Raw genomic sequence first — 144179 nt, 5'->3', positions numbered from 1 at the left:
GGCCCAGTAAAGCCAATTTACCCTAAAGGGACCTGAACCTCTAGCATTAAGTCGGTGAGCAGGGACCCCATCAACGAGGCCAACGGGAAACTGTATTAGATCTGTAATAGTACTCTTTAGGAGGATAAGATAGTGACGTGATGTGCTCCATCAAGAATCTGTAGCAGGGAGTAGCTTCCCAAGGCTCCTAGATTTGCCTATAGTGAAGGGACCACAGTGGATAGGGTGTCAGGCTTAGATTCTTCTCTCTGACCACTCCACTGGGTGGGATCCGCACCACTTTTGAGGTATATCTTCCTGGAAGTTTCTTACTACCTTGACTACATCAGCAGGGGAGTCACCTAGCCTGCTGATGTTATTCTGCATATGCCTCATTGCTTTGTAAGTAACCCTGTGGATCATTTGTCTCTGACAAATAAACTATCAATCCTTTGTTTCACTGCAAGAATCTCCTGGCATCCATTATATTTTAATTGCACAATAGCCCGTGTGAATTGTAGTTCCACTACACCACACCTTTATTCTTCCACTTAGCGAAGGCCCTGCCTTAAGTGTTAGAGTCACATGTAACCCATGCTCTAAGTACTAGCTGGACATTACCTAATTTGGCCTGTATAGCCCAAAATAGCATTACAGAACTCATCAATAATTCTTCACAAAAAAAGTCAGTGTGAACAACAAATTTGTGCGTCAATTCGAATCCTACGATTGACGCTCTGAAAACTCGACTTTATCGAATTGTCACTGCAAAAACTCGACTTAATCGGATTATCCAGAGCAGATCACAATGTCAAGAGACAACTTCAGGGACATCTGCCATTGACTTCTACATGAACTTGACAGGTTTGAGAGGGAGTACCTTCAGATTTGGATTCTTAGCAGCTTTGGGGTATAGTAAAAAAATTTGATTATTCCCCTTTAAAAACTCAATGTGAAAAATGTGAGGTTTAATAAATGGGCCCCTATGTGGTAACAACCCAGAAAACAATGAAACTGGAGAACACAGCCAAATCCTATACCTCCTGAGGCTGCAGGGTCTGCTTCCTCTATAGTTACGACCCTGAACACTGGCACTGGAGACTTGTCTGTTGTATTTGGCAAAAAGATGACACAGATAAACACTGCATATAAATATCTGCAATGGTGATGACCTGGTTGGACCACCAATATAAACCAGAGGCAGGATAGATAAGACTGCTAGCAATAGCCAAATAGTACATGCAGGCAAAATAGATAGAAATAAAATAGAGTAATGATGAGCTGGTATTTTATCTCTTTGATTAAATACTATAATATAGTTCTAATGTATTGGATAGGAAAAGAAATGTAGAGGCTGATAAAACAGGATGACAGAGGATTAATGTATGAATAGATACAGAGGGTATTAGGGCCATAAACAGGATCCTTGTGGAGTAATGACTCAGAAGAAGCAGTCCAGACATTGAGTACAAAGGAAGTTCCCTGGAAGTCAGAAAAGGACAGTGGTCCAAACAGGTGGCTAGGGGAGCTGTGCCATGAATTGAGAATCTCGCCTAAGGTGGCAGCAACCCGCTAACTGCCAGGGATGGCAAAATGCCTCTCCTGGTAACTTAAAGAGCCAAAATTCCAATTTTTAAATCAGAATTGCTCTCTGCACTAGTGTTATGCCCAGTCCCCCCTCGACCTGTGCAGAAGCTATAAATCTTAGGCGAGGGGGAGGTAACATTGGAAAGTCCATCTCAGGTGGCCATGGGGCAATGAATTGCCCTTGCCGGTGGCTAACAATTTATCCAGAACAAAGGCACAAATTAGAGTAGTCAACCACGTAAGACAAAATACAGAGACAGACGGAGGTTGCATACCAGGTAGACTGAACAGACATTGCTGAAAGTATTGTTAAACGGATAGAGACAGGTTTGTGAAGTGGTTTTGTAGTGGTCCTGGTTGGCAGTGGCCAAAGGGGAGTTTGTCGCCTACCAAAAATACCCCAAAATATTGTGAAGTCGTCAGAAGTGGCAAATAGAAAGCTGTATGATAATGTAAACAGATATATAAAGAAGCAAATATGCTGCACAAAAAGATCAAACAAATTGGCTTAATAATAAATCTGCCCCAAATAGTTTAACCCTTTCATGTCAAGACAAGTTTTTCACTTAATTTGTATTAGGTTCTAGATGATTTTTAATCCTTTATGAACTCTCTCCAGGGAGTGACATAATGGGGGTTATTTACTAAAATCCAAATTTATCGCATAATTTAAAAAAAAAGATCGACCAAACACCCATGCCGATCTTGCCGTATTTATTAATAACATAACTTGAATAAATCAAATTGGAAAAAGAAAATCAAGCTAAAACCCGAATCATACGATTTTTTAAGACTTTTTTTCCTGAATCGTTCGATTTTTTGGGGTTTTTGCCTGAAAATCCCAAATATATCAGATTATCAGGCTAAACCCAGCGGAAACCATTATATCTTCAAATTGGATAGGGACATCTCCCATTGACTTATACATGTCCTGGATAGGTCTGAGATTTTAGGATTCTGGCATTTTGCAGCATTTGGGTATAATAAATCTTGAAAAATTCAAGTTTTTTTTTACCATTAAAAAAATTTGAGCATTTTCCCCGAAAAGCCAGACTGGATAAATTTGAGGTTTAGTAAATAACCCCCTAAATCTTATCCTATATATATATAAATATACAACTACTTAATCTTTGTGAATCTATGTAATTCAGCTTCTATAACAATATGTAATACATAACTCCCAACTGTCCTGTTTTTCGAAGGACAGTCCCAATTTCTACAACTCAACCCGCAGTCCTAGATTGTTACTAAAATGTCCTGAATTTCTCTTTGATCTCCTGCTCTGAACAGCCAGAAAAAGATACAAAGTTTCTAAAACTTAATTGGCTTTTGGCAGAGAGCCCAGAATATGGCAGCTGCACTTGGATACTTTTGTAACAATTTAAGATAAGCGAAGGAACAAATGTTTAAGATAAGCAGGTCTCTTGGGGAAACTGTGACTTGCAGCTTAAAGGGCAATTCACCTTCATTTGCAAAACTGTAATAACACAGTAAAAACACAATGTGTTCAAACTTTCATAACCTGACAAATTTTGTTAAATGAACATGGTAATTTTGGGGTGTGGCTACACAAATGGGTGTGGTCAAATATTTCTCCGTGCTCCGAGGCAAAGCTTTTTGTCCCTCTTTCTATTTCCAAAATGTTGGGAGGTATATAATATTCTATATATAAATATATCACATAAATATTTTATGTGTGAAAATGCAACTGATGCATTCTCTCATGTGCACCAAATACCAAATATTTATCACTTTAGGTACATTCCTGACTTATATAGATAAAAAAAAACATCTACAACACGTTGCTGAATTTTCAAAGTGCAGCTCCAGTAGAATATTTTAGATTGTAACAGTATTTCTAAAAATAACTAATATTTTTATAAATATCTACAAAGCTTGTACAGTCTTTTACAGCATATTTTCTACTACATGAAACTAGAGACAAAGGTAAAACATGAGCAATACAAATGCTAGTGTTCTGCTAAATAGTTTGATGCACAATATGGATAGGATTATTAAGAAGTGGGGTAACAAAAGAATCAAGCTCCCCCACAACAGAAAGCCTACCCCAGAAACAATATATTTTATCTCCTGTGTGTTCTACGTATAGTACTAACATAAGACCTGCTAAACATGAAGGCAATGGGTCTTCTAAACAGGTTGATGCCCAGTATGTATTAAGATCACCAAAGTAAATGGTGTGTAGAGACCCAAAAACAGACCCAAAATACTGTATATTCACGGCTGATACTTAGGCTGCTGCAAAACAAACACACTGTCTGTGTTTGCCCTAACAATAAGATGACCCATAAATACATATATTATTTTCAGAAGTACACATAAAAAAAGAATTCAATATAGATAAATGTGTATTTCTACACCAAACTACTAAACTGCGAAATAAGCGATTTGCTAAGTAAGTGGTTTGTGCAGTAATATGTTTGTGTGTCACTTACATATGAGGAGGCAGGAAGAACCAGAAGTCCTGCAAGAACAGAAGGAGGGCTAATATGTGGCTGATGGCAGCAGAGTGGGAAGGACTGGGCAATTTTTGCTGTTTTTCTTTGTCTGGGGCCCCCTGAAGAGAGTACACCTAGGAACCACTGGAAGTGCTGCTGATCATGAATGCACAATCTGTGACACGTAGGCCTCTATAGCCACAGATTGTGGATTTGTATTAAATGGTTTAGTCATGAACTGACATTAGCATAAATAATGCTTTCTCCTTTGACTTTGACTGCCATACATTTTCCTCTTTGCAGTTGTGAAAATCTTTGTTCCTCCAGATGTATGCTCTCAGCTGCAGCCAGGGTTAAAAGGGTCTTGTCTGTTTCCACTATAAATAGCTTCTTTTTTATGTCTCTATTTGACATGTCCTCACTGATGCAGAAATAGCATAAACATAATAAGCAAATACAGACTAACAAACAAAATGTGAATTCCATTACAGAGATGTGATCTATTACCTGGATCGCTAGAAATGCTCTGAAATAAGTAGGTATGCACCGAATCCACTATTTGGGATCCGCGGATATGAAAACAAACCCGAATCCTAATTTGCATATGCAAATTAGGGGTGGGAAAGGAAAAAGTGGAAAAACATTTTTTTAGTTCCATGTTTTGTGATGAAAAGTCACGTGATTTCCCTTCCACCCCTAATTTACATATGCAAATGAGGATTCAAAGTTGTTTCAACCAGGCACAAGAATGTTGAATTCTAATTAGCCTGTGGTCTTTGAGGCTATATAACCTCTGAACTCTGGTTCATTTCTATGCCATTTTCTATTTGTAAAGCATATATTTTTTTAACAGCAATCAAGCTACGTGCAATAAAAGCGGAACCTAATGGCCAACACCTAACTAGCTGGTATTATGCAATTGTTTTTTATCAGGAAAATAAGCAACTGTTTCAAGGATAAATGTTGTGGCCATATAAGAATAATGGATTGTTCTTTCTATAGCTATGTTAGGAACGAAAAGCAGTAGACCTAAGAAGTCAGGTCAAGCTGAAAATATTTTTTTTGCTTATGTATGCAGAAAGAAAACTGATTGCACAGGTACATAATGAGTCTCAAGGCTAGCTGTTAGATAAGGTGGATGATGGTTTTATAAACAATATTTTGTATTACGGTACAACCTTGGGCTTCGAGGTTACTTAGAATAAGAACTAAAAATTATTTTGGAAAAAAAAAGGTAATCACGCCTTTTGTGCAGATGTATTTTAACCAATCATGTATGGCTAATATTTTCTATGCTTATGTGCAGTCGGGCCAAGCCGGGCAGGCGCCTGTTGCTGCGCCGTCTGGTTGCACGCATGTGCACGAAGTAGGCGATTATGCGCATGCGCAAAAAGACGCTAGTGCGCATGCGCGTGTAGCCGCTCGCGCGCAAGCGCAAATAGATCAAGTTCCGCATAAAGAACAAGTGCCCGGTCGGCAGAGAAGGGACCTGACTAGGGTGCCCCTCCACGTGCCTACTCTGCCTACCCCTAGTTCCGGCCCTGCTTGTGTGATATTATAAAGAAATGTGTAACAGTGAGTTTGGGGTCGAGAATTCTCCCGAGCTACTGAATGCTTTTGTATTCTGTACTTGAATAAACTTCCTTCTCTGATTGAAACTTTGAATGAGCATTGGCTGTATCATTGTCCAGACACTTACCAAGGTCCAGACCCAACAAGGATTTGGCCGAATCAGAATCCTGCTGAAAAAGGCAGAATCCTGGCCAAATCCCAAACCGAATCAGGGATTCAGTGTATGCCTAGAAATAATACAATGTCATTTAGTGTCCTTTCTCCGTTAAAAGTGATTTTTCTCCATAATATAAGACAATACATTGTATAGGTACTTGATAATTATCTTAGAAGGCATATATCAATATTAAATGTAAAACAATCTAATTTGGGGGTGGGTGGGGTTCAGTGCTGTTTAAATGTCTGAAGTTGCTGCTCCACATTATGGAAAGACTACCTAATTCAGAAATTCCCAGGTCCCAAGCATTCTGGATAATAATTCCTTCACCTTTAAAATATACTGAAAATAATAATCAAGCATCACTGTTCCAAATTTTCTACATTAACAGCATTTCATACATTGCCCTAGTTTTAAGAAAAAAAAAAAACAGGTATGCATACAGAAGCAGCGCATTAGCATATGTTTTATATTAGTGCTGAAAAAGCATGTTTCTATTTAGGTGTGTGTCCATGTGCAGTGACACACAAACACACACAGTAATGGATATACTATCCAGTTACTGCGTGTCAGTTGTTCTTTGGCCTGATTTCCAAGGAAACAACATAGATGATTATGGCTTACCAGAGAGAAGGTCAATAGGCTATTAGGAAACTTAAAATGAACTGTGATTTTATGCTATATGTAGCAGCTCCTCGATAAAATTTGTCTAAAAATAGGCTATTTACCAAATACTATCATATTCCTGATGATATTTTAAAGGGGACCCATCACCGAAAAAGATTATTCAAAATCCCATTTTATCACATTAGTCAAGCAAAATGAACTTTAATTACACTATATAAATGATCTGAATCTTGTTTCTTTCAGTCTGGAAAGTCATAATGGTAGCAAGCAGGCAGTAGCCATTGTGTGGAGCCTTGCATCATCTCACAATCTTGTTTGTGCATCAGAATAGGGGACCCGATGTCCATCCCCATGCACTGGTTACACAATTAAATGGTTAACAGAACGGGAGAATGTTGGGAGAGCAGTGACACCTAGGAGGTGCTGAATAGAAAGTGAAAGTAATTGTCTGCCCTGCCTCTATGCCCAGGGCATAGAGGAGGGGCAGACAATATTTGATTGACAGCTGAGATTTTAAAATGAGCTTACAACAGCTATGAATGCTTTAATAAAAAATAGAAATTGGATTTCATGTTTAATTTGAAAAGGACTTTTACTATACAGATTTTTGTGTCTGGGTGACAGGTCCACTTTAAATCTATTACTGGAGATGTTCTTTCCTAATGCAGCTATATTGAACTATACTATTATACATTTGATTCTAATGCAGCTATATACAACTATTACCATTATACATTGTGTTCTAATGCAGAATTATAGAACTATTACCATTATACATTCTATTCTAATGTAGATATTTAGAACAACCATCTCATATGGATGGATAGATTTCACACTAGTGAAAGAAAGTGAAGCAAAATACATATACATTCACTACTTTGATATTTTGAAATCAATCAGGTTTCCTTTATTCTCTACCTGTGTGCTTATAGGTACAGAACATTATTTAAATTTCTGAACGGGTTGGGATTCATCTCATACCTATAAATGGGAACTTGCTTCATCCAGGCACACATTCTTTTTCCTTTAATACAAACTCAAGTTCCTAAAATTACAGAGAACTGCCTTCTAAAAAGAGAAACAGATTTTTTCTCAGACATTTTATCTTGTGACAGCTCAAACACTGACAACTTTGGCATTTATCCCCCCCCCCAAAAAAAAAAATGCATGCAGACACATTAAATATTTGATTATTTTGGAGAGCAAAAGTAGATACTTAGCTAGAAACGTCAAGATGTCAACAAGGAAAAGTGAACTTGAAATTGTAAGGATGGCAAAGAATGGCTGAGAGCCAAGTAGATTGTGTTGGAATGCAGTCTATTCAAACTGGCTTTAGGTGGGATGGCTGCTTAGGAATGCAGGACGTGCCAAAGTCATCCATTGTAAATGTGCCCATTCTTTATAATACTGTATTGACACCAAGCTTGATTAAAGTAAATGGAGACTTCCTTATACACTATATATATATATATATATATATATATATATATATATATATATATATATATATATATATATATATATATATATACTATATCTATCTATATATATATATATATATATATATATATATATATATATATATATATATATATATATATATATATATTCCTTTTTAATTTTATATATATAAAATTTTATATATCCAACATATCGCATATCCAACAGATCACTATATATAAGATGTAAAATCACTTGAATAAATACTATTTTCTTCATCTACTATATATATATATATATGTTAACAAACAGCACCGCTCTCCAAAAACCTACCCTCAAAAAGGTGCAATAATATACATTTTTCCACTATAAGATCCTTGGTGCTAATTTTTTGATCTTTTTGTATATATATATATATAGGCAGTGCATCTTTTTTACATCAACTGACTGAACTTTAAGCCAAAGCTTCTTGGTTGACTTGTTTTGCCCTTTTAGTGGGTAAACATTTACATATGGCTTTATTGTTTCGTATCTATAAATAAAATTCTAAAATAATTGGAAACATTGACCAAAAAACCCCTCACCTTTTCCTATGAAATAATGTAAAAGATCTTATAAAGCACCCGGTAGTGTAATTTTAGTGTTACCATACTACGGGGAATATTTAAAAAGGTGTGTAAATTAGTGCTGTTAAAACACGTCATCGCTTTAACACCATGTCATGCTGTGTATTTATAAAGCTCTGTGATGAATGTGCAGCTAATTGTAAATTTCTGGTTAAAAGAGGTGTTAGCTTGAAAAAAGCTACATAAAAATCAGTTCTTCAATTCAGTTCTGAGGTTGTGGCAAATAACTGTTTATATGTACATAAATTATGCCACATTTAGGAGGTTATTTACTAAAATCCAAATTTATCTCAATAAAATCAAGCAAAAACCTGAATCGTACAATAAATTGCTCGATTTTTTTTTTTTTGGAATTATGCCCAAAAACCCTGATTGTATTGGATTATCGGGACAAACCCAACGCAAACCACAAACCCTTTCTGCAAAAACACTACTAGTCCCATCTGATTCACTTCATGTTGCTTACTATCCAAGGCTGTGCAGGGGAGCAGGCGGCATTCAGCACACTGCACTGTAGGACAGGAGCCAATCAGCAGCTAGACTGACCTGATAGGGAACTGAAGCCTGTCTTTGCTTGTGTGACTGCAGGGCTGTGAATGTCTGTCCCCCTCCTAACGTGCTTCTGGCAGGGACCATTAGGATTAGAGTTGCCACCTCACCGGTATTTTACCGGCCTGCCCGGTAAAAATGAAGACTAATCCCAATGTTATTAATAGGGGAAATGCATAAAAATATAGGAAGGCCGGTATTTTTTTCAAGAAAAGGTGGCAACCCTAATTAGGATACGCCCACCCGTTATTTGAAATATAGATCCCTATCTATATTTCAAATAAGGGGTGGGCGTATCCTAACGGTCCCTGCCAGAAGCACGGTAGGAGGGGGACAGCCGTTCACAGCCCTGCAGTCAACAGGGCAGATTTACATAAGGACGAATTGACAGTCGCTATCAAAAATTCACTGGAAATCCCATCTGCAGGGACATTGGCAATTTACTAACAGGCGTGGAAGATAATTTGCTTGAGAAGACCGTTGCTAGTGTAGTTTTGCGTGCTATCGCCATGCAAATCAATTTCCCTAAAGTGTGAATTTTACAGAACATTACCTCTGTTGTGTTCTAACATTGTCACATTCACAATTTTCTCTAGCTCTGTTCACTTCATGTTGTAAGAAAGCCCAGTCATAACCTCTGATCCTGATCTGGATCTGCATGCCATCTCATTGCAATGAATTACAGCAGAAGATACCAATGTGTTGTTTCTAAAAACTCAAAAATTGAGAGTATGGAATACTGTTCACCAAAGATTTAGGATGAAAGCTGGAAGCATGCAATAAACTGTTGCAATCAGTATCTTTTCTGTATAGTGTAGTGCCAATGTGATTGTGGTTATCAACAAATATAGTGAGAAAATATTACCTGAAGAGTGCTGTATTCAAGAGGTAACTTCACAAGTGGTTGTGAATTATTAATGAGTTCCACAAACTCAATGAGGGAGTCACTAGTACCCTCTCAGATCAAAAACAGATCGTCAATAATGCGTTTGTAAATATATCTCCCATTTGGCCCCCTGGTTTATTGTACTGACTGGTAACCAATAAAAGAGCTGTAAAGCAGTAAATTGGGTTCTAGCTATAATGTTAGACATCCAGTCACTCCAACCTTTATACATTACATTTTTGGCTAATTAACTATCTTGAAAACATTTTTTATTTTGCACATCCTTTCTATTTATCCAGTTTTTATTTTTACACTGAACTGTTCCTTTAACACATTATCTCTCTAAAACCTCTGTTGTAAAGCACATTTGAATTTGTGTTTATAAATGTTAATTGTTAGTTGCAAAAAGAAAAGTTATTATTATTATTGATATGTCAGGAAGTTGCACTTATTAAACGTACGGATCATGCACCTGTACTTCTCTAAAATAATATAAGTTACTACAACAATCCAAACATTCACACCTTCTCTTAAAAAAGCACAGTTGTCGTCCAACAGTGAGAAACAGCAGAGAAATGTGACAAGCAGATGGTCTTGTTCTTTAAAGCAACATTTTTTCTAATTTAAGATTGAAATCAGTTATTATGGGGTTTACATAATAAAATTAACACATTTTGGGTTCGTTTTTGTATCCTTCGCATTATTTTCTTGAGATATGTTTTGTCTTATGCTGTTATGTATTGTGATTTAAAACCAATAAAAAATATGGTTAAAAAAAAAAAATTAACACATTTTATACCCATATAGTTCTAAAAAATATTAAACAGGTGGATTTGTTTAAAGTAAAAAAAAAGAGAATGTAAAACTATGTACTAAAGAAAAAAATTCAACTAGTAAAACTAATGGGTGAATTAACAGTCAAGAGGCCTAGAATGATCTAATGAGGCACAGACCCTGATCTGAGGTATTCTGATTTCAGATTGAGAAAGTCCAGCTCCTCAAGAAAATTAGCAAACCAAGTGCCGAATCCAATTTCTTAAAGGCTTAGTTACCACAGCAAAACATCATGATCAAGTGGATCAAGCTGAGAGTGTGTTAATCTTAACACAGCAAATTCAGAAGACGAGTTGTTTGGCTTGTTAAAATGAGCTCATCTGGAACAAGACAGAGCAGGTCAATAAAGCTGCAAGGAAAAGTAGAAAACAAAGCTGAAAAGTAATTAGGACTCTCTCTAGGACCAGGCTGGATTCTGTAGTAGCTGTTATTGTTATGCAGCTCCTAGACATTACAATTGGTGCTTTTTACTGATATTACATAATTTCTCCCAGATTTTACACAAAAATGTTGTCTCGTTTTCTGTTAATGTTATAATTAGTGAAATTAAGAGGATTAAAATACTAACCAGATGCATATGTTTCCATGGTTCTGTCTGTAAATAGTCAATTTAGTCTGCATCTCACACAGTCATGCACTTATTGCTGTAGGATGGGGATGCAACTGCGAGAGATGCCTTGCACATTAACACAGTGGAGCTCATTAATACATTTCGCGCAACGCAGAATGATTCGCACAGTGACAATAATTGCCCTGCACATGGTTATATTCATAAACCTGGATAAGAGTGGTGTATTAAATGTGCAAACAGAATTGCAATTTTTTATTTGCACTGCGAATGTCCCTAAAGCTGGCCATAGACTCAAAGATCCGATCTCACGAATCAACGTACGATCGGACTTTCCCATCTCCCGACCCCCCCACTAACCATTCAGATCAAAGTCTTATTAATCCGATCAAACAAAGAAGTAAAATAACAGATCAGCCAATGTACTACCTCTGACAGCAATCGTACGATAGTTATGTCCGACCAAAGCTAGTGACAGTCTCCCACTGAAAATCGTACGATCGGCAATACATGCAGGTGACGAAAAATGTCGGGACTCTCCACACACGGTCCGAAAATCGTACAAATCCACGATTCGTACGATTGGATCGTTGCGTCTATGGCCAGCTTAAGAGCTTTTTTAATATGGTATAATCACAATTTGTAAATATTTATGCACACTCTGCATTCCACCAGAATTTTGGTGGCAGAGAAAATATTCACAAAAACAAAATTTTTTTTACACATTGCAAATTGAAATAACTGTCAGTGCTAATTTTGCACACAACGACCTTTCGCAAACAACCATTTCATTTGCGAGCTATTTGCAAATATTTTTGCACTATGCAAATTCGAAAAAAATGGAAAGCCGGGCACAGCAGGGCAATATTTCAGCGTTCAGCAAAAAAAACGGGCAATACAACAATTTGAGAATAAATATGTGCTGCGCAAACTTTATAAATGACCCCAGTATATTGTATTTCAAAATAAAGGTACTTCTATCATTTGAGCACTTGAAGAATAAGTTACACATTTCCCTGATTTTCCTAGAATTTACCGAATTTTTCCCAGTCCCTCAAAAAAAGTAAAATTAGGTTCTGCTGTAAATAATGCAGTGAAGACTGAGATTGAGACCAGGTGCTTTGTTATGCTTGTTTATAACATTTTGGAGGCATTAAGCACCAACCATTAATACGGTGGTAGATATTCTACTTAAGCAGTTTTTATTGCTGGAATTACCAATTGTATGTGTAAAATCTTTAAAACATTTCCATCATTGCGTAGTGTCAAAATAGCTGACATTACAGTAATGGAAAATAACTCAAATTAGTTTAATATTACTGAAATCCAATTATTCCATAGAATTTCAATGACTAACAACATTACTGACAAAAAGATAAATATCAATGACTTATTTCATTTTAAAAAAAAAGTTGTTTACCCTCCCTTAGGAAATTGATCTTTGCAAACTGTTTGCCTGAAATGTCACAGACAGTCCCTACGTCATCAGGCCTAGCAATAGATAAAGCTGGAAAAACCACACTGATTTGCAAACTTTGGACAGTTTATTGCCCTAAGTGTGCTATCTAGGACACGTACTCCTTATCTCGGTATGGGTATAAAATGAAGGAACTTCGATTCAAACTTTCTATATAACAATAGAAATGGGATCTGCATCACTGGCTTAAACTTAAAAGCTTAAAAATTAATTGTTCTTTGGAATCTTCTCTAATTCTCTTTTTATAAATACTTTCAGCACAGTAAACCACATAAATTTTTTTTTTAACTATTGCACTATTTATGTGTGAATAATTTTAGACATTTAATGCAGAGATAAACACTTACACACAAAAAAATAACATCAAAACCAAAATAAAATGTATTGCTGCAGTCAGATATCTACAATGTGCATTTCTATCTGTACAGTTAGTGGGTGGCGTGTCTCTTGCTGTTTTCAAAGAAAAGGCAAAGGAAACTCTATATAATAGTATGAATGTAGAAAGCACAGACTAAATATTACATTAGTATTAAACTAAAAAATATCATATTTGTAAAGCATGTTAGTATTAAAGTATTAACAGCAGAAAAGATCACATAAGCAGAGAAGTATAACACAAACAACAGTGAATTAATAAGCAGTAGGAATATTAGGCTATGACTGCAGCCGTTCCTGTCCACCTAATTGTGTATTAAAAAATGAAAGTGTAACAGTAGCAGTAGCAATTTTGGATTATTGCACAAAATCTTCGGGACTTCTCCCATTGATGTATATGCAACCTCGCAGGTCTGAAATGCCGGATTTTCAGATTCAGACTTCTTCCATCCTTAGGGTATAATATATTCCGGGTTTTTGGGGTTTTTTGGCATTCGGAGTTTAGTAAATGACCCCCTTAATTTTGCAGTTCTTCAGTGTCTTGAGAGAATCACATAAAATAAGAAAAACAACAGGTGTGTCAGAATTCACTCAACCTTGCAAAATTTATTTTTTTCTCTTAATGAACATGCTGTGCTCCCATTTTTAATAGGATTACATAATTGGAACAACATGCCAAGTGAGAGACGTGTCTTTGCTTACAAGAAACTCACTAATAGGCCTTGTGTATGGAGGATATGTTTTCAAAATATCATTTATAAGGAACACATCATTAAAGATATTTTAAGAAGTTATTGTAATAAAATCATTTAGCATAATGGTGAGTAAGATGAATAAATTATCCATATTCTTTAAATAGAAAATGTCATATTCAGAAACATTGAGGTATTTGTTTTCATAATAGTCAATTGAAGCTAAAATACATTTTTTCAGGTTAAAAAAAAGCTAGAGTTTTTATAAAAAAAAACCTAGAATTTTTCAAGATTTGTTATATCCCGACCCTTGAAATATCTCCAATCCAAAAATATACCAGCTAAAACCTGTCGAGGTCATGTAGAAGTCAATGACAGAGGTCCCTTGAACCAATGAAGATGTTAATAGCCTTCATGATTTTCAAGGTTTTTGCCTGAAAACTGGATCAATTTGAGTGATTCAAGTTTTTTTGCAGCCGAAAACTCGATCAATTAGAGTTTTCGGTTTGTTAATCCCAAACTTGCTGATTCTAGTTTTTTCTATTCAAGTTTTTTTTAAAAATAGAAACCATTTGAGTTGTGAGTTCATTCGAGTTCATTTGATAAATAACCCCCTAAATAATGCTTGGAGTTTTTGCATAATAGTACATAGATACCAGAAAGGCATATTTTATATTAAACTATTGAGTACTCATTGAGTTTCTCCAGATTTATATTAGACCTAGATTGGGGTCTGAATGTGTAACTGGGCTTATTGGATCTGATGAGCTGCAATGGCTTTAATTTTAGTTGTCATTGAATGTCATGCAATGTCAAGTCTTTGGTGGCCTGTTTCTCAATATCTTTCATTGGAGGTCAACAGTACATCAAATTCCATGCTCAGAGTGGTACTGGCCTGGCTGAGCAAGAATTGTCTGACTTGTAGTGATGGGAGAATCTGACCGAAATTGCAAAAATTTGCCAAAATGCATTAAAGTCTATGGGTGACAATTTTTTTTTGATGCTTTTTGATGCATGACAAATTGCGCATCAAATTTTTGACACTAGACAATTTTTTTTCACCCAGTCTATGGATGTGATTTTCACAGCAAAACTTTGTTAAAAATTTTGCTCATCACTACTGACTAGGCATTCTATCACAATTTGCTGCAGACTGCCCAACAGGACCTTGTTATTAGTAAGTGATCCTTCACAGGTATCACTTATGGAACAGCTATTGTGATCTTCTATATTTCATGACATACTGTATACTGCATCTGACAAAGCAATAGAACGCCATCCGTAAAATTGACTTTGACATCTGCCCCACTGTTTAGGCTGTTAGATTACATGCAGAATGAGTAGATGAACTTTTATATGTCTTGGATGATCACCAACTGTTCCCATATCTGTTTAAGCATTGCCATTCTGCATGATCTCCTTTTGCATACATCCATTTGTACTGCCTGTTGTCTCCAAGTAGTTGTTCATATCTTAATGGTTTCTGCTAGTAATGCAATGCCATCTGCACAGTGTAGATCTGTGAGGCAAGCTTGATCTTTCCATTAGATACTTATTGTATATTTGGGCCAATCACTGCTTTGTACAGCACAAAATACATGCACATAAAAATCAAAATCATAAATAACACAGACTTGGACACCGTAGTGTTGATATTGAAGAAAAATGTGGTATTTATAAGTATAGGCATGTAAATGTATTCAAAAGATACATAAGGTTTCTGGAACAGTTGCCTCAGATGCCCTGTTACTTACTATAAACAGATAATTACTACACTTTTTTATGAGCTTAGATTTTATGAAAGAGGTTGCTTGGAAATAATCAATTCATATAATGTATTTGGTATGAAGTTGTATAAAGTTGAAAATAACACAATGATTTCACCTTCCTTTGCTGAAACACAGCTTTTCATTAACCAGACTATCTGTTCAATTTCATAATATTTATGTGTCTATAGTAAATTAAAAAAAATATGTTGTTGTTGCTTGGACCAGAGGCTCATATACTATGGGTTTGCCCCATATGTGTTGATTGGTTGAAAAGCTTGAACTTCAGAATATGATACTGTAAGAAAACTGTATTAGGGTGACATTCAAGACAATATTGTATGTGCTGTACATAAACATTTTCTGCAACGCTAGGGAGAGCCTGAATAAATGTTTGATTAAAAACTGGTCCCACAAATATAGTTTTCTTTTTGTTTGTCGATTTTTGGTTAGTTTTCAGTATAATTTAATGGGTAAAATGCACATTTATATTAATGAACAATTGTTCTTTGGTAAGATTTGAATCACCTTCAATGACATTTTAGAATTTTTCGGTCAATTAAATGGTTATCAAACCACCATGTTCACTGGCCTGTCAAAAACACTGAAATTAATTAGATGTTTTCCTCAATTGGCTGACTAATTTAAAAGTCTTCCTACAAGCTGCAGAACATGTTAGAATCAGCTGCACATAGCTTGTTTTTATGGGTCATTCATCACAGCTGCATTGGATTTTACTAGCAGCCTAAAGATTTCTTTTCTGCATCTGCATGTTTTAAACCTTCAAATAGGGGCTGTTAATTGAAGATGAAGGGAACAAGGGTCGAGTTCCTAGCTGACAAGACCACCAAGTGAAATAAATAAGAACATCGAAATGGTAAGTTGCTGAGTACAGCAGATATAGTAAAAGTCAATAATATAAAGCTTGCTGATGATGGAAAATGATCATGCTTTAGAAAGTTTAATGATGATGTAGGTACATAAATATATTATTAAGCTCATAGGTTGTGATGATGATAATATATGATTATATGTATACTTCAATGAAAATTTAACTAAAAGTATAACTGCATTCGTTTAACAAATGCATGCTTTATTTAGTAGAATGAAATTGTTTTATCAAAGGAAATTAAACAGACATAACCCTTGTCATCACTCTTTATCTAGCATGTGTTGAATTACAAAATTAAAACAGAAATTGAATAGTTGTGTGTATATCATTTTCATACGTTTTGATGTGTGATTGTTGAGGGTCAATGTATTAATAGTCATGAGGGCTAAAGATGTGCCAGTGCAATTGCCTACAGCAACTAATCAGCTATAAGTGTTGACCAGTCTACAACTAGTTGAAAGTAAAGAACTGATTGGTTGCTGTGTGAGTGCAACTGCACTGGAACAATTTAGCACTTAACTAAATAAACTAAGCCCAATGGTGTTTTTAGAATTCCTTAAATTGTACCAGAGTTCTTAATATTACTATGAAATGAATAGTATTTGTTAGTGGTATATTTGGCCACATGATTAACCTTCTATATACATTGTTTCCATTGGTTTTGCTAGTTTATGTGTTATAAAAATACAGTATAAAGTACATTACGGGGCAAATTAACTTATGGTCGAAGGATTTAGCGATATTCCTACAATCGAACGATTAAATCCTTCGAAACGAACGATTCGAAGGATTTTAATCCATCAATCGAAGATTTTTCCTTCTATCAGAAAATTGTTAGGAAGTCTATGGGGACCTTCCCTATAGGCTAACATTGGCCCACAGTAGGTTTTAGGTGGCGAACTAGGGGGTCGAAGTATTTTTTAAAGATACAGTACTTAGACTATCGAATGGTCGAATGATTTTTAGTTCGAATCATTCAAATCTAAGTCGAAGGTTGAAGTAGCCCATTCGACGGTCGAAGTAGCCAAAAAAAAAACATTCGAAATTCGACGTTTTTTTCCTCTATTCCTTCACTCGAGCTCAGTAAATGTGCCCCTACATGTTTTTAAATATTTTCATATGTATTTGAATTTACATTTAAAAATTTTCAGTTTTAGCCCAGTAGTAAATATAATTAATAGCAAAGACCATTTTGATAACATTAACCGGAATATGATATATAATTTTTATGGAGGCAATGTTGGATAATACGTTTTTCAGCATTTACAGAATTATGGTAAAGGTCCCTGCAAGGGCGAAGCTGCCATGAGGCAATTTGAAGTTTTTTCAATTCAAAATTCAACCCTTGATAAATATGCCCCTAAGAGATGAATTTCCAGTTATTAAACCAGAAATTAAGCTCTTTTTAATAATACTAAAATATTACACAATGCACATTTAGGGGCCTATTCCTGAAGCGTTAGCTTTTTCTCTTTTTTTCAAGTTTTTTAGGGTTAAAATGAATTTTTAGAGATTTATTATACCCCAAAGCTGCTAAAAATCCAAATCTGAAAATACTCCACCCAAAACTTGTCTAGGTCAGTAGAAGTCAATGGCAGATGTCCCTTTTGCAATTTGAAGATGTTTCTTGACATCATGATCTGTGCTGGTTTTCATACGATAATATAAAAAAGTTGAGGTTTTCGAGCAACAACTCGAAAAAATCTTAAGATTCGAGGGTCAATTCCAAAAAAGTCGTTCAATTTGAATTTTTTTAACTATTTTGTTGAGAATTTTCCTGCACCAACTTTTTCAAGCTTATTGAGTTACCTTTTTGGCTAACTAACTATATTTAAACTATTTTTTATTTTGCACAGCTTATTTACCCAGTTTTTATTTTTATACTGAACAATTCCTTTAAAGCACACAATTATAAGCAACTTTCTGATATAAATTTAATAAAAATTGTTAGTGCTTTAAAAGTTATTTGTAATTGATATTGAAAACAGCATTTGCTTAACTCCTGGTTGTTACTTTTTAAGTCTCCTCCAGCAAGACTGGTCTGTTAATCCGATGGCTTGTCTTACATTGTTTGAAAAGCCAAAGCCACCAGGACAGAGAATAGAAAGGGACAGACAAACACTGCTTTCAATAGCAATATATATACAAATAACTTAAAAATCAAAGAACATTTTAAGTTAAGTTTATTGCAAAGTTGCTTAGAATTATGTTTTCTTTTATTCTGCAAAAAATGATTTTTTTTGGGTTGACATGTTCTTTAAAATGCCATGAAGAAGCATATAAATGTACAACTACAAGGTAGGATAATAAATAAAATGAATAGGAGAGGGCCTGAATAGAAGGATCAGTAATAAAAAGTAACAATAACAATACATATGTAGCTTTACAGAGCATTTGCGTTTTAGAAGGGCAGCAACGCCCATTTGAAATCTGCAGAGAGTCAAGGCAAATAACTATAAGACTATAAAAAATAAATAATGAAAACCAATTGAAAAGTTGCTTAGAATTGTCCATTCTAAAACATAATAAAAGTTACCTTAAAGGTGAACCACCCCTTTAAGCATATTTCACCAAATTTAAATACACAAGTAAAAATCAGGATTGGGGGTAACCAGCACGCACAATGTTTTTCCCTTATTATGTATTTTCACTATCCTGATACTGATGCTTGGATTGGAGTTTCCTCATGTCTCCTCATTTGGGACATATTCTTTCTGGCAGTGGTGATGATATGGTCCGGTGGGTGTTAAAACCATTCAACAACCCACTTGGTTATACATTTCACTTTTTATTCATAATTTCTCCATTCAATGCCTCCACCTGGAAGCTTAAGACAAACTGAAGCTGAGGTCTTTTTTTGGACCAAAGCTTGACCCTTATAGATACAAAAAAGCTTATGAATACAAGAAAATAATAACAAATAGGAGCTACACACACTACACCAAAGGGTACTTCTTAATTAATAGTCACCTAGTGAGAAAAGGGTAAAGCTTTGGAAGCACAACCTTCTAATTGTCTTTTGTCACACTCTGTGGCTACTAATAAACTATTTAAGCGACCAGCAATATAACAAGTGTGGGCAGCTCCTGTTTGATGTTTATGGTTGTTGCCCTGCCAAGCATCCAGGGAGCATATAGAGCAATAAAACTGTCCTACAAAGATGTGTGCAGGGACCATAAATATTTTTCATCCAACTGGAAATATCTAACCCATTCATCTCTGAATGGAAATGTAAGGGCTGGTGGGGTGGTTTCTGTAAAAAGTGGTATTTGTTTTGTAATTAAAAAAATGTACCCCTTTGCTTTAATTTCCCTACTGTTGCCTCAGCTACATCTCTGGATCTACTGTATCTGGATCAAGGTATAGTTGTGGCACTCTGACTTCCCAAGGACCCCTCTTACTGACGGCAGACTTTAGATTCTATAGAAATATCTTCAGTGCTTAAAAGAGGAATGATGTTGTTTGGTAGAACCCATATAGGGGCTGTGCTTATGTGCAGTATGTGGCTAAATATTTTGCCATTGTCATTTACAGCTGCATGGCACCAACATCTTGTTGTACTGTAGTAAAAGCCTTCTGGTATCCTAATACTGCTGCATTCCATGTTTAATTCCCCAGTTCTTATTTAGAAAAAAGAACTGATCCAGGGTTGAGAAGTATTGACTCCTTTTAATTTAAAAATGTCATGATAGTATCTACACTTTGGACACCAAAATTCTTCCTCCCAAAATACCACATACAGCTTAAATTGCACTCATATTTATTTTATTTTTTATTTGGTACTACAGAGTTATATGAGGGAGAGTGCTTTTTAGCTACGGTCTTACCATTCCTATCAATGGTGTGCCTTGGTAAGTTCACAGCCCCTGCACTTCTTTGAGATAAATTTACAGCATGGTCAGTGTCAGTTTGTTTTAAATTGCCTCCTTGTTCAAATTATATATCTTTCTTGCTGATCACAGGTATAAGTTAACCAGGCCTTCAAAAATGTTATAGCTTCAATTATTTAGCTGTACGGGGAATATTTTTTTCAACTACTGCTCTGAAAGAGCCAGCAGAGCATTGTATATAGGTCAACTGGAAATTATTGACATAGAAAGTCATTCTGAATTGGAAAAGAAGAGTCCGATTCAGAGGTTTGTCAAATATATAATACAAGGGTTCCTTTATTTATATATAATATGAATGAATTTGTTATGTTCTGTCTCTGGCTTATAAAGAGCTGCTGACAAAAAACAAGATTCATTTGCACAGCAGAAATGCAAAATAATCTTAAATAGCCACTTTATTTATAGCGTTATATTACAATATTAACAAGATGTTAAGGGTTATGATATAAACAGGATAATTAGAATTAATACTATGCAACATTTCTTCATAATGTTTTTGTGAATAAACACACAAAAGTAAAGCCAATTTAACAATGTTCGGATTACATTCATTTCTCTGATTCAGGCTTTTTAGTGCAATCGTTCGTATTTTTTTTATAGCACCTTAATCCAGTATTTTTTCGTACTTTATGAAGTGCACAAATACAAAAGTGCTCCAAATAAAAGCTTTTGAGGTCATGTAGAAGTCAATGAAAGCTGCCCTTCACTTCTTGCAAAGATATGTCTTCTGTTCATGGTTTTAGATGTTTTTGGAGATCCGTTTGTTCGTTGTTGCTCATTTTACATGATAAATTAGAGGTTTTCGGATTTTTTTGGATTGCTCAGAGGCTATTTTCCCTCATTCTTTTAATAATCGGATCATTTAATAACTTTCATGGCATTTGTGTTTTTTTAGAGAAAATGAGTTTAATTGTAGTTTCAAAAAGACACCAGGGGAACTAGGTTCAATGCCTGACTTTAGGTTTAGCGTACTAACTTCCAGGGCTTTTTTTCTATAATTGCTGATAATTTTAAATCTACTGCAGGTCTGTTTGACCTGTGCCTGATTAGGCCTATTTACTAATATTTGAGGCTGAAAAACACGATTGTGTGAAAAACACTAAACAAAACAATAAGTAGACAAAGTGAGAATCATTTTCTGTGCACACTTACTATCTGAATAGGATTTTAAAACAATAGGGGTCACTTACAATGTGGAAGGCAGGGTGCAAAGTGCAAAAAAACAGGTGTAGTCTGAATTGTTTGGATCTCTCCAGCAGCCCCAATAAATACAGTGCTGCCTGTGTGCCCCCCCCTCCATCCCCTAATGTGTGGGTAATTCAGGCAGCAGCTCAGTACAGCCAGACCCCCAGTCCAAGATTTTCATAAATGACCCCAAATATTTCACATACTGATTATATCATGAAAGCTATGCTTCCCTGTGGATATATGTTACGAAAAGAAGTGTTAGGCATTCATTTAAATCTTTTATACCATACCTTTCACACATCAAATCAGCCAGAAAACACAAGTGCATGTTTATTCCGCCTATGTTTTATAGGTTTGCTTGTCTGAATAATGATGTGTTGGCTGCACAGGCTATCTTTACAGTCATATGAAAAAGTTCTGGAACCCCTCTTAATTCTTTGAAGTTTTGTTTGTCATTGGCTGAGCTTTCAAAGTAGGAACTTCCTTTTAATATATAACATGCCTTATGGAAATAGTAGTATTTCAGCAATGACATAAAGTTTACTGGATTATGCAATTTGCATCATAACAAAATTAGACAGGTGCATAAATTTGGGCACCCCAACAGAGATATTACATCAATACTTAGTTGAGCCTCCTTTTGCAAATATAACAGCCTCTAGACTCTGGATTGGCTGGATTCTGGATGGCGGTATTTTTGACCATTTGTCCATACAAAATCTCTCCAGTTCAGTTAAATTTGATGGCTGCCAAGCATGGACAGCCTGCTTCAAATCATCCCATAGATTTTTGATTATATTCGAGTTGGGGACTGTGGCGGCCATTCCAGAATATTGTACTTCTCCCTCTGCATAAATGACATTAAATAGATTTTAAAGTGTGTTTAGGGTCATTGTCTTGTTGAAATATCCAACCCCTGCGTAACTTCAACTTTGTGACTGTTGCTTGAACATTATCCTGAAGGATTTGTTGATATTGGGTTGAATTCATCCAATCCTCGACTTTAACAAGGGCACCAGTCCCTGAACTAACCACACAGCCCCACAGCATGATGGAACCTCCACCAAATTTGACAGTAGGTAGCAGGTGTTTTCTTGGAATGGGGTGTTCTTCTTTCACCATGCAAAGTGCTTTTTGTTATGACCAAATAACTAAATGTTTGTCTCATCAGTCCAAAGCACTTTGTTCCAAAATGACTTGGCTTGTCTAAATGAGCTTTTGCATACAACAAGCAACTATTCTGTTTGTTGCGTGAGTGCAGAAAGGGCTTCATTCTCATCACCCTGCCATATAAATGTTCTTTGTGCAAATTGTGCTGAATTATAGAACGATGTACAGATACACCATCTGCCGCAAGTTGTTCTTGCAGGTCTTTGGAGGTGATCTTTGAGTTGTCTGTAACCATTCTCACACTCCTCCGCATATGCCTCTCCTGTATTTTTCTTGGCCTGCCAGACCTGGGTTTTTCAGCAACTGTGCCTGTGACCTTCCATTTCCTGATTACATTCCTTACAGTTAAAACTGACAGTTTAAACCTCTGAGATAGCTTTTTGTAGCCTTCCCTTAAACCATGATACTGAACAATCTTTGTTTCCAGATCTTTTAAGAGTTGCTTTGATGATCCTAGTCAAAAAGAAGTACAACTTGCAATTGGCCATCTTAAATACTGTACCTTTTCTCATAATTGGACACACCTGCCTATGAAGTTCAAGGCTTAACAAGCTAATCCAACCAATTTGGTGTTGCCTGTAATCAGTATTGGGCATGCATTCAAATTAAATAATTAAATTAAATTAAAATAAATTTTTGCACAGCCAATTTTCACATTTGATTTAATTGCATACAACTGAATACTGCTTCACTAAAAATCTTTGTTAAGAAAACACCGCAGTACTCAGATGTTCCTAGGAAACGAAAGACATACCACATAAATTATTATGCAGGCTGAAAGTGGTTCCCAAACCTTTTCATATGACTGAATATTGTGACAAGATGTCTGCCTGAACACGCAGCTTTTGGGGGAAATTATTTATGGTAGGCAGGTAAGTGTAGAATCAGGAGCATAAAGACAGGGACACCACATCTTCAGGCAAAAACATATGTTTATTTAGGCAAACTCTTCCCAACATAAAGTCACAGGAACAAAGTTCATTAGAGTTTCAACAGCACACATTCAAGATATTCCCCCACCATACAGGGTGGCGTCAACACTCTGCAATATTCTGTGCTTCTAACTAAGCCCTTCTGACTCTCCCCTCATGGGATACCAGCGCAGCAGCCTCTGGCCTGTCTCACCTTCTGGCTTTCCTCAAGTCACAACTCCATCTGCTCCTTGCAGTGACAGGCAGCACCCCCAGCCCCTCTGGGAGTTCCTAACACAGACAGGTAACCTTCCTGATATGTGCCCTGCTCTGAGAGACCTTCCTAACACTCTCACTACAATTAAATACCTCTCCACATGACAGCCTTCCAGTAGTAAGTGAGCTCCAGTATATGAACTGGACCACTGGAATGGATTATCTGTCTTGCCTGTTCCTTCCAGAACACTATAGCATCTTTTTCTTTTCAACAGAAGGCACACGTTTGTTTGGGAACTTATGATTCCACCTTTAAATATTCCCTGGCATACACTTTCTACTCCAGCACATTGTGTTTCCACTCTCACACAATTCAGGTCACCAGAGACCAGTTCTGTAGCTTGCACATCCTCGCCCACAGAATCAGGATGTAGTGTTACATTTCCCATACTCACCTCCTCAGACACCCTGTTCGACATATCACCATTTAACAGTAATGGTACCATGTTTCACATCATCATGTACTCTGGCTATGTTCACACACAGTCTGACAATTAATTTATTGAGGACTTTCACTTAACACACCTTTAGGTGTCTCACTCTCACAGTTCTGTTACACACTTCAAGCAGCCTTTGTATTGCAACATTTAAAGCACAGTTGTCTGTAACATGCCTAGACCAAAACAGTGATTACAACTTTCCCTTTCAATGAGCTCAGTCAATTTAACCATCACATCTGACTGAGATACTCATTAGCAAGCTCATACCCTTTAACACCTTCAGGAGATAAGCTACTGCAGGACAACAAAAGGATACTCTCTAAAAAAAAAAAAAGCTTTAACCCTTTGTCTACTGAAGAACTTGACCACACTTGTTCAATAGTTCCCCATGCAGACTCTCACCTGCATTGGTTACAACAGAGCTGCACAAACCTTAGCATTCACACATGCTTTTGGTTCAGGTTTAACATGTTACAAGCAGTTTAAACTCAACGCATCATTCACACCTGCCAGGGAAACATTAACACCTGCCAGGGAAACATTAACACCTGTCTAGGGCGCAACAATAAGGGGGCGCTTGGCAGGTACCTATTAAGTATCTTCTGCCTACCCCTAGTCCGTGTTCACTGCCCTCTCTAGCTCTCCCCTCTCCTTCACTCTCCCTCCCTTCCTTCACCCTCCCCTCTGCGCAGTCATGGTCAGGCGCACCTCTAATGTTGAGAGCGCACACAGAGGGTAGCAGGCTGCTTGGTAACATTGACTCACACTTGCTCTTTACATAATTAGACTCATACCCCCCATATGTAGTATAAGGCATTAAGTTTGCCCAGGAGCAGTACCCCATAGCAATCAATCAGCAGGTAGCATTTACTGGTCACCTGTTTAAAAACAAACATCTTATTAGTTGCTATGGGTTACTGCTCCTGGGCAAACTTAGTGCCTTTTATTACATAACCCCCTTTAAGTCCTTTTAAATGCAATGACCTTCCTAGCTCACTCAGCTCTAGGCCCATTGCCCAACAGTATGTCAGAATTTAACACAGTCCCATGTTAGAATTCAGTCTTTTCACATTGAAGATTAAAGTCATTTTTAATTACAGCCTCACTTTTTCCAGCTCCCTTTACCCAAAGAACAGTCGTACAAGACATCTCTTGGACTGAATCACACTTGACCTTTGGAACCTGACTCCATCACAGCAACCAACACTCTATTTAGTTGGCCTTCTCACCTCAGGCCGCTTTACCATTGGACATGGTGGGACACACTCACCATCTCTGTGGCATCTCCAGCATGGCTCCTCTATCTGGCTTGCGCCATCCCACTTCATCTGTTGCACTTTAATTTGCTGTACCTTTTAGACATCCTGTCTGTACAAAGTTCTATGTGGCACACAGAAAAAAATAGTCTCCCTCTCTAAAGACTTTGTAGGAACCTCCTCTGCTCCTGGCAACTCACCACACTCAGGAACAAGCTCAGCTGCTGGCCTTTCCCTTGCCCACTTTTGCAGCTGTTGCGGAAACTTTACATTGAACTTCTGCTGCCACTTTCTCAGATCCTGCAGCTCACTTTTCACCTGTGGTGCTTTCATCGCCTTCTTCTTCATTGCAATCTTTACTACACTTGGCACTTAGACTCTCTCCCAGTCTTTGTGGAACTGCCTCCACCAGTCACCATATCTCTGCTCCTGTTGCTTTAACACAGCTCTTGTAGCCTATTGCTGAACAGCTGTAGCACACAAAGAAGCAGCAACACTTCGAATATTATCACAGTCTTAGGGAGGAACTCCAGGGGCGATTTTGGCGCAATCCGACGCACTGTGCAAAAACGCAGGCGTCAAGTCGGATGTGAAGGAAATAAGGTGGAAATGTCGGGTGAAGTTGCAGCGTTTATCCGACGCACCGCGACTGTCGGATGCAAATGCAGCGTCTGCATCCGACAGTCATGTTGCATCGGACAAACGCTGCAAAACCATCAGACGTTCCTGTTGCTTACCTTATTTCCGTTGCATACGACTAGATGCCTGTGGTTTTGCGCAGCGCGTCGGATCGCGCCGAAATCACCAGTGAAGTTCCTCCCTTAGAGGCAGTGTCTATCAGGCTCATCAACCCATATGTGACAAGCTGTCTGCCTCTACATGCAGTTTTTTGGGGAAATTAAAGGTTACTGAATTGGCATTCATTTGACATCTGAAGGTAATTATTTGCTTTATAATTTTATAAGTAAGCAGGTTTAAATTAATTTCACATGCACTTTTCCCCTCCACCCACTGTGAAATGGGGGTATTTCTACAGCCATTAATGCAATGGGAGAAGTTTCTTTTCCCGTGTTTACGCCTATTCAGCTGTTTTGTAACTCACTTTCTATAGACACAATTGGTAGCAGTTTATTACTGTCTACTCATAACAGAGACCTCATAAATCATCAAAATTATACCAGAAACATACCTTTGAGAAGAGGAAGTTAAGAATATGATCCACGTTTTCTCTATCGAAAGCATGAAACTTCTAGGTCACATTGAGCATGGGTGTGTAAAGGTTGCTGTAATTTGTAGGTATTCTATTAGGGCTCTTACACACGGCCGTTCCGACCTGCGCTCCCCTGCGTTCCGTTTTTTGGCGTTCAGCCGCAGGGGAGCGCAGGAATAGACGCAAGTCATTATTTGAAATGGGGCTGTACTCACTCAGGCGCGTGTAGGCGCCGAACGCAGGTTCAGACGCAACATGCTGCATTTTTCCTGCGTTCGGCGCCTACACGCGCCTGAGTGAGTACAGCCCCATTTCAAATAATGACTTGCGTCTATTCCTGCGCTCCCCTGCGGCTGAACGCCAAAAAACGGAACGCAGGGGAGCGCAGGTCGGAACGGCCGTGTGTAAGAGCCCTTAAGCATGTAGACATATTGCTATTTAAGCAATCTTGTTGCTAGGGTCCAAATTAACCTAGCAGCCACGCACTGATATGAATAAGAGACTAGAAAATGCATAGGGGAGGACCTGAATAGAAAGACGAATAATAAAAAGTAGCAATATCAGTACAAATTGTTGTTTTACAGAGCATTTGTTTTTAGATGGAGTCAGTGACCAGAAAGAGTCAAAAGAAAAACTCAACATTTTCCATTATGAAGCTGTGAATACCTTAAAAACAGGGTCGGACTGGGCTGACAGGGCACCGGGAAAAACCCAGCGGGCCTCCGGCTCTTGTGGGCCCTGCTGGCCCAGTCCTATTCCCTGCACTAATCTTCTAGCCGCAAGTCGCCTAAAATACAGGGTGCGCACGTGCGCGTTTATATGTTTCCAATCAAACTATTCTAGTCTGTGAGACAGAGCAGTGCAGAGACCGCCCCTCCTGCAGTTTGGTGCGTTTGAGGGCTTGTAATGGCATACGGAAGCTGAAGCCACAGATATCAGAAATATTTCCCATTATGCAAAATGCAGAAAAAATGCAAAGTGTTACTGGTGTTTGTAGGCGCTATAATAAATTCCGTTTTGAGCAACGATAGTCTAAAACTCAGATTGCGCTAGCCGGTGCTGGGTATGACTGATGCAGCCTCCCCACCTTTCTCCTCCTGCTGCTGTAGGCTGTGCTCGGGATCTCGCACGTTGAGATGGGGGGTCGGTGGGCCCTGGGCTCCCCAGTCCGACCCTGCTTAACAACATCCATTAGTTAGTTAAAGGGGATCTCAGCCCCCCAATTAAGAAAAGCCCCTACCCTCCCTGCTACTACTTCCCTCACTACTTCAATAGCCCTGAAAATGTCCCTAAAATATTTCTCACCTAACAGTGCAGAGTAAGCGCAGCAAAGCTTGTGGGTGCCTTCTTTCAGATCGCCAGGCTTCATCTGTAATAGAGCTCAGTATTGGCACATGCGCAGTTGGAGCAGTCTTCCGCTTTGTACCGGCTGCACTTGTGCCAAAAGTGCCAGAAATTGTCGGAGGACCCGAAAAAAATCTGAAGATCCGGAAGATGGCACCCATAAGCTTACTCTGCATTTTAGGGCTATTGAAGTATGAAGGGGGGGAGCAGGGACTATCTAGCTTAGTAGGTAGGGGCTTTTCTTAATTTGGGAGTTGAGTTCTCCTTTAAAGGAGAAGGAAAGGTACAATCACGGGGGGGGGTGCCAAATGATCTTCTTTTCTTCTCCTTTAAGTCATTTTAAATTAAACCATTTCTAAATTGTAATCTTTATTTTTCTTTAACAAGAAGATAAAGAACTATACCAGGTTATTTACAACTGCATTTGTAGTCACACAAAAATAGATTGCAGTCATTGCAAATAAGGGAAAGTTGTGCTCACCACCACTATAGTCATTGCAAATGCCATTCATTATAGGGTTTCTTTTACGAGTGCAAATGTAGTGTGTTAAGTGCAATTTTGGATGCAAGTCGCTATATTTTTTACCCAGAATTCAGTTCCCCCATAAATTACAACATTGGGGGTTGGGGCTGATGCAATTACAGCCACATTTTGATGAGAAATCTGTTGTTTTTCAGTTGGGATAGCAGAATTTCCAATACTTGGCATTAATTCTTAAATGTGTCGATTTTCATTTGGGATAGCATCATTTCCACCACTTGGCATTGATTCTTCAGACAACATTATTTCTTCAGACACAAGTATGCTACTCCTACTGGTGCTGCTTTCAGTGGAAACGCTGGAGCAGCAGCCACCTTCAAGGCAGTTGTAAATGACACTTTAAACATAGTTATATCCTAATACGCTCCTTGCACTTAGTTGCATAGTCAATACGTCTGCCCTGCCATTGGGTGTGAATCAAGTGCATATGCTTCTATTGATACTGGGGAAGCTCCAGGGTTCCTACAGCACAATAGTTATGCTGGAATTATGGGAAAAACATTTGCATAAAAAACTACACTTGCATAAATGACCCTCTATGTGCACCAGACATTCCTTTTGTCTATGGGAGACAGCCTTTTCGTAGCTTTCTGAATAACGGATCCTATACCTGTAGTTATGTAAGCGCATGCTCTGTACATTTGCAGAGCTAAAAATATGAGACTCATGTGCATCTTCATGCCACCTATCAGTTTACAGTTTAAATTTTTATTCCTTTTTTTAATTTTTGAGAACCACAAATGTAAAAATTTTGCTCCTTTGCTACAACTGGAAAACCTTATTATCGTAGCAATAAATGATGCAGAAGTTTAAACAAATAGCAATGGCTAGAAAGCTTCCTAGCACTAGATATAGCAGTGTAAGGGTACCCAGGCCACTAACTAACTTATGCTTAAGCATTCACGGCTGATTTGTGCAATGAGTAGACATTATACCATTAACAATCAGGGTGTTTGAGCTAATGGCCTTCCATTTCTATACTGCGCTGGTATATTCTGTAGCCAACAAAAAGGCTTGTGGATTTACAAATCTCTACATAATCAGTGATTTCACTAAAAACAGCCCTAGGGCAATGGCGCCTATCCATCTGAAAGCACTAGTGCAAGCACTTGCCATGGGACCAGCTCCTGTAAACAAGGTACAGGTATTGGATCCATGTCCCTGCGGGTAGGATTTCTGGCGAATTGTTCTGGCATTCAAAGAGATTTTCCAGAAATAGATTAAAGTTGTAGGCCACCTTAAAATTAACTATCAACATGCAACTTTTAATATGATGTAAACTTTAGTAGGAATGCAAAGAATCCATAATTTGTATATTCACCTGAATAACAAACCTTCCTCAAAAGTTTCAGCTGAATAACAAATCCATCATCTGAGCTGCACATTAAAATCTGAGCAGAATTTTTCATCCACAAAAAATGAGTCACCATCTTCTGTCTTCAGTTTTATGTCATATGACAATAAGGGAAATACTTGGATGAGAGGTGGTTAACACTGGCAAAAAAAATGCCCCTGTCTGTCAGTCACCCCTTTCAAATGTTATTTCTGCCAGATGGCAATGGCAGTCAAAAAATAGTAAATCAGCCTCATAAACTTATATAAAGGGGCATTACGAATGTACACCAAAACATAAGGGTGTTAGAAGTCTGTAACAATATACAGATTCCAGACCTAGTGCTTCTATTGAATGCAGAACTGCAAAGTCACTTGTAATAACCATATAATTACATACATTACATAAGTATTTCTAGTGTAGAGGTAAGATAGTGGAGCGGGAGCATTGAAGTCTGGAAGTGTGAGAGTCAAAGGCAATTCTGCCCAACTGCCACCCTGATGCAACACCTCCTCACACTCTGTTCTTACCTTTTGAATTCCTTCAGGAGCATGGACAAGCCACATTGCTAGTGCAGTGAGCAATTTACCAGAAGTTACTTTTTACAGCCCCTGGTCACCTGTGGGGTGCTGCCACTTGAGGCAAGTTCCTCAACTTGCCTTGTGCAGAAGCTCTACTAGTTACAGTACCTCAGGAGGTCAGGAACCTGCAGAAATGCGGGTATTGGGCAGGTTACAGGTAGGAAGTGTCCTTTTCTTTATATAATGCAGTAATAAATATGAGATATAAAGATGATCATAAAACACACATCAGACTGGCAAAGCAAGGGAACTGGGGAAAGAACAGTGCATGGGGAGGGAAACATAAGAAGAATGTGTATGTATATCTGGAAAAGGCAGCTCTCAAGTGTGGAGGCTTCCCACAATTTTCTGAAGGCATCTGTCTGGTGATTGCCCTTCGATCCACCCCAACAGCAGATGAAAGTGAGAAGCGGTTTACCTCCGCTGTATAACTCCAAGTGAGCTGTCAACAGCAAATTCTTATCCAGGAGCAGGGTGGCATGGGGCACAGCAGGGCACATATAGCACAGGCCACTTCCTTTCCATGCACTGGAGATCAATGGCCCCCCTTGGCTTCTGCAATGTGAACTATGTGGATGGGGGCATGGGAAGGAAAACATCATGGCTTAGGGCTCCCCTGTCATCCATAATTGAGGAGGTGTTAGGAGCTGTAGTTTTAGTTTGTGGGTGCCAAAGCTTAGCTAAAGTACATCAAACCCAGATACATGATAGGCATCTATTGCTCAGCTCATGATATCTTGGAAAGTCAGTCCCTTGAGCTGCAGTCTACCATGAAAAGCTAGAGTTAGTGTCTGTATTGACCCAGAAATCTTGAGACATTCCTATAAATTAGTGGCCCATGGCAAAATCTTTTTCCCCACTCCCCAAACTTTGGGAGTAAGACAGTTTATATAAACATATATTGAAAAGTCGTATAGGTCCCCGTAGCCCCATATATTTCCAAGGTCTCCCAGCTGGGATTATTTTCTCACTGGCATGCCATAGACAAAGAAAACTCACCCCTAGTTCTGCAACAGAAGAAATCTTTTAACTGACAAAGGAAAGACTTTGAATATATACATGTCCTAAAGAAAATGTCCCGAACCTGCATCCTACACTGCCACAGCTCTTTTATTGTGCTGATGAATGTCCTGTCCTGTTTCTAATCACTGCCTTTCTGCAACATTCAGTTAAAATAAAATCTCTTTATTAAAGCATCTGGACACATGTGTTACTCCAAATAATAGCCACAGCAGATATGTTGTGCCTTTACAAATAAAATGGTGATAATAAGAATAAAACACATCAGTCCAGACCATCCTGGCAGTATAAAACCCAGTATTAGGGCACATTTACAGTATCCTATATAGCCAGTAGTTGGCAGCAGCAAAGCCATTTTGACACCTCAAGCTCACCTGAAAGCACCATATAGAAAGCAGCAGCAGCAACAATAGTAATGGTGAGGGCAGAGGAGCAGGGGGAGGAGGGAGACTTGTGTTAGTGCAACACTCATGTGCTTCTAGTCACAGCTGCATCATTCTAAATACAGCCTGCTGCTGCCTGTCACCCAGTGGGCAATGGAAATAGCACAAGCCTCTCTTGGGAGAGTGAACCCTCTGCTCACTGCCCATTCGTAGGAAGAACTAGAATGTAAACAAAAAGTCAGAACTGCCACAGCAAAAGGCTTAATCCTCCTTCTTTCTCTTTGGAGATAGTTGCTTGTAGTGAGTGGTGTGTCTTGTTTGCTGTGTATCCTCCTCCTCCCACCTCCTCCTCCTCAGCAGGGACCAGCCTCGCACCATGGAGGGCAGCTGTAGCCTGCAAAGCCACGAGCAGGAGGGCATAGAGTCCTGGCTGGACGATCACTGGGACTTCACACACTCCTACTTTGTTAGGAAAGCCACGAGGTAAGTGCAGGGAGCACAGAGACTGCATTGCATGCACTTGGATATGGGACACTTACTGAGCCGGCACTTTGTACTGCACACAGGGTCAGGGATCGGCATCTTTTGCCAGGGACAGAGAGTGCCAGTCTTGGGGGAAGGGGGTATATATTATTTGTAGGGGAACCCAATGCCATTGTATAGCAGGGCAGCTGATCCTTTCTCTCTAAAGACTAAACTTGGGAACATAAATATTACAAGCAGGTCTATACTGTATGTCATGTTCTTACGTATATATATTGCATCTTCCCATATCAGTCTCTCTGTCAGTTCATGTGTCTGTCATCTATGCCTGCTTCCCTCTGTCCAATCTCATTTGTCTGTCTCTGTATATAAGTTTAGCAATGTAAACCATCTGTATCTGTATATATACTGTGTATATCTATATATGTGTGTGTGTGCCATTAAGCCTTCTATTTGCATCGGATATCTATCTATCTATCATCTATCTCTCTATCTATAATTTATCTGTCTATCTCTATCATTTATGTACTTTTGATCTATTACTTTGGCTTTGATGCACATTGGATAAACTTTGGCACCCACAAACTGAAACTACAGCTCCTAGCTAGCACCCCTTCTTTTATGGATGACAGGGGAGCCCTAATCCATGACGTAGTTCTTCCCATGCTATATTCCCATGCTATATTCCCATGCTCCCCCTTCCACATAGTTCACATTGCATAAGCCATGGGGGGCCACTGATCTCCAGTGAATGGAAAGGAAGCAGCCTGTGTGCCCCATGCCAGTCTGCCCCTAGATAAGAACTTGCTGCCGACAGTTCAGTTGGAGTTGTACAGAGAGGGGAATGCTCCTCTCACTTCCGTCTGCTGTTGCTGGGGTGGATCCGAAGGGCAATCACCAGACAAATGCATTTAGGAAGTTGTGAGCTTGAGAGCTGCCTTTCCCATATATACATTCTTCTTATGTTCCCCTCCCCATGCACTGTTCTTTCCCCGGTTGCCTGGCCTGTGTTGGAAGGAGAATGTGGCAGGGGAAACTTTACCGTGAAACTTCAGTAGGGGCTGCTGGTTTTCCTCTGGCTGCTTCCCAGGAGCTGGGGGAGACCTCAGAACCCCAAGCTGAGCGATGGACTGCTACCCATTCACCTACAGGCGGCAATGCGCACGCGCGCTGCACTCTACAGTAAGTGCCCAGCAACTGTGAGTACCTCAGTGCTAGGAGACCGAGTGCTACAGTCTTGTGCAGCGCTGCTGCTGCTTTACTTCGAGCCTCTTGGCTGCAGCTTCTCATAGCCTGTCATACTTGTGCTGCTGATATTCACACTGCTTTTCTCATTGTTCCTGGGCATGTATGTGCTACTGGTTGATAGGCTCACACTCTCTTGTGTGCATCTTTCTTCCAGCACATACATTACTATTGGATGTTAATCTGGGGTGGTTTGTGAGCACCTTCCCACCTAAATATATACTTTTTAGAAGTGGGTGCATTATTAGCAGATGAGGAGGTACTTTTTCATCAGCCACATATTTTTAGTAACTGAAATATCTTTTGCTTCTAGCTGATATACTTTCATTTAAATGTAACCATCCAGCTGTTGATATACAGCTCCCACAATTAGCTCACAACAGGAGCCTTTTAGGGAATTTCGGGAGTTCTAGTTCAGCTTTAGATGGAAGGCCACCAGGGGCATAACTACAAAGGAAGCAGACCCTGTGGCTGCAAGGGGGCCCAGGAGGTATAGGGGTAGGTTTGCCATTTTTCCTGGAAAAAATACCGGCCAGGTGGCAACCCTATATAGGGGTCACAAGAGGCCATAATTAATGCGTAATATATATTGGTAAAACAGGACAACCTCTGGAGAGTTTGGGGTCCCTCAAATTATTTTGCTGTGGGGCCCAGTAACATCTAGTTATGCCACTCAAGGCCACCATTTGGACATTGTCGGTGTAGACACACAATACTACACTGACAATTCACATGTTGGAGGGAGCCTTCATGCTCATGAGGAGGGTTAATGTAGGAGGAGCAGTATGAACTGATGTGTTTTATAATCATGCTTAGATCTCATATTTATTACAGCATTATATTAAGAATAGGACATGTTCCTAGTGCATGTTCCTACCAGCTTAATGTGCATGTGTTTTGGGTTTTTTTTTTGTTCATTGCAATTACCATAATAGATGTTTAGCAGTAGTTTGTTATGATCGCAAGCTTCTAGCAAGTTATCTGACTGGGGATTGTTCTCTCCTAATAAGGAGAGGAATGGAGGAGAGCTCTGCAGTGTTACTGTGGAACAAACAAGAGAGAACTCTACATTCAAGGCATGTTCAGAGATAAATGGTCAGTTTGGGAAGAGAAGTACAATGCACTATAAACTGGAAATAAGTCACTCACTGACACCCTTTAACACTTTTCCTTGCCACCTACCTCAGTGTATTTTATATGCATAAACATTTTCCTTTTAACGTGATATGTGGAAGAGATGCAAATCTTATCTGCTCATAAGCTTGTGTTTTCCATAGTTAAACATTAGTTTTCTGTGCTGATGACGTACAAAGCTTTAAAGTCAGGCTAACACTGTTGTCACGGGACGAATAATTCAAATTCTAAAAGAAAACATTTACAGTTGGGCACAGTATCTGAAAGCATTGCAATTTTAGTCCAGATAACCAGCTTATACCGACCCTTGGCACTGCTTGGTGATGTCTATAGAATGCATTCAGGCATGACTTCTCACACTTTTTGAAAATTGTGTCTATAAACACGTACACACAAACACAGCATTACACACACTACATTTTGCTGTCTATTTGTTTGCTAGAAGTTTATTGTGAAAAGGTTATGCCTACATTTTTTTTAGGAAATAACATAATTTAAATGGAATGTCAAACCCAAAAATAAATTAAACATTTTGCAGTGGTTTTAAAATTATATGTAAATGTTACTGCTGCTCTACTACTGAAAGCAGCATCTGTCTTCCCTGGTGGTTCTGACTTTGAAACTATGTAGCAGAAGTCAGCAGAACTGTCATGGCTGACTTGTTTCAAGAGCCAGCATCAGGAGGGCAGAAAGAGATTCTAGTTTTAGTTGCAGTTACATTAACAAATAATGTTTCAAATCACTAAGAATTTAGAATTTAAGTTGCTTAGAATTCATTTTTTTTTCATCAGGCAACATTTTATAACAGACAAATATAAGTTCATGCCATGACCTATAATTTAGGGTTGTTAAAGAAACGTTATATTGATTTTTGATAATGCAAAGCATTTTGTCTAAAACTGGGTGACCTATGAATGAATGCAAGCAGAGTGATGGACTGACATACCCTGTTTTTCTTGCAGCAGGGACATTATAGTTTGTGAGAGATCAATGCAGTGCTTGCCCCCAAGGCAGTGATTGTGGTTGGTAATGGTTTCTAAATTGTTTCCCAAAAGCTCCTGTTCGCTTGCACATCTGCAACCAGAAAACATGCAGGGATCTCTTTGCACGTTGGTGTTCTGTGAATGCTGCCAGATCATATGGTCAGAGGAGACCAGTGAGACCAGATCAGATTAATTATTGACTAAAATTAGTGAGCAGGCGTCTAGGCCACCTGCTTCCCTTAAACCATCTGTGTCAGGCTCTCCTTCCTACTTCTGACAACATATGGAAAAATCCTTTTCCTTGAGAAAAGTTAATGGCAAAGTTGGCTTTAGTATTTCCAATCATACTGTGAAGGTCCTGGCACTAGCAGTATTATTTAAAGTTTTATGATGCATTTGCATCATATATGTCTATTTAAAATGTGATGCTGCCCTTGCACATGATAGTTTAAATACTTTAATACATGCCGATGTTTATGTTGCATTGACACAGATTCTGAATTACGAGAGGCACATAAATAAGGTAAAAAGCACAACAACTAGTATATATTTTGAAAATTAACAAAGCAGAACAAGACATATCGTTGACATGTTTTGTTGTCATATATTCATTGTCATACTGGGGGAATATGTTACTTTTAGGGGGTTATTTACAGTGGTGTAACAAGTGCTTGCCGGGCCCCCCTGCTGAAAATCTTTGAAGGGGCGCATAGTAATACAGTCCCCACCTCTCCTCCCCCACCCCATTGCTTGAGCGTGCGCTTGATGCAAAATTTTCATATTTTAGTGCTGCAGACCCCGTGGTCCAGCCGAAGGCCCCCCAGGTCTGCTTCCTCTATAGTTATGCGCCTGGTTATTTAGTAAAGTCTGAATAAAAAAAACTTGGAAAATTTTAGTTTTTTTAACAAGAAAGCACAATTTTTTCGTGATTAATTATACCCTGAGGCTGCTAAAAATCCAAATCTGAAAATACGCCATCTCGAAGTTGTCGGGGTCCTATAGAAGTCAGTGGCAAATGGTCTGCGCTGATTTTCTGCCAAAAGTCTGAAAAATGTGGGGGTTTCGAGCAATCTCACAAAAAAATTGAGCATTCCGGGCAAAAACCCATGTTTTTCAAGTTTTTTCCCCGAACCGATTTTATCGAGTTTTTTATTCAATGATTAATAAGGCCAAATCGTGGATTCTAGTTTGTTCGTAATTTTTTTACCTAAACAATCTGACGGATTTTGATAAAATAACCCCCTTAGTGTTAAAGAAAAATAAAAGCTAAATGCCTATTCCTAGTGGGGAAATATACATATCCTTTTTAAAAAAAAAAATCTTTTATGCTTTTAGTGCTCAACAAATACCATTTTGCAATGCGCTATATGGCCCGATATCATATTGTCACCAGAGTGCTATCACTGTTTAGATCAATAAGAATGAATTGCTAAGTGCTAAATGAATGGGATACTTGCACCAGATGGAGAATGGTGGTGTAAGATGCATCTTTCTCTGTCTGAAATAAGTATCATTGTCATGCTGCTTCAGAACCCAATCGGTTTGTGTGGATAGTGATCATTCAACTGACAGCACACTAAGGTGGCATACAACCGGTTACACTAACACTGCCGTGCACCCAAGTTAAAGGAACAGTAACATCAAAAAATGAAAGCATTTTAAAGTAATAAAAATATAATGCAGTGTACCCTGCACTGGTAAAACTGCTGTGTTTGCTTCAGAAACACTACTATAGTTTATATAAATAAGCTGCTGTGAAGCAATGGGGGCAGCCATTCAAAGGAGAAAAGGCTCAAGTTACACAACAGATAACAGATACGCTCTGTAGAACATAATGGTGTTATCTGTTATCCACTATTTATCCCATGACATACAGTATAGCGTTTTTTTTTAATTTCCACCATGGCTACACAGCAGCTTGTTTATATGAACTATAGTAGTGTTTCAGAAGCAAACGCATCAGTTTTACCAGTGCAGGGCAGCAGTACACGATATTCTTAAATATGTATACTTAAAAACACTTAAATTTTTTGGTGTTACTGTTCCTTTTGTCTTACATAAATATAAATAATGAACTAAATTAGTGCTTCATAATAGTAAAAAAAAACAAAAACCTAGATTGGATTTAAGCTTATACTTTTTCTCTATGAGCATGTAAGTACTGTCTAACGCAGTCATCATTGTATTCGTGATGCAAGTATAATGTCGGACTGGGGGGTCTGGGGCTGTCACCCCCGGGCCCCCACCACAGCTGCAACCCCCCTTCACCCTGTGCCTCCAGCCGCAACCCCTTTCTGTTCCCCTATACATACCATAGATTATCTTGTGGCTGCGATTGAGGCCTGGGGAAGGTAAGGGTGCAGCACCCAGGGAGCAGGTCAGGGTCGGAGGGGCTCACAAGGGGTTTTTCCCAGTGTCCGGCTGGCCCAGTCTGACCCAGGGCAAGTGTCAGGTCTCTGCAAACCAACTGCAAGAAGAGCAAAATACAGTGTGAGCAGTACAAAATAACTGCCTGAGCCTTTTTTTGTACTTTGTGCACTGCTGTCTGTAAGGTAAATGGCCCCTAGCACCTTGTATTTGATACTAATTGATTTACCATAAATCCTTGTTTGACGGCAAAATATTCCTAAATTTTATAATCTTTAAAGGCTTTTCTCATAGCTTTAATCCTTGTTACAGATAATCCATTATCTGGAAAACCCCAGACCCCCCACATTTTGAATGATAGATCCCATACATTTAGTACATGAACATCCTTTAAACAACTCAAGGTCCATGTTGCTGCATATTTTGAGGATACAAGAACCCAGTGCTCTCACGTTAACTTAGAGAAAAATGTTGTAAGAATAATGTTTATTTAGCACTTAAACTCTAATGTACAGTATGTCTGAGTAATAAGTCTCCTCTAATGTAAACATCTTGAGACTCTGGGTCTAAAAAATGGAAGTACAGGTAAAATGTTATTTTTAAAATGTTATGAACTTCAGTTCTGATTCCAAAGTAGGGAACTGAATACTATTACCAAATAAGTCTTGTAAAGATAAATTATGTACAAGGACCTGTTGAATTGAATTAAATTGTCAATAGTTTCTCCCATTTAATGTTGGAACTTTATTATGTTTTTCATGTATTCATTTTATGTAGTAGCTGCTGTTGCCATATTTTAGATGAAGTCTTTACCTTTTAAGTTTACTTGCAGCTTTTTCATTTCTCACCCTTCACTTTTTTTTTGTAAACTTTGTATTGCAAACCTAAAGTGCTTAGTTGGAACAGAAGAGCAGTTATGTTTAGCAAAGCACATACAGTATATAATGTACAAACACATTGCTATTGTAGACTAAAACATATGTCTGGCTGAGTTTAAGGTTTCCACCATTGACTGCATTAACAATAACTCATGAATGTATGTTTTTATTACACATGTTTTTTTTCTTCTTATTCATGGTATTTGTATTATTTGACATCCTTTTCTGGTAATTTCCAGACAACAATTTAGACTGCTATCTGGTTAAAAGAACCAGAGACTATCGTCCTACTGCTGCTCTTATTTCTATTTCTTCTCTTTCTATTTGGGCCCTAGTTGTTAAGGTTTTGTATCCCTGGAAACCAGATAGAAGTTTGAATCCCAAACAAAAGAGCTAGAGTATAAAAAGAGTTTGAGATTTTTCGTTTGGCTGATTTTCACATTACTGCACAGACATCAGTGCATTTTGGGGCCATTATAAAATTTAATTACAATTGCTTATGATGAAAGTAGAGGACATTGTTAGATCTGGGAGTAATAGGGATCATAGCTGCCTTTTATGTCCATTCAGATTCTTCTCATTTAGGCAGTCACTGGTTGTCAAACAAGCTAACAGCTCAGAATAACCATAGAAACATGTATGTAAATGTTTTTTAAAGAATATATTATTTAGATACTCCAAATATTTATACATATTAAAGGGTCTGTCTGTTTTGGGGACCTAGGGCCTGATGTCCTAACAAGAAAATGGTATTTAAATATTCCAAATATGTATACATTTTAAAGGGTCTGTCTGTTTTGGGAACTTAGGGCCTGATATCCTAACAACGTCTTTTTCCAGATTCTGATTAATTTGAAGGATTTTGTATTCAGCTGAATTCAAAATTTATGGATTGGCGCAGCCCTTCTGAAAATGTCTTGGATAGATCATATTAGTTGCTTCTTCGGCTTTTTCAGTTTAAATCAAAATAATATGAAAGTTTAATGTTCGAAGTTTTAAGTAGAAGAAATAAAGGAGCAAGCACAAGAGTTTATAAAGATTTACTAATCTGGAGTGAAAGGTAGCTCAAACAGGTAAAACAGTGCTGTTCCTGCAACGTGGGTTAGAAGACAATATATAAATAATATGAGACAAACCAGACATTTACGTCTAATTGTAATTATGCATGATGTATATATTTGGTATAGGAAGTAAGACTGTTTAGGCCATGAAACCTAAGCTACATTTGAGTTCATTAAAAGTTCAGAAATTAATAATTAAACACAAGTAGTGCCTGCTCCTTTTCATAATTAATTATGTCACACCAATTAGACCTTTGACTGAATCTACCTCTCACAACTACAGTGCAGCTTATCTTGTAAATACAACCCTGTATATCATTAAAGGGCACAGACATTTTTAATATATCGGAGTGTATGTGGTTGAAAATGTCTTTTTTAAATACAGTCTTTAATACAGTTTTTAATACAGACAACAAAAAATGTATGTGTGTTTGGATTTATATATCACTACGTATGCACACAGCATTGTACAGCAGAGCAATAAATTAAAGGTAAATCTCTCAGCCTGTAGGTAGGGTTGCCATCCGGCCAGTAAATCACCAGCTAGGGCCAGGGCCATTACTTGCCAGTAAACTTGTCATACCTTGTATATCCCTCCTTCCCTCACTTCCTCTGCTACCACATTATCTTTATAAGAACAAGTCTGCCTCTGTTCTGCCCATTTCCCTGTCCTAGCCACCAATTTCGCCAATTTCCCTACCCCAAGCCATCATTGCCCCCTCCAAGTGAAGTCATTGCGACCTGAAGGCTAGAGTAATATGGGACAAAAGGTGGCAACCCTACGGGGGTTATTTATATAAGTCTGAATAAGTCCGGGGTTATTTATATAAGTCCGAATTTATCTCAATATCTTCTGCTACAAACTCTGCTCAAATCCGCTCCGGGTTTTTGTAATTTAGTTTTTTGTAATTTTGTATTACATTTTACCAAAAATTTGCTTTGCGGGAAAAAATCCAATTTGCGTGTCTTTTTCGGATTTTGCATCTGATTTTCAAGATTTTTTCAGACGTTTCACCTGAAAACTCAGGTTTTTTCTCAAAAAGTCAGAAAACTTTGGGGTATAGCACGAAACCCAGCGCACATCAGAAAATCTGTAGGACTTCTCCCATTGACTTATATGCAACAGGTCTGAGATGCCGGATTTTCAGATTTGGACTTTTCCATCCTCGGGGTTTAATAAATTCGAAAAAATTTAGATTTTTTTTAAAAGTCCGATTTTATAAAAAAAATCAGGAATTTTTCGTGATTTTTGTATTCAGATTTAAGTAAATAACCCCCTAACTGTAGGCCAACTTTTGTATAGATATCTGCCCTATTACTTAAATCTCTTGTTTTTTCTCGTTATGATACTGATAGAAACACAAGCTTTAAGGTGATTTTTTTAAAATGTCATTAAAAGGATAAATTTAGCAAACCTTTGCAGTACAACTTTTTTATTTATACATTTTTTAAAATTAACTATGTACTTTCTGAGAATATTGATAGCGTACTGCTGTATAAATCTATACATGTTTAGTAGTATAAAACATGGGGCTTTGCAAATTGTATTTTTAAGCATATAATACATTATAATATATTTCTCTACATTATATAAAAGTAAAAAAAAAAAACAGATAATATTTAAGGCATTTAGAGTCCTATATTTGATGAATGAGCAGGAGAGCCTGATCACACATGTACTGTACATTGTAAGAGAGGAGTAAAGTTTCAGTTTTGGGTTTCGATCCCTTTTAAACACATTTTTATCAAGCACCAAAAATAATACAGTACCAGCAAGCCAAAATTGCCCAGAAACTTCCCTGTTGTAGATAACAGAAAGATGGTATAACACTGGTGTGCAGGATCCTTCAAGAGTTTGAGAGTGAAAAGAGTTTTATAAATGGTTTATATACCCTTAACTGAAAACTACAAATAAACCCATATCATACATAGATATTTCTTTTCTTTTCAATTAAGCAGCCACGTCGAGTAGAGTGGCTTGATCATTTCCAATTTGGCATATGCAATTAGTCTGCAATGAGGAAGGAACCTTTTTAATTGAGTTCTTTTGTGAATGAATGAGTACAGATTATGATAAAAGATGCAGATGATAGCAACCCGTCTATTGGTAACTACAAACAAAATAGTGTACCCATGGCAACTTAATACACTTGAAACCTGAATTATATATTTCAGTTCTGTTTTTGATCCCAGTTCTGAAACTCATTGCATTGCCACTTATTCATCTATGTTATCTGTATGAGTGCCAACATGAGCTTGCCAGTAATTGTAAACAGATTAGGTAAAGCTACATGTTTTATAAAGGATATTTTATAGATATTGTTTAGGAGTCATTTACTATATGCAAGGCAGGGTTCAAAGTGCATAAAACAGGTGCAATTCACAATGTTGTTTGCATTATGCACCCTGCCTTGCACAAGAACATTTGCCACTCAAAAACAGCATGCAGTGTGCCCCTCGAATACAGTGCTGCTTGAGTTCTGCTTCATGAAGGGCATATAGGCACCTCCCCATGGTCCCACCCATCTCTTCACCTCTATTTCATTCAGACACACATGTATAAATTACATAATAGTGAAAAATAAACTCATACCACATGGCAGTGTCTTCCCCCATCTGTATACCTCATGTTAGCTACTCCCTCCTGATGCATTTCGCACCATTGGGTGCTTCATCAGAGAAGGTGTCCCCAACAACGCTACACTCTGCACCTCACGCCTGATTTTTTACCCAGTGTGAGGTTAAAAGCACAGTCAAACCCTGGACAGAATGGTTTTCTGAATGAGCGTTAAGATACACACTTTTGCGCCCCTTAGTGCTCCTACACTTCTGTCCAGGGTCTACGTTTGTATTATATGTAAGGGTTCTGCGAACAATTGCTTGATATGCTTTACTAAATGATCCTCAAATTCTGCAGAAATGTATTCAGAGTTTTAGAAAGGTGATGTCTTTGTTATCAACTGAAATCAAATAACATGATAATTTGTATTTTAATGGACTCTGAACTGCTGAAATCCCTTATGTTTGGTCATAATTTGGTTTGCTAACTTTTAAGCTAAATAACATTGACATACAGCAGGTATTTAAGAATTCACTTGAATAATAGCCTTTAGGAGTCTAGATCTGGAAAAGGGACTTGTACAAACTAATACCCACTTCTGTATCAAATTGTTTTCTATTTAGTTAATATTTGCTGGTAAAATAATGTGTTGTTTTCATGTTCTTGATTAGTTAGTTTATTAGGGTATTAGCTGTAACTCTGCATATAGCAGACATTTCCCATGCAAGACATTCCACCTGCTCTCTGTGTCATGAAATCAATGGTTCTTTGTACAATCTATAATGTTCTATTCCTAGTTGTTTTCATTTTAATGTGAAAATCTGAACAGAATATATGTTCTCTCCTTTCTTTTAGTATGTTATAGAATGGCCAATTCGAATAAATTTTTCAGTTGGTCTTCATTATTTATTTTTCATAGTTTTTGAATTATTATTCTTCTGACTCTTTCCAGCTTTCAAATGAGGGCACTGACCCATCTATAAATTCATATTCCAGTCTCTTATTGAAATCAATGCATGGTTGCTAGGGTAATTTGGACTCTAGCAACTGAAACTGCAAACTGGAGAGCTGCTAAATAAAAAGCTAAATAACTCAAAAACCTCAAATGATAAACAATTAATACCAATTGCCAATTGTCTCAGATTATCACTCTCTACTCATAGGTGAACAACCTTTAAAATTCTATTAAGGGGGATATATTTAGCTTATACTTTATAAGTTTTTATATCAATAAATTTGGAGATAAATTGGGATTAAACCAAAATATGCTAAATGCTTTATAATTCCTACAAATAATAATTAGTACAATGAAAGTCCATTAAGCCATACAAAAAATGTGGTAAAGCTGTTAAAGTACCAAGAAACATCTTATAATATGTATAAACAATCTTAGCAAGAAGAAGATTAAATTGCTTAAAAAGGTAAACTGAGAGAGACTAAACATACAATAAAATATGCTAAAGTACAAAGTGTAGAAGAAAGAATAGCACAGACAGTAAAAAAATGTGTCAAAACAATCTTTAGGTAAATAAGGGAAAAGAAAAAATGAAAGGACTAATAGCAAGGCTAAAAGCAGGGGATGGGAAATATATTAATGGAGACTAAGACATAGCAGACTATCTAAATATTTATTTCGGCATTAGTTTTTACATCTAAAAATGTCGTACAGTTACCACAATTAAAAGGGTAGTTGAAGTTAACTTTTATAGAATGGCCAATTCTAAGCAACTTTTCAACTGGTTTTCAATTTTTATAGTTTTTGAATTATTTGTCTTCCTCTTCTGAACCTTTCCACCTTTTAAAAGGGGGTCACCAACAGCCAAAAAACGATTGCCCTGTGAGGTTACAATTTTATTGTTATTGTTACTTTTCATTGCTTAGCTTTCTATTCAGGTCAGGTCCTCTCTTATTCATATTCCAGGCTTTCTTTCAAACCACTGGCTGGCTGCTAGGATTATTTGGACCCTAGCAACCACATAGCTGTGAAAATTCCACACTGGACAACTGCTAAATAAAAAGTGAAATAATTCAAAAACCACAAATAAAAAATAAAATGAAGACTAATTGTGAATTGTCTGAGAATATTAGTTTCAACATCATATTAAAAGTTAATGCCCCCCGCCAGAAAAACATTCGGAGGGCCTGGTGCACATAGGGACTCCGGTGCTCACCCCAACTGATCGCGTGCTAAGGTGCAAGCGCTTATATTTATAGAATAAGAAAGCTTTGGGGAGGGGGATTTCAACTCTATAGAGGAAACAGACCCTGCAATGCTCACTTTTCCCCAGGCCCCTCAGTAACAGTGGGGTCTGCTTCCTGTCTAGCTACGCCAGTGCTTGCACCATCATTGACTGAATATGTGGTTCCTCATGCAAGATCATGAGTTTTTTGAGTGGGCAATTAGAATGGTAGGTCAAGGTGGAATGTTCATATTGCTTATCTATTTTTCAGGAGGATTTTTTTGTACTGTCCAGCACAATAAGTTGTAAGGTTTGGGACTGGAATGAAATAATGTGGAATGGATACAATATATGTAAACTTGTTTTCTCCTAATATGAAAGGGTAAAGTTCCCCAGGGTGCTTGAATTTGCTAGTGGGCCCTGGACCCTCATATTCCCCTATTTTATAGCTGCATTATTACCACCCCTATTTACCATATAGTTACTTGCGTTCCCATGCCCAGGGTGCAGCTTTAGGGGCGACCCTCAGGTGCCTATATCATACCTCAGAACATTTTAGAAATAGAAAAAGGGACAAAAAGATTTGCCACACTTAGGGGCACATTTACTAAGCTCGAGTGAAGGATTTGAATGTAAAAAACTTCGAATTTCAAAGTATTTTTTTGGGTACTTTGACCATCGAATAGGCTACTACGACCTTCGACTTCGTCTCGAACGATTCGAACTAAAAATCGTTCGACTATTCGACCATTCGATAGTCGAAGTACTGTCTCTTTAAAAATAACTTCAACTACATACTTCGGCAGTTTAAACCTACCAAGGTACAATGTTAGCCTATGGGGACCTTCCCCATCACTTTTCTAAGCTTCAATCGATCAATCGATTAAAATCGAACAATTTTTACTTTGATCGACCGATCGAAGTATTTGCGCTAAATCCTTCGAATTCGATATTCGAATTTGAAGGATTTAACTTCGAGGTTCGAATTTGAGGGTTAATTAACCCTCGATATTCGACCCTTGATAAGTGTGCCCCTAAGTGCAGCAAAAATTTTTTGACCATGCGTGTTTTTGTGGACACGCCATCATTTCCTTGTTCATTTTACAAAATTTGGTAGGTTATGAAAGTTTGAACACATTACTGTGGTTTTTATGTGTTATTACAGTTTTGCTAATGAAGGTGAATTGCCCTTTAAGCTGCAAGTCACAGTTTCCCCAAGAGACCTGCTTATCTTAAATAGTTACATTTTTTTAAATTGTTATAAAAGTCTAAGTGCACCTGCCATGTATTCTGGGCTCTCTGATAAAAGCCAATAAAGTTGGAAACTGTGTTTCTTTTTCTGGTTGTTCAGTGCAGGAGATCAAAGCGAAAGTTGGGACATTTCAGTAACAATCCAGTACTGCGGCTTGAGCTGTCAAAATTGGTATTGTCCCGTGAAAAGAGGGACAGTTGAGAGGTATACTATATGGTTAATAAAACAAGTTCTCAACTTAAAAAATCCCCCCGGCTCAGTGCCAGATATTTGCTGCTAAATCTGCAAGAATCTGTATAGCTCTTTCTATTAAAGAATAGCCAACTAATTCACCCACAACAGGGAGCGAGAATGCAACCTAGATCAACTTACAATGTTTAGCACAATGTTTAATTAAAAATTAAAAATTAAAAATTCCCCAAAAGAACATTTGTTGCACATTGTACATTGTAAAATTCAGCAAAGAAGAATGTTTATGTCTGATGACAACCCCCTTTTCTGGTGGGCCCTGGACAAATTCATATTTTGTCCATTTATTAAATTGCTCCTGATGTTCCCTTATTGTGGACAAACATTTATTGCCGTGTACAGATATTTTTCCATGTAAGTAATTTTCTGTAGCTCAGTTTTATTTGTAACCCGCAGGAACCATATTCTAAAAATAAGCTGACAAACACAAACAGCATATTATCTTAGCTTTAGCAATGATCATTTATTTCCTGTCTCAAACAAATGGAACTTTTTTTTTTTTTACATTGCTGTGTAGACAGGAGAAAAAAAAAGATCAACAGGCCCGGACCAGCTGTTATAAAAATGTCCCCACTTCTACAAATAACTGCTTCTGCTTGATAGAGCTTGAAGATTTGGGTTAGTATTTCGTAGTTTTGTGCAGTTTAGTGTTTTTAAACAGATGCTTAAATGGGAATTTGGAAATTGGAGATAAGTAGTTTGGGAGTGTCTTGTTTAAGGAAAAGCTACTGAATGTCAACAATGAGTGAATTAACAATTAGTTTGTGGTTTCTACCAAAAAGGCACCCCCAACATGTATAAAGATATGGGATCCATTTTCAGGAAACCCGTTATCGAGAAAGCTCCGAATTACAGAAAGGCCATCTTCCATGGACTCCATTATAATCTAATAATTCAAATTGTTTTTAGATGATTTCCTTTTTCTCTGCAATAATAAAACAGTGCCTTGCATTTGATCTAAATTAAGATATAATTAATCCTTTTTTTTTTTTTTATAAATTTTTATTCATTTTATCATTTTATAGAACTTACAACTTGCCCACATAGGGCCAAAACACAATAGAATTGGCATTGTTACATACATACAGAGCATCATCCCATGTTGATATAATTAATCCTTATTGGACGCAAAATCAGTCTATTGGGTTTATTTAATGTTTACATAATTTTCTGGTAGACTTAAGGTATGAAGATCCAAATTACAGAAAGATCCCTTATCCGGAAAACCCCAGGTCCCAAATATTCTGGATAACAGGCCCCATACCTGTACTGAAATTGCACATCTGTCATGCCCCCCCAGCATTCTCTGTATCTGCTGCATCTACTATTATTACTCCCCTGGAACAATGTGTTAATCGATTCCAGTGAAATACATTCTAGCCAGCTACATTGTATCCGTTTATAATGTCCCATGTGTAAAATGATTCTAGAGACATTATACTGAGCGGTTATATATCCAAATATCTGAGTCAGTGCCAGTCACAACAGCATTTTATGTTGTGTCAAAAGATTTTTCTGTTGGGATAGGTGTTTTTCATATCAGATTATTAATAATTTATATGATTTCAGAATTTGTATTTAGTAGCTCATGTACCTCAACTCATTATAGTAGGGATGTGCCCAACCCATTATATTTGAGAGTTGCACAAGTATTGAATCCTACACAAAAGATTTGACTGTATAACATTTGCATCATTTGCTAATTAATTAACAAACAGCTGTGTAAATGAACAGAACATTGCTGCATTCTTTGGTCAAAGCTTAAATATCGCATGGCTTTAAGCGTTTAGGTTTGGCCAAATACACTATTAAAATCCAGATCTGAATCCTGTACTTTATGCACCTCTGTAGCACAGGCCTATGCTCACTACTGTGACCTACAGGTGCTTCTTATCTGAGGAACAGAAGAAGGTGGGTCATGCTGGTGAAACAGGGTGAGTAAGTTTACCCTGTAGTGTGGGGGGGGGGTTGTTATATTATATCTTCCTACCATGAAAAATCTACACAGCAGCTCTATGGAACTCAAAGACCTGTGTCCATATACTGGGCTCCTTTGTACCCTGTACTCAATGCTGATTTCTAAATTTCCATTTCACAAAAGTTCACAAAAAACAAACAACCGACGGACACCTATGTGCCTCTCTCCACCTGCGCTTCATGAGTATAACACTGCAAAATACTTGTAATAAGTTGCACCCATTTATACATAAGTGGGACTTACTGGCACCTACCTCCATTCAGGAAACTAAGGAGAAGATCCCTGTACTTACAGCCTCACAAAGGCAGGTGTTAACTAAAGGGTTTCATTGTGTCTGGGAAAGCTTCGCCCAGGCCTGTCTGCCTCACTACTAATTGTCATTAGACATATTATATAATCCTGGGATTTACACGTATTCCTGTCATTTATGTTACAAGTGCTAGAACCAGTTCAATGACGAAGCAGAATGTGACAGCTGCTCCCTCATTCATGACAAACCACACTTTTAGTAAAGGAGGTTCTGCCTTCCACAAACTCTGAGGGGCATATTTATTATGCTGTGTAAAAAACAGCGGTATAATACACCACACATTGCTAGCAGCAACGTAACTAGAGGGGGGGGGCGGGCCCTGGTGCAGGACGCGCAGCTGGGCCCCCCTGCCCCCTTCCGTACGCTCAGAAACCGGCCCAATCGCACCCCCTGTTCCCCCGGTAGTTACGCCACTCATTGCTAGGCTTCACTGTGTAAAAAACGCCATAGAATTTTTTACACGTATGCCGGATAGGGATGTAGCGAACGTCGGAAAAAAAGTTCGCGAACATATTCGCGAACTTGCGCAAAAATGCGAGCGGTTCGCGAACGGTTCGCGAACCCCATAGACTTCAATGGGAAGGCGAACTTTAACATCTAGAAAAGACATTTCTGGCCAGAAAAATGATTTTAAAGTTGTTTAAAGGGTGCAACGACCTGGACAGTGGCATGCCAGAGGGGGATCAAGGGCAAAAATGTATCTGAAAAATCTGCCTGTGTGTGCTTGGAAGAGATAGTGTAGGGGGAGAGCTGTTAGTGATTTCAGGGACACCAGTCCCACTCCCCAACACTGCTAGACTAATAGCACTGGGCTCTTATAGTAGTAGTAGTAGTAGTAGTAGTAGTAGTAGTAGTAAAACAACAAAAAAATAAATAAAAGCAGTCCTTACAAGGACTACTGTTATTGCAGCAGTCAGCAGATGAGATCTGAAGCAGGACAGCTGCCCACTGCAGCTACATACAGAGCACTGCAGTAGAAGGTAGATTACTAGCCAGCAAAGCTACCTAAGCTTAAATGTCCCTCAAACCCCTGCAGACTTCTGTCCCTACAATAACAGAGCAGTATCAAAACGATTACTAGCCAGCAAACTTTCAACTGTCCCTGAAATCACTAACAGGCAGCAGCTCTCTCCCTACACTATCTCTTCAGCACACACAGGCAGAGTGAAAAAACGCTGCAGGGCTTCGGTTTTTATAGGGAAGGGGAGTGGTCCAGGGGAGAGCTTCCTGATTGGCTGCCATGTACCTGCTGGTCTGGGGTGAGAGGGCAAAAAAAAGCGCCAACAATGGCGAACCCAAAATGGCGAACGTCGCGCGACGTCGCGCGACTTCCGGCAAGTTCGCCGGCGAACAGTTCGCGACATCTCTAATGCCGGAATCAATGTAAAACAATCGTGGCAAATCTGGGGTTCTCATGGTGTAAAATTTGACGCGCCATCTGATATTTTAAACAGCTTTTTACAGCATTTTTTCAGCGAATTTCATTTTACACAGCATAATAAATATGCCCCTGAGAGTGTAGCTTATTATAAGCACAGGACCCACAAGATCCCTGCCTACCTGCAGTTCTATCACTTGCGCTACAAGTTTGAGACTAGCCTGTATTCATAAGCATATACAAATGTACGGGGAAGAAATGTTCTTTGCACGCAAATGTTACTGTCTATTTAAGAGAAACTTCCCGCTCAGCCATATTTATACTCAAGAGTAAACAGTCCTCTGTGTTTTGTAACACATTTAAATTGCTTGCCAAGACAAATCTATTTTCCGTTACATAAGCTTCGTTGAAAAAAATATTATTTTTTATTCTCTGGGTTTGTCGGATCTAAAATTTGGCATTCATTCAATAAAAATATTATAGTGGCATTTTGCTTAGTACTCACAGCTCAAGTTCTATTATGGTTTTTCTGCAGGGGTTCTAACAAAACATGTGGTTTATAATATATGGAGGCATATTGGCACTGAGAATAAAAACGCTTGTATTTTTCTACGCAAAACAACATGTAGAAACAAGGAGCTCAAAGCCCTGCGGTAGCTGGACAGAGCCACTATGTTAAACAGTTAACCAGTTCTGGGTGTGGTTATACAGGTATCCAGAAACCCGTTATCCATAAAGTTCAGAATTATGCGAAGGCCATATCCCATAGACTTCATTTTTATCAAATAATTCACATTTATAAATATTATTCCCTCTTTCTCTGTCATAATAAAACAGTACCTTAGATATAATTAAACTTTATCAGAGGCAAAATAATTCAATTGGGTTTATTTACTGTTTAAATGTTTTTTTTAGTAGGCAAGGTATGGAGATCCAAATTAAAGAAAGATCTCTTATCTGGAAAACCCCAGGTCCTGAGCATTCTGGATAACGGGTCCCAGGCCTGTACACGAAATCACTAATAGCAAGTACTGTCCTGTGTACTGTTCAGTATATAATGGGTATATTACTAGCCTATTAATAAAAGCATTTTTGAATTAATAGTTACATCATAATTTAGTTTGAATTGTATGATTTGTAGTTGCTTGTGACAGATAACAGGCTGTCAAATGTTTACACCATGGAGTTGTCTTATTTCCCTACAGATTCAACTGAGATTTCCCAAAAGCATCTGATGCCTGTAGGTAAAATGCACCTTTCTGCAGTTTTTATATAATGGGCCAGATCCCATGAGATAAAAAAGACTTATCCCCTAATTCAGTTCCCCTTGATATCAGTTTAGTTTTCACATGATAAACCATGAGAAAATTTGCAGTGTGCAAAGTACAATTTCAGGCATAAGTCTCCATTTTTTTTAAAATCCACATAGCAACATTTGTTTTGCATAATCTAACATAAGAGTGTGGCACACATAGGGCAGGCAGAATATGGCACACACAAGGAACATAGGGCAGACAAAGTATAGAACACACATGGAACATGGGGCAGGCAGACTATGTCACACATATGGAACATAGGGCAGGCAGAATATGGCACACACAAGGAACATAGGGCCGGCAGAGTATGGAACACACATGGAACATAGGGCAGGCAGAATATGGCACACACATGGAACACAAGGCAGGCAGAATAAAGCAGGAGACAGGGAAACTTATCAGGACCTGGTGCCCCTTCAGCAGTTTGAAGTGTGAACAGGTGAACAATGTGGGCATTTATGGTCTGGGACTGAGTGGTGAACAGTACAGGGCTTTAGAAGTGTGAACGATAGAGGTGTCATAGGTGTGAACAATGCAGAAGGTAAGCACTTACAGCAGGCAGCCTTTCATGTGGGGGAGGGGATTGGCCACGGGCCAGCAGTTGGACAGCGCTGCCTTAAATGAATGCCTTTTTTTTAACATAATTTGTATCCAAATCACTCCTCCAGTTTCTAGACCAAATAGCTTTACCTTTCAGCTGTTAGGATAACTGTTTTATCAATACACATGGATACAATGGTGGTTTAATTCTGCTAATAAACAAAGTCAAAGTGTTATTTTAAGGGAAGTTATTTATGATTACTTTCAACAGTTGTTTACTTTTAATTCTAAATGAGCTCTCATTTTTACCAGTGCAGGTAGTTCTACATAACACAATATTTTTAAAAATCTAAGCCCTAAATGCAGTTTATCTGAGAACCCTTGCCCTTAATTAGTTAATATTTTTTTCCCCTGCTGTTTTTTGCCCTTTCCAAACTGTATCAAGAACATGTCAGACAATATTGGAAAATGAAATGCTTTATAGATGCTATTATATGCGTTCCTAATAACTGTTGTCTCTGGTAACTAATCCCACTTTGTGTGACAGTCCACTGGATTAACAATATCTGGCTTGGCTTTTCCTTTGCAGTTGAAAAATGTCAGCGGAAGTTAATTTATCCTGTATATAATTTCATCCTTTCTCATATTGCTAGTTCTATCAGTATGTGAATAAATGAATTCACTGCCCTGTGTGACATGCCTTCAAAAGACATTATAAGGACTGTCTGAACAAAATCGTTTGAGAAGTGTGATGTCATACCTGTCTAAAAATAAAAAAAAATATTTTGTGATCTTAGCCTTTGAATCATCTGGCATCATCACAGGGTTAAAAGAAAGGTTACGCTTACATGCTGGGCAAAATGCTATTTGAGCTTCTTAATAGGTTAACAGAATTACTTGTTCAGATGGTCATCTTAAATATTTAATGCAATCTCAGTATTTGTCACTTTTCAGTATTCATTTGCCATCAGTCATTCCTTCCTACACTAAAATATTTATCAGCCTTTTTTCCCCTTCATTTCAGAGAAATGGTCAACGCATGGTTTGCTGAACGAGTTCATACAATACCGGTTAGTAAAGAGCAAGGAAAAAATAATTCCGAGTCTAACCCTCAGGTGTGCCATTCAGAAAATACGACTCAGGGAACTCCAGCGAGGAAGATCTCAGCCTCAGAGTTCGATAGGCCCCTAAGGCCAATTGTTGTCAAAGATTCAGTCGGAACACTGACATTCCTTTCTGATTCTGAAAAGAAGGAACAGATGCCTCTTCAACCACCCAGTCTGTCCAGAGCAGGAGATCAGTGCTCAAGGCTTTTGGAACTGGTGAAAGATATTTCAAGTCACCTTGACGTCACAGCACTTTGTCATAAAATTTTTTTGCACATCCATGAGCTAATAGCAGCAGATCGGTATTCACTTTTTTTAGTTTGCGAGGACAGTTCCAATAAGAAGTTTCTGGTCAGTAGACTGTTTGACGTTGCTGAAGGTACAACAGTGGAACAGGCTTCAAACAATTGCATCCGTTTGGAATGGAATAAAGGGATCGTTGGTCACGTGGCAGAGTTCGGTCAACCCTTGAATATAAAAGATGCTTACCAGGTAAATATCAGAAGAAATTGTCAATATATAATATGCTTTCTGAATTAGTTTAAATTAGTGATGAGTGAATCTGTCCTGTTTCACCAATAATTTGCCAAACAGTTGTGTTTTTTCACGGTGATCTTTGACTTTTTTTTTTCAGCAATACATTGGAGTCTATGGGTGGTTTTTTTTGTGGCGAATCCGGAGAAAATATTCGTTCATCACTAGTTTTAATGTTTTGTAATAGCAACAAGTTATGGGCGTAAAAAAAATTTGCAAAACGCATTAAAGTCAATGTGCGTCAAAATAATTTTGATGCGCAACAATTTTGACGTGATTGGCAATTTTTATACGCGCGACTATTTTGTCCAAACGCATTAAATCCGAATAATTTTGACGCACAAAATTTTATGCATGCGACTATTCGCCGGTGAAAGATCCGCCGCCACAGCAGTGAATTTTTGTTACAGCTTTGTGAATTTATTCGCGGCAAAATGTGGAAATTCGCTGCAAATTCATGCCTAGCGCATTTATTGTGACTACATTTTCTTATCTAATATCTCTTAAAAATTCTGCTCACTTTTCTCAACAAAATGTGTGTGATAATACATGTATGGGACCTGTTATCCAAAATGCTCGGGGCCTGAGGTTTTCTGGATAATGGATCTTTCTGTAATTTGGATCTTCATAACTACTAGAAGACTACTAGAAAATCATTTAACTGTTAAAACCAATTGGTTGGGTTTGCTTCCAATAAGAATTAATTATATCTTAGTTTGGATAAAATACAAGGTACTGTTTTATTATTGCAGAGAAAAAGGAAATCATTTTTAAGAATTTGGATTAAATTGAGTCTATGTGAGGCATAAATTCAGAGCTTTATGGATAATGGGTATCTGGTTAACAGATCAAATACCTGTAATAAAGAAAGATCAAGAAACTCTTTATTTTCTGGGTGACCAGTGTTTGGTGTAGCTAACTGTTTTCTGCTACTGTAACGCTTGAAATAGATCTTATGAAGTACTACCTTTTCCATGGGCCCTTAACTAGACGCTCATGTATGACCATTTTTTGCTAGCTCTATATGCATCAGTCCTATTGATGGATAGATAATTTATAGTAGGATTGTGCTGCTGTTTATTATATTTATTTAGGCTAAATACATTTTTTGTATGATTTTTTACTAAATGTAGGTAAGTAAGCTGTATGCAGTGGACAGAGTGGTTGCACTGGGTTCCTAATGAAATATACATTTAATTATTGTGACTTCTTCCTTCTTAAATTTAAATGCAGAAACGCAAAACATAGTGTGAAATGATCTTATAGTTACATAGTTAGTTACATAGTTAAATTGGGTTGAAAAAAGACAAAGTCCATCAAGTTCAACCCCTCCAAATGAAAACCCAGCATCCCTACACACACCCCTCCCTACTTTTAATTAAAATTCTATATACCCATACCTATATTAACTATAGAGTTTAGTATCACAATAGCCTTTAATATTATGTCTGTCCAAAAAATCATCCAAGCCATTCTTAAAGGCATTAACTGAATCAGCCATCACAACATCACCCGGCAGTGCATTCCACAACCTCACTGTCCTGACTGTGAAGAACCCTCTACGTTGCTTCAAATGAAAGTTCTTTTCTTCTAGTCTAAAGGGGTGGCCTCTGGTACGGTGATCCACTTTATGGGTAAAAAGGTCCCCTGCCATTTGTCTATAATGTCCTCTAATGTACTTGTAAAGTGTAATCATGTCCCCTCGCAAGCGCCTTTTTTCCAGAGAAAACAACCCCAACCTTGACAGTCTACCCTCATAATTTAAGTCTTCCGTCCCTCTAACCAATTTAGTTGCACGTCTCTGCACTCTCTCCAGCTCATTTATATCCCTCTTAAGGACTGGAGTCCAAAACTGAACTGCATACTCCAGATGAGGCCTCACCAGGGACCTATAAAGAGGCATAATTATGTTTTCATCCCTTGAGTTAATGCCCTTTTTTATGCAAGACAGAACTTTATTTGCTTTAGTAGCCACAGAATGACACTGCCCAGAATTAGACAATGTGTTATCTACAAAGACCCCTAGATCCTTTTCATTTAAGGAAACTCCCAACACATTGCCATTTAGTGTATAACTTGCATTTATATTATTTTTGCCAAAGTGCATAACCTTGCATTTATCAACATTGAACCTCATTTTCCAGTTTGCTGCCCAGTTTTCCAGTTTAGACAGATCACTTTGCAAAGTGGCAGCATCCTGCATGGAACCTATAGTTCTGCACAATTTAGTATCATCTGCAAAAATAGAAACAGTACTTTCAATGCCCACCTCCAGGTCATTAATAAACAAGTTGAAAAGCAAGGGACCTAGTACAGAGCCCTGCGGTACTCCACTAACAACACTGGTCCAATTAGAAAATGTTCCATTTACCACCACTCTTTGTAGTCTATCTTTTAGCCAGTTCGCTATCCAGGTACAAATACTATGTTCCAGGCCAACATTCCTTAATTTAACCAGTAACCTTTTGTGTGGCACTGTATCAAATGCTTTAGCAAAGTCTAAGTAAATCACATCCACTGCCATCCCAGAATCGAGGTCTCTACTTACATTCTCGTAAAAAGAAATTAAGTTAGTCTGGCAAGATCTATTACGCATAAAACCATGCTGGCACAAACTCATAGTATTATGATTTGCTATGAAGTCCAGTATCTTATCCTTTATTAACCCTTCGAAAAGCTTTCCTAATACTGACGTCAGACTAACTGGCCTATAGTTTTGAGGCTGAGAACGGGATCCTTTTTTGAATAGAGGCACCACATTAGCAATTCGCCAGTCTCTTGGCACAATACCAGATCTCAATGAATCCTGAAAAATTAAGTAAAGAGGTTTGGCAATCACAGAGCTAAGCTCGCTAATTACCCTGGGATGAATACCATCTGGCCCTGGACCTTTGTTAATCTTAACCTGTTCAAGTCTCTTTTGAATTTCTTCTTGTGTGAACCATGCATCATTAGTTGTATTACTAGAATTGGGAGTGTTAAGAAGGAAACCTTCACTTACTGGTTCTTCATTTGTGTAAACAGATGAAAAATACGAGTTCAGAATCTGCGCTTTTATTTTGTTTTCATCAACCAGCTGATCCCCCTCTGATAGTAAGGGTCCCACCCCTTCCTGCTTCATTTTTTTACTATTGACATATTTAAAAAATAATTTGGGATTTTTTTTACTGCTTGCTGCAATATCCTTTTCTATAGCAATTTTAGCTTGCCTTATAGCTTCTTTGCATGATTTATTGGCCTCCTTGTACCTTATAAATGTTTCGGCTGTACCAGCTAACTTGAAAGCCTTAAAAGCACGTCTTTTCTTACCCACCTCAACACCAACGCTTCTATTGAACCAAAAAGGTTTTGCTTTGCAACGACGTTCCTTGCTTACAAGTGGAATATACTGACAAGTATATTTATTAAGCAGCATTTTAAAGACTTCCCATTTTTGTTCTGTGTTTAACCCTGTGAAAAGCATTTCCCACTTAATATGTTGCAGAGATGCCCTTATACTGTCAAAGTTTGCACGTCTGAAATTTAGTGTTTTAGTTACTCCCTTATAGAATTGTTTTTTTTGAAGGGACAGCCAAAATTAGAAATTGATTTAATTCTAATTGAATCTAATTAACAAAGTAACTACACCAAGGGGCACCAAGTAGTATGGTATGATTTATGTTTTCAAGTTTTGTAACGTGAAATGCATTTTGTAATCACAAAAAGCATTCGGTCACTCTGAAAAAAAAATGTTTTCAATAACAATTATTGCTGGTAAAATACATTTTATGATGCCTAAAGAAATACAGGTATGGAACCTATCACCCAGAATGCTTGGGACCTGGGGCTTTCTGCATAAGTGATCTTTCATTAATTTGAATTTCCATTCCTTAAGTCTACTAAAAAATCATTTACCCATTAATTAATTAAAAGGAATGTTGCAAATGTTGAAAAAAGTTGCAATTTTTTTTTCTTGTCTGAAAACAACAGAAATAAAACAAGTGTGATCTTCAGGCAATCTTAAGGTAACAAGAAAGTTTCCATTGCTGATTCATACCTCAATTTACCTCTGTAGTTTTTAAAGGAACAGTAACATGACATTTTTTTTATATAAAAAATATGTTTGCCCTTAACGAAAAAAAAACCACCAGCACACATTTAACTTTACATTCGCAAAGACTTTATTATCCTTTTCTGAAAAAGCAACGATCCATCTGGTGGCACTCGATTTCTCCTCCCTGGCTATCTCCTATAGAAGGCAGGGAGGAGAAATCGATCGCCGCCAGATTGATCGTCCCCATGATGCCTTTTCAGAAGAGGAGCGCAAGCGGTGTATTGGTAAGATATTTCTTAATAAAGTCTTTGTGAATGTAAGGGTTAAATGTGTGCTGGTGTTTTTTTTTTTCGTTAAGGGCAAACAAACAAAAAAAGAATGTTACTGTTCCTTTAAATGATACATCCAGTATATTTCACACTATAACAATCTCTTATTCAGATAAGTTGCCTTAATAATGGGATGTCCCACTATATTGATGTACGAATATGGGACCTGTTATCCAGAACGCTCGGAACCTGGGGTTTCCCAATAATGGATCTGTCCATAATTTGGCTCTTCATACCTTAAGTCTACTAGAAAATCGTGTAAACATTAAATAAACCCAATAAGCTAGTTTTGCTTCCAAAAAGGATTAATTATTGGGATCAAGTACGAGCTACAAAGAAAAAAGAAATCATTTTGAAAAATTTGGATTAATTTATTATAATGGAGTCTATGGGAGACGGCCTTCCGTAATTTGGAACTTTCTGGATAACAAGTTTCTGGATAACAAATCCCATACCAGTAGTGGGGAAAAACTGGGAATGTTACATGGACACCATGATACAGATGCTTCACTATTGGTAAGAGCAACAGGGTTTAGTTTGGAATTACAAAATATTTTTTTTTTTTAAAGGAACAATGTGTTTTTAGCTTGGGGTTAGTAGAAAATATCCATTCAAATTATTTTCCCAGATAGAATGTTCTTTCTCCAAAGGCCTACAGCTGCAATTGGGCATCTTTTATACCCACTTATGCCTACCTGCTTATGGGCTGGTGGCAGCAGATTGACGAATTGAGAGTAGTGTAAAAAATGCCATTTTTGGATGCAAATATCCATGATATTTACCCACAATGCAGTGCTTTTCCTTAGATTTCCAGCGTAATTGTAGCCGAGTGGTAAGTTGTGCCTGAAGTGTTTAGTGAAAGAGTATTAGCAGCCAGATCACCTTTATTGTATGTATTTTACAGTACATTTTACATGTATTATATATATTTAGTTTTCGACACCAAATTCTAAGGAAGTGCAGCTTTCAAAACTATACATATTTAATGAATAGTGTACCCCTTTTATGTAAAATATAAGGATATTGTAAGTTACCAAAGAGTTCCATGAACATATAAAGGCTCTAGGCCGAAGGCTCTTATATGCTCATATTTATTTAATATATTTTATATATCATCTGACAGAAATGACATCACTTATAACTAAATACATCACAAAGCACCGTTTATAAGGATATCATTTCCAGGATATTCATGGCAATTTTTTAAATTTACAGATATTTGACAATATGACATGTATCATGCATCAATTACATTTTGTAGTCCATAGTGTAATGTCAATAAACAGAAATGGTAATTCTGCATGTGGAAAAAAAAGTAAGTACATTTATCACTAACTCACATACCCAAAATTAGAATCAAGTGCAAATGATTTGAACATTGTTAGAGAGGATTTTGAAGGAAGCTGTACAATGTAAACCTCAGACATTTAGTTTGGGTTGCTTTTTATTGTTTTGGTGTCACCAAGCCTAGTTAGAAAGAACTCTCTAAGGCCTTTACAAAGAAAAATATCCCCTAGGAAGAAAATAAAAAGATCAACAACTGAACATGAAACAGGCCAGGCCTCCCCAGAAAGTTCAACCCCTGATCAGAACTCTAGATTCTAAAAACCCCAGAATTTCACTGTGGACTTACAGGTAGCTCTCTCTGCTGTTCATCATCATGATCACAGCTAGTTCGTTTACATTCATTTACAGAATGAAATGGAATTAGAGGGCCCACAGAAAGAGCATAAAAAGTATATAAATCTACAATTAGAAAAAGACTAAAGTTTGCCAATGACTCAGGCAAAGATAATGCATTCTGGAACAATGTGCACTTGACAGACAAGCCAAAGATAGAGTTGTTTGGCCACTGTACTAACCATATTTGGCAATAACCAAAGACATGTTTTCAACAGCAGCTTTAAAGCATGCTAATGCAAGTGTTATGGTTTGGGGCTTGGGAAGATCACCATCATAGAATTGTCTATGAACAGTTGTTTTTGAGGCTGAGAAACAACCCAACATCCTTCCATCCTTTTCCGAAACTTAATCTAATTTTTGCTTCAGAAGCAGAAAACAAACCTAAAATTACTCTAAATGTCATGTTGACAGTCCACGGATGAACATTGTACTAATTATTAGTAGCTTTGTATTTTCTCCCATGCCAAAAAGCATCCAACCTTTGATTGAAAATTTCTAATGCATCTATCAGTAGGACAGAATTACACAAACGCCTTTTCTTCTAAACTCAAGGGATGCTCTTGAGTCCACTGGAAAGATCTAATTGGGAATAAGGCACTGATTAAGTCTAAACTGCTTCTCTGTAAAACTTCAACATAATTTACATCTTAAAAATTAGCTTTATAATTCATAATTTCCCTAATACGAAAAAGATAAAAACAACGGTGTAGTTTGCCCTGCAGGTGTGGAGTTTATGAATCTGCTAATTTATGGATTGATTGAAATGAGCCCCATCTAATTGGCCCATCAGGATTTCAGTCAAGCTGATTACATGTCCATATGCCCAGCAACATCCCTCAGTGCTGTTTAAACCCCTGGAGTGTTAGTAGTGAATAATATCATGCACCTGTGCCAAACAATATTTTCCACATAATAGTCTTTATTACAAACATTTACTGCTCTTCATTAGAGGAAAATCTGAAGTGTGTAGCAAAAATACCAAGTCTTATTAATAGTGTAAATTATAATCCTTTGATAATTAAGTCCTCATAGTGGTGAGGTTCTTCTGTAGTTATGCATATAAGGTGTTGTCGTCATTACTTGGTCACTTTAACATTCAGAACATTTGCAACACATTGTCTATCAAGCATTTCCTAATTAACGAGCCCCAAGTATGAGATGTGTGATAAAGCGTGACGCAGGGTCTCTTCACTGCAACAAAAGCATGTGTTGATCAGTAGGAATATAAACGATCTCTGTTGCTGGGATAAGGAGAACCAGCTGTAAATGTGCCAACAGCTTCAACTAAATAAAATGAATACAGCTTTCATTGTTATTTCAGTTTCATTATCATGGCACAGGGTAGGAATCAGGCATTGAGTGTAAGATATGTATATATTGTGTAGTTTGGGGGGGATCACACTGAAATTTGCATCATAAATGCAGGCCACTCCACAGTTTATATTTCAACTCAAAAGAGCTTTTCTAGCAGCAGAAAAATGGCAACAGATTATATAGCTTGCGTTCTGCAACAAAAAGTCCAACTAAAGCATACAATTGCTTAAAATTAGTACTTCTAGCATCCAGTGCACAAGGAGACTTAACAGGCTGGTCTCTTAGGGAATCCCACAGGTCAATAACAAAGCAGAAAAGTCTCCAACTTTCTGTCAGACCCAGACCCTGGTCTCAGTAAATTCAGTAGGTGAAGTTCAAAGCAGCTCCAACATGTATCTCCTACTCTCACACCCATTCACCAGCTTCTCACTTCCTTAAAACACCCCTTGGATGTCCAGCCCACACCTCTGCTTAGTTAACCCTGTGGTGGCTCTTGAAAGGGTAACATGGGTAAAAGGGATGACTCAAAACCTAAAGAATGGGGATATATACCTGCCATGCAGGTTATCCACCCTCCAACTTGTACAATATATAGTGAATAAAGTACCCCCTCTTGTAAAATATAAGGATATTATGTTACTGAGGAATTTCATGACCATATAAAAACACGACGCCGAAGGCCGAGTATTTTTATACAGGCCATGGAACTCCGAGATAACTTCTAATATATCCTCATATTTTACAAGAGGGGGTAATTTATTTATTATAATACACAAGTTTCAGTGAGTCATGTGACAGAAATGACATCAGAACTCACTGTTTATAACTGATGACATCAGAACTCACCGTTTATAAGGATATAATTTACAAGATATTCATGGCTTTTGTGTATTATATGTATATATATATATTTACAGAGAGAGAGAGAGTTTACTTTTGGTGCAGTGGAGACACACCGCAAGTAATAACAAATCAGTGTAAGTATGACTATTACTGCACTCTCATTTTTAAACATATCCCCTTGAGATTGATAAACTCTTCTAAAGGTGTGGATGGTATCATCATGGGGGTGAACAGGGACCAGTTGCTCAGAACACCTAAAAGATGTCCACATTCAGAGTGAATCAGTTGGGCAATTTTTTCTTATTTCTAATAAAGTCTTGATAGATTTCATAGAATTACTGTAGGCCATTGATTTTTTGTGTATCTGACTGATCACAAATTATGTAGATCCAGTAGACACATGATTTGGATCACTGAAAAAAGTGCTGCACTGTCCTTCTCCTGGTATCCTGTGACTCCATACAAGCATTGATTGGTGTTATCGGCCTAGTAGTTTTTCCATTTTATTTGATTAGCTGCAGGGCTGTTGCGTAGGATTGTGATTCTCTACAACAAATACATCTATTGCCACTCATAGGCAGATGAGCCTCATCAGTGTATGAATGAAGTCACTGACAAACCCGCAGGCGATTGTGCTCAGAATTGCATTTTGTTCTTTGCACTTGGAGACATACGTGTGTGCTATAGTCATACAACATATAAATAATATGATATATTTTGCAAGTGGCCAAAATAAGTTGGTTACTTATTTTACTCATTTTTTTTACGGTTAAATTTAAAATATGTATTTGTTAACAATTATTGTTCCCTAGCCTCACAACTGTAGCTTTGGTTGTATGCTGGGCCATTGTCATCAGACCCATATTGCAGAAGTCAATGGGAATTCACTGTAGGCATGTGTTCTTTGCAAAGCATACTGTGCTGAGTTTGTGTCATATGCATTACTGGTAGACAATGAATGTGTTTGAATCCCTATATTAATACCTAATCACTTTATTAATTTTTGCTGTTTCCAAAGTGAATTCAGTGCGGGTGGAATTTCCTCTGTAAACCCTACCATAGGTGCTGCAGTTGGCATATAAACATATCCACTTTGCAGCTGCTATTTGCCTTTTCCTAGCCCATCCTAGCCACCTCCTTACTGTTCAGTCATCCAGTTTTCATGGATAAGTAGCTCTCGTCAGGGCTTTTCTGCCCTTGTTTCCTGATTAGTGAAGTGCCCCAGTTTTGTGTCTGGTTTCTCCTGAAAGCTTGTTGGTGCTCTTTGGTTTATAATCAAATAGACAGTAGAATAAATCTATAGGGACTTCGGAATCTATACCATGTAAAGTACACATCCTCAGTTTATTACAAACTGTAGCTACAGTACTTAATGGGAATTCATATACCTATATACAAAACAAGCAATAACAATTATACCTCTTCCTCACCCCACTACCCGTTACTGAATTTCCATTTTGATTGAACCCAGTTCAAAACCAAATTCACCTATATTTGCATGGTTGTGAGCTCTGTGTACTAGTGTTATACAGAGGATCATATATTATATTGAAGCATATTGCTTCAATATATACACAGAAAATATTTTCTTTAGTATTTTTCTTGTTGGGCATTTTGTTTCTGTTCTCTTTCATAAACAGGGCCATTGTAAATGGAGGTTGAGGGGAAAAAATCATTATGTAAAGTCTTTGTGTGGTTTGTGGGTGCTGCAAGTTTGTTCCAACCACAACTAAAGGGCCACATAGTAAGAAACAGCGTCACCAGTGTCACCAGATACAGTCTATTTTTCAGTATTTTTGTTCTGGGTAGTACTAAGTTTCTGAAACACATCTTTATGCTAACTGGCTGGCAATAGATTCTTTTTTATATTTCTTTGTGTTTTATTTCATGATGTACTTCCTTTGTGCATATGTTTTGCAGTGTTTGTTGGTTTTTGTGACACTGCTCAATTCAAAATGAAGATGAGATTGGTAATTACTGTCCTGTATTCCGTTCCCGGCAACAGCTACATATTTCTGAAAAGCTCCCAGAACTCTGCATCTAAATCTGCCTGTCAGTGGTTTTCTAATCATTGCTTCTTCATACAGTTTGCAGTTACTTTCCATTTGGTAGAAAGCTTTAGCTCATTTTAAGCTGGAAAATACAGTAGATGTTACAGTACTTTGAATAAGGCCTTTATAAAGTCTGATTAACTCTGTCGCTAATACGTGGAGGTAAAAGTATTCTGCTGTACCATTTCTGTGAAAAACATGAATACAACAAAATGTGCAGCTTCTGTATATGGTTCTATTTAAAAAACAATTGTAAACAAATAATTATTGCGATAATTAGTGTGGTATTATCCGTGCTGAATGTTGTCAATTACTTTATAAGACTATTTGAAATAATAAATTGTGAATCAATTGGACAAGGTGCCATACGTTTCTTCTCTACAGTGTATACAATGGCCTGTGGCCATTAGTTGCATGTGCATCTTATATTGTACATTATAAAGAAGTATTCCGGTTTTAACTCAAAAGTTTGCAATAATAATTTTGAACATTTTTAATAGAGAAGACTGGGCATTTTTTAAAAGAAATTTAAAAGTCATTGTAGTCCACATGATAGTTTTCTATCTGTCCATTTATTACTTCTGCTAGGGCCCATTCTTTCCTGTTCTTCTACACAACCTTTTTCAGGGCAGTTTCTAGCTTTTCCAAACCAGTTGCCAGAGCCGCGCTGCACATGGAGGCAGGCTACACTGGATGACAGCCACCACCTATCTGTATGTATAGTGAAGAACAACCCCCCCAACTAATAAAAATCCCTACCCTCCATAGCCCCCCCGCCTGCTTCCCCCCGCACAGGTGTTAACACCTGTAAATGCCCCTAAGCCTGTAATAACCCCTCGTTGCAGAGTCACAGGGGACATCTTCGCTTCGTGCATGTGCCGAAAGTGACGAAAATTACTGAAGCACCAGAAGAAGACCAGAAGATTACCAAAGCAGCGAAAGATGAGGCCCAGGAGCTCTAATGCGCTGACTGTGCAGCGAGGGGTTATTACAGGCTTAGTGGCATTTACTGGCGTTAACATCTGTGATGGGGGAGCAGGGAGAGTGACTATGGAGAGTAGGAGTTTTTATTAGTTAGGGGGATTGAATTCCCCTTTAAAGCTACCTAATGGATCAGCCATCATGATCGATTCAGGGAGAGAATTCAACATCTTCACAGCTCTCACTGAATAAAAAAAACTCCTTCTGAATATTTAGCTGGAACCTCCTTTCTTCTAATCAGAATGGGTCCCCTCTTGTCAGCTGGAAGGACCTACGGGTAATTAAAGCATTAGAGAGATTATTATATGATCCCCTTATATATTTATACATAGTTATAATATCACCCCTTAATCACCTCTTTTTCAGTATGAACATCCCCAACTTGGCCAGTCTTTCTTCATAGCTAAGATTTTCCATAAATTAAAGTTAGGGAGAAATGTTGAAAAAAACTGCTAAACATTGTGAAATTAAAATGAACAAAATGAAAGAGAGAGAGGCAGCAGGTCACAGAAACCAATACTGTATGCCATAATAATAAGCCCCTTTACTGTGGCTAACAGCTGTCACCAAGTAGAGGTTTTCTGAGGACAGCATCTATTGCCAGGTTCTTGATGTTTAATCATTCCAATGGCTGGAGGTGGAGCAGCCCTATACAGTACTATTAAAACTTTCTCATTTACCTAAAATGAATTTACTGACAATGTTTCATAATGTATTTATTATATTACATTATTATTTTATTATTGTTTTTTATTTTCCCACTTCCTGGGAAAAGCCATTACAACGGGAACTACTTTTAGGTTGGGTTGATTTTCTCTGGGATTTATGGACTACACAACTTGATGGATGTGTGTAGCTTTAGAAGCTTATGCTGTTTCTTGGAACCTGCTTTTACTTTGTTGTTCTGCCTGTCTCTGGCTATGTTGGAATGCTTCTGATCTCATCAGTTTATAACTGAATCATCTCTAATCATTTATCTAATTACATATATAATGTTATTTTCTTTTCAGGACTCCAGATTCAATGCGGAAGTCGACCAAATTACTGGGTATAAAACACAAAGTATTCTTTGTATGCCAATTAAGAACCACAGAGAAGAGGTAAGCCATGTGGATTTCCTTTTAGATTTCCCCTTCTCGTGTTTATAGGGAAGACCAACATATGTGTATGGGAGAGGCGTACCACAAAGATCTGAGGAATACCAGATCTGAAAGTGCTTTTTTATTATGTACCTTGCAGGAACTATAGCTACTATGAGCTGTATATGAATATAAATGAAAATTGCTATGCTTTATGGTTTAACAAGGGTTTAAAATGAATGGCTTTGAATGACAGACTGTTAATGCATACAAAGAACTTTAATATCAAAAACAAGTTTAGGGATATATATATATATATATATATATATATATATATATATATATATATATATATATATATATATATATATATATATATATATATATATATATATATATATATATAGTGAAAAAGGATTGCGGCACTCACAGGGTTTTAGTGAAAAATGTTATATTATTAAGCCTCAATGTTTCGAACCCCCACAGGGATCTTCGTCAGGAGCAAAAACAAACAAACATGACGAAGATCCCTGTGGGAGATCGAAACGTTGAGGCTTAATAATAAAACATTTTTTGTTTTTTCACTAAAACCCTGTGAGTGCCGCAATCCTTTTTCACTGCTTATTTCCCATGCTGGCACCCAGGTATTAATTTTGTCTAGGAGTGCACCATTCCTTTGGTTATATATATATATATATATATATATATATATATATATATATATATATATATATATATATATATATATATATATATATATATATATATATATATATATATATATATATATATATATATATTAGGTATAGAAAAGATCGCACCCGCAGGACTTATTCTTTAACAAAGTAGATTTATTGTGAATAGATGCATCTATTCACAATAAATCTACTTTGTTAAAGAATAAGTCCTGCGGGTGCGATCTTTTCTATACCTAATATATATATATATATATATATATATATATATATATATATATATATATATATATAACCTAATTGATGTTACTGAACCTGGACTGCACCCAGGCACGCCAGACCTCCATTTCGTGAGTGCCGGATCTCCTGCTCTATATATATATATATATATATATATATATATATATATATATATATATATATATATATATATATATATATATATATATATATATATATATATATATATATATATATATATATAGACAGTATATATATATATATATAAGCAATGCAGGATGACGGCACACCAAGAAGTTACAGCAACACAATTATTTTGAAGATAAAGAGGAGGTTTGTTGGACTGAACCAACGTTTCAGTTCCTCACAGGAACTTTCATCAGGGAGTGATGAAAAGCTCCTGTGAGGAACTGAAACGTTGGTTCTCTCTCTCTCTCTCTCTCTCTCTCTCTCTCTCTCTCTCTCTCTCTCTCTCTCTCTCTCACACAAACACACATACATACATACAGTAAAAACCCCATTTTACATCCCCTGTTGCTGAACTACTCAAATTACATTCTTGTTGCAACACTAAAATCTTTATGCTATACTAAAATCCTTTTCATGTTCTACACAATATAAGTACAAAGTAAAAACAAGATACATTGTAACAGTGTTATCTTCAACAAAATAGATAATGAAAACAGCTTGCATTGTTGATATAGCAAGTATACTCTGTATCAAATTATACACAGAATAGTTAAAAAAAACACTTGGTTCATGCAGTTACTAATGTGTCAATCTCTGAATGGTGTTGAGGGACTAACATATGATCTATCTCCTCTATCACTGAATCAATTAATGAGTACTGTACAATATTCTCCTGGCCCCTAGCTCACATGTAATGCTGCTGAAAAAATACATAGAAAAACACAACCTCCATGTTCAAATCCCATAAACTTCGTTAATGGTAACTGATTACTCCCCTATCCAGGTAAGTGGAACATGCATATGCCATCCAATCATGTGTCAAAACCCACCCTAGCCCAGGAGTACATGTATGGGGAAATATGTGAGCTAATGTATACATATACAAAATATTAATGTGGTGATATAATTAAAAACAATAACATGTGTTTCACCAATATTAGTGTGCATGATATATTATATGTACCATGTGAACCCTCAGTTCATCAAAATATGAAGTGTACCACTCCTAAGGCATATATCAACCCCCTTGTTTTAATGCAATACTGAAATAGACAAAAAATAAGGAGAAAAAAAGGAAAATAAAGACAATAAAAAATAGACAATAAAAGCATATAATGTGAAAAATAAAGTAAAGAGTCTCTATCCACATTGTGTAGCCTTAGTAAAATGTATCATCGTGTATAGTGTGTCCCAAATTTGTGCCCACTTGCCATGCCCTTAGGGCACACCAGGCCTGGACTGTGAGACAAAATAGGCCCTGCCATTCCAAGTACACAGAGGCCCAAACAGCCCCCTTCCAGCCCAAACAGCCCCCTTCCAGCCCACTATATGGTAACTTTCTATGGCAGCATACAGCAGCCCCTCTGGCATTTTCCAGAACCCACAGATTGCCTGGGGCACACCAACCCTGCTCACTCCATCTTCACAAGCTCCTGTGTATGAAACTGTATTGTGGTTTACATCTGGTTGGATCCGTCTACCTGTCCACGGTATGGCAAGTGCTGCACTTGATCCCGTACATCTGCAGCCAAGTTGTAAGCCGACCAAGCCACCCGGCCACCGTCAGGAGGAGAAATTCCTCACCTGCGGACAGCAGCTAGCCTGGAGCCGAACCATACACCGGTGCATATGTAGCCACTCCACCCCTCTATACATGAGTACAGCTCCGGGCTAGCTGCTGTACGCAGGTGAGGAATTTCTTCTCCTAATGGTGGCCAGGACGGGTGGCTTGGTCGGCTTACAACTTGGCTGCAGATGTACATTGAACCTGAATATTATCAATGGTTGGAACTGTTTGAGTTTATCTATAGCAATACATGTTAGTTCTGATTAGTGCAAATCCAATCAATCTTGTTTTTAAACATAGCATAGTTTATAGTAGGGGATCTCTAGGACATTGCTATAGTCTGTCTGGTAGCTAGTAAAATGTGATTTAAGAGTTTACGTTTTGGAGACCTCTTTGGGTGGGGCTCCCATAAGAGCTTCGTAAGGATCTTTCCATGCATTTAATTGTAATACTGAGAATATCAAATTATATACTCTCCCCCCAAAACCTGATTACTCTCAGGCAAGTCCCCTATGTGTGTAAATCTTTTATCTTTTATCATTTGTTATTATTTGTGATTTTTGAGTTATTTGGCTTTTTATTCAGCCACTCTCCAGTTTGCAATTTCAGCTGTTTTCTAGGGCCACAGCGCTACACAATATGTTGGCGCTATATAAATACATTTTAATAATAATAATAGGGTCCAAATTACCTTAGCAACCATGCATTGATTTAAATAAGAGACTGGAATATCAATAGGGGAGGATCTAAATAGAAAGACGAGTAATAAAAAGTAGCAGTAACAATAAATTTGTAGCCTTATAGAGCATTTTGTTTTTAAATTGGGTCAGTAAACCCTATGGAAAGCTGGAAGAGAAGATGAAGGCAGATGAAAGCCAGTTGCAGAGTTGCTTAGATTATGTAATTCTATAACTTACTAAAAATTAATTTAAAATTGAACCACCCCTTTGAGAGTAATTGATGATTGTTATAGTGGTGCTATATAATTAAAGCAAAATAATTTATCAAAGGTACAGAATTTTTACTCATTATAATGTGAATTTATCTTATTTACATTTGATGAAACATATACAGTACTAATATTTTATTTCCATGACCTTTAATATAAGAGCCCCTATAAAAAAAATTTAAAAAAAAAACAGTGGTCAGGGACCCCTTTAAGTAAAAAAAAAAAAAAACATTGGCGCCAGGGCCCAATATAAATCTTTTTTTTAAAAAAACCCATTAGTGATCAGGTCCCCTTACAAGTTAAAAAAAAACAAAACATTGGCTCCAGGTCCCCCATAAACGGTTTAAAAAAAAAAACATTGGTGGCCAGGAGCCTATATATAATATTAAAATAATACATTGGTGGCCAGGGGTTTAACAAGATTTAAAAAAAAAACACATTGGTGTTCAGTGGAACTTACTTTAGGCTCCTTTTGTGGCTTTGGGTCTTTTCGGGGCTTCATCTTCAGCTACATTCATGGCTTTGGGTCTTTTTCCGGCTTCGAGGCTTCAGCTTCGGCTACTTCCGTTGCTTAGGGTCTGTTTGCGGCTTCGGGTCTGTTCGACGCTTTGGCTCTTCGGGACATCTCTTTGGGACTTCATATCTTTTGGATCTTCGGCGGTTCTTCGATGTCAAGTGGGCCCTGCTAATTCTAAAAGTGTTGCACAGCCTGGCCCTCCTTAGGCCTGGGCCTGGTACAGATGTACCCCCTGTGCCTCCCTGATGGCAACCCTGACCACAGTACATGTATGTTACCCACACATTTTTTCATTCAGCACCTTTTAGCATCCAGTGATGCAAAGTGTTCTGTATATTATGTCTGGAGCAGCAGATTGTAATCACCAGAGTAATCACCAGTGCTCCTGTTATCCGGAGTTCTTCTTTTTAAAATCCTGGGGCTGATGCATGCGTAGTAGAGTGAAAATGCCAGCTTTTTTGTTAAAGTTCAGCTCTACTCAACTGCTCACCCGCGTGAAGAAAGAAGAAGCAGGAAGGGGATAGCTCACTGGTGCTTGCTGGAAAAACCTTGGGTCAATGCAGTTTTCTGCTAACAGGAGCACTAGCCCAGGGTATCAGGTAAGTGATTACAATTACTGTGGGGAGTCCCTAAACTTTGAAAAGAGAGTTGGATGGACACTTCTGCTCTAGAGTGCAATAATATGGACATGCACAGATTGGCTTTGGCTACAATTTAATGAATGGCATGAATTCAGACATCTACTGCATCAATTTTTTTTATGATTGTGGTTGTAAATGTGCCCTGATTTGCATTATTGTTGTGGCATTTCTGCATGTTTAATAATCTGTGGGGTGTTTTATTGACCTGATGTTGTAGGCATAGTAAATTCCAGTTCAATATAGCACAAATACAAAGCAGATAATTCCCAGGGGAGCTTTAAATTGACTTAAATTGGCATCCATGCAATTTTTACATTAATGGTGCAGATAAAATAAGGAAAAAAGTCTCATTAAACGTCATACTAGAAGTGTCACTCAACTGGTTATTACTTCTCAATGTGCCTATGTGCAAGTTTTATTTTGCTCCGGTACATTTTGTTCTCACTATGCTATAACACACAGACCCTCACACAAAGACAGCTAATTTTTGCCATTTTTATAATCCTCTTTTTAGTAAAAGAGCAGACGGTATCTCATAATGATCCTATCTAATTCAGTGGACTCCAAGAAGTCTGTGGTTTAAATTGTTGCTATTAATGGAGCCATGGCTTTTGTAAACCAATGTATCACTTGATCCTCATATGACAATAACATGTTGCAACTCATCTTTTATTTATTATTCAGAATTTTATTGTTTTAAACAAACAAAACAAAGCACGGTGCTGGTGGACTGTATCAATACAAATTATTCAGGGGTTAGTCAAACTCTGGGCTGGATAGCCTAGAAGCAGGTACTGTGAAATTTGATAGAGGCCATACATGTCTTGGCTACCAGACAAAAATTTGAAGATACTTACTGCCAGTGATGTTTACTGCCTTAAACACTATTCTTCTCATGAGCTAAGTAAAGAAGGTTGTGCAAATGTAAATATACAGTATGTGTGTGTCCCCCATAGATATGTACTGAAACAAACATTTTTTATCTTTCACTAAACCACAGATGAAAAATTTGGTTTTTTGTATGCATTGATTTGCTGATTCTAGATCATTTCTAAAAAGTTTTTTTAAACTTTATCTATAGCAATTGTTAATGCTTTAAATTAGTATTTTACTTCATTAATCAGTTTGCATTATTTCATACAAGTACAAGGAATGGTCATTTCAGACCGAGTATATGATATGTATAAAACAACGGATTGACTTAATAAACATACATACATGTAATTCAAATTTCTTGGCTCCACATAGATCGGAAGTGAGAGACCTAGAGCATTTACTGTATCCTTCATATGTGAAACCCTGTTCAGATACTATTAATCATGCTATAGTGTAATTAAATATGTGGCGCACAGCAAGTTACTGATAACAGATATTGCTATGTGTTACATGTATCTGTGTGATACAGATTGTTCCATAGTATCTCCATTCTTATAGCAATAGGACCCTTACAAAGTGTTGCTTTATACCATCTTAGCTATGTAGCTATGAAAAGTGGGCTGCAAAAAGGATTGTGAGTATCTACAAAAGACTGAAACTTTTCAAATTTTATTCAAATGCACATGAAATGAATAAATACATGGATTTGATCAAGCATTTAAGCACGTACATATAATTATTGGCATCTAAGTAATTATTTAGATTAAATCTATACTATGTATTTGGAGAGGAATATATCCTAAACGCTGAGTATCTCTTATACCTCCCTGCTCTTGGACAGTGCAGGTTTTTGACTTTTTTCTTATATTATGAGATGTCTTATTTCCCAGAGGAGAAAGGTTATCAAATGAAAAAAAAAATTGCTGCCAGCGCCTTTTCGATTCTTGAAATATTATTTAATATCCTTATACTATTTCATTTATTATTACTCAGCCAATGATAAAGAAAATATATGAGAACTCCTTGAAGCTAAAAACATTCTGATCTTAAAAGGTATTTCCATCTCCAGATAAGTATCAATTGCAAGCTTTCGGAACACACAGGCCCCTTCGTCAGGCAAAATACTATTTTGCCCGACGAAGGGCCCTGTGTTTTTTCCGAAAGCTTGCAATTGTTACTTATTCAGTTAGCCAATAAAAGGTATCACCAAACTTGACATTTTCTGCATTTTTCAATGGCTAACACGGTACAACATCTTACAACCATCTCAAGATACTAATTAAGCATTTACGTAGGTCAGTGCCAGGCACTCTTTCACATCTCCAGTTGGCTAACAGCTCAAAATACATGCTGATAAGCATCTATGTTAATTATTATCGAGCAAAAATATTACTTGCTTGCTTTGTTTAGAAGTATTTCATCTGCTACAGGCTGGGTTTATATTTGGCATTTTAGCCAAGGTCTTGGAATAATTACATTGGTAATACTCTTGTCGTGACTAATCAGTTCGTATAAGGTTAAAAGCTTATAAGGAAACGCCTCTCTCATATGATTATTTATACAAGCCATAAAAAGTAAAAATGTAAAAGGATACAAACATGACATATCTTTGCTGGCAAAACAGAGAGATGCACCCAATTTTCCTTTAATAATCAGAATAATAATGGAGAATCAGATCTCTATTATACGTCACTAGAGCCAGAGCAGTGAAAGAAACAATGTAGACGCTGGAATGTTTATTTGAGATTGTTGAGAAGATACAAAGCATGGGAAATGGGATTTCCCACCCTTATAAAATAGTTCTATGTCTTCTTTGTTATAGTGGCTTCAAAATCTAGTTAAAACACTGCCTCTTTTCTAGTATTAAACATTGATTCATTTAGCTTTAGCTTCATTTACAGGGAAGTAACTATGTGTTTTGCTAGATTTTGTGTGAAATGTTTGTTACAGTAAGTGAGACTCGCCTCAATACCAAAGTGTGAGGATGTGGCTTCCCTTTAGATTTTCAACCCCTAACCCAAATAACTATTTAACTGTGTACAATGAATAGATGATAGAATAATAGCTAGATGATTAGCCCCACCAGAATTGCAAAGATAGTGCATTGTAATCTTCTTCCCAAATTTGGCACAGTTCATTCCAGCAGAGTGCTGAGAAATCATAACCCGTTTAGCTTGTACAGTGCATGCTGAGGAAAGGACTGTGGAATGCTGTGAGAAGATCCACATTTTTTTTGCTAGATGATCAACGTTAAAAACAGATGCTTCCTGTACAATCACAATGTGAGTTATTAAAATGTCCTAAGGGAAAGATCAAGGGGCTTGTCTTGCAGTTTGCAACTTAGAAATTGTTACAGAAAGGAGGCTAATCAAATGTCACGAAATGAAGGAAAGTGTGGAACATTAATCATCACACTTGCAGATGAAAAAAAAAACATATGCTGAATATGCTGGAAAAAAAGATGGAAGATTGCACCAGTTTACAAGGGTTTATATAGTCCAGAATAAAATAAATGAATTCAAGCAAGGGGCTCAAGAAAGTAATGATAACTCACCACATAAAGGAAGAGGCCCAGGTGCACTCCAAGCAAGAGGAGCGGATAAACCGAAAAACTTGTCAAGCAGGCACTCAAAATTAAGGCCGTTTAAGTGAGGTAAAGAAGTTTATTATGTCCACAGATACAGCCTTACGCGTTTTCATGTTACATAATCCAGATCTCTTAGAAAATATCTCTACATCAGAAATAAATCGCTACGGGGCAGATTTATCAAAGGTCAAGGTGAATTTTCAAATTAAAAAAAAAATCGAATTTCGAGCTATTTTTTGTGTACTTTGACTAGGGAATAGTCCAAATTCGATTCGAATTGGAAAAAAAATGCAAAAATACAGATATCGAAATTTATCATGTACTGTCTCTTTAAAAATTCAACTTCGACCATTCGCCATCTAAAACTTGCCGAATTGCTGTTTTAGCCTATGGGGGACCTCCTAAAATCTATTTGGAGTCAATTGGTGATTTTGAAAAATCAAAGGTTTTTTTGGGAAAAACCTTGAATCGGCTGCGGACCTATTCGATCGAAAACAGTGATTCCAGTTCGTAATGTACATTCCACTGTGTGCAAAACTGATACCTTCAGTTTAATCTAACTGTATTCAAGCAAATGGATAATCTGATTCTACATCAAGCAGCATTTATTAATTGGTTTAACACAGATTGAGGTTAGTGTTTTGAAAAACACTAACACTAATTCCTTAATTGTAGCATATTCTACTGTAATGATTTTCTGCTAGTCATTGAAAATCCCTTACATTTCTACTAGGGATGCATCGAATCCAGGATTCGTTTTTTTTTTTGGCAAGATTCCGATTCAGCTGAATCCTTCTGCCCAGCCGAACCAAATCCGAATCCTAATTTGCATATACAAATAAGGGTGGGGAGGGAATTTGCGTGACTTTTTGTCACAAAACAAGGAAGTAAAAAAATGTTTTCTCCTTCCCACCCCTAATTTGCATTTGCAAATTAAGATTCAGATTCAGTTCAGTATTCGGCCAAATCTTTGGCAAAGATTTCGGGGGTTCGGCCGAATCCAAAATAGTGGATTCAGTGCATCCCTAATTTCTACATTGTGTAATTGCATGTTGCTTGGGAGATTGACACATTAGTTAATCCCATACACACTGACTGAGTATTTAAGTGAAGGCAGACCTTACTCAATCTTTTACTATTAAAACCGTGTAGCTCAGTATGAAGTACCAGACTGTAAGTTCCCATGATTTCTTGCCTTGTCTTTTTTATTTTTCTGTTGCATTTACTGCTTTTCCCCAGTGTATTGTGGGTGGCTGTAGATGGATGGATAGAGTATATAAACTGTAATTAATGTCCTAATCAGATGTTAATACTTGCTTCCTTGTACCATAAATAATTTTCATTGTAAATCTTCCTTTCTATTCATAAACAGTTGGAGGTACATTTGAGTTGATGCTGGTTTCATTTATTATCACTTTATACATGTTCTGGATGCATAGTTGACTACAGGGACATTGAGAAGTTATTTACATGTTTCTGTCTGTAATAATTTTATGTGATGGTTTAACCTCTCATTTTGGGTCTTAAGGCTGTGTTGTGTGTGCAGCATGAGGCATTGGAATACCTTCTATTTTTTGAAGGCTTTTATTGAATGCCTTGCATTATGAAGTGTGCTTTGGCTGATAGCCCTTCTCCTTTCTATGGGGTAGTCATTTCATATAATTTAGTAATTTTTGGCTAACTCTTTATGGCCCCCTAAAGTTGTTTTGGCTTATTCAGTTTTACTATAGCCACACTGTAGTACGTTGGATGGAACTGAAAATCAAGTCAGTCAGTGAGCCATGGGGATGTGTAAGAGATCATAAAGCCACACACATATTTAGACAACTGGTCCAAACATGGCCATTCACATGAGTGGGCACATTGTACAGTATCCAGCTAATTGGATGTTCCATTTAAATAAAGAAACTAATGTTTATGTATCAGTACCTGGACTTTTACTGAAAACCCCTGAGAATCCTTTCCTTATAGTACAATCCGTCTCTCCTAGGGTGATGGCACACGGTATGTTTTGTCGCCCATGCTAAATCTCCTCCAGTGCGGACGACAAAACCCTTTAGAAAATACCTTTCAACAGTAGTCATTGTGAATCTCAGGGACTAAAACATTTGAATTGCGTAAACACTAGAAAATTCAGACAAATACAGGAGGCCCTCTGCACTCCATTATCAATATATTAAGGACATTAAAACATTTTGTGCCTTAAGCTACTAAAAATGCCTTACCCTTTAAACAAAACAGGGATTGTTTGTCCATATATTGCAATATATTTTAGCTGGCCAACTACGTCAAAGTCATCCCATATCTGGCCAGTCCTACGCTTAATTTTCATCTGATTCATTAAGAATTCTATTGCTTCATTATACATTTTACACAAGGACTAAGCTTTACCCACAACTTACTAGCTGTTTTTAAAGTAAAACTCCCAAACTTGGTTGCCCTTTTATTGGCCACCAGTGGGATCACCTGACTACAGCTTCGGGCGACTTCGGAAAACTAAGCTCTCGAGCGCCATCCAACTGGCAATTTCTATTCTAGCTGGCGGGACAAGTCGGGTGGAGTCGCACGTGTCAAGATATAATTGGACTGAATGAAAAGTCAGAGGTAACAACTACACGGCCTGACTATCTGAGGAAGATGCTGCTTTCTGCGTCCACATCTGACAGTTGTGTCGCATGTAATGTAGTTTTTACCTACGAAATTTCATTCAGTCCAATTAAAATCTTGATGCCTGTGTCTCCATCATTTTTTTTTTTTCGATTTGTCGGCGGGCGTCGATCCGACAAAAAACGCTTGTGATGTTCTACCCTTACTCATAGCAGATAATAACCATTTAGCTTTGATCAGTCTGCAATAATGGCAGCCAATCGCTAGCCACTATGGGTAAATTTACTTGAGCAGATTTGCACATGGTTACTAAATTAGTATTTTTTTCAATACATGTTACATATAATGAGTGCATATCCAGGGTGAACAGATGTTTGAATGTTTATTTTGGGCTGAATTATTAAAATTTGCAAATCAAAATTCAAATCAATACTAGCCTTAATGGGAATCACATCCTGAGCTGAATCGATACGATCTTTAAACTCTTAACTCACCTGTACCAGCCGTGCATAAGTGCACTTGGAATGAAATACATGCCTGTCTGGCTATAAATAGTGTTGCAGTATATTATGTATAAATATTCATGTTACAATAATTATCATTTTTTTATTTGTTTGATGAACTCAGGTGGTTGGTGTAGCACAAGCAATCAATAAGAAATCAGGAAACACTGGGACGTTTACTGACCAAGATGAAAAGGTGAAGTATGTTATGTGCATACTGTAATTGTGTTTGCATTCGTGTTCTTCCAATACTAAATTATTTATATGCCAATAAACAAGACTTGATTACGTTATCATATTTAAAATATATTGTTGTCTGTCATATTTACTGTAATAAAATTACAATCTAAATGGTCATGGAAAGGTAACAATAATTTTTGCAACAACATATATCCTTTTTATTAACTCTTTGCTTTCATAAACAAATGGGTGCGTAGAAGCCATATGTACCTGGCACTGCTAAGCATACAATGCCAGGGTGTTCTATGTACAGCTAAAGGATAAATGCAAAACTTGAAATCTTTTCCCTAGGATGATGTGACCACACATTTACCACTCTATGGGCGAAATCTACTAAAAGGCAAATTTTCGGCTTGGAAGGCTCCGCGCAACTTTGTCAGACGTTAATTCGCAGTGCATGCTCTTATTCTTCAAAATGTGAATTACGTCTCGGCAGACAAACGCTGGAGAAGTATCACCAGCGAAAATTTGTCAGCATGCGCATTTCATAGCGAACTTTCACTTTCACAGTGTTACTTTCTGCCTAGCGAAACTTCATTAAACCACTTATACTACGGCAGGTACATACAGTATAGGTCATATATATATGTCTTTATTAGTGATGTTGGTAAAATTGCTTGAAGTGGCCACTTATTATTAAAAATGTCCAAGGAAGCAAAATGAAGACAGAGATGCTCTATTGTCCTAGACATGAGCCCACACTAAAACAAATTTGGCATGCCTATCAAATGGTTGAAAAATTGTTTTTGGAAAAAAATATATTTAACAGTTACAACTTTTGAACAAAATCCCACTTGGGATTGAACCTTCTGAAATCATGATAGTATCTAAATGAATGTTTGCTCTATTGTCTCTAAGCTTCAATAATCAAAATAAAACCTTTTCGATTTCAATTTGGCCAATTGTATTTTCCATCTTTTGCAACTAATCAGATTGATGGCTCAATAATCAGCCTACTAACAACTAGTTCACATGTGGCCAGCCTCAATTACTTCTGGAAGGCTGGTCAAGGCAAGAAAGTTCAAACAACCATTTGAAATGGATGTGTATTAAAATACTTTATTAGGGCTCCATGGATACATGTGGCCTGTTCAACAATGTGAAAAGTAGGACCAGATTTTAAATAATATTTTGTTCACAACATGTTAAAGACACAAATAAATAAGGAATGAAGTGAAGGTATAACAATGTTCTTTAGGTCTCCTTCAATAAATCGAGAAGATCGGCAAGCACTCAGGACTCCACTCATCAGATAAAAAACAACTTTTATTTCAGCAGTTTAAAAACCTTCAATAAATCCCCAACATTTGCATCAGAATGTGTGAATGTGGGGTTAGAATATCACATTCTACTTCAGTGTTGTATTTTATGTCTTTTAATTTGTAAATCAGATATGGTTTACTTTGGGAATGTTTTCAGTTGGAAACTATTACTTGTGGGGATAACATGATTTCATCCCTTTGGAGGTTACTGTTCTGTGAAAATATTCATCTAATACAACTGCTTATTGTTTTAGGATAGCGTTATGTAACAGGATTCTCGTTTATACAGGGAATCACAGGATATTATAAACTTTCCAGCAGTTTGTCTTAATCTGCCACTAGTGTGCAATCAGAAGTGTCTATGAAGAGTTTGCTAATCCGTTAAACACAATTCATACATAGGGCCAGATTCAATTCAGTGAGAAAAAATATAATCACATGAAAACTCATGGACGGGATTAAATTTGAGATGCAATTCAATTCAGAAAAATTGATCTCACCGTTTATCACATGAAAACTCTAAGGGTAAGGTCACACTGAGCGTTTTGGGGAGATTTAATCGCCTCATCTTTGTGGCGAACAATCTCCCCGAACGCCTTCCCTCACTCTGCGCTGGCTAAAATGAAAAATCACAGGCGTTAATCACACGCAATGATTTATTTTCCGAAGTCGTCCGAAGTTTCCTTGTGTTACTTTATTGTTACTTTATTGGTTTTGCTCACAAAAACGACTTTCTAACCATTAAATCTGTACTCTCTGTTCAGATGGGTTCAGGTTTTATTGGCAAGTTCATATGCTTTTATGGATGGGAACAGAATTTTAGGCAGATGTAGCACTAATCATTTCTGGAAAGGTAGAAAGAATAATTGCAAACGAAAATAAACCATGAGAGGAAAGAGGAAATACAGCTGCAAGACAGGAAAGGTATCTGATACCTGATCATGTACATGTATGATTATCTAGTGGTTTTACCCTGCTGTGGAAATTAGCTATTTCTGTGTAAAATGTCCAAATGGCAGAACTGTTTGGCCACAAACATCGATAGTTCAAAACATTGCAAATGACTGAAATGAAGCTGGTCTCTGCATGTGTAGCCAGCTATGTCATATTTTTAAATCTTACAAATATATCAAATTGCAAAGAGAAAAATAGCTAAAAAAAAGTTTAAACCTTAAAAAAGAATAAGGGTAGAAATTCTGCATTTTTTCACATTACTGAACCAGCCAAGAGGTCCATGACCAATAATGCTCCGTGCCTTCAAAGTTGTCCACAGCTGCTGTCTGATCTAGGCCATTTTTTGAATGCCAGTGAATTGACACATGCACAGTATATAGCTGTATATAGCCACCCTTGATAACTTTAAAGGGATACTGTCATGGGAAAAACATTTTTTTTCAAAATGAATCAGTTAATAGTGCTGCTCCAGCAGAATTCTGCACTGAAATCCATTTCTCAAAAGAGCAAACAGATTTTTTTATATTCAATTTTGAAATCTGACATGGGGCTAGACATTTTGTCAATTTCCCAGCTGCCCCAAGTAATGTGACTTGTGCTCTGATAAACTTCAATTACTCTTTACTGCTGTACTGCAAGTTGGAGTGATATCACCCCCCTCCCTTTTCCCCCCCAGCAGCCAAACAAATAACAATGGGAAGGTAACCAGATAGCAGCTCCCTAACACAAGATAACAGCTGCCTGGTAGATCTAAGAACAGCACTCAATAGTAAAAACCCATGTCTCACTGAGACACATTCAGTTACATTGAGAAGGAAAAACAGCAGCCTGCCAGAAAGCATTTCTCTCCTAAAGTGCAGGCACAAGTCACATGACCAGGGGCAGCTGGGAAATTGACAAAATGTCTAGCCCCATGTCAGATTTCAAAATTGAATATAAAAAAATCTGTTTGCTCTTTTCAGAAATGGATTTCAGTGCAGAAGTCTGCTGGAGTAGCACTATTAACTGATGCGTTTTGAAAAAAACATGTTTTCCGATGACATCATCCCTTTAAGAGCAGAATTGCCAGTTTTCTAACTGGAAATTAATCTCTGTTAGTGCAGAAAGTGCAAGAAATCAAGGTCACACTTCCAGTTATGTGCATTGAAAGATTAACGCTTGTCTCAATGAGAATCGTGGTCCCATTGTGACTGGATCACACTTTCACACATCTGTTGGTTTCAGCCAACACTACAATTAAATGTCAGGGAATGCCTTACCGCTGAACTGAAGAAGCCACTTGGATGAGTGGTCAAACATTTTCAAAAAAAACTCTAAGTCCAGTTGCCTTTGACTTTATTCTACTAGATACTGTATATCATGACCTGGATACGTGAGAATCTTCATAGACAACAGGAAAAGAGATTACAACTACTTCTGAAAATGCTTACAAAATAACTTCATACTGGATGTAAAAGTGTGTTTTTAAAAAATAATGAATTTTTGTTGTCTTGATGTCAGTGGTGTTTGGATATTGGTAGTTTCAATAAACATATTTAATCACATGCATTTCTTTGATTAATGTTTTAGGACTTTGCTGCTTATTTGGCATTCTGCGGGATTGTTCTACACAATGCACAACTCTATGAAACGTCACTGATTGAAAACAGAAGGAACCAGGTATAGTTTCTAACTACAGTTATTAAAAATTACTCTGTTTAAGTTAAACCATGCTGGACCATAACCCTAAAAAACTATTTATAGTACAAGGAAAAGCCTAGGAATGTGGGTACTGACAATTCATAGAGCAGTAACCCCAGTTCTTAACCAGTGTTTATTACCTCTTTTTATGTCTGCTTTCTAATTGTTTTTTTCCACAGCTCTGAACCAAAGAACCATCAGCTGTAATGCCTTAATGTTTGCAATAATGGCATTTTATTTTATAGAATAGGATATATATATATATATATATATATATATATATATATATATATATATATATATATATATATATATATATATATATATATATATAGTAAGAAAAAGTATGTGGCAATAAAAATAACGTTTTTATAAGACCTGAGCAGTGCGGTTTTTCTTACTACATGAATTGAACTCTTTTGAAACCTGCAACCAGGCACCTAAACAATTTGTTTTTTTGTGAGTGCCGATATCCCAATTAGTAATTCCGCAATGGAAATGATAGTTATCATAGTTTAGAATTATTAGTATTTACAATTTCAACTTCAAGGTCATTAAAGGGATACTGTCATGGGAAAAAACATTTTTTTCTAAATGAATCAGTTAATAGTGCTGCTCCAGCAGCATCCTGCACTAAAATCTATATCTCAAAAGAGCAAACAGATTTTTTTAAATTCAATTTTGAAATCTGACATAGGGCTAGACATATTGTCAATTTCCCAGCTGCCCCAAGTCATGTGACTTGTGCTCTGATAAACTTCAATCACTCTTTACTGCTGTACTGCAAGTTGGAGTGATATCACCCCCTCCCTTTTCCCCCAGCAGCCAAACAAAAGAACAATGGGAAGGTAACCAGATAACAGCTCCCTAACACAAGATAACAGCTGCCTGGTAGATCTAAGAACAGCACTCAATAGTAAAAACCCATGTCCCACTGAGACACATTCAGTTACATTGAGAAGGAATTGCCAGAAAGCATTTCTCTCCTAAAGTGCAGGCACAAGTCACATGACCAGGGGCAGCTGGGAAATTGACAAAATGTCTAGTCCCATGTCAGATTTCAAAATTGAATATAAAAAAATCTGTTTGCTCTTTTCAGAAATGGATTTCAGAGCAGAATTCTGCTGGAGCAACACTATTAACTGATTCATTTTGAAAAAAATTTCCCATAACAGTATCCCTTTAATAAACATTAAAAAGCAAAGGGCCAAGGACAGATTCCTGTAGTATGTCACTAACCACACTGGTCCAATTAGAAAATGTTTACCAACATTCATTGCAATCTATTATTCAGCCAGTTCTTTATCTAAGTTTAATCAGTAACCTTCTATGTGGTTCTATATCAAATTATTTAGAAAAATATATGTAGCTAACATCCACTGCCACCTTAATGTCAGTGTTTTTGCTCAACTTCTCATAGAAGGCATTTGAATTTCTCTGGCAAGATCTATTATGCATAAAACCATGCTGCCAAAAACTCATAGTATTGTAATTTAAAATGTATATACACATCCCCTGGGCCACCAAAAGCTTTCCTACTACCCAAAGTAGACTGAGAAAGATTGCCTTTTTCAATTTTGGCACCACAAGCAATTCACTAATCAAAAAATCGTGCAAAAATAAGTAAAGAGGTTTGGCAATCGCAGAGCTGAGCTCTTTAGGTACTCTGAGATGAATACCACCACGTTTGGATCTTTGGTATAATTATACATGTTCTGGTCTGTTTTGAACTTCCTCTTGTATCAACAGCCTTTCTTAAGTGGTTCCTCAGATGTGTTAACAGAAAAAAATAGTTTAAAAGCTCTGTTTTTAGTCTTTTCTCACTAACAAATGTATCTCACTAAGGGTCCAACCCCTTCTTGCTTAATTTGTTGTTAGTATTCATATATTTTAATATATTTTGGAATTCATTCCTTATTATTCAGGATCCTTTACTCCCTTGCTCTTTTAATTCTCTATTTCTGCTTGTCTGGTTTGCAAGCTTTATTGGCCTACATTGTACGTGACAAACTGATCCAGCTTGCACAGATGCCTTAAATGCGTGTTTTTTTCTCTTGCAGACAGCTAGAAACCAACTTGTTCGTCAACGCTTGATTACACTGATGCTCTTATGAAACTTTTACAAATATTCTATATTACATCGAGTACATAAAAATAATGTGAAGTTTGCTTTTAGATTTTGCATTTGGAAATGTAAACCATTTGTGCTAGACTCCTTAGATAAAACAGTCCAGTCGGAAGGGTTTAAAAAACAATAACATGCTCATTTATATTATAAAGTATTATTCGTTTAGGTGCTGCTTGACCTTGCAACCTTGATATTTGAAGAACAGCAATCACTGGAAGTCATCTTAAAGAAGATTGCAGCTACTATTCTGTCATTTATGCAGGCTCAGAGATGCACAATATTTATGGTGGATGAAGATATTCCTGTGAGTAGGGGAATGTCTCACTAGAAAGTAAATGTTATAATGTTTTTCCAAAGTTATTTTATATGCCAGTTTGACAAAATATTAAGATATAAATCATCTGTTTCTTTAATTTTTTGATGTTTCTTTCATATGGTTCCACTTCTATGTAATCAAATAACTAACACAAATGGACACAGTTATCAAAGACTAAACAGATAAATTACCAGAAGTGACCTGAACAACTTTGTTCTCTTTAAATTTAGCAACAACAACAAAAATAAACTAGTTTTAAATATTTGGCATGGCTGGTGTGCAGCCAAAGTGAAAGTTCCAGGATAATCTTTGAAAACGAAATGATACAAATCAAGGACAAAATGGCAGGAAATGCGCAAAGATATTCATTTTGCAGCATGGTTTATTCAAATGTTAGCACATAAATCAGAACAAATTGCAGAAGCTGGAAGTTATGAAATTGATTCGAAAACAAAACAATCACCATTACAATTGCAACTAATTCAACTTACTTGCTAAAATCATGGTAAACAACAAGCCAGACATAATAAACCTTAACATAATAAATATCTGAATGAAAATAATGAAATATGAGGTTGGTTTGGACAAACTGTTTGTTGACAGTGTCTTTCTACTGATCACCAGCTAAAGGTCTACTGGTAGATCGCAATCTACCTTTTGGGCACCCCTGCTGTATCTGTATCCATTAGTGAAAGATTTTGAGGTTGCCTTTGTATGAAAGAAATTTACAGGCAGGGTTGGACTGGGCCAGTGGGACACCGAGAAAAAAAGTGGTGGGCCATGGCCCACTGAACCAGACAAACTCACCATGGCAGATTTCTAATAATTCCAGGAATTTTTTTTTCTCACGTAGGACTAGTTTCCAGCTATGCAGAATGTACCCATATGTGTGAATAACAAGACCCACAACTTGTTATAGGTGTAGGTGTAGGATGGCTCTGCCTCTTCGAAGAGTTTGTCAAATGTTTCTATTTTTTGTTTAATTTCCTATCCTTTGAAGTTCCTGTTACTCTTTTACATGGTTTTATTCAGTGTATTAAGAAAATCACCATCATTTATATATACTGCGCCAACAAGTTACACAGTGCTTTACATTAGATAACGAACAGGGAACAAACAGTAAATAGCAAAACAAGGGTTTACAGAGTACGATAGGATTAGAGCGACCTACAAGAGTTTACAAACTAAAGGGATAGGGTACCATTGAGACATAAGGATTTTAGAAAACAATGTGTGATTTACCTTTATGAAGATACTGTTACAAGCTGGCTGCCTGTACACTAAATTTTTGGGGGAAATTAGCTATGGTAGGCAGGTATGCAGAGGATCAGGAGTAGGGATGTAGCGAACTGCCGATTTGGTGTTCGCGAACGCCGTTCGCGAACACCGGCAAAAAATGCGAACGTTCGCGGACAGTTCGCGAACTTCGAACACCGCTAAAATCGTTCGATTCGAACGATCGAAGGATTTTAATAATTCGATCGAAGGATTTTCATTCGAATCGAACGATCGAAGCCATTCGATCGAATGCTTTTCATTCGATCGAATGCTTACAATCGTTCGAACGAATGGAAATCGTTCGATTTTTAGCCGAAGGAATTCGAATGGTCGAATGGTGGAACGACTTGTATTCGAATCGAACACGAACTCAAAATGTGAACGTTCCCAAACGTTCGCGAACATTCGGCGGACGCGAACGGTCGAAGTTCGCGCGAACTAGTTCGCAGCAGAACAGTTCGCTACATCCCTAATCAGGAGCATAAAGACAGGGACAAAGTGTCTTCAGGCAAAAAAGACAGGTTTATTCAGGACTTTTTCCAACATAAATTCACAGCATACAGTTCATCAGCGTTTGCCCATGGTTGCGGAGGGGGCCCAGGGAAGAGGGGGGCCCGGACCTTGGGGTCAGCTTCTTCTATAGCTTGGGGTTCTACCTGTGATGGCAGGCGCGAATGCACTTGAATGGGCAGGAGAGCTGGGAAGCTGCTCCCTGCAGTTGGCTTTGGGCCCCTTTAAAGATTGTGTTGCGGAGGGGGGCCATCAGGAGTAATTAGCAGGCGAGGGGAGAGCTGCTCCCTGCAGTTGGGCCCTGCCACATTAACGATTTTTTGCCGGGAGGGGGCGAGCCAGGGAAGTTGCTCCCCACATGTAGGCCCGGCCCCATCAACGATTTTTTGTGGGGGGGGAGAGCCGGCAGAAGCTGCTCACTTCCCGCCCAGACCCTTTAAAGATCACCGGGGAAGCTGCTTCCCACAGTCAGGCCCGGCCCCATTAACAATTTTCAGTCAGCGCAGGGTCCCTCCAAAAATTTTTTGCACGGGGACTGGCTGGAGTTGTTACGTCGCTGCTTCACACATTCAAACTTTTCCCCACACTGTTGTTCTCACCATACAGGTTGGTTTCCACACTCTGGAATATTCAGCCTTCTCACTAAGCCCTTCTGACTCTCCCCTCATGAGATATTAGCTCACCAGCTTCAGGCCTGTCTCACCTTCTGCCAGCACTTTAATCACTTTAGACTTTCAGTCACCTGGTCACGTCTCCCTCTGCTCCTAGCAGTGACAAGCAGTGCCCCAGCCCCTCTGGGAGTTCCTAACACAGACAGGTAACCTTCCTGATATGTGCCCTGCTCTGAGAGACCTTCCTAACACACTCACTACAATTAAATACCTCTCCACATGACAGCCTTCCAGTAGAAAGTGAACTGGATCACTGGAATGGATTGCCTGTTCCTTCCCGAACACTATAGTTTCCAGGGCCAGACAGCAAAATCCTTTAAACAGAGAAACCATTTCCTGTTTAGATACATCTCCTGTGCAGCTTCCAACTCCTACAGGGGAGAAATTAAAGGCAAAACTCACCTTTTTTCCCTTCTCTGGGGTCATTCTACCACAATACATTGAATAAGCTGTGAATAAAATATATATTTTTTTAACTGGTATATATTATTTACAGGATACCTTTTCAAGTGTGTTTCATATGGAATCGGATGAATTAGAAGATGCTGCAGATGCTGTAAAAAGGTATTTACCAGTCAATAAGCTGCATAAATAAAGAAAGGAAGCCTATATTTATATGTGAGCAGAAGACACTTTGTACTGCTTGTCTGTCAACTTTGTGAAAGTGACTTAAAGTTTACAGTAGTGTAAAATATGTTTGTCAACATATTTGAGAAAGTGCCTTCACTAATGATAAAATATGATTGTTATTTCTTCATACAGTATGACAAATGACCACATAAAACTATTTTTTGGTATTAAGCAGTGTTTCAGTCCTCATACACACATCTAGTTATTTGTACAAAACAACATTCTGCAGCTTCCACCTAAATGCCACCTTCCATCTGAGGTTTTAGAGAACATTGCTAGACACAATTCTGATCTGTGATATCTGAGATTGGTAACAATGGCTCAGATCAGAATCGTCCAAGTGAGACACACATAAAGCAAAACACATCTAAAAGCTGAAGGATATAATTTGTCCAAGATCTATCTGTGAACTATTCTCCTAATATGGAGTCCTTTAGCAAACCATGTTGCAGTTAACAACAGCAGAATCAGAAATGATTATAGAAGAGGTTAAATAAATTCTTTAGTACAATGCTTATTTAAGGAGATTAATGTAGAAGGGAAAGAAAGGCCTAAGCCATGGGTGTCATAACACAAATGACAAGGCGCTGGCTTAAAGCTGAGAACTAGTCAGATTTGTTTGTTAGGACTAGATAAGCTCGGCATATGGTTTAATGAGTAGTGGTGGCTTCTTCTAAAAATAGATTGATAATAGAGAATCTGTAGATAACAAATCATTTAAGCACAGCAGAAGAGGACCAACCCAGCAACTGCAGCCAATCACAGCACTTGTTTTGTTTATTTGGCCGAAAGGGTGCTGCTGAGACTGGTAGCAACAAACTGCATCCTTGAAGGCATCTGTGTAGTTAATCCCTTCTCTGTCTAAGCATTATCCACCTGAGTGCTGCCCCTGATATCACACATTTCCATTAACACACGTTGGTGTCCTTTCTATACTCTTGTGAGTGGCTACTGGCATCATAAGTTATGCTTTACTTCAGGGTTAGATATTTGTGATATAACAGTAACTTCCTTTTTGAACTTTGTTTTGTAAAAGGAAATATTCACTGTAGATATGCAGGGTTTATATGCAGGGTTTATCTTCTTTGTAGTTTTTTTTCCTCTTCTAGGATATTATTGTCACCTCTTCACGACTATCTTCTTTGTAGTTATACAGTAAGGGATTCCCTTGCATACATATGCACTGCTATATTGATTTCCACAGCTGAGACATTTTCATTACAAGAACTGTAAAAAAGAGCATATTTTTGACCACTAAAGGGCCTCTTAAACCCAGAGGTATAATTCTTTTATAGGCAGAACTGAGGTTCATTTGCTTTTGGATACTTAGAGCTCTGTCAAGCTTTTTACATACATAGATTTTCTATATTCTATTTCTATGTAAATTCAGGTTCCTGGGTGAAAAATATAATGTATGTGAAGAAGAAAATAGAACGAATGGATGAAAGATGAATGGAGGACAAGAGAGGAGTGAAAAGCTGATATCAGATATACAATTTACTATGTTGTTTTTACAAGGATATGCAGTTTGTCTTTTTAATTTGTTATATATAAGGAACGTTTATCCTGCTCAGTTCTTATACGATATACCCAGCATCCTCCCAAAAGCCATTATGGAATGTGAATGCGGAGATATATATATATATATTTAAAGCCTGTGCTCTGTGTTGATCTGCTCCTGTTCAATCTGCCAGTGAAGACGTTAATGTTATTTTAACAAGAGCTTTGATTTTCAAGTAATTGCATTTATCCCAGCTGCTTAAACATATTCGAAGTGCATCCAGTTAAAATTAGAAAGCTGTAAAGGGAAACAGTTGGAGTTTAGGATGTGACCTATTGCCTCCTGTGGTGTGGGACTTCAGTGCCTTACAATATGTCAAACAAAATAAATAGAAGTATTGGCCCAGTCCAGCAACCCATAGCAATGACCTAATGTGAATATCGTGTCTGGCAGACAGCAGTAAAACAGTTATCCTCATCAGGAGCCATGTACTCCGTATATGGTCTTTGGGTGTATCATATAAAACCCCCATCCAGGTTAGATAACCAGGTTAGCTTGACAAATTAAGAGCATACAGTATATGGTGCTATAAGGCATGCCAGGGTTGTGAGACTCTGCTCAAAGAATGTGTTTACAAATACACCCCTTGAGGTATAAATTGCTGCCAGACGCGTCTTTCAGGCATTCAAATTAGTGTATTGCTTACAGAAATATCTTGGTTCTTCTATATTCATCATTGCAATAAAGAAAATCTTTAATAGCCTGTAAAAAAAAAAAATACTATTCAAGGAGCATCTTACATTATGTGCCTAATGTTCTCTAATATTTAGCAAAAGTTGCACAAATGTACCATCGGCGTATGACATCCATTTGACATTTCTGTTTTATAAAAAAAAAAAAAAGATCCATTTTTTGAACAGGCGTCTCATTATACACAATGAAAGTAGTTGCCAACTCAAGCAAGTCTCACTTGCAAGCCTACTGATTTTTTTTGCTGAAGCAATGTGATTGTCAATTATTAGCCATTCATCCACTCTTGTCAGGCTATTCAGTGGAGGTTTTGTAAGAACTGCAAGCTAAGCAGTGAATGACTAGAAGTGCTGAAACACGTTATATAGGGCAATGCAGATCTTAGTTTACTATCTTAGAAGTGATTCTAAAAGTGCTATATATTTATTTAACTTGCTAAAATAAAAAGGGAATGCCCCTTCCAATACACTGGTCACAATGGTGAGGTGAAAAATCAAAAGGTCCCTTCTTATCTCTTATTCCTGTTGCTTTTTCATAAAACCCTCAAGTTTATCCCTATGGGCCTAGTAAACATCTTGATTATTATTTTTAGGACCTCTCACTAACTGTTTGAAACTGAGGTAGTAGCACTCCATGTTATATGCAGATGGGGAGCTTACACCTTTTATTGTGACCACCTGTGCACCAATGTTTCAGGGGGATCAAGCCTGCCTTGTCAGGATACAACAACAACAGAATTAATTGGTTAAAGGAATTGTTCAGTGTAAAAATAAAAACTGGGTAAATGGATAGGCTGTGCAAAATAAATCATGTTTCTAATATAGTTAGTTAGGCAAAAATGTAATGTATAAAGGCTGGAGTGACTGGATGTCTAACATAATAGCCAGAACACTACTTCATTCTTTTCAGCTCTCTTGGGTTACACTGACTGGTTACCCTGGTTACCAGGCAGTAGCCAATGAGAGACTTGAGGGGTGGCCACATGGGTCATATCTGCTGCTTTTGAATCTGAGCTGAATGCTGAGGATCAATTACAAACTCACTGAACAGAAATGTACCATGTGCCCCCCCCCCCTTCAAGTCAATGACTAGCTCAGAGTTATAGAGCTGAAAAGCAGGAAGTAGTGTTCTGGCTATTATGTTACACATTCAGTCACTCCAGCCTTTATACATTACATTTATGGCTAACTAACTATATTAGAAACATTTTATATTTTTCCACAGCCTATCTATTTACACAGTTTTTATTTTTATACTGAACTGTTCCTTTAAAACAAACAGTGGGCTAAGGACTCTTTATGAATGTGTTCCAAGCCTCAATGTGGATACCAAGCCTCATTTTGGAAATAGTGAACTATTTGGTACTCTAGGAATAGGTCTGGACTTTAGCTGTGATTGTTGTATCCTGATGATGGGGGAGTTCCAACCCACAAAATGTTGATGCCCAGTTGTCACAATAAAAGAGGTAAACTCCCCATCTGCAAATACAATGGCATGTTCCATTAAGCTTTTTCTAATGTTGAATTGACGTATGCCGGTTGTAAAAGGAGATCCAGTGCAGTGAAGTGTGAATTAGTGAGAGGTGCAGAAAAAAACATTTTGGATCCAGTTTCAAATAAACCTGTTCTAGACTGGATCTGATATAGCAAGCCACTACATGTTAGACCTGTACATGGTGTGGTTGGGTTATTTGGATGACCTGAAGCTATTTATTGCTGACTTTACCTAAACTCATCCACAAGAGTAACCTGCTTACTAATCAATCCTGTCAGTGCATTTTGCCAAATCTGCGGCATATTACTGGTACAGTATCCAGGTGATGGTCTTGTACACTTTTGCATTCTGAGATGCAGTTAGCACTCTTTATCCAGTGAACTGCTTCCATTGTTTACCCTGCTGCTGCTGAGCTCTTACTAAAATAGCACACTAGTATTATGAGCATTGCATTCTTCAAAAGACAGGAGTGTGAGTTTGTGAAACATCTGATGGGGGTTTCATGGTTTACTAGACTTGATATGAGCTTTGCCACTTTTATTGCATTAAAGGAAAACTATACCCCCAAACAATCTATAAAAAAATATATTGCATAAAACGGCTCATATGTAAATCCTGCTTCATGTAAATAAAACATTTTCATAATAATATACTTTTCTAGTAGTATGTGCCATTGGGTAATCATAAATAGAAAATTGCCATTTTAAAAAACAAGGGCCGCCCTCTGGGATCGTACAATTCACTGTGCACACAAACCTACCAAAAAAACTATACTTGTTAGGGCACATGAGCCAATTAACAGACAGACAGTCAGTTGTGACAAATGTCTTTTGCTTCAATACTTCTTCCTGTTACAGTTGTAGTATTTCTGGTCAGGTGATCTCTGAGGTAGCACACAGACCATCACGAAATGGTGGCTCAAGGAAAGAGATGTAAAAGGACAAGATTTACCTAAATATATAGACCAGTTTCGTAAGATTCTTTAATATACCACTTAATATGATAGAAACTATCTGTATTCATTTTGGGGGTATAGTTTTCCTTTAACATGATCCTGAAAATCACAAAGTATTAAGGTATAGAAGCTGTAGAAGAGCTGGTGGAAGACGGACATCATTTTAAAAGTACTACTGGGATAAGGTGCAAGATCCTTGCTGAGTACTAGTATACTAATTTCAGTGAGCCCAACACTATGGCATTTTTAGAGTGCCAGCTAAAATATATATATATATATATATATATATATAGATAGATAGATATATATATATATATATATATATATATATATATATATATATATATATATATATATATATATATATATATATTTATCTTTACAGAGATCTGCATAAACCTTTTGTTTTGTCTGGCTTTTAGTAATTAAGACAAATTTCTAAATAAAAATTCTACATTTTTATTAGATGCATTATCATTTAATAATCACATGTTCAGTCTGTGTTACTTCTAATAACCATGATCCAAATGCCCTTTATGAAACTATTTTTTTTTTTATCAATTTTAGGGAATATGATGTGGGAAAAATGAATTATATGTATGCACAGTATGTAGCAAATACAATGGAACCAATTAACATTCCAGACATCTGTAAGGACACAAGATTTCCATGGACGGTGAGTAATAAACATGATAAATATATATAACTTGAACTGTAACGCATCCAAGTAAAACACTGACGTGGATTTGAGTACATTTAAGGCTGACAAGAATTCCTGTCTGACTGCTAAAGGATTTCCCAGCATCATTGTATGATGATAAAATAATGATGTTTAGAAAAAGAAAGGGATTGCAAAATATTTATTTAGCATACCGGTAGGTAATTTTAAATCAGAACAAGTTTTATAAAGAAGGATAATTATAAAATAAGGTCACTAAATGGCCCCGTAGATTTTTAAAAGTCCCCCTCCCCTCTCCCCTACCACAATGCCCCCCCTGCCGAGCGTGAACTGGTCCCTTATACCTGCACCCCAAAACTTTGCACCAGGGTTGGCAGCCACCATCTTTGTCAGCATCATGTTCTTTTTCAGGTTCCACAGTTATGGAAGTTGTGTTATCCCACAGATCCCGGAGGAATATTTTATGGGTACACTACATAGAACAGAACAGTCACCAGTGATTTCTATGATCCATAAATGCATTTGTGATAATAACAAAATATTGCATTTTTCCCCTTAGCAGTTCCGCATGTGTGCGGCATGGATATTTTGGTTGAAAGCAAATCAATGATTAATTAATGTTTAGATGTTGATGCAAAATACTTCCAGAAACATTTCTTTATGGTAGAAATATGTATCTGCTAGGGGTTCTACTTGCACACACAGTACAAAGAGCTTGTTGTCTTGCTTTGAACTATAATGGATGCTTTTTCTACTGTTTTTTTACTTACTGTTTCATCCAAAACCTGCACATAATGAAAATGTGCAGGTTTTGGATGAAACAGTAAGTAAAAAAACAGTAGAAAAATTCATTTTACAGTTAGCATAAAATGCTATGAAGGTAAATTCTTAAATAAAAGATAATGATTTTTCTTTGAATTGTCAGAAAAAAAAGAAAGAAATAACAAAAGCTAAATCTATTTTGCTGCTTGTTAGAATGGAAATGAAGAGAAGAATTTCAAGCACATTCAGAGTCTACTTTGCTCCCCAATCAAGAATGCCAAGAAGAATAAAGTAATAGGTATTCATTTTTGACTATATTTTACACTGAAAGATGCCAGATAGATCCTAAATTAGGGGTGCCCAAATTTGGCCCTTGTGATTTAGCAAAAGGCCAGATTTCCAAATAACCTTGAAGCGATCTAAAAAGCTTAAACTGCAGTTTGTGATTACTGATAATTCAAAATGTAATACTGACTCCAGACATATACAAGTGGCCCATATATCGGCCACTGTTAGTGCAGAATCATTAGATACTTGTAGAATTCTATTGTTTCTACCTGTATATCTGATGATTCAGCTCTACACGTGTATATTGAAAGATCTTTTTCAGGAAAGATCGTAATTGTAACATGTATGGCCACGAAAAGACTGAAGGAATTTACCCCAGTGGACAAAACCCACCAAAATGGTTAAGCATGCTAGGCTTAATGGAATACCAGAAAATTCAGGGACTCATTTAGAAAATCTAGCTAGATGGTCTGATCATCTTAACATGAGTAAGCCATTCATTGCCATAGGAGATCCACTTTCTTTGCCCCTAGCAAAATAATAGTAGCTATTTAAATTAATAGCTAAATGAAGAAATGCGTATGAGCTGCCACATGTTACAAGGAAAGTGCTGAGTATTTTCTCAACTTACTGTATTTTTTTCTTGTTTTCAAGATATTTACAGTTTTCACTGCTAATATAATGAATAAAAAAACAACAGTGCCATCTGCTGTTCATTTTGCCGACCAGTCTTTGGGGTATATTTATCAAAGAGTGAAGTTCCTCCACTCTCCATTCATTTCTATGGGATTTTTAAAAGTGTATTTATCAATGGGTGAACGTAAAAGTTCATCCTTTGATAAATACCCCTTTAAAAATCCTTTAGAAATGAATGGAGAGTGGCAGAATTTCATTCTAGCGGACTGTGGCGATCTTAACTTCACTCTTTGATAAATATACCCCTTTGAGTGCAGAAAATTAATTTACTTAGAAGATGAAAGTCTTGTGATGTTGCTCATACAGTTAAGTTAGTGGGAGAGCCAAGTCATCTTGGTAACTTCACCCACAGGGCAGGCTAAGCTGTCATTTGGAAAGAGTGTCAAGCTACAAATGCTGAAGATAAAGTGCATAATAAAATACAATAATTAGGCAGGGGTTTGTTTGGAAGCGGTAGCCACTTTAACAATAGTATTATCCTCTTTCCACAACACACTCCTTTACAAAGCCCATATACAACCAATTTAACCCATATGCTCTCTAACATATTGTCAAGTCTCAAACAGAAACATTAATAGCATGCTTTCTCAGGTAGAGATTTGTGAAAGTATAATAGATTTTGGTTTGGAGAGCTCAGTCGCTCTAAGACTTCAAATCCACTTATGAATCATCAAGACATAGTGGGACATTCACTAAGATTCGTAGTTGCTTCGCCGCACTTCGACAGGCGTATTTTCGCCAGCGCTACGCAAATTCACTAAAATCCGAAGTTGGGCTCAGGGGTAGCGTAAGGTTGCGAAGCTGCGCTAGCGTTGATTCACCAAGCAAAGCGAAGTTACGCTAGCGATGGTTAATTTGCATATGGCGCCAAATTCAAATTTCAATGGAAGTATTCATAGCAGCACTACACAAGCCTGGGAAACCTTCAAAACATCAAATAAAAATGTTATTTTGGCGTACACATGTGCCCACTGTATAATTAAGGTGCCATGAGTTAGGAAATGTAGGGGGGAAGGAGGGGAGCCCCAAAAATTTTTTTTCGATCTTTTTCAGCCTATCACCCATAATAAAGAAAAAACACCAGCGTTTTTTGGGACTTAGAAAAAATTTGAACTTTTTTGAAGCAATCCCTATCTACTCTATTGCACTTCGCCTGGTATGAGGTGGCGAAGGAAGTCTGGCGTAAAAGGTAGCGTTCAGAACAATGTGCGCGTTTGTGAACTTGCGTAGTTACGTCCGTTGCGCAACTTCACCAGGCGTAAGGGTGCGAAGTAACACTAGCGAAGTTACGCCAGTGTCCGTTAGTGAATCGGCAAAGTAACGAAAATGCCCAACGCTAGCGAATTTGCCCCATAGTCTAAATCACAGTCTGCATACAGCTATAAAATTCCACCCTTTAATACTTTTTATGCATTATTCCACAGAGACTTCTCCCTGTATATAATGCTATAGTGCTATAACAACAGGCATAAGATTTTCTACATTTTTAGTATCCCAACCAGTCAGCAACAATCATTTTTGTTCTATAGTTGCTCAGTGGTTAACATTATTGTTCTTCAATGCTGGTGTCCTGAGTTTAATTCAGACCTGGGCACTATCTGCAAGGAGTTTGTATGTTCTGCCTGTTTCTGCATGGGTTTTCTTTATGTGCGTAGATGTAACAAACTTTGCACCTTTTATGAAAGAATATGAGAACTGGTATACATCATACATGTTGCCAAATAACATTTTTCATTGAACAATAAATGTTTTTAATAAAGGAGTCTGTCAACTTGTAAACAAGGTGGATGAAAACTCTGGCAAAATTAAGGCTTTCAACAGAAACGATGAACAATTTCTAGAAGCCTTTGCCATATTCTGTGGCTTGGGAATTCAGAACACCCAGATGTATGAAGTTGTGGAGCGTGCAATGGCCAAACAGATGGTGACATTAGAGGTGAGCCCACAATAATGGGAATGTTTCTTGGCATTCGACTCTTCTGCAGACATGACTTTTAACTTTTAATTCTCAGTCATAATGTGTTCTTCAGTTTGTATAAATATTCCAGACTCCCATCTGTTGTTTACTGAAAGTCTCACGTTTTTATATTTCTAATGTTCTGCTGAATTTTGGTTTCCATGTGATGTTGAAAATTTTGCTCTCTTTGGAGTATACGTGTTAGTAAATAAGTAAATGGATAGGCACATTTCAATAAGATTATTGGTGTAGCAATGAAAGTATGCAAGATCAGCAGCATAGGTTTGTTACAAAAGCTAATATTCAATGCGTCAAGTAGGTTTGTATTGCCATTTGTACTACAGAACATGGGAATTCCTATAGGAAACATTTTTACAAATGCATACATTCAGAGGCCCATTTATTAAACCTCGGTTTTTTTCTGGTTGAGGTTTTTAGGGGGAAAAAATAGAATTTTTAGAGATTTATCATACCCCAAAGCTGCTAAACATCCAAATCCAAAATTACGCCATCTCAAACACTATTGAACACTAAAATAATGGAAGCCATGTCTTGGTCCAACTGACTTGAGGAATGTTGAACATACACCTTGTACTAAGCAACTATCAGACTCTGGTTTAACACTATTGCAACCATTCATTTACTATCTTCCCAATGTCAATCTTTACTACTGATCTTAAAAAGAAATACAGCTTTTAATTTGCTAATGAAAATTCCTAGCTTATTACAAAGTTTTATAATAAACAAAGTTTTGTTTTGGTGTAGATTCTTTCATATCACGCATCTGCTGCTGAGGAAGAAACAATGGAGCTGCAGGTAACAGCGGTAAAAGCATTTTATTTCCTTATATAGAATACTTGAATCGAATGTACCTAAGACATAGTTTTCTGTAAAAGAAAGTATCAATGTACAAGGTGTCTGGGTCATCACGGGACACAGAAAATCATATATTCAAGTTTAATGTTGGAATTCAAGAGATAAATGTTGATTTTACCTTGTAAATTACAGAACCCTATGCCTGGATTCATTGAATATTAAATTAATGCTCCTTTTTAATGTAAATTTACCGATTGAAACAAACTTAATTTTCATACGTAATAAGTGAAATTGAAAAAGGACACAAGTTGCAAGGCCATTTAAAAACCACAAGGAGGGGGAAATCCTTCCTCCTAGCATGATATACTGTATACTGACCTTGGATGAACTTTTGATTAAACCAGTCTTTAAATTTACTTAGCATGCATTTGCATATATTGTAAATAATTAATTGAAGGAATATTGTCGTGGGAAAACATGTTTTTTCAAAACGGATCAGTTAATACTGTAGTTCTGCTCCTGCAGACTCCTGCACTCTTTTTTTAAAAGAGCAAACTGATTTTTTTTATATTTAATATTGAAATCTGACATGGGGCTAGACATATTGTCAGTTTCCCAGGAGCCCCCAGTCATGTGAATTGTGCTTTCATAAACTTCAGTCACTCTTTACTTGCTGTACTGCAAATTTGAATGAGATAACCCCCTCCCTTTCCTTTCCCCCCCAGCAGCCTAACAACAGAACAATGGGAAGGTAGCCAGATAGCAGCTCGCTAACGCAAGATAACAGCTCCCTCGCAGATCTAAGAACAACACTCAATAGTAAAAATCCATGTCCCACTGCGATTCCTTCAGTTGCATTTAGTAGGAGAAACAATATCAGAAAGCAGTGCCATAGTGCAGCACTTGCTCTTTCTGAAAGCACATGACCAGGCAAAATTATCTGAGATGGCTGCCTACACACCAATATTACAACTAAAAAAAAAACACTTAGGGGCAGATTTACTAAGCTCGAGTGAATAGTTCGAATGCAAAAATCTTCAAATTTCAAAGTATTTTTTTGGGTACTTTGACCATCGAATTGGTCAAATTCTATTTAATTCAATCGGATTTAATGATTCGAACGATTCGAAGTAAAAATCATTCCACCATTCGATAATCGAAGTACTGTCTCTTTAAAAAATCCTTTGACTCAATACTTCGCCGAGTTGAATGTTAGCCTATGGGGACATTGTAGATAGGTTTTGGGCACTTTTTATGATCGAATAAAAATCATTCGATCGATCGCTTAAAATTGCTCGCACCGTTCGATTCAAAGGATTCCATCGTTCTTTTTATTTGATCGTTCGATCGAACCTTTTGTGCTAAAATCCTTTGAATTTGATATTCGAATTCGAAGGATTTTACTTCGGGGGTTGAATTTTTAACCCTCGAAATTCGACCCTTGATAAATCTGCCCCTTATTGTTTCAGGAATTACATTTTATATGGTAGGGTGAATTATTTGCAGTGTAAACAGTGTAATTCTTGAGTAGCTCTCCATCTGTTATTTATAAAAAAATTATTCAATTTGGTCACAGTTCACTCTTGGTCTGCTAGTTGCATTGATCAGTTATTTAGGTAAATGTGAATTTTGTAAAATTTGAATGGTCACTTGATAAAGTTTACTAACTACTTCCTCATAAAAGATAATAATAATGCTTTGGTATAAACAATCCTTCATAAACCATGCTGACTAGCACGTCTTACGGAGAGGCCCATTTTTCAACATTCTAATTTTAGTGGTTTTAGGGTTTCTTAAAAAAAAAATGTATGAAATCACAAATGCCTTGTCATTTATTAGTTTGAACGAAAAAAGCTGAATTTTGAGCTGCAAATATGGAAACCTCTAAAAATACAAGTGTTTAGGACACATACTACGAAATTCCGAAATTCTGTCTGTATAAAAAAAAAATAGAGTTTTGTATTAGAGTTTTTTGTGCTTTTTACAATTTATAAATCTTGATTTTTTTTGAGCTTTAGAGAAATAAAAAACATGAATTTTTGTAGGAAAAATAAATTTGTGAAAAAAAATAGAAATTTGAAAGTAAGTAAATAGGCCACTATGTGTTAACTTACTATACTTATACAATTTTTAATATTCTTACCGCTTCATTTTTAAGTTAAATTGTAGGTATTAGTTCTAAACAATGTCTTTCTACTAAACTTTACATAAAGACTTTTCTAACATCAATAACTACCTTGTGAATTGAATGTGTTTACAATGTTAATGATTCCCTTTTGCCATTTATCTCTATTTCTGCTTGATTTTTCAGCAGTAAGGTTTTGTTTGTCTCTTCGCTAGCTGTATATTGAGGGAGGAATATCTATAATAGCAAACAAAACCAACAAGAATGTCAGAAACTATTGACAGATGTGCATGTTGTAAACAGGAATGAGAAATGACTTAATAACGATAAGGGACATTTTAAAAGCAAAAAAGGTCATTTAGTGAGTCCAGTAAAAAGGCAGAATACAAAAATACATTTTGATATATCTTTCTCAACAAACTCCACTATTTGGTATTTTCTAAAATTGATATTACACAATATCTATTATAAACTTTAATGCAATAGGTTATAAAGTCCAAGCATATTTGCTGCCTATTATCTCTGCCTAGAAACACTATAATGAGAAAATATTAACTTATTTTATATTCATAAATAGAGACATTGCATAAGCAAAATGGGTTTCCCCATATGTATTGACCAATGATTACTGTATGAATAATATGCCATAATTTGATTTTATAATGTAATGAACTAGGATGACACTATTGTATTTTATTGGATTGTGTCCAATGTGTCCAATGTTTGTTGGGAACAAAATTGTAGCTATTTGCCCTACTAGATTTCAATGATAAAATCCCAGTGATGACATTTACTAAAAAGTGGCCTAAACTAATTGGTTCTCTGTAATACATTTCCTCTTACCAGAGCCAGTAAAAATATGCTTAGATGGTATATAATTCTAAATTGTGATAGGCCAGTTTAATATGAGTCTCACATGCCACAAAGTATTTTATTATGCATACAGAGGCATATCCAAAAGCTTACATGTGAGTTTTCCAATAGCTTTGGCTAATTAACGTGTCTTGTTTCTTAAAGGGAGCCATTGTGCCATCTGCACAATCGCTTAAACTGACGGAATTCTACTTCAGCGATTTTGAGCTTTCTGACATGGAAACCACATTAGCCACAAGTCGAATGTTCACAGACCTCAACCTTGTGCAGACCTTCCAAATGAAATATGAGGTAGGGACACTGTAAAAAAAAATATGCTCCTGAATGGAGCTTAGCTTTGGGGACTTAAAACAGTTTGTGACTGCAAATGTTCTGTTTATGCCAGCCAACCCTACACAACAGTAATGTTATTGAAGGCACACAACACACACAGGAGCAACCATGAAAGGTCCTGTCTGTTCTGGTCACATCAGTTGAGAAGTGCTGTAGTTGAACATTCCAGTTACGCATAGACACATTCTGTCACTTACGTAATCATTGTATTTTATGTCTCCTATTTCTATTTCTGCATTTTGCTGACTCTTTTCCACCATTCATAAATCAGATTTACTACACCGGTAATAAAAGTGCAATTGTTTTTATGTTTTCTCCAAAAGACCCTTTGCCGGTGGATCCTGAGTGTGAAGAAGAACTATAGAAAAAATGTTGCATATCACAACTGGAGGCATGCCTTTAATACAGCCCAGTGTATGTTTGCAGCCCTGAAAACTGGCAAGATTCAGGTAGATCCAAGGGAATACTAAGTTAGTTGTTCTTGTTATCATTTTTGTATATTTTCAAATACAAGTATCTATGGACGCGCACTTCAAGAGTCATATAAACTGTCTATACACAGGAACTAGTTTACATATTGTTGCAAAATATAAGAATTTTAGATGTCATTAAAGCCATGGCCATACAAAGGCACAAGGCGGTAATCCTAGTGCTTTGATATAGGGCATAAAACTGCAGTAGAGGACAGATTTTTTCTTATTATTATGTTTTTTAATGAGCATTAGATGCAATGACTTTAGTAAGCACATATAATCAATGCACTAAACACCATTTATAAGGCCATATTCTAGAATAGGCATGGTTTTTGTGTATTAAAATACACTTAGGGGCCGATTCATCAAGGGTCGAATATTGAGGATTAATTAACCCCCGATATTCGACTAGGAACTAAAATCCTTCGACTTCGAATATCGAAGTCGAAGGATTTAGCGCAAATGCTACGATTGAACGATCGAAGGATTATTCCTTCGATCGAACGATTAAATCCTTCGAATCGAACGATTCGAAGGATTTTAATCCAACGATCGAAGGAATATCCTTCGATCAAAAAAACTTAGGCAAGCCTATGGGGACCTTCCCCATAGGCTAACATTGACTTCGGTAGCTTTTAGCTGCCGAAGTAGGGGGTCGAAGTTTTTTTTAAAGAGGCAGTACTTCGACTATCGAATGGTCGAATAGTCGAACGATTTTTAGTTTGAATCCTTCGATTCGAAGTCGTAGTCGTAGTCGAAGGTCGAAGTAGCCCATTCGATGGTCGAAGTAGCCCAGAAAACACTTCGAAATTCGAAGTTTTTTTACTTCGAATCCTTCACTCGAGCTTGATGAATCAGCCCCTTAAAGATTGAGGGATTTCTGGGTAAGGAAAAACCTGAGAAATGGGGTCTTTTGTTCAGTCTTGGGCACTATCTGCAAAGCATTTGTATGTTCTCTCTGGCTCTGAGTAGTTTTTTTTTCTAGGTAAACCTACTTCTTCCCACTCAACAAAAACATAAAGGCAGATGAATTGGCTCCTAACAAAACTGACCATAGCGAGTGCCAATATTGAAGGAACCCTTAGATTGTAAGATTCAGAACTGATTTGAATGATGTATAATCTCTAGAAAGCAATGCATCAGTTTGTCAGTACTATATAAATACCAGGGAATAAAAAAATAAAACAAATTCTCACTGTAGAAACATAGGACTTACTTACCTGAACGTATACAGTCTCTTTCTCAATCTAATATAAAATATTAATAAATAAATATATATATATATTTGGAATGGGGGCTTGTGTACTTCTGCTTGAATAAGTGAAACTGAACTGTCTAAAACAAATTTCAAAACAGTTGAGCCTTGTAGCCAAGTATCATGGACAATTAAGTTTCAGACATGGAGCTTTTGCATGCTGTTTTAATAATCAATAATTGCCTAATATAATGTCCCCATAGGTGCAATTTTACATGTAAATATATATAACAATTCTTAATTCAAAGAGGGAGGGGGGAGAAACAACCATTCATTAACATATTGTTATTGTAATTTTTCTTTTTAAGAGCAAGCTGAGTGATGTAGAAATCCTTGCACTGATGATAGCCACCCTGAGCCATGACTTGGACCACAGAGGGGTTAACAACTCTTTTATACAGAGGTAAGTTAAAATCCAACGAAAACTGAGATAAAGTTACTATTATCAAAGATCAGAAATCATTCTAAAGAGAACAGTAATTTTAACTCCTACATATGCAGTGGCTGTTCACTAATCACTTTGAATGCTACTTAAATGTCTGTAGAGACGAGTTGGTTCTCTGTTTCATCTGCATGTCTTGTGTTGATCAGGGCTGCAAAGTAGCAAGTATTTCTCTAGGCTGTGATTATTTTTCCTTGTTGAATAAAGCAAAAATATAGTTATGGGTGCAAATACTGTATCTGTGGTTAAATGGATGCTGCAGTCAGTCTTTTGCCAGGATGGAATGATTATTCTAAAGCCAAGAGGAGAATGACACAAGTGAATGCCCTCCCTTGTTATTCTAAAATAAAATGTATCAATGGGTCAAATAGGTACACAGCTTTTTTTGTATTAATTATTATTTGTAACCGTACAATTTCATATAAAATAAATGTCAAAACTATATGTATATTTCATTCTTTGTGCTAGCACTCTCCTGTTTGTTGGATATTTTTCAGTAGCAATTCCTGTAGCTGTTGGCTGCACTACACAGCTTGCCTGTATCCCTGTGCAAATGTATTGGCTTTGCAACACCAGGGGAATGCTCATCCTTGCTCCATCCTCAGCTCTCTGACCTTTTAATGGGTTTTTCAGATTTGAAGACATTGCATAATAATATAAATATGTAATATTTCATGTATTTCTTTCTGCTGCAACTAATCTTATAGCGTTTGACTTCACTACATTATTCTGTGATGACAACTGGTACAATATCATTACTTAAATGGTTTATAATATAAAAAGCAACACGCATTGTGGTTTGTAACTAAATCTACTAAATGGTGCCAAAAGTGCACTGTAATATTAAGGCAATTAAATCATTCTGTTGTCATTGTCCTCCTAAATGCAGTTACTGAAATCCACATCATGGCATGTGTGGTGGAAAGACCCAGAAGGAACTTGGGCAGGAAACCAAACTGCCACAATGAACTATAATCTTAATATGCGACCAGTCCTCTGCGGTTGGAAAGTTATGTTAGCATTAGGAACTGAAAGCGCAATAACAAGGAATATTTTTGCGTTACTAATAAACACTCTAAGTGCTATGGTGATGGCTTTTTTTTTAATATTTGTAAAATGGAATAAGGTCGGATTTCTTGCATAACTAAAAGCAAATATTTTTCTGTTCTGCTCCATTAGTCCTGTCTGTCTCTCCCAAGTCATTTCACTTTATATTTAAGCCGTACAAAATAGACAACCATTAAATTCTAGCATTTGCACTGGCAGAGCCTTGTTTTTTTTTATGTTTCACGTCAACATTTTATTCTCCGTCCCTTTTTTTTTTTTTCTACCTGGACACATACAGCACTTCTGTGTACATTTTCTACAAAGAAGAATTATTGGTTTTCCTTCATTTATATGTATGTTTAGCCAGGGAAACAAGTGAAGTATGTTTCATGTAGAGATATATTTAACTTATATTATACTGCTTTCCTGTTGTGGGTGGCATTAAAGTTAACTGCTAAATTGTTCTGCTAGCCTATTTGCTGATTGTAGTTGTTGCTTTATCCAGCTTCCAAGATGGTTACACACTGAACAAAAATGCTACTAAAAAGGCACAAATTACCCATCTGAGGGTCAGTTAATTAAATGGAGCATCCACAGAGCCACTGCTCAACAAATAATCTAGTTTCTCCCCAAATCACTAAATTTCCAGCCAGACAGTAAAGGTTTAATAAAAGCCCTTTGGATACTAGTCACCCTATTTCTTGGCTCATGTGATACTGTTATTCTCTGGACACTGTTTTCAAAAATTACATTTTGCTAAATCTACAGGAATGTTAAATGGTTTCTCCCCAAATCACTGAATTTTCAGGCGAGACAGTAAAGGTTTACTGAAAGCCCTTTGGTCACTAGTCACCCTATTTCTTGTCTCATATGATACTGTTATTCTCTGGACACCATTTTCAAAAATTAAATTTTTGCTAAATCTACAGGACATCTACATGTTAAATGGTTTTATGCTTGACTTTTTTCATATAAAACTTTTTTTTGCTTTGTATTCTGCTAATTCTATTGTATATTGACTTTGGTAGCTATGCATTATTTAATAGTCGGAAGTCCACATGGCTGATTTCTGTAAATCACTATCCAAGCCAGAGGGACATGCCCCCCTATGAGTAAGTGCCGGAGGGTACGAAACGCATAAGGTGGACCAAGTGGGGTCAGTATGTACCAAAAACTTTTTATTGTGATTATTAATAAATAACTTATTTTTACTACAAAAAAGCCTTGGGACATATATCTTTTTGATATAATTTGTGCTTTGTTAGCTATGCAACTGTGAACCTAAACTGTGAGGATCTAAGGATCCTGTATTCTGTACCCTGGAATTTGCCATCAAGGTAATAACATCCCTATAAGGGATTCCTTGGACAATCATTTCCCTCCCCTTAAAAAGTGAGCCATTCTCAGAATTAAATATTAAAAAAAAAAATACCCCCAGCCCATTCCTCCTTGTGCAGGAGTAGGTTGAATCAGAAAAATACTTGCAGAACTTTTCAGTGAAGGAGTTTCTGTTTTATTAACCTGAAGAACATGGAATTATGGAGTAGAGAATTAAATTGGTTTCCCGGTGAGATTATATATTGTTTTTGCTCATGTGCAAATAAAAAGGAAATGTGTGATTACTGTAGCTGATGGGAATTACATAGCAAAGGAGCTGGTGGTTAGTTCTCCATGCAAAGAAATTGGGTAATGAGATAGTCAAGATCTTGTTGTGGATGTGAGTGGGCTATACTGTCAGGAAAGCTTGGCAGAATATATATATATATATAAAATGAACATGCTGTATGTTTGGAATATAAAAACCCTTAGGGCAACACATCTGTAATCCAGGTGAGCTCTGTTTGTAAGCCCTATTTCTCCATGTGGCAGATTTGCAATGTAAATATGGAGAGAATCTTCTGTACATGCTGTAATCTTTATCCTCATACTGTGATGTTTTGTTTTGGGGGGAAATAAATAAAATGGAAACCCTGCGTATATAGAGGATGTAGCTTACTTTTTAAACTAGGATTTGCTACAGTCTAAGTTTGTATCAGATTGTTGTTTCATTTGGCTTGCCAAATAAAATCTTCCCTGTGCAAATGTGTAATTACAAAAGCCAGGAAATTTGCTTAAAATCCCAGTTTGGAACTACGCTAAAAACAAATTAAGGACCCCCCTAATATGCTAATTTCACATTTAACGAAGAAAAGTTCTGCTGTTCCATATTTCACACAGAAAGCAGCGGCTGAATAGAGTAAATATCTAGAGCAATCGTGCGCAGCTCTGATCGTTCAAGGACAGAGCGGGCTTGTATATAAACAGATGTATTAATAAACGGGTCATTTCATTGACCGAGTTATTGATGTTCCTAAATACTGGCTGTTGAGTATACAGTAATTCGTTATGTGTTTTTCTGCGTAGACTCTATATGACAGTAAAGTAAATTGCTTAGTCAACTGCCTGAGCTTTACAAGAGTTACTTTATAAGTATCATTTTGCATAAAAGAGTTTAGAAGCCATAAGTGTGTAATGTGGTTGTTGATTTTCTGGTGCAAAGATTCATGGTGCCTGAATGTGCCCTAAAAAGTCGACTCTACATGAGAATAATTTTCAAACAATTTCTATGATTAATACATAGGTATTTTTTACAATATTAAAATAAAATACACATTGATACACATAGTAAATTAGAATATTGTAGATAATCTTATAAAAGGTATGCTGTCCTGATGTCATCATAAAGTTTAAATCAAAGCTGCAACATCCTTCATGGAACTTATCTGCAAAAATAGAGACAGTACTTACAATGAAACCTCAAAGACATCATCCAATATTTATCGTACGAAAGATCTTTCGTATGATAATCTTGGCATGTGTGGTGGGAGAAAAGGCAACCAATATCGCTAAAAAGCCTTGGATTCGTTGATCAGACAGGACTAAAAATTTTGATCGGGCATCTTCAAACATCGTAAAGTTAATGCTGAATTGTCAAACAGAGCTAAAGAGTTCTTTGTTTTTTCCTGCATATCTGACGATTCAGCTCTTAAAATTAGTAGAGTGGACGAAAGATATTTCGTACGACCAATGGTCGTGGGAAAGATCGTAATTGTAGCATGTATGGTCACCTATAGCCATTAGGCTGGCTATGTAGCCTCCTGTTCTGCACTGACTCATTGCCCAACATAGGTCTATTCTGAGATAGTTCCTGGGTGTGCTTTGATCTGTTCCTGACTGCCTATCCTTGACATTTGCTGATTCGCTGTCTGAACTGACCTTGCCTGATTACTGCCTATTCTTCGGGATCCTGATTCTGTACTACATTGTCTGTTATGATCCTGGACTGTTCCACGACTACTCATACGGTGTTCCCATTCTACCTGTCACATGTTGCTTGCCCAGAACCCTCCCTTGGTTCTCTCACTTTAAGACCTGGCAGCGTCCAAGTAACGAAGGGCTCCTCTTGACGTGAAATGCGGCTGTTATAGACAGAAGTGTGAGCAGTGACCAGAACCTTGGGGTTTGCTGTGGTTTTGGGATACCGAACATGAGAGATATATTCTGCAGATCTAGGTTACAAAAGAACACTAAAGGGCACATTTACTAAGCTCGAGTGAAGGATTCGAAGTAAAAAAACTTTGAATTTCAAAGGTTTTTTTGGGTACTTCGACTATCAAATAGGCTACTTCGACCTTCGACTACGACTTCGACTAGAATGATTCTAACTAAAAATTGTTTGACTATTCGACCATTCGATAGTCGAAGTACTGTCTCTTTAAAAAAACTTCGACTACATACTTCGCCACTTACCGAGCTACAATGTTAGCCTATGGGGACCTTCCCCATAAGTTTTCTAAGCTTTTTCTGATCGAAGAAAAATCGTTTGATTCGAAGGATTTAATCGTTCGTTTCGAAGGATTTAATCGTTCGATCGAACGATTTTTACTTCGATCGATCAAAGTATTTGCAGTAAATCCTTCGACTTCGATATTCAAAGTTGAAGGATTTTACTTTGAGGGTCGAATTCGAGGGTTAATTAACCCTCGATATTCGACCCTTAGTAAATGTGCCCCTAAGAATGTTTTGATCCTAAAATTCAACACGTTAACCAGGTATGTACGTAGCATGAGCCAAGCTGGTTTTTTAGTGGAGGGTGGGAATGTGTTTCCCATTTGTGTAAAATAGATCACTAGATTCTAAATTAGTGACAAAGCAGTAAAGAGTAAAATTCTATTTTTTTTTTAAATTTCTTGGTAGTTAAAGGAACAGTAACACCGAAAAAAGAAAGTATTTTAAAGTAATCAAAACATAATATACTGTTGTCCTGCACTGTAACAACTGGTGTGTTTGTTTCAGAAAGACTTGGGAGCAGCCATTCAAAGCGGAAAAGGAGAAAAGGCACAGGTGACATAGAAGATAACAGATAATCTCTGTAGTATACAATGGGATTCTACAGGGCTTCTTTGTTATCTGCTGTGTATACTGTACAGGAATGGCTGAGCCAATGCCTACAAAGCAGCTTGTTTATATAAACTAGAGTAGTGTTTCTAAAGCAAACACGCCAGTTGTACCAGTGCAGTGCAACAGTAAATTATATTGCCATTCCTTTAAAACAGTTTCATTTTTAGATATTACAGTTCTTTTAAGTATCAGATTAGGTTCAGCAGAATGTCAGGAGTGTAAGTCAGTATGGTCCATTAGTGCAGGTCTAACAGGAATTCATGTTGTCTTAACACCACCAAACAGCATCAGCTCTTAAAGCTGAAATATGATTTTCACAGGGAGACATTATTTTTCTTACCATGATATATTTGGTGTGAAGCAAATTCCACATTTCAAATATGTCAAAAAATCAAAAGTGTCATCTTAGTTTAAAATGTAAAGCTATAAGTTACAGTCCCTTTTACAAGTGAAGTTTGTGTATTATAGTGACCTCTGCTGGTCCATGTACCATATATTAAAGGCCATGTGCAACTGTGAAAATAGCAGAAAAAGTATAAAAAATAGATAAAAACTGCATTAAATTGTTTCTAAATGGCACAGGGTGACTTTGTTTGGTCCATTAAGGATATTAATATGGGGATACAGGATTGTTCAGACAGAACTTTACACCATGCTCATTTTGGACACACTTCCTTAAAGGGGTGGTTCACATTCAAGGTGACTTTTATTATGTTATAGATTGCAAACTTTTCAATAAAAGAAACTGTTTTGTGCAGAAACACGTTATTCAGTGTAAACCATTGAAAACATTACTTGGATAAAATGTCAATGGGGACAATAGAAAATGTACGCCCCTAGAGAATGAATAAACATATCTGCGAATAACTAAAGGTTGGCTCTTTTCAGCTTTTAAATGGGGTCACTGACCCCATCTAAAAAGCAAATGTGCTGTAAGGCTACAGATTCTGTGTAATTGCTGCTTTTTATTACTCATCTTTCTATTCAAGTCCTCTCCTATTCATATTACAGACTCCTATTCAAATCAATGCATGGTTCCTAGGGTAATTTGGACTGGAGAGCTGCTGAATAAAAACATAAATAGCTCAAAAACCACAAATAATAAAAAATAAAAAACAGCCCATGTTCCACAGACATGCCCTCATAGCTTCCATTGTTCATTAGCTAAACTACCTATACTTAGCATTGGAGAGCTCTGTATATAATACATGGCAGTAGACAGAACGCATCTTATATTTAGCAATGTAAAAAGCCCTGCTTGGTACACTTTAGAAATATTATACTTAATCACAGACAATTTAAACTAAATAGAATGGTGCCACTGCTTGTGGTAGAAGACATGATTAGTAGGGACACCGCTAGCAAACCAAAATATTTTGTTAAAGATACAGTATCTGTGATTGATACTAACCCATGGGGATCACTATTGTTATATCATTAACTGCTACCAAGATTATAGAGAGGGCAACTGAATATGGAGAATTAACTATTTATTTTAGTTTTCGTTTAACTAATGTCAATAGAAGTTATATAAGAGCAGTGTGCTCATGTAATGTGTCTTTGTTTCTGAATGTGGATGTCATTTTCCTGGCTTGCTGATCACTATATATCCCCACTGTTCAACACTGCAGCAGAATACTCTCCAACCCTTGCTTCGGTTTTTATATACTGTATATGCCCCAGACTCAATAGAAATTACTACAAAGGGTAAAAAGCTGGCATGGAAAAAAAAACTCTCTCTCCTGACAGCTTCTCACATAGCATTGCTGTAGCTATCCTGTAGCTATGCACTGTTCTTGCTTTCTTTCTCTTTTACACAGAGAGGTTAAGGATAGCAGGTGAGTATGTTTCCCCGGTACAGGTTTCCACTAGGACCAAGGTCTTGTCCCCAGGAAATGGGGACAGCTAGAAACTTTACATTTTTAGGGCAATACCACCTAATGTAGCTAACATGGAAGGAAAAAAATTAAGGTGCAATATCACCCGAGCATTTAAAGGGCATGTAAACTCAAAAAAATAAAATCCAATTTTTACTTTTTTGAATGAAAAAGAAACCTATCTCAATTATACTTTAATTAAAATACGTGTACCGTTTTTGTAAGAAACCTGACTGTATGCAGTGAAATTCTTCCTTCATTTACTGCTGTGGATAGGAATTGTCAGACAATCCCTAACTGCTCTGCAGCAAAACAATCATACTTACTTCCCAGCCATGCAGAACTCAAGCAGCTTTGTTTGTTTCCATGTAGAGCAGTCGGCGACTGTGTAGAGATTTGTATTAGATCATATTTTTGCCTTTACATCCCTTTACTGTTTCCAACTCCAGCTGCAGGGACAAAGATCATGGAGCCAGATTTAAACAGATAATTTGGGATTCTGTTTGGAGGATTATTTTGCTGCAGCCACTGGTTCTGCAGAGTTGGAGAAAGTTTGTATTTAACAATATAAAAAATTCACATTAGATTACATGACAACACAGGACCCAATGCAGTCTGCATATTCTGATTATTAATCAGTCTTGCTGTATCAGCTTCTGGCAGATATTATTTGACTCCTACTGTTTTGATAATTTATGATGATCTCTAAGCAGCCCAGACCACACTGAGCATGTGCATAGTCTTGCAAAAATGTTTAACAAAATTACAAGATTGTGACCCCCTGTTGCCAATTTTAAAAGCATAAATCATTTGTTTGATTAGGCTTGTGGTGCAATAAGTTCATGTTTATGTTTAGTAAATAAAATACAGCATTATTTACCCACACCGATATGGGACTTAGCCTCTAAATGCAAATAAACAATACTAGATAGCCAGGGCCATACAGGTAGAGTTAAAAAGCAATATTTATTATCACCATGCCAAAAATACTAAAACCATTTAAAATAAGCAGCGCTGCTTGGGGGGTGGGGATCCCATTATCCCTATTTTGCATATATTATATACAATACAGTAAAAGAAGGACGTGAGTATGGAGCGTTGAGCATTCGGTGTGGGAGGTGATCCATTACGGTCAGTATCTTTTCTATTCTGCACAGCGGCCTGCTACAGAGCGGTGGGACGAATATGATTACATAGCGATTGCTATACCACCAAAACACCGGGATCCGGATGTCCATTGGATATGCATAGGGGATATTTCCCCCTCTAGTGCCTATGTCCTTACCATTTAGACTGAATCACTCTGGGCACCAAAGAGTTAATCCCACACCGGCTCCGCCCTCACATGCCGTTTTACATCCTGATATCTTATTATTCATAATCAGAACTGGATTAATCACCTTTTCTACCATCAAATTGAGTACCCTATTGGCGACTTATATCACAGCCGTGATGACTCATCGCTCTCCTCATCCCACGAATACTTAATTACGGATTTATCCAGATTGATGCTCTTGATTAAGAGTTGGTTGCAACTGAAATATATTGGAGGCTTCTTTTTGCGTGCACGCAGCCTCTTTTACTGTATTGTATATAATATATGCAAAATAGGGATAATGGGATCCCCACCCCCCAAGCAGCGCTGCTTATTTTAAATGGTTTTAGTATTTTTGGCATGGTGATAATAAATATTGCTTTTTAACTCTACCTGTATGGCCCTGGCTATCTAGTATTGTTTATTTGCATATAGAGGCTAAGTCCCATATCGGTGTGGGTAAATATGTCAATATAAAGCAAATGTGTCTCTAATGCAGGCTATAAATCGGCTACTACTAATTGTATGCACCTTGCTTGGTTTAAACGGATATTTAAAATACAGCATTTCTAGCCTTATTCTATTTTAGACTTTACTTCCCCTTTAAGGGATATGCAAATAACTTTGCGAAACTGTGGTGAAAAGTAGCCGGCAAAAAAAATCTGCCGCGTCAAAATAGTTGCACGCATATAAAAATTGTTGCACGTGTCAAACTTATTTTGACTCCCATTGACTTCAATGCATTTCGCAAATTTTTCACCGTTTCGGGATAAATCCACCCATCACTATTTATTGTTCATTTTTTATAGTTTTTACATTATTTGCCTTTTTCTTCTGACTCTTTGCAGCTTTCAAATGGGGTGTCACTGACCCCATCTAAAGAACAAATGCTTTGTAAGGCTATAAATTTATTGTTATTGTTACTTCTTTTCTATTCATATTTCTATTCAGGCCCTCTACTATTCATATTCCAGTCTCTTATTCAAATCAATGCATGGTTGCTAGGATAATTTTAATCCTAGCAAACAGCTAAAATTGCAAACTGGAGAGCAGCTGAATAAAAAGCTAAATAACTCAAAAACCACAAAAAATGAAAACCAATTGCAAATTGTCTTAGTATATCACTCTCTACACCATACCAAGAGTTAATTTAAAAGTGAACAACCACTTTAACTGTTTGTGAACAAATAAGTGACACTTTTACATAATGAAATAAAGTGTAACACTCGGCAGTTTTCTAAAATACATTCAACATCCTCAGTGTTTTTCATTCCAATTGAAAGCACTACTTGACCAGTTCTGCTCGCTGTTTCTGTCTCGTAATACAAAGTAGCGGAAGCAGGCTCTCCTCCAGTTCCCATCTGCTACATTGGTCAGAACCAGCTGTTCAAATTATGTTTTCAATAGCAATTCCATTTACAAGTAATTCTGTATATTGGAGTGTACACAATGTAGACTCTACTTCATTTTTGTATTTATTTTATTGAAATTAAAAACAAATAATTCTTGTTTTCCACCAGAAGTGAACATCCTCTAGCACAGCTGTATTGTCATTCCATCATGGAGAACCACCATTTTGACCAGTGCCTCATGATACTTAATAGTCAGGTAAGCATGCTTTCAGTTTGGTATAGCTAAGTATTATAAACACAAAGGTTTAGTGTCGTAGCTCTGCTTTATAGCCGGTGAAGCAAGTTACAGACTATAGTACACTAAATCAAGGGATAATATCATCATAACTTTGTTATATGCAAAGGGAGAAATGATCAAATGTGGGGTCCAAAGCCTTATTTGAAGATCAGGATTCTCATTAATCAAGGGAGCATAACAGGCAAAGTTAGGTCACTTATAGCTCCTGAAATCAAGAAAGTAAACCTGTAAAAATGGCACTAAGCTCAAGAAACATGGCCAAAGGCTTGGCGTTCAAGTAAATTAGCCCCCAAATATTTTTAAGTCAAACAGAAGCTGTTAGGACCCTGTAGCAACTTTTATAGATTTATATGAAGGAATATGAGTCTGTGCAACCCTTTGTAAGCAAGATTTCTTCCTGTTCTTCTGGTACCAAAGGTAGGGGATTATTTACTAAAATCTTGAGTGAAAACCCGAATCGTACAATTTTTTCGGACTTTTTTTCCTCTCTTTATGATATCTTCAAATTGGGAAAGGTACACCTCCCATTTACTTATACATGACCTCGACAGGTCTGAGATGGTGGATTTTTTTATTCCATTTTTTGCAGCATCGGGGTATAATAAATCTCGGAAAAATTCTCTGATTTCTTTTTCACTAAGTTTTTGCCCCAAAAAGCCAGAACAGATAAGTTCAAGGTTTAGTAAATAATCCCCATAGTGTGGGTATTTTAGGCATAGCCATTTCTGTGAATAAGATAATCTTGTACAGTATGTGGCACTATGTAAGGACATATGCATCATCAATAAATCTTAATGCTATTGTTGCATGTCAGTATGTTACGGGATATTTTTATCTTTAGGGTAACCAGATTCTAAGTGGCCTTTCTGTTCAAGACTACAAGACTGTTCTGAAGATGATTAAAAAAGCCATCCTTGCTACTGACTTGGCACTATACATTAAGTAAGCTATGCCTGCTGATTTACTTTTTCTTCTTAAAAAGAAATACATTAAAAGTTAAAATAAGCATAGGTTGTGCGATTTAAGAGCTTTTATAGGAAAACTATGGCTACTATGTGTATTTTGAAACATTCACAAATATATAAATGAAAGTGACTTGGCAGAGTGTTTCTTGTGCACTGCTGACTTTACGAGCTCTCACACCCTGCTGTGCTGTAAAGTAGCCATAGGAAAAAAAGGGTAGGAGCAAGCAGCTGTTCCCAAGCACAAGGAGTGAAGAACCCAAGCGGAAGTTTGCCTTTCTACAGTACATGCAATGTCAAATAATATAAGGCTTCATTAATTTGCTGCCCATTTTCCTAGCTATGTTTTAGTATAAAAATCTTTTACAGTGTGTGTCCAGTATTTTTCTCTTAAAAAATGTATGGCCTAATGGGAGGAATGAGTAAAACCCATCAATAATTCACACTGGTGCATAGCTAGGAGATGGGTTGATGATATCTACAGGCTGTGTGACTCATCACTTTTGTGATATTTTTGGCAGCACTTAGCTGAAAATATAAGTGGAAATATTTGCTACTTTTTTTTACACTGTTACAAAAACTATAATTTTTCTCCCCGGGGTCACATTGCTCTTATCCTACTTACCTGGACTCCGTGTACTTCTTTGCACTTCATAATATTCATTTTAAGAAAGAGTTCGGCCCAGAAACAACTTTTTAAGAGGCAGTTGGACAATGCTGTTATAAATTAATAATTAAATAATTTTTACTTTCACAGTCAAGTACACACTGGGCCTGTAAGCATATAATATATAGAGCTATAAATCATACCTCCAAACTGTCCCTTTTTTTCTGCAGGACAGTCTTGATTTTGACAGCTCAGCCCACAGTCATGGGTTTCTTACTGAAATGTCCCGACTTTCTCTTTGATCTCCTTCACTGACTTGAGAAAAAGTTTCTGAAACTTAATTAAACTAAGAGGCTTTCTTGCAGAGAGCCCAGACTACTCAGCAGCTGCACTTACTTTTGTAACTATTTAAGATAAGCAAGTCTCTTGGAAGAACTGAGACAAGCAGCTTAAAGGGCAATTCACCTTCATTAGCAAAAACATTGCACATAAAACATTGCACTAAAAGTCCTAGAAATGTGTTCAAACTTGAACCTGCCAAATTTTGTAAAATGGATATTGTAATTAAGGGGTGTGGCCATAAAATGGGTGTGGTCAAAAAATGTTCAGTTATAATCAGTGCTCAGTAATGCACTCATGAGACTAATTTGTATTATAATAAAAAAAATAGTGTGTCCCATGAAATATAAGTATAATTGAAGTAACCTAGGAGATTCCAAAATCTGTATATGAAGTGATATGGTTATGGAACTCCTTGGTGATTTTTCGTAACTGTATATTTTACAACAGTACATTTTCTCCTATAGAGCTCTGGAATCCCATTGTCCAGAAAGTTCCAAATTATGGAAAGGCCTTTTCCCTTAGACCCCATTTTAAGCAAATCATTATAATTTCCTTGTCTTTAAGTACCATGAACCCATATTGGTTGCAAATCAATCCTGTTGGGATTATTTTATGTTTAAATGCTTTTTAGCAGACTTAAAGTATGGTGATCCAAATTACAAAAAGATCCCTTATCCGAAACAAACTTGAAAATATACATTTAATTTTTCAGTTGGGGTTTTTATTTTCACATAAAAACATCTTAAAATGTGAAGCATCCTAGAGGTTCCATAGATTTTGGTATCCTACAAACACATTTAAATTATTACGTTAAAATTGTATTTTGACATGTATATTTTAAAGTTTTTTTCCTTTTCATAGTTCTTTCAAACCTACTGCTATTCTGGATAGAAGAAGCAAACAAAGGAGAAGGGTGTATAGATTAAATGTAAGAAGAGGATAGAACATTTAGATCACAATTGCAATATCATTTAGTTCTCTTTAACTAGTATAGTTTAGCTTAAACAGTGGTGCAGTTAAAGGGTAGGAGAGGTGCCAGTATCCCTAGTATTCTATTGCGGACTTGAAAAGCTACAGACCGTAGCCATAAATTCAGAACACTATAATGTAGCAAAGCTCTTGTGTGCTGGGCTGAATATGAAACTTGTGGGAAAACATATGTGTTCAATAAATTGTTGTGTGAGTCTATTTATATACAGTCAGTTAATGTGACCATTAAAGTTTATTTATATGCTTTATCCACATGTGAATAATGCCAACTTTTTTTTTAAGGAGAAGAAGTGATTTCTTTGAATTAGTGAACAAGAAAAAATTTAAATGGGACGACACTTCACAAAAAGAATTGTTTTTGTAAGTACAGACACTTTTGAGCATGTTTACATGAAACAAATGCGGTGTTGCTGTATTTAAAACATGACCACGTTAACTGCACAGTGCAGTGTAAAGGTGGCCATATACAGGGAGGTTTGGTGATGTTGCCAAATGAGTGGATCTCTCCCCGATATGCCCACATTGAGGTGGGCAATATCGGACTGATCCTAGGGCCCAACGATCAGATCGGAATGGATGCCATACGGGCGGTCAGATCGGATCAGAATGGAGGCCGCATCACTGAACAGATGCGGCCGCGATCAAACTAGATTTTTTACCCTGCCTGATCAACATCTGGCCGACTTTCGGACAGATATCGATTGCGGATGCCCGTCGGATGGCCCCACACACGGGCCAATAAGCTGCCGACTCGTCTGTCGGCAGCTTTTTATTGGTCCGTGTATGGGGGCCTTAAGAATGCTGTGAAACTCTACCATTGTTTATATAAATGAGCTGCTGTATAGCAATGGGGGCAGCCAAAGGAGAAAAGTCTCAGCTTACACAGCAGATAAGCTCTGTACAACATAAGGGTGTTATCTGTTATCTACTATCCACTATTACCAGTGCAGGGCAACAGTACATGATATTTTCATTACTTTAAACACTGCAATTTTTTGGTGTTACTGTTCCTTTAAGAGTAACATCAGCAGTATTTTTTAAAAAAAATACTGGGGCAGAATACATCTAAAATTAAATCAGTTTTCAATCAATATTGCAGTGTTCCATATATATATCGAACACTGCAAATTTTACTCTTATGTATATTGTAAATAGATTTTTTTCTGCCCCAGTAAATCTGGGGATATTCAGAACATTGAGTACAACAGAACTGTTGGTGCCTAAGGGTGTGAGGAACAGACTTACCCAAGGTCACAAGGAGCTGACAAGGCCACAGCTATTTCTATGCAACTATATTATTCAGCAGCACACATCTGTGCAACAGATATATATAAGAGCCAGTTATGGTATTTACTGCATTGATTACAGTTACCATTTCTAGCCATATTGTTTATAGATTTGGGAGAATATCCACAGGCTTGATAACTGATAACTTGATGCAAAAAACGGCTATGCACTAAGTGTAGATTCTGACAGGTGACTTTGGTCATTTACAACAACCCTATAAGTTTTAGCTTGAAAGGACCAAACTATATTGTAGCTAATCACCAGGCAGATTTGGTCCATCTCTAATTGGACTGCCATCACAGAGAAGTCTGTGTGTGCTGAGATCTAAACGTGAACCATAATGTGTCTTACTGGGCAAAAGTGCCTGATATTGAATCGAATCTGAGCTTCAGCATGCAGTATTTCCAGTACATTAGATATTGCAGTGTATCATGCTTACTTTTGCTTTTTTGTTTTGTGCCAAATACAGAGCAATTTCCAGTACATTAGACATTGCAGTGTATCATGCTTACAGTTGCTTCTTTGTTTTGTTTGTGTACAGAGCAATGCTGATGACGGCTTGTGATCTATCTGCAATAACAAAGCCTTGGCCAGTTCAGCAACGGGTCTGTATATAAAAACACTAATCCATACATCTCAATGCTGTATCAACACTTTTTTGTAATTAATGATATTTATAGGATGCCATGCCCACATTTGGAACCTTGCAACTTATACTTAACACACACTTGCTGTTATTCAAAGCAGTTTGACTCCAAATTCTTTTCTGGTAGGTAGGATATTCTGTCACTGCAGTCAAATCATGGAGAACCATAAGGATCAAATCATCCCTGCTCATTGGCAGGCACTTCCTTTTCCTTTGAATCAGTCTTGGCAACAAGATACAATTCAGACACTTATGTTTTACTATAAAGCCTAATCTTTGTCAAGTTGATACAGGGGGAGTTAGGCAAAGCCTCCAGCAGGCCAGCTGCTAATCAGTTCCATGGATCAATCACTATAGGTTATGTCTTCCAATTTTAGGTCTGTCCCTTTTGTGGGGTAAAAAAATATCTAGATAAATATTATCTATATTATCTAGTCTCCTATTGCTTTTTCCACCTGTGTTCTCCATAAATTGCAGTGAAGTTTTTCTGTCCTATAACCTATGCATACCATATTCTTTCCTTAATTTAGAATGGAAAGGGGCTTTACAAATTACGTTTTGCCAAGGGGTAAAATGTCTGTGTTATGGAAATGTATTTTAAGAACCCCCTTGAGTAAGGAGGAGGAGACCAATAAACTGGGCTGAGGGTATAACCATAGATGAATGTGCAGTTATAATTTACCCCCCCCCCAAGTGTACCCAATGGGTCAATGGAATTGTGGCGATGATTTGCCACCACCACTCATGTGACACCTTTAGCACAGTTGCCAGTAGTTGGCTGTTAGTGTTGATTTGGACCATTACCTCCTATCACCCTGAACACAGGGTATGGGTGCTGGGGTTCTGAGGCCCCAATCCAATTTTGAGCAGTTGCCTCACTGACCCCAGTGTTTTATGTATAACCTTTATATACTTTCATATACTTAGGGGCACATGTTTTAAACCTCAAATTTATCTAGTTGAGGTGGTTAAGGGGAAAACTCACATTTTTAGAGACTATTATACCCCAAAGCTGCTGAAAATACTCCATCTCAAACCTGTTAAAGTCATGTAGAAGTCAATGCCAGATGTCCCTGAAGTTATTTCTTTATATTGTGATCTGCGCTTGATAATCTGATAAAGTTTGGGGTTTTGTCTGATAATCCGATAAAGTTGAGTTTTTTCAGCTAAAATTCAATAAAGGTGAGTTTTTTGAGAGTCAATCGCACGATACTAATTGACGCCTGGTGTTGTTTCAGTGTTTTTTTGCTCTGAGTTTTTCATGAAAATGTATTGATAAATGAGCTCAATTCATGTTAGGAAGTTTGATCAACTTTGCTTTAATAAAAAAAAATTTGATTCATTTGAGTTTTAGTAAATAACCCCCATAATACTTTATAACATACTGAAGATTTCAAGGGAGAATTTGAGAAATGTGTGCAAGATTTGCTGGTAAGAATACTATTGCACTGATTTTGTTCCATTTTATTGTAGCTTTGTAGAACTAAAACAACCTTATAAATAGATAAAATCATATATATATATATATATATATATAGATATAGATATAGATATAGATATAGATATAAATATAGATATAGATATATGTAGCAGTCCTTGGGCTTCTGCATAATCTGCAGCACAGTGATCTCCATTTACTTTCTTCTGCATGGTGACACAGCACATGATAGCATTCAGTCTATCTAGAAGCAGCTCCTCATAAAGAAAAATAAGATCCATGTGGAGATTGGCTCCATGCATAGCTGTTACTAAAATGCGCTGTCAGTGTGAAATCAAAGATATTTACTTGGATACCTGCATATGACTTTGGCTTTGTTTTACTTTATTAAATAGCCTACAAAACTGCAGAACGCCACAACAAACTGACCTGTGATCTTTAGGCAATGACAACCTTAACATACTGTGACACTACAAATCCCAGCATCCCCCTGACAGCTGAAATGTAATTAAGTCTCAAATAGTAAGGGCCTTTCTTAATTTTTTATTTACCCCAAACCCTGAGAGAGAAAAACAGGCAAGGGCTCATGAGATTGTCTGCAACTTGTAAAATGTGATTATAGAAACCTTAACAACCTGAATTGGATCAAGAACCTGATCCTTTGACAGAATGACATTTCAGTGTATAATGGAGTTTCTCGTCTAGACTGTGTGTTTATGTAAGTGGCGTCACTGGAGAGAGAGAGAGAGAGAGAGAGAGAGAGAATGATGTGATCAGTAATCAAGCTAATCTTACAATAGATGGAAAGAATGTTCCTTTTTTGCATTGCAGATAGCTGAACTTGTAGCCGCAGAATTTTATGACCAAGGGGATAAAGAAAGGAGGGAACTTAATATCGAACCAATAGTAAGTATTAAACCTAGTGCAGAATATTTTTATTATTATTCAAGGTGCTTGGGTCATAAAACAAAGATCCACACAGGTGTAAATTATAACTTGTAATACTTTTTATACAATGTGGGGTGAGGGTGTAGAGTTAAAAAGCATCAGCCTTTTTGCAACCTCTTTGCCCACCTGGCCCCAGTGTATAATGAGGCTGTAGCTGCCCCGCTGTGCTGAAACAAATATTAATGTGCTACGCCAGTGGTCCCCAACCAGTAGCTCGAGAGAAACATGTTGCTCACCAACCCCCAAACAGAGTCTCCTGTAGGCTGCCAGTCCATACAGAGACTATCAAATAGCCAATCACAGCCATTATTTGACATGCCCGTGGAATTTTTCATGCTTGTGTTGCTCTCCAACTCTTTTTACATTTAAATGTGGATCACAAATAAAAAAAGGTTGGGAACCCCTGTGCTACGCCATGAGAATGCAGGCTCATAGTGTACGTGGACTGCACTAGTACTAAGCATATGTCACCAGTTTTGATACTTTCTCCTCTTCCGTATGAATATGGTACATCCACCTTACTATATGAGATATGTGCATCATTCCCCAAATAAAAATATGGGCACAAATATTAGTCATTGCCTGTCTTTATCACCATTGTATGCAGGGCCTCAGAGGGTGAAAAACCACATCTGCTAGACTCTTGCCAGACAATACAAGACAAAATGGTGCACATTTGCTAGAATACACAAGATCCCATACTTGAGAATTGTCTAATTAAATAGTATGATAATATTATTATTATAAAACACCAATCTATTCCACAGCATGGTACAATAAATGCATGTATACATTACAAGTAGAAAAACATACAATAATTGCCAATAACCAAAACAAGAGGTAAAGATGGAAAGGACTTACAGTCTAATGAAGAAGAGTGTATTATAGGTCTTTGAGTTATCAATACAAGAAGATTTCCATCAAGCTGACCACTGATGAACATTGTAATGGACCCATTGCTTTACTGGTGAAAAGATGTGTCAGGAGACTTTGTTTAGTAATCATACATCATGTATAGTGCTTCCCCTTTTAATGGAATGACCATATTAATGCTTGTCGCATTATTAATGCTTGTCTCTCATTAAGAACCCATGCATAAATAAAGGAAGACAAGGGAATCTTCTCATCACACCTCCATCAGCATTGTTATCATTATAAAAATTGCCAATGAGCTGACACATATCAGCAAACAGATGGCACTAACTAAAACAGCTTATTTCTCTATACATGAACCAATTCGACCAATAGATGGCACTAGCTTGATACAATTCGTAACAGTAATGGTATTGAACTGAATTGCACTCAATTTTTTATTGATTTTTGTAAGCTTCCTTAATCTAAAAATCGTAGTTACAAATTGTAGTAACGAACACTACATGGAGTGGGAGCTGCCATTTCAAGTTTCCTGCAAATGATTATTTGATATATTAAAAAATGGTCTGCTCTGAACTATAACTCCCTAGTACAGCAGTTTTGTCACATTAAAAAAAAAGGCAAATGTATTCAAACACTGTTTAGTATTTAGTAAGTTATAAATATCGACCTGCTAGTAATCCTTTAGAATTCCCCAGTTTGAATTGGAATAAATCTGTCCCTTATTGAGGCCCGTTGCAGGAACATTCAGCAGGCTTTAAAGCAGGAAGCCAGATGTGTACATATATATTTGCAATAAGCTCCTGAAACATTTACACCTACATTTGTGCTTTTAGCAGCTCTTTTCTATAAAGCAAAACGGCTTTGTAGGTTCCGTTTCCTTTGAAGCAACGTTTGCCCAATTCAACTGCATTAACGGAGACAATCTCCCCAGTCTGAATTAGTATTTATTTTCAGAAAATCTGAGGCAATTTCTTTCCCCCAGTTTTGTTTGTGAAAATCTGACTCCTAATCCCCAGTATCCCCCTGAGTTTAGGGTGTACTGACCATCAAATGCGTTTGGGAAATCGAAGCCAAATGGGTCTAATTTCTTTGACAGATCTGGTGTTATGTTTTAATTCTGTTGTGGAGAGAGGAGACTTTACTAAATATTCTTGTACACCTAATAACTGTCAACCGGTTTATTTTATTTGGCAGTTAGAGGGCACAAGGAATGCACAAATATTAGTGTATTTGGTTTGCACACTAACGTACCAATTGCTGGGATTTTGCAGCCTAATGAAAAGACTACTGCTGTGGTTTCCAAACTGCTCTTCGGGGACCATTGGTCATGCCAGATATTAGCAAGTACCCAGTGCACTTGCGCAGTGCTTATTGCTCCTCAGTTGCTTATGAAAATAATGTTGGCTTGTTACCTCAGTAAATTGGTTTGGCTCCGAGCTCCGTACACACAAGTTATAAATACACTGGGCAATATTTATTGCATGTTATTATACCACAAGATGTGTTTTACCGCTTGAAGACATCTCACAGTATATTTCCTGAGCTGAAATGGACGAATATGGGAACAGAGGATGTTTTTCATATATATATATATATATATATATATATATATATATATATATATATATATATATATATATATATATATATATATATATATATATATAGTTCTTTTCAAGGAACCATTTACACACATATACACACACACACTATTCACACTGAAGTGGGGTGCTTAGATAGTTCTATATTTTCCATATGATGAGCTGCCAAACTAGATCCTGCTTAGTGTCCTTAAGTGAAGTTTGAAAGACGACATCCCCATGCACTGCCTACACTGTTTAAATGATCTCTTTCAGGACCTGATGAACAGAGAAAAGAAAGACAAAATACCCAGCATGCAGGTTGGATTTATTGACGCAGTCTGCTTAGAACTTTACGAGGTGTGCCACCTTTCTTTTTTCATACATATTCATTGTCAGTTTATTTAGCATCCTGGAATAGGAAACCGCCCTCTATATATTTATATAGCAACACTGAAAATGGATGTAGCGGAATTTAAAGGAGAATTAACCCTAAAAATGAATATGGCTAGAAATGCCATATTTTATTTACTGACTTTATTGCACCAGCAGAAAGTTTCAGCCTCTCATTAGCAGCAATGATCCAGGACTTCAAACTTGTCTCATTGGGTCACCATTTTGGAAAGTGTCTGCTCAGTGGGGAGCAGCTAAGCTTAGGGGTTGTCGCAAATTATCAAGCAGAAAATGAGGTTGGTTTGTAATATAAACTGATGCTACAGGGATGATTATTAAAGTCTGATTCTAGATGCACAGGTTTCTGTAGTAATTATCTGTATTAATTACTAATTAGCCTTATATTGTGACATTTCTATTCTATCTGTACTGTATATTGTGCGTGGGTCCCTAAGCTCAGTAAGTGACAGCAGCACAGAGCATGTGCAGTGAATCAGCAGAAAAGAAGATGGGGAGCTATTGGGGCATCTTTGGAGACACAGATCTTTACTGTAAAGGGCTGTGTTTGCCTTGGGCTGGTACAGAAGCCCAAAACATAATGTGCAACATGTCTAACCTACTTCTTTTGTTAAGCTTTACTTCTCCTTTAAATAGCTGTCTATATACATCTTGCTTTGATATATAACTTAAGGGCATTGTTCACCTTTAAGTTTACTTTTAGTATGATGTAGAGAGTGATATTCTGAGACAATTTGCAATTGGTTTTAATTTTTTAACGTTTGTGTTTTTTTGATTTATTTAGCTTTTTATTCAGCATCTCTCCAGTTTGCAATTTGGTTGCTAGGGTACAAATTTCCCTAGAACCATGCATTGATTTAAAATGAAAGACTGGAATATGAATAGGAGAGGGCCTGAATGGAAAGATGAGTGATAAAATGTAGCAATAACTATACATTTGTAGCCATACAGAGCATTTGATTTTTAGATGGGGTCGGTGACCCCCATTTTAAAGCTCAAAGAAGTCAAATAATTCAAAAACTATATAAAAAAGACTAAATTAAGGCCAACTGAAAAGTTGCTTAGAACTGACCATTCTATAACATACTAAAAGTTAACTTAAAGGTTAACCACCCCTTTAACGCCATTGCTACTGCTAATGAGGCTGGTGTATGTTTAGGCCACTGCTTTGCTACAAAAAGGAGGAAAACAGCAAAAGAAGTCAACATAAAAAATAATAATGATTGCCAACATGCCTTGGGTATTGGGTCCCATTCAAAAAGGATCCCCAACACTTCCCCAATCCCCATACATTTCCCCTAATAGAACTTGTCTCTTGTCTATGACATAAGACTCTACAGTACCTATGCAGAACCTAATGCTTGTTTTACCTATTTTCTTGCAAGACAAGTTCAGTCCTCACCGTATACATTTGTTCCATAGGCCTTGACGCAGATCTCTGAATCGTGTTACCCTTTACTTGACGGCTGTCAGAGGAATAAGCAGATGTGGCAGGTCTTAGCAGAGCAGCAGGAAAAGAACCTGGTGAACGGAGAAAAGAGTCAGTCGGAAGTGAACTGCAACATGGATTAGAAGAACAAGAGAAGCCTGTCGTTTTGTGGTACAAAATAGCGTTACACTGTCTGAAGAATTTTATATTTCGCACCAGCTGTATTTATTCCTTTCACGTAGATCGTTTCCTCTAAGGAAAATGTAAATTGTATTTCTTTATATTATTTTTAATATTGTTATTTTTTCTAAAACTGTTCATTGTCTGATTGTATGTAGCGGGGTAACACATTTCTCCTGTCAGTAGGGCTTAAACTGCTCACTTTCTAATCACGCGCACTTCATATTTTGTATTGTCCTACATGGACTAGTGCCTTAACATGTAGTCTCTCTTTTTCCAAATAGCTACAGCTAAAGTATGAAGAATTAACTGATAGTTATTTACCAATGAAAACCCCAACCCTGCAACCCACACCATAGACATTGCTAAAGCATAAGGTAAATATGTTATAAATAACCCCCAGTGGATCCAAAATGATAAAGCAACTACATACTCACGGGTAAATTATTGATATTATACACTCGTTTTTAGTGATGGGCGAATTTGCGCCGTTTCAGTTCGCCAAAAATTCTTTTTGACGCCGACACCCGTTTTTGACGCCGGTGCCCGTTTTTGACGCCGGCATCCGGATTTTTTCGGACGAATTTTCGCGGGCGTGAAGCGAATTTATTCGCTGGGGGCGACTCTCCCAAATTCGGCGCGAATAAATTCGCCCATCACTACTCGTTTTTTCATTGGGATTAAAAGTCTATGATAAAACAGTGGAACGTCTACAGCAACCTTCCAACCTGTAACCCTTTTTCATTAAAGGAAACTGTCAACTGGTTATAGCACAAATAAAACACAGCCTAAAAGGTAATATGCCTGTAGATTTTAAAGGTATAAAAATGAGTTTGTATTTAAATCAACTTTCCAATATAAAGTAATTAGGAATTATCAATGATTTTCCATTTGTATGTAAATGTAATTCATATAGAATGCAGTAGAATCTGTTTGCCCAGTTCTAGACTCTGCTTTGAAGCAATGTAGCACATACCTCCCAACTGTCCCGTTTTCAGTGGGACAGTCCCGTTTTTGAGAGCTCAACTTCACAAAGGTTTCAGGGGTTCAGCCGAATCCAAAATAGTGGATTAGGTGCTTCCCTAGTAAAGAAGCATGCAAGGCTGACTTCAGCTGCAAGTGGCAACCCTTATGCCTTAGTAATAAAAAGGGAAACATTTTCTGTTTAGAGAAAAATACAGGGAAGATGTTTCTTTCTAAAAATAGAGCAGTATATCAGAGCAGGACTCATAGGGGCAGAAGCTCAGTCTAGTTTAAACTTTATTTGAGTTTTTATGGCACCGTTTGACAAAGAGCATGTTCCTAATTTATGGCATTTGGGGTTATAAAGCCTAAATAATTAATACAGCTAACAAGATGTCAATGTGGCAGTGAGGGGGCTCTTGCAATGTCTATATCCATTGTGGTCCATCATTTTACTGGGTCTGTTCAAATTGATCAGCCAGTTGGATGTATTCCATCAAAACTCAATGTTTTGGAATCCTGCAAGAAATCTGATCAAAGTTTGGTATGAGTTTGCCCATATGTGTACTGTGACAGGCTGCTATGAAACACCTAATGATGAGAATCTGTTGACAAATGAGAGGGGCCATTGCTGCCTTAGCCAGTGATTATACAATGGCAGCCTGCAGGGGTCACTATAAACCAAATAAGTAAGCACAAAAGGGAAAAAAAAGTATTCAGGTCATATGCTTCTGTTTCCATTACATAAAAATACAGGTTTGGAATATATGCTTGGTCCTGTGATTTTCCACTGTGAAGTTTAAATGATATTTAAGGGGGTATTTACTAAAACACAACTTTTTCTCAATATTAAAAAAAAAATTGACCAAACACTCAAGCCCTAATCCCGTTAATTTACCAATAAATCTGAACCAAAAAAAAATTGAGACAAATTAAATTGTGCGACTTTTTCAAACTGATGCCCGAAAAACCAAAAATTTTTCAATTTGACACCCGACACCGCGACTTTATCGGCTTATTGAACGAAAACCAGCCTGAAACCCTCAAAGATTATGAAACCAAGAATCATTTTCAAATTGTAAAAGGGACATCTGCCATTGACATTTACATGATTTCGGTTTTAGCTGGAATATTTTTGGATTTGTCCCAGTTTTGACCCATAATAAATCCCAAAACATTGCGCTTTTTTTCCCTGCGACTTTTTCAGATTTTTTTTTGCATCAAAAAGCCCCACCTGAAAAATTAGAGGTTTAATAAATGTGCCTTTTAAACATTAAAAAAGCAAATAGGATTGTTTTTCCATTAATATTTATTTATTAAGAAAGGCATGGGTTTCTTAATGTCTGAATGCCTTTCTGCCTGGCCAAGCCTTATAAAAGCATACGGCATTGAGGTTACGTATTGGAACATGGCCCATGATCAAGAGCTGAATGTGTCCAGAAGCAGAAGGATCTCCTATCCCTGAACTCTACTCCCTAGAGTTACCATCTGACCAGTAATTTGCAAGCCTGGCTAGAAAAATGTTAATGCTATAGGGTTTTGTATAGGGGAGTGTGCTATGGCACTCCTTTCTATATATCCAGCCAGGAGGGGGCACACAACATGTTGCCACATAGCCAGAATGACACTGAGATTATACAATACACAATCAGAGATTATAGAGAACATAGAGACAGAGTAAGTAGGTTATCTCAGTGATTCTTGATTCTTGAAATGTAAGGCTGAGCTGATCCTGTATCTCCAGAAATTCCAGTTTACTAGCGAGTATCTGCTTAGTAGTGTGCTCTGCAAATTGCACATAGTTTACCAACACTCTTCATTGTTACATTTTGCATTTCCCTGGCATCAATATACGGAATTCATGCCACTGGGGAAATGCCAGCACCTTGTGATTTATTAAGTTTCATTTAGTCGCTTGTGTAGGTACAACATGCAAAGGGTAGTTTTGTGTTAGCGTTGGTGCTGCAGTTTAAGGCAGGGGAAGGGTTAAAGTAATAAGTCAGAACCTATTTAATTTGTCAAGAACATGTAAGGCAGATATATCACCTGGAAGTTATATGTGCCAATAAATTGGCAGAAATGGATTTTAAAAAAAGTACGTTAGGTAGTTTATAGTTTATCTCTGATCCACTGTTTTAGACTAAATTATAGGCATAGGGCCTTAATAGAGCAGCACAGACAACATTAGAGCCATTATTGTGGCATGTATAGTATCTACAGTCATTTTATAACGTTTTAGAACCATGGTTCTCATAAAATATGCCAATGACTTTATTCACCACAATTTGAGGACCATTCTTTGTACTTCGCTTTTCTATGTGAGCTGAGCTTGCTGCTCTTTACTTCCTTGCAATATATATTTCTTTATATATAGCTGCACACAAAAGACTTGTAGAGGATGTACATAAGTACACTGTAAATAGATTAAGATGATATTTTGGTAGATGTATTTCTTCGTTTGTGCTTTTTTTTTTTATTACTTTGAAACCGATTTGCACAGTTCTATTGTTTATTGCCACTGTATTTTTGTACTGTGGGTAGGACGTCGTATGGAGGGGGGGGAACGTTTTTTGTTTTAACATTTTACATATATATATTGTCTTACGGGAGGTTCACAAAAGAGGAATTTAAGGAACAGCTGTGGTTTTGATATATACTTGGAAATTGTATAAAAACAAGGTATTGCGGCTATGGTGGTAACATTCTGACAATATCATTTTGTTAAACAAAAATACATCAGCCTTTTATTTGTATTAATCATTATTTATGTAGCGCTGACATATGCTGTGGGGCTTTACAAAGGTTACGCGTCAGTCCCTGCCCCAGTGGAGCTTACAATTTAAGGTCCCTAGCACATTCACACAGACTAGTCAATTGTTAATCTGCCTGTCTGTTTGGAGGAAACTCACAGAGACATGGGAAGAACATATATAACGATGTTAAGTTGTTTCTAATGGTTAAGACTCTTGAATAAAGCCATGGCCTTCGTCTATTGGTTTATTTATGGTCTTATTTTACTTTTTACTAAGGGGAGCTGTATGCATACCTCCCAACTGTCCCGATTTTGACAGCTCAACCCAGATACTGTGATGTCCAGAGTTTCTCTTGGATCTCCTGCACTGAAAAGCCAGAAAAAGATACAACGTTTCTAAAAATGAATTGGCTTTTGGCAGAAAGCCAAGAATATGTGGCAGGTGCACTAAGATACATTTGTAACAAGTTAAGATAAGCAAACAAACAATTGTAACAATTTAAGATAAGCAGGTCTTTTGGGGAAACTGTGACTTTCAGCTTGAAGGGCAATTCACCTTCATTAGCACTGTAATAGCACATAAAAACCGCAGGAATGCAAAATTTAGTAAAATGAACATGGAAATTAGGGAGTGTGGTCACAAAAATGGGAGTGGTCAAAAGTGTTTGTCCCTTTTTCTGTTATCAAAATGTTGGGAGGTATGTGTTAGCCCTTTTTCAGCTAGGGTCACACTACACGGATTTCAGCCTGCAGAGAAACACAGGCCAAGAATCCCCTGCCTTGCTGCTGCTCCTCTTCTGTTGAACCACCTGCACCCGGATTTCGACACGAAATGCTAACTCTCGCGTTTTGGTGCCAAAATCCTCATCTGCCTGCACCCGAGTGGAGGTAATGATTCCGGGTGCAGGAAGCACAGCAGAAGAGCAGCAGCAGCAGGGCAGCGGATTTTTGGCCTGTGTTTCTTCTCAGGCCAAGATCCATATGGTGTGGCCCTAGCCTGTCACATGACAGATTCTATAAAGCTGTTTGAAACATGCCATTGTCTCATGCCGTCTTGCTTACAACAGTGCTCATCTTTCATTATCATACACATAGAAGAAGTAGTAAATCTGGTGTCCTTAGGTTCATATAAAGATTAATTAGTTAAAGCACACTGCCTATAGCCACTGATGGTGAATGCTTCTAACAGACGTACCTACATCTGGAGTATCCAGCATTAGATGAGAAAGAGGAGAGCACTCAAAAAGCAGATGAACTGCTGTGATCACTGTTCATTGGAGACTGTCAGACACAACATATTTCAGGCACCTTGGTGCCCTTTTACTAATCACAGCAGTTAATCTGCTTTTTGAGTGCTCTCCTCTTTCTCATTTAATGTCTTTTCCATAGATATTGCTGCAGCAAGAATATTTCCCTTGGTTTTCTCATAATCCGATCTGAGAGATACCATCAAACTTTGCCAGCATAGGTATTCTCTAAGCACAATTCAACAGAGAAACGTTAGTGTATTTGCAGTTCTCCCTATAATAAATAGGGCACTGGGCAATAGCATTGGACAGTAGAAACAAGGAATGAATTTCATGTAGTGACTGGCAGCCCACATTTGATATATGTTACCTATTTCCAGTTTGTATAATATGTTTATTTGTACCATTTTCTTGTAAATAAAGAGAAATGTAAATGAATACAGTCTATGTGTTTTTAACAGCCTAGATATATGGCATAGAAACATGTAATCTTGCCTCTGGATAGGAAGGTCTGGGACCTCCAATATCATTTTAAACCTAACTGCTATCAACATCCCATCAACTAAATGGGGAGCTGCTAAGTGAGCGTTGCATGTGAATTAAGTGTTTAGCAGGTGTTAAAAACATAAAGGCATTAAAAACTTAAAGACATTTTTAAGGAATTGCACTTGGGAGACTGTAAGTACCCAGTGTAGATATGAGTTTCAGTGGGTTTGTCTGTATCTCTCAGTGTATATCTTGTCGCATGTATGTGGACTTGGAGCAGCAGTTAATGGCAGTATTTACGTGTGAGAGATGCAGGTGGGTTTTCATCTTGGAATCTGAAATTAAAACTCTAAGGGGGAAACTTGCAGCACTGAGGGTGGCAGCAAACATGGGGGAGGAAAGGAGGCTCAACCACGGGCAGGGGCTAGTGTAGTGGGGGGTGTAAAAAGGCAGTGTAGGTTAATGAGGGAGACAGGTTTGTTGCAGTTAAGAGAAGAAGTAGGGGACAAAAGGGTAGGGGGGTCGGTCCAAAGCAACAGATTCGCCATTTTGGGTGAAGATACTGGGAAAGACAATTCTGAACAGGCATGTATGGTGCAGGCTGTCTCTCTCAGAACTCTGGGAGGCAGAGTCTCTAACATGGCAGAGGGTAGGGTTGCCATATGGCCGGTATTTTGCCGGACTGGCCGGTTAAATAATGGCTGATCCCAATGTTATTAATAGGGAAAAATAATAAATATATAGGAAGGCCAGTATTTTTTTTCCAGAAAAGATGGCAATCCTAGTGGAGGAGGGGGGAACAAGGAAGGAAAAGGCAGGTTTTAGTTATAGGTTTAGTAATATCAGCGGCTATACTTTGTTTGGGAGTGACAGAGGCAATAAAAAAGGAGGAGGGGTATGTCTGTTTGTTAGGCAGGATTTAAAAGCTAATATAAAGGAGGAGGTGATGTTAGAAAATGAGGGGGCTGAAGTCTTATGGGTAGAGCTCTTCACTGGTTGTAAGGAGTTTAGCAAATGAATTGTAGGAGCATGCTACAGACCCGAGGAGGCTAAGCTCCTGATGCAAAAAGAAAAGGCTGATAGTTTGGGGAAAGTAATGATAATGGGGGATTTTAATTACCCAGATATTGACTAGAGCAACTGTGGTGCCAGATCAGTTAATGGGGAAAAGTTTATAAACTCGTTTCATGACAATTTTATGGCACAAGTTGTTAGGGAGCCAACCAGAAAAATTACTATACTGGATCTAGTGATCTCTAATGACCCAGAACAAATACCAAATGTGCAAGTCATTGCAACCCTGGGTAATAGTGACCGTAAGGTTATTTCATTTACTGTTTGGTGCAAAAAACTAATTTTAGCATCTTATGGGCAGAACTTGAGAGCATAGTTTAGGGCATTATAACAGCAATGGTTGTCATTTAAAATGATAATAAATTGTTACTGTTTTCAATTTATTCCCTTAAGTAGTAAATGTAGAAGCACTAAGAACCACCATATGTGGCTTAATACAGAAGTAAAGAAGTTAATAGGAATGGAGACAAAGGAATTTAAAAAAATTGTCTGTGGGGACAGAAGCTGCATTTACCAAACATAAACACTATTATAAATGTTGTAAAACAGCAATAAGGAAAGGAAAAGTTTGGAAATGAGGAGTGCATTGCGGCAGAGGCTAAGGCTAATCCCAAAACCTTTTAATAATAAAAAGATGTGGGTTGAGAATGATGCTCCGTTAAATAATGATACCAGTATGGTTGCAACAGATACAGAAAAGACAACAATCAGTGATTTTCTTCAGTGTATACAATCGAGCAGTCAGAGTTTCCAGACCCACCACATAGCTGCACTGTTGGCTCAGCTCAATCTAGTCAATAAAAATTAATGTGAACAAGGCACCAGGGCCAGATGGAATACATTCATGGATTTTAAGAGAGCTTAGTTTTAGACAGGTATCTATTTCTGATTTTCTCTCATTCGCTTTCATCTGGAACGGTAGCTATGAATTGGAGGAAAGCTGATGTCATTCCTATATTTAAAAAGGGATTACGATCTCAGCCTGGCAATTATAGGCCTGTAAGTTTGGCATAGTTACATAGTTAGTTACATTGTTAAATCGGGTTGAAAAAAGTTCAACCCCTCCAAACGAAAACCCAATATCCATATACTTTCACATAAATTATATATACCCATATCTGTAATAACTATAGAGTTTAGTATCACAATAACCTTTGATATCATGTATGTCCAAGGAATCATCCAAGTCCCTCTTAAAGGCATTAACTGCATCAGCCATCACAACATCACCCGGCAGTGCATTCCACAACCTCACTGTCCTGACTGTGAAGAACCACCTACGTTGCTTCAAATGAAAGTTCTTTTCTTCTAGTCTGAAGGAGTGGCCTCTGGTACGGTGATCCTCTTTATGGGTAAAAAGGTCCCCTGCTATTTGTCTATAATGTCCTCTAATGTACTTGTAAAGTGTAATCATGTCCCCCGCAAGTGCCTTTTTTTCCAGAGAAAACAACCACAACCTTGACAGTCTACCCTCATAATTTAAGTCTTCCATCCCTCTAACCAGTTTAGTGGCACATCTCTGAACTCTCTCATCTGTGGTGGGCAAATTATTTGACGGCTTGTTAAGGGATCACAATCAAAATGTTGTCCTAGTGAATGGCATTATGAGCAGCTATCAGCATGGCTTTATGAAAGATTGGTCATGTCAGACAAATTTGATTGCTTTTTTTATGATGAGGTAAGTAGGATGCTGGACAGTGGGGGAGCAGTAGATGTGATCTATTTGGATTTTGCCAAAGCGTTTTATACAGTGCTTCACAAAGGACTGCTTTATTAATTAAGGTCTGAGGTTTAAAATGATGCATGCCATCTATATAGCCTCTCTATACATAGCACAATGAGTAGATCATCTAGCAGAACCCAAATGACCCAGATGCTCCTAAAGTAAATAGAGGAATCTTTCCTTCACTTGATTGAATGCCCAGTGGATGAATGCCCTGTGGTGCTTACTACTAGTCTGTATTGTTGCATACCTTGTAGAGCACTCCAGGAAACATATTTCCTTGGGGCTCTTGATGATGTTCTCTCACTAAAACCTTATATGTAACCAGCCTCCCGCCTCTCCTCAGTGGATAAAACCTAAACATTGGAATCTGCCCTTAAAAATCCTCTAAGGTCAGGATAAAACTAGAGTAGTAAATTGAACCATCTCTTGTTAGGGTTGCCACCTTGCCAGTATTTTTCCAGACTGGCTGGTAAAAATGATTGAAGAAGCTTGATACCAATGTTATGAAGGGAGAAAGATAAAAACATGGGAAGGCTGGTATTTTTTTTTTTTACCAGAAAAGGTATCAACCCAATCTGTATTATGTTGTATATAATCTGTTGTGTATAATTATGTGTGCGTGTTACTCTCAGTGTCATTGACCTTAAATATTTATTAACATTGTGCTGCTGCTCTTCAGTGTAAAGAAACCATTGGTTCTCCTGATTTCTCCTATAATCCTTTGATAAAGTGTTTCCTAATTCACGTCACTAAATAAATCTCTTTTTAATAAAAGTGGCCATACAGACAATTAAGGAAAATCGCAACTACAATACATGTAGATTCAATGTGTACTCAGTCCTTCATAGATACATTATATTTTTTTAACCTGTTGTTGGAAATAGCCGTGCCCATACTAATAAGGGCAGAGACACACTGTCAGATTCGGGGAGATTAGTCGCCCAGCAACAAATCTCCTCTTCTTCAGGTTGACTAATCTCCCCAAACTGCCTCCCCTGCCTTCCCACTGGCTAGAATGTAAATCGCCAGCGAAATGGCAATCGGAGCACCTTAGCTTCCTCGTGAGGCCACTTCGGGCGACTTCGGAAAATGAATAGCTCCGAGTGCCATCCTGCTGGTGGTTTCCATTCTAGCCGGTGAGAAGGCAGGGGAGGCAGTTCGGGGAGATTAGTTGCCCTGAAGAAGAGGAGATTTGTCACCAGGCGACTAATCTCCCCGAATCTAACAGTTCTGCTTCATTTATATATTCAGCTAGTGTAGGATGGGACCAATGATTAGATTGCTTTAAAAGCAGTGGTTTGGGTAGCTGCGGTGAACTGCTTTCTGCAGAAAAGTTTGGGGGCTCACCATGGAGCTGAAATTAAGTATGCCAAATATTAATGTAAATGGTTCATAGAAGTCCTTTAAATCCTTTGCAGAACTGTTTCACTGTGCCCCCCCCAGATCTCTACATTAGAACCCCAAGCTTGATTATAGATGCAAGAAAATTCACAATGAAAAGATGATGCATTGCCAGGGGCAGATTGTAAACACACTGGGGGTTATTTATAAACACTGGGCAAATTTGCCCATTGGCAACCAATCAAATTGTTGCATTCATTGTTCTACTTGCAGCTGGCTTTAAAAAGCTAATCACTGATTGGTTACTATGGGTAACTGCCCATGGACAAATTTTCCCAGTGTTGATAAATGAGCCCCACTGTTTGCACCTCTACCCAAGACCCCCCCCCCCTCCCCTCCCCCCCCCCCCACCAACCCATCTTTTTGACCCCATTGCATTGCAATTTACTCCACTGGAGACTAGGCGGGTGAGAGATTAGGGTTTGAAATATTTTATTTGGTTTTCACAATAAACCATAAAAATAAATATGATAACAAATAGTATGCAGAATAAGAAGATTAATACAATGACATATTAAACAGAATGTATAATTTACAATGAAGTAATATGTAAAATAAAATAGAAACTAACAAGAACTATCACTAACTAACTAAGCCAATGGACGCATAGACATTCGGGTGAGAGATTTTGACAACTGGCAGTCCTTAAGTCATAAGCACCAAAATACCAAATCTATAAAATGGATCAACACCTCAACAGACATTTCCTGTAAGTAGAAAAAAACCCATACCAATCTGTGACCTATTCCTGGGGTGCAATTTTTATTACAAATCATTACATGGGTACTTATGTGCTGGAGAAATCCACATTTCCCCTATACATACCGGTATATATATCCCAATATGAATTTGGACGAGGAAACTGAATCATAATCTCCTTGGGTTTTATACAGTATATGACATGAGCACTGAATTTCATGGTGGGAATTTCATTTGGAGAAAGGTTATTACCATGTGTGTGTATGTGTATGCTTGATCCTTTATGATTCTTCCTAGCAATGACCAATGTAAACCATTTATTTAATTTCTACAAAAAGAGAATTGCCTTTAATCACTGCCCAGTAATGTTAATGGTAGCTGGGCTGTTTATGACACATACAAATGTTTTTCTTAAGCAAATACAACATGTGCTTTTGCTGTTAATTGAGAGATAAGGGAGGTTTAACGGTAGTTAGGCAAACATGGTCACTGAGCATTATTGTAACCAAATCCCATGTTATTACAGCACTGTTTAAACTTGTATAAGCATTTCATGGAGTTAAGGGCCTTTAAGACCCTAGTATACAAAGATAAGCAAATGCACACATAGAAGTTTTTGCAGCAAGCCATTGCTTAGGGCAGAGACACACACTCAGATTCCGGTGGACTTAGTTACACGACGATAAATCGTCTCTTCGCTGGGCGACTAATCTCCCCGAATCTGAGCGTGTGTCTCTGCCCTAAGGGCACGATGGATTACCTGTCTTTTATGAATGATCTGCTTATAACAGGGCCCTTGTGTGCCAGTGTTCCATGCTTGCATGTAGGGCTTGTGCCATAGTAGTATGTGTGTCCCTAGCCTTATGAGCAAATTCCAACCAAATTATGTTTACAAATGCAATGTCTACCTAATAATTAAGTTGACATTTCTATTTCTCAACCCTGGAAAACTGATTTCTAGCCAACTGAATCATGCTTCAAAGTTCAATGGCCTTGTAATAGAATATCTCATCATAGCAGCACCCGATAAAGGTATAGTCTGTGATTTTTATGGGCTTCAATAGACAGTTAGTCTGATACTGATATCTAACTATCTTCAAGATCAATGGTCAACTGTGCAGAAAAGCCAATTGCAACAAGGGATCTGGAAAACATTTTAGTATCTTACAACTTTATATGACCATCACCCTTTTTACTACCCATTTTTATCTTGCTTGGATAATCGTTTAATCTCTGTTTACTTTGAACCACGCAATTGCTTATATATTACACGTACTGGCTGAAAGCCATTAGTCTTTATTATGCAGTTATTGCCTTTATAGTATTAGTTATTATTTGCATGCTATAGGTCAGTGCTGTCAACTTCTTAGATCATATACAGAGGGAAGGTGGGGAATTTGGGGGTCTGACAAGAAGGAGGGGTGAACCATTTATTAAACTCCCACACTAAGTACCCTAACTATTCATGCTTAGACCAATAATAACAGGGAAGAGAGTTTACAGATATAAAAAGGTTAGTATTTTTTTCCAGAAAAGGTGCTACCCTTACCCAACCCCCTCTTCCTTTTTCCCAAAACATATTTTTTTTCTTCTACTATCTTCTGCTGTCCCAATAACTGCTCCCTTATTTACTTTATGTTCTTTCTCTTATGCTCACATCCATATTTACCTCCTGATAGAGATGTCGCGAACTGTTCGCCGGCGAACTTGTTCGCGCGAACATCGGGTGTTCGCGCTCGCCGGAAGTTCGCGAACGTCGCGCGACGTTCGCCATTTTGGGTTCGCCATTGTTGGCGCTTTTTTTTGCCCTCTCACCCCAGACCAGCAGGTACATGGCAGCCAATCAGGAAGCTCTCCCCTGGACCACTCCCCTTCCCTATAAAAACCGAAGCCCTGCAGCGTTTTTTCACTCTGCCTGTGTGTGCTGAAGAGATAGTGTAGGGAGAGAGCTGCTGCCTGTTAGTGATTTCAGGGACAGTTGAAAGTTTGCTGGCTAGTAATCATTTTGATACTGCTCTGTTATTGGAGGGACAGAAGTCTGCAGGGGTTTGAGGGACATTTAAGCTTAGGTAGCTTTGCTGGCTAGTAATCTACCTTCTACTGCAGTGCTCTGTATGTAGCTGCAGTGGGCAGCTGTCCTGCTTCTGATCTCATCTGCTGACTGCTGCAATAACAGTAGTCCTTGTAAGGACTGCTTTTATTTATTTTTTTGTTGTTTTACTACTACTACTACTACTACTACTATAAGAGCCCAGTGCTATTAGTCTAGCAGTGTTGGGGAGTGGGACTGGTGTGCTAATCTGCTGCTCCTAGTAGTTCAGCAGCACCAACTTTAATTTTTTTTTTTAATATTCATTTTTTTTTTATTTTACTTTTTTTTATTTTACTACCGCTGTAGTAGTGTATAAGTTGACCTTTTAGGCATTATTTGCCCTGTAGGCATTATTTGCACACTGTTTTCTTCAACCCGCCATCGAGCTGTGTGACCTTGTTCACATTCTGTCTAAATATCCATAATATTACCGTCTCCAGAAAAAACACCGGAGTCACTTTTTTCAAGCAGCCATAATATATTTTACGTAATCCGTATCCACCGCTGTAGTAGTGTATACGTTGGCCTTGTAGGCATTATTTGCACACTGTTTTCTTCAACCCGCCATCGAGCTGTGTGACCTTGTTCCCATTCTGTCTAAATATCCATAATATTACCGTCTCCAGAAAAAACACCGGAGTCACTTTTTTCAAGCAGCATTCATATATTTTACGTAATCCGTATCCACCGCTGTAGTAGTGTATACGTTGGCCTTGTAGGCATTATTTGCACACTGTTTTCTTCAACCCGCCATCGAGCTGTGTGACCTTGTTCCCATTCTGTCTAAATATCCATAATATTACCGTCTCCAGAAAAAACACCGGAGTCACTTTTTTCAAGCAGCATTCATATATTTTACGTAATCCGTATCCACCGCTGTAGTAGTGTATACGTTGGCCTTGTAGGCATTATTTGCACACTGTTTTCTTCAACCCGCCATCGAGCTGTGTGACCTTGTTCCCATTCTGTCTAAATATCCATAATATTACCGTCTCCAGAAAAAACACCGGAGTCACTTTTTTCAAGCAGCATTCATATATTTTACGTAATCCGTATCCACCGCTGTAGTAGTGTATACGTTGACTTTGTAGGCATTATTTGCACAGTGTTTTCTTCAACCCGCCATCTAGCTGTGTGTATTATCGTTTCCAGAAAAACCAACTGAGTTTTTGTTGTTGTTGTTGTTTTTTTAAAAATAATGCCAGGCAAAGGCAGGCCGCCACGCAGAGGCCGTGCTAGGGGCCGTGCTGCTATGCAATCCTGTGGCCCTAGCAAATTGCCCAGTTTTAAAAAGCCAATGACCCTGAACTCCCAAAATGCTGAAGAGGTAGTTGACTGGCTTACACAGCACACCCCATCCTCTACCGTTTCTAACTTTACCACAACATCCTCCTCATCCTCCACTGCTATGGCCACCCCACGTAACACTTCCTCCACCACCGGTGCCCCTTCTTCACTGGGGTCAGAGGAGTTATTTTCCAATGAGTTTCTTGAACTGAGTAATGCGCAACCATTATTGCCAGAAGAAGATGAAGGAGATGAGGACCTTACACCAGATTTAATTCTGGCAGAGAACACGATAGAGATGGACATAATGAGTGATGAGGAGGAGGTCCCCGCTGCTGCTTCCTTCTGTGATGTGTCAGAAGAAATTGATGCATCTGAGGAGAATGATGATGAGGAGATTGATGTTTTGTGGGTGCCTAGTAGAAGAGAGCAAGAGGAGGGTAGTTCAGATGGAGAGACGGAGAGTCAGAGAGGCAGTAGGAGAATAAGACTTAGAAGAAGCAGGGAGGACAGCCCGCAGGGATCAGCAGGGCAACAACATGTATCGGCACCTGTGTTCAGCCGGCCAACGCACCCGCCATTGCCGCCAATACCGCCAACTCCGCCAACTTCTACTGTTACCGCCAGATCGCACACTTCCAAAAAGTCAGCAGTGTGGGATTTTTTTAATGTGTGTGCCTCTGACAAAAGCATTGTAATTTGCAATGAGTGCAGTCAGAAACTGAGCCTTGGTAAGCCCAACAGCCACATAGGTACAACTTCTATGCGAAGGCACATGAGCAGCAAGCACAAAGCACTTTGGGAGCAACACCTCAAAGGCAACAGGCAAACTAAAAGCCACACTCCTTCTGGTCCAGCATCTTACTGCTCTACCTCTGCTCTCCTTGACCCGTCTGAACCACCCTCCACTCCGCCTTCCACCTTGACCACCTGTTCCCATTCCCAGTCATCTGCCACCAGCCAAGTTTCTGTGAAGGCCATGTTTGAGCGTAAGAAGCCAATGTCTGACTGTCACCCCCTTGCCCGGCGTCTGACAGCTGGCTTGTCTGCACTCTTAGCCCGCCAGCTTTTACCATACCAGCTGGTGGACTCTGAGGCCTTCCGCAAATTTGTAGCAATTGGGACACCGCAGTGGAAGGTACCCAGCCGCAATTTTTTTTCTAAAAAGGGAATACCACACCTGTACCAACATGTGCAGAGCCAAGTTACCGCATCTCTGTCACTTAGTGTTGGGCCAAAGGTCCATATGACTACTGACGCATGGTCCTCCAAGCATGGTCAGGGCAGGTATGTCACCTACACTGCCCACTGGGTGAACTTGGTAATGGCTGGGAAGCAGGGAATGGGTAGCTCAACAACAACAGTGGAGTTGGTGTCACCGCCACGGATTGCACGCGGTTCTGCCACCACCTCTACTCCTCCATCGCTCTCTACCTCGTCTTCTTCTTCTTCTTACTCTGCTGCTGGGTCCTCCTTCTCCTCCTCCACACCTGTGCACCCCCAGCTCCCCCTAGGCTATTCGACGTGCCAGGTACGCCGTTGTCACGCTGTCTTGGGGATGACGTGCCTGGAAAGCAAAAACCATACCGGATCTGTACTCCTGTCATCTCTGCAGTCACAGGCCGATCGGTGGCTGACCCCACACCAACTGCAGATCGGAAAAGTGGTGTGTGACAATGGAAGCAATCTGTTGGCAGCGTTGAGACTAGGCAATTTAACACATGTGCCCTGCATGGCACATGTGTTAAATTTAATAGTCCAACGTTTTGTCTCCAAGTACCCAGGATTCCAGGACGTTCTCACCCAGTCCAGAAAGGTGTCGGCCCATTTCAGACGTTCCTACACAGCCATGGCACGCCTTGCTGACATTCAGCAGCGCTACAACATGCCAGTCAGGCGTTTGATTTCTGACAGCCAGACTCGCTGGAATTCAACGCTCCTTATGTTGGAACGTCTGCTGCAACAACAAAGGGCCGTCAACGAGTACCTTTTTGAACTGGGTGGTAGGACTGGATCTGCACAGCTGGGGATTTTTTTCCCCCGTTACTGGGTGCTTATGCGCGATGCCTGCAGGCTCATGCGACCTTTTGAAGAGGTGACAAATATGGTCAGTCGCACCGAAGGCACCATCAGCGACCTAATACCCTTCGCTTTCTTCCTGGAGCGTGCCGTGCGACGAGTGACAGATGAGGCTGTAGACCAGCGTGACGAGGAGCTGGAAGCGCACGATTTCTGGTCGGAATCACCAGAACGAACCCAGGCACCTGCTGCAACGCAGGGAGAGGTGCCAGAAGTGGAGTCAGAGGAGGAAGGTGGCTTTGTGGAGGAGGAGGAGGAGGACCAACAGGAGCAGGCTTCCCAGGGGGCTAGTGGTGACCTTTTGGGGACCCCTGGTCTTGTACGTGGCTGGGGGGAGGAGACCGTGGATGATGCAGTCCTTGATAATGAGGAAGCGGAGATGGATAGCTCTGCATCCAACCTTGTGAGAATGGGGTCTTTCATGCTGTCATGCCTGTTGAAGGACCCCCGTATCAAGAGGCTTAAGGAGAAGGACCTGTACTGGGTCGCAACGCTACTAGACCCTCGGTACAAGCATAAAGTGTCAGAAATGTTACCAACATACCACAAGTCCGAAAAGATGCGGCATTTACAAACCAGCCTGCAAAACATGTTGTACAATGCTTTTAAGGGTGATGTCACTTCAGGAACTCATCAACATTCCAGGGGCAGAGGTGCCAGTAATCCTGCCACGAGCACACCTGCAAGGACAAAGCCCTTTGGCCAGTCTGTAACGTCAGACATGCAAATGTTTTTCTGTCCAAGGCAGCGCCACAACCCTTCTGGATCCACCCTCAAAGAACGCCTCGACCGGCAGGTAGCGGACTACCTGGCATTAACTGCAGATATCGACACTCTGAGGAGCGATGAACCCCTGGACTACTGGGTGCGCAGGCTTGATCTGTGGCCAGAGCTGTCACAATTTGCCATGAACCTCTTGTCTTGCCCAGCCTCAAGTGTGCTCTCAGAAAGGACCTTCAGTGCAGCAGGAGGGATTGTAACTGAGAAGAGAACTCGCCTAGGTCACAAAAGTGTCGATTACCTGACCTTTATTAAAATGAATGAGGGGTGGATCTCGGAGGGTTACTGCACGCCGGAAGACTTGTTCTGACTTCTATGCAGCTGTCCTTCTCTTCAAGCCTCATGACTCCACACACAGCTGTCCTTTAGCGTCCTCCTCCTCCCTCCGCCACCGTTACAAACTAGGGTGCAAACCCTACTGGTTTAATTTTTTCTGGCCTCTGTGCTTCAGTGGCTGCAACCAAAAAAACTGGGCAAACAATGTCTACAAGGTCAACGTATGGCAAAAAATGACTATTTTCAGCATTTATATGGCATATTTTTTCTGGCAACTGTGCTTCAGTGGCTGCATCCAAAAAAATGCATATTTTCTGCATTTATATGGCATAATTTTTCTGGCCTCTGTGCTTCAGTGGCTGCAACCAAAAAAATGCATATTTTCTGCATTTATATGGCATAATTTTTCTGGCCTCTGTGCTTCAGTGGCTGCAACCAAAAAAATTTATATTTTCAGCATTTATATGGCATAATTTTTCTGGCAACTGTGCTTCAGTGGCTGCGACCAAAAAAATGACTATTTTCAGCATTTATATGGCATATTTTTTCTGGCCTCTGTGCTTCAGTGGCTGCGGCCAAAAAAACTGGGCAAACAATGCCTACAAGGTCAACGACGTTGACCTTGTAGGCATTGTTTGCCCAGTTTTTTTGGCCGCAGCCACTGAAGCACAGAGGCCAGAAAAAATATGCCATATAAATGCTGAAAATAGTCATTTTTTGCCATACGTTGACTCAACGTATATGGCAAAAAATGACTATTTTCAGCATTTATATGGCATATTTTTTCTGGCAACTGTGCTTCAGTGGCTGCGACCAAAAAAATGCATATTTTCTGCATTTATATGGCATAATTTTTCTGGCCTCTGTGCTTCAGTGGCTGCAACCAAAAAAATTTATATTTTCAGCATTTATATGGCATAATTTTTCTGTCAACTGTGCTTCAGTGGCTGCGACCAAAAAAATGCATGTTTTCTGCATTTATATGGCATAATTTTTCTGGCCTCTGTGCTTCAGTGGCTGCAACCAAAAAAGTTTATATTTTCAGCATTTATATGGCATAATTTTTCTGTCAACTGTGCTTCAGTGGCTGCGACCAAAAAAATGCATATTTTCTGCATTTATATGGCATAATTTTTCTGGCCTCTGTGCTTCAGTGGCTGCAACCAAAAAATTTATATTTTCAGCATTTATATGGCATAATTTTTCTGGCAACTGTGCTTCAGTGGCTGCGTCCAAAAAAACTGGGCAAACAATGTCTACAAGGTCAACGTATGGCGAAAAATGACTATTTTCAGCATTTATATGGCATATTTTTTCTGGCAACTGTGCTTCAGTGGCTGCGTCCAAAAAAACTGGGCAAACAATGCCTACAAGGTCAACGTATGGCAGTTGTTTAAAGAGAACAGTAGATTACTAGCCAGCAAAGCTACCTAAGCTAAAATGTCCCTCAAATCCCTGCAGACTTCTGTCCCTCCAATACAGAGCAGTATCAAGCAGATTACTAGCCAGCAAACTTACTATCATCTGTCCCTGAAATCACTAACAGCTCTCCCCCTACACTATCTCTTCCAAGCACACACAGGCAGATTTTTCAGATACATTTTTGCCCTTGATCCCCCTCTGGCATGCCACTGTCCAGGTCGTTGCACCCTTTAAACAACTTTAAAATCATTTTTCTGGCCAGAAATGTCTTTTCTAGATGTTAAAGTTCGCCTTCCCATTGAAGTCTATGGGGTTCGCGAACCGTTCGCGAACCGCTCGCGTTTTTGCGCAAGTTCGCGAATATGTTCGCGAACTTTTTTTCCGACGTTCGCTACATCCCTACCTCCTGATGTTTCATAATCTTACCTTCTCATTTTATTCAACTCCTACCTATTGGCCTTCTCTTCTCCTTCATACTCTTTTACATTCAGAATGTTTCTTCTATACTAGGCATTTTCCTTTAATAAAGAACATTTCCTTTCCATACCCTCATCACATTTAAACATTGGAAAAGTCCAATGCACTTGCCATGAACATAGACTGATGGTGGGTTAGATAACATCAATAAAGAGAAAAAATATAATCTACCAAGGCTACTGCTGGAGACCTAATTGGTGGAATATTGCACCCCCTTGTGTCCGTACATGTGACATTTGTCTGTAGTATTGGCAGATGCAAGTTACGGCACTCTGCACCTAAATTAAAATTCTAGCTCAAGATACCAAATACACAGTTTGTGCATTCTAAATAACACTCAATCTAGAGACATTCCAGGAACTACCCATGTGTGTGTGTCCATCCAACACTTCTATATGGTACACTCCAGCTTTCAATGAGCATGCACCTACTGTATTAAGCCTAACTAGCCCATGAAACAGAAGCTAAAGCACATTAGAAAAGTACATTAACCTTTATGAAGGAACTTTCTCCTTCTTTGTCATGGATTTATTGACCAGTAGCAGAGATAGTTTAAAACTGTGAACGGTGCCTATAAAAGAGCAGGAAAACAGAGAAATTAAGTTTTCGTGGTATGTGTCTTCATTGTTGCATTCACACGATGTATAATATAGGTTCCCTGACAGCCTTCAAATAAATTTCCCTTGAATATCTGTAAGTGTAAATTACAATAGTGCATCTGTATTCTGCAAAATATTTTATTGAATTAAGGTGCTTGGCCAAATCCATAAATTATTGATTTGGTTCATTTCCATAATTAAAGGGCATGTAAAGGCAAAAAAATAAAACCTCATTTTTACTTTCTTTAATGAAAAAGAAACCTATCTCCATTATACTTTAATTAAAAAATGTGTACCGTTTTTAAAAGAAACCTGACTGTATGCAGTGAAATTCTCCCTTCATTTACTGCTGTGGATAGGATTTGTCAAATGGTCCCATGCTCTGCAGGGAAACAATTACACTTATGAACAGCATGGGGAGCCCCCGCCTTACTTCCCAGCTGTGTAGAACTTTTAATT

At 37.8% G+C, this 144179-nt stretch overlaps 1 protein-coding gene across 3 annotated transcripts; it reads left to right on the top strand.

Moving 5' to 3' along the window:
• The first annotated feature begins 32071 nt into the window (after positions 1-32071).
• Positions 32072-126467, top strand: LOC108710540 (cGMP-specific 3',5'-cyclic phosphodiesterase-like). 3 transcript variants are annotated; one of them, XM_041590492.1, is made up of 21 exons: positions 32072-32512; positions 52968-53541; positions 65828-65917; positions 77392-77463; positions 81293-81382; positions 83698-83835; positions 86803-86870; positions 92204-92312; positions 93291-93375; positions 95822-95997; positions 96784-96843; positions 99977-100123; positions 100489-100614; positions 102202-102296; positions 112535-112622; positions 113506-113606; positions 115848-115925; positions 117394-117457; positions 119768-119842; positions 122617-122700; positions 124174-126467. In XM_041590492.1, the coding sequence occupies exons 1-21, from the start codon at positions 32406-32408 to the stop codon at positions 124321-124323; spliced, it is 2577 nt and encodes an 858-aa protein (XP_041446426.1). In that variant the 5' UTR covers positions 32072-32405; the 3' UTR covers positions 124324-126467. The 3 variants fall into 3 exon arrangements, with proteins under 3 accessions (XP_041446426.1, XP_041446422.1, XP_041446418.1); XM_041590488.1 differs by lacking the exon at positions 32072-32512 and adding an exon at positions 33315-33694 and having other exon boundaries at positions 96784-96834; XM_041590484.1 differs by lacking the exon at positions 32072-32512 and adding an exon at positions 33316-33694.
• The last annotated feature ends 17712 nt before the right edge of the window (positions 126468-144179 follow it).

Source organism: Xenopus laevis, chromosome 1L (genome assembly GCF_017654675.1).
Source record: "Xenopus laevis strain J_2021 chromosome 1L, Xenopus_laevis_v10.1, whole genome shotgun sequence".
Lineage (NCBI taxonomy): Eukaryota > Metazoa > Chordata > Amphibia > Anura > Pipidae > Xenopus > Xenopus laevis.
This window is presented reverse-complemented; position numbering and strand designations above follow the sequence as displayed.

Bases quoted from the DNA above. Each gene is read 5' to 3' on its own strand.
- LOC108710540 (XM_041590484.1), top strand. From the start codon at position 33,489: ATGCACTGTTCTTTCCCCGGTTGCCTGGCCTGTGTTGGAAGGAGAATG. The intron at 65,918-77,391 runs GTAAGCCATGTG...TGATGAACTCAG, and splicing joins TTAAGAACCACAGAGAAGAG to GTGGTTGGTGTAGCACAAGC. The intron at 92,313-93,290 runs GTGAGTAATAAA...GCTGCTTGTTAG, and splicing joins ACACAAGATTTCCATGGACG to AATGGAAATGAAGAGAAGAA.